Source organism: Coturnix japonica, chromosome 8 (genome assembly GCF_001577835.2).
Source record: "Coturnix japonica isolate 7356 chromosome 8, Coturnix japonica 2.1, whole genome shotgun sequence".
Taxonomy (NCBI): domain Eukaryota; kingdom Metazoa; phylum Chordata; class Aves; order Galliformes; family Phasianidae; genus Coturnix; species Coturnix japonica.
This window is the reverse complement of record NC_029523.1, coordinates 13,112,433-13,255,701: the sequence shown is the minus strand read 5'-3', so window position 1 is coordinate 13,255,701 and position 143,269 is coordinate 13,112,433. Positions and strand designations below refer to the sequence as shown.

The following is a 143,269-nucleotide window of genomic DNA, read 5'->3' as shown; positions in this document are numbered from 1 at the left end:
AGAGGAAGAATAGTTTAGTTGATAGTTTAGTTATCAGAGATGTTACTAACAACATCTTGTTCATTTTTCAGTTCTTGTACCAATACACTTCTATAGAAGAATCCAGGACCTTGTCCTTACAAGTTGCACAAATTACACTAGGAATGCAAAAAGAGTTTATAGGCCCTGTTCTGTTTTGAGAGGGGTAATTATGTCTAGCCTTCACTCAATGGCAGTCTAGGTTGAGCATGAATTAAATCAGCTGCCTGTTTCAGTCAGTCTCAGAGTTCAGCTAACTGTTGACACCTGCTCATACACCTACAAGTTTTCTTTGGGGTACTCTGTGTTTTCCTCTGATCACACCTTATAAAGCATGTGCATACACCCCTCTTCCTCTGCAATAGCAGCAGGCTGGTAGATGAGCAGCAATAAGGGGCCACATATATAAGTATAGTTAGTGATAGTGTGGCCACACAAAACAGAAATTAGAGCCATTGGCTTCCAGTGAACAAAGCGTGCATGCAAATTTGTATATGTGTAAGCTTATTTGTAATCTCTACATAGTGGACTATACCTCACTTGTGTACAGTTGTGCACGGTCAGGGGAGAAATACCTTAATTCTGCTTTTATGTGAAATTAGCTCATGAGACGCTTATCAGATCCTCCTGTACTGCACAATAGACAGCACTTCAGGTTGCTACATTTGTGCAGTGCTCAGTGGAAGTGTTAAAACAGCATGTTTTGAATTTGCTTGTAGTAATTTAATGTTTTTTATTTCTTCCATTCCTTTTTTTCCTCCCCTCCATAATTTAACCCAGTTTTACAGCAGGCTATGGTGGGCCTGCAGCAACACACTGAAACGATCACAGCATGAAGACGTACCTGTTGAAAACACCTCAACTTGTACGAGCCTGGCAGGAACCACGTGGAGAAAAGAGTTTTAAAGCCTTCCACGCAGCGCTTTGCATGAGCTCAATGAGCTGCGTAACGGCTCAAGTGAGGGCAGCAAAACCGCTTGTGAACAGGTGGAACACGGGCAGGAAACAGAGTATCAAAGCGGGAGCCACGTGCCGCCCAGGGAAGAGGCGCCGCTTCCTCGAGGGTTGTGCCCTCGGAGCCGCCCCTGGGGACTCACCGGGCACCGCAATGTGTCCCTCAGCCCTGTTACGATTCGGGGAACCGCGTTCTCTGCCCCCCGCTCCCCGCCACGTGCCGGACCATCGCTGCGAGTCCCGGGGCGGCTCGTGGCTGTGTCCCCTACGGCCGCGAGGCAGCCGGGCTCATTGCAGCTGCAAAACACCGGCGGGTTCAGCCGCTCGCAGCAGCAGCAGCGGGGCCACGCGCCGCCCGCCCCGAGACAGCGCTGAGAGAAACAACGGGACGCTGGGAACAGGAGATTCACGGATGGGAACGTGGGAGGGAGCCGAGGGCTGAGGGCAGCGCTGCAGAGGGGGGCACTGTTGAAGGGAGCAGCGCTCAGCAGCACTCAGCTCTGTGCCCGCGATGGAGCACTACTGTCCCGCCGCCGCCCCCGCAGCTTCCCCCATACCCCCCCCCCCCCCGTCTTCCTTCCAACTGTCACGTGCTCCGAGTGCCGCAAAGCAGCGCCGCTTTTGCGACAGGGTGACAGCCAAATGGTGCGACACCCGCGGGGCCGCAGCAGCAGCAGCCGAGCGCTGCCAGGGCCGAGCGGCGCCACAGGGCGACGGAGCGCACGGCGGCCCCGCCCCGCCCCGCGGCACAGCGCCCGGACGGACCCCCATGAGCGGTAGGGGGGCGGCGGCGGCCCCTCCCGCGTCCCCCTGCCTCGGCGCCGAGCGCTCCCCCCGCCCCCGATGCGCCCTTAGTCCCGGCCCCGGACCCGCCTCCCTCGCTCCCCTCCCCGGCGGCGGCGGCGGCGGCGGCAGCGTCCAGGTGCGGACTTCAAACCCCAGCGCGATGGCGTCCAACGCGGCCGAGAGGGAGATCCTGTTCACCGAGCTGCAGGTAAGCGGCGGCCACCGCCCGAGCCGCGCTCCCCGGCCAGGAGGAGGATGCGGCTGCCGCGCCCCGCCGCCCCCTGCCCGCCGCTCGTTGCGCCGCCGGGCGCCCACCCCGCTGGGCCGGGCCGGGCCGGGGAGGAGGCGGCGGGGCGGAGGAAGCCCGCGCCCACCCCGGGCCTCTTCCCGCCGCGCTCCCCCGAGAGCGAAGGCGCCGCCGCCCGGTCACGGCCCCACCCCGCCGCCGGCCGCGACCCGCTTTTGTCTGCTGGCGGCTCGCTCCCTCCCTCCCTCCTTCCCTCGCTCGTTCCCCCGCAGCCCTCCGGCTCGGCCCGCGCCCCCCGCCCTCCCGCGGCCCCGCGGCTGCCGAGCGCCCCCGGCCGCCCGCAGCGGAACGCGCTGCCCGTCCCGGGCACGGCCGAAGTGGGGGGGGCCGGTCCTGGGGGCTCCCGCGCAGGTCGGAGCCCGGGGCCGCTCCCCGCAGAACCGGGAGCGGTTCCTTTGTGCGGACGTTCAGTTCCGAGCTGGGAGGAGGAGAAAATGGTCCCTAAGCACCGCCGGTCACACGGCGAGGGTTCTTGTGGCTGCACAACGAGAGCCCGGATCCGATGGCCGGCTGCTTCCAGCTCCGAGTTGGGCCGGCAGTGCCCTGTGCAACTGCTGCTTCTGTGCTTGTCAGCTGCAGGCATAGGCAAAATTCAGGCGCTTCGCTACTGTGCTCTTATCTGCAAATGTCAGCCCAACCTGCTGGCTCTTCCGCTTCCTTGTGTAAAGAGCACTTGTTTTCTGCTTTTTGTTTTCTTCTGTCCCCTTCTTTTTTTTTTTTTTTTTTTTTTTCTTTCTTTTTTTTTTCTTTTCTTTTTTTTTTTTTTTTTTTTTTTTTTTTCCTTTGGGTTTTTTTTTTTTTTTTTTTTTTTTTTTTTTTTTTTTTTTTTTTTTTTTTTTTCTTTTTTTTTTAATCCCTGTGAGTTACGGTTTATCTGTTCAAGAATGTATCTCTGGATTTGTTAGTTGGACAATTAACCAAACTAAGAAGCCCATAAATGGAAAGCATTGAATTTCATCTTTGAATAGAAGTGAGAGAGACACGCTTAAAAAAGGAAACATTTCATAAACACTGAGAAATCCTCTGCTAGATTTAAATGTTCGCGCTCAGCTCAGTGCGGTAACAAAGGAAAGGAAGGCACAATGGGGACATAGCGACCTTCTTGAGGCTGCAGCACATGAGATGGCTGAAGGCTAAGGATCCATGCAGGGTGCTGAACTTTAATCAGCGGCACAAAAGTGTCTAGGAAGAATCACTATGGTAATCCAAACTTGATACGATGATATGTAAGCTGGTAAACCTCTTTGAAGTGGTGAGCTGTGTGAATATAACTGTGGTAGCGTTACAGGTAAGCTGCGTGGGGCAGAGCTACAGTAGGAGTTCTGAGGAGGGTTGGGATTCAAATAGAGGGGCCTTGTGTTGGAGGGAGGGATCTCTTGCTCGGGGGGGGGGAGGGGGAGGGTGTTTTTTGTTTTTATTTCATCTTTTTGGGAAGATGAATTGACAGTGATGATAGTTAATTAAAAAAAAGAAGTGGGTCGGATGCTTTGGTTCGGCTGTCTCCCACATCATAGATGGTAACTTCCATAGCAGTAAGTGCAGTCCTGATGCCTAACAGAAAGGTTACAAAGTTAAGGTGGAAAGGTCACTTGAGTTTAAGCGTTGTAAAACAGCAAACTTTAGGTATTTCTTTTAGAGGAACTTCCACATCAGGAAGTACCACTTTGAAGGTATTGCTTTCTTTTCAGCAGCATATACTGTCAAATCTCAATCTCAATAGCCTTTTCCCCATGAGTTAACGTTAAGTCACTCTTCGTATAGCTACATATACAAGCTACTTTATTGCCATGCTCCCAAAGAAAGAGGAACTACGGTGAAGTGTGAGCTGTGCCATTTTACTTGTGTCACATCAAGAGAAAACTTCCTCAAACTAAAGGATATCGACCTCAGAGTTGTTTGTGCTTAATCTGGGCTGTTATGTGCATATCGCAACCCTGTATGGAAAGGTGCGGAAGTTGTAAAATGCAGGGCTGTGCTAAAAGCTGGGTCCCTCCTCTAAGTGGTTCGATCTAGATCTTGAACCATGTGAGGTTTAGATGTTTTGATAATGCTCACGAAGACCTACTGAAAGCAGTTAAACAGTGCTAATGCTGTGCTTGTTCCTGTCTTCAAATCACAAGTATCATGATAAATGTAGCGTATGGCTTATTGATACTGCTCTGTGCTCCGTGTGCTTTTGTTGTGATGGCCTCGAGTGCTCCGGTGTGCTGCTGCGTGTGGTTAACTGTGAGGTTGGGATTCATTTAGTGAAAGTGGCTCCATCCTTATGAATCAGTGGGACTCTCCCAGTTGCTGACTAACGGGGTGAGAAGTGGGTTTTGGGAAAATAGGAAAAACAAAAGGGCAAAATCACTAACTGCTGCAAAGAAAGTGATAAAACAGATGTGACAGATGCACTTGTTTCGAAATGAACTCCATTTAATCAAACAGGCCTTACACAGTCTGCTTGCACTTCTCTTCACAGTGAGTTTTGTGTGTGCTTATATATATGCACATGCATTAAACTTATAGAAATATAATCTTAGATATCTAAATTATACTTAAAAAAAAAAGACTTCATATGTGATAGAACTGTTTCTTAAATGCATTTGCTGGCAAATATCCACATCTGTCCCACTACTGCTACAAAGCATTTTTTTTTCCATCCTTGTACGCTTACTTCACAAACAGCGGGAACTATCTCTTGCTCCTAAGTAAGTTTTCACATAACTTTGTTCCAGGCAAAAATCGTACCACTTATTCCTCAGTAGTGACCAAATGCATACTAGGCTGTAAATCTGCTGGTAACCAAACATCCTTTTAGTGTGCTTTGTTTAGTGCATCACCAACAAGATTTCCTGCTTGCCACAGACTCACAAAGCCAGCTTACCTTTCTACCTCCTTTTTATCTCCAGTACAGGTTCTTTTGTAGGAGGGGGCAGGAGCTTGGGTAAGAATCTATATTGCTGATGTTGCCTTCCCTTCCAAAATTCGACTGTCCTTCTCTGAGTTTGCATCCTTTTAGAACTCTGTCCAGCAGGTAAAGTGGCCTCGCAGGTGCTTGCTTTTAGGCTAATGGCAGAGCATTTAACCATTTGCTTTTTGCTGGAAGTGACAAGAAAAAATGTTATCTTACAGTGCAGCCAACTGTTAAAGTAAAGCATCCTTGAAATAAAACTAATTAAATTCCATACAAAAATGCTGACTTTGCCTCTTCAAAATCACTACTAAAATATATATATATAGCTGTTGAGGTAGTGTGCATTTCTAAACATTTGTGCTTTCTTTTAAGTGACAATAGCTGTCAGCGTACTAAATTGCTATGGCCTGCCTGATAGAACTTATTACTCAGGCCATTTAAATGAAGCCATTGTGTATGTAAAGTGACCGTGCTTCTGGGTGTTCCCTACCACTTCTTTCCCAGAGAGTAATAGAAATGTTTTCATTTGTAGACTTCTGCTGTTAATGTTACAGGATTTATTTTAAGGGAAAAGAAAAGATTGTTCATTCAAAATTGTGCTTCCAAAACAATTCCTACTTAATTAAAAAAGTATATTATTTGTTTTCATTTGGTAGAGTTCAGTAGTTGATCAAGACAGACCATTTGCCATGTAGCAGTGTAGTTGGGTTGGAAGAGTTTTTCAAACACCATCAAAATCACGCATTTATAAAATCATAAAATATTTGCAAATTGACTGGTCAGTATGAAAGGATTTTTTCTTTCTTCCTCACTGATGTCCTCCTTAATGGGCACTGTAGTCACATAGTGCTCAGATGCTGTAGTCAGGAACCTTGGAAATGTCCATTTCACATTAGAGTCATTTTTAAAAGGCCATTGCTATCTTGTTTGTTTAAAGGAATAACGAACAATACCATGACTGAACTGTATGTAAAGTGAAGCTTATGCTTACTTGATGGCATTTCCTGTATAGTTTTTACTATCTGCTGTATTTTTTCATTTTATATCTGAGACAAGAATATTCATAAAATGAATGTGACTGAAGAACGCTCAGTGTTTTGTTATCTGCGTGCAGCAAAGAGGACAGCTTTGCTTTCTGTATAAACGTACATGAATTGAGGTGCTTGAAGTCGCCATGTTGGACTGAGCTACCAGATGCATCTCTGCAGACCTGCATTTCCTTCCTGGCTGCTCTGCTCGCTGCTGGGTGACATTAGGCAGACGACTTTGCTTACTCATGTTTCAATTTCCCTGTCTCTAGAACAGAGGTAATGATGCTTGCTTTTTAAGAGATAACGAGTACTGGGTATTTATTATTAGCTGTGGTCAAGTGCCTAAGGACAGTTTAAAAAGGTACAAGTAACCTAATTAATTTGTTTTGAACAGCCATTGTAATTAGGCTGGATATTCAGCCATAAGACTACCTTCAGCTTCTGTTCAGCTAGGACAGATTAGCCTCAAATAAGTTTGCATTACTCTTCTTTCTTCTGAACAAGAAAATGTCACATTTGGGTGAAATTACCTTAAACCATTCTGCTGCAGTTTAGACACTAAAAGGTGTGTGCAGCTGCTTGGGCTTCTCAGGTCCCTACAAACGCTTCCAGAACTGATGAATTTAGGGAAGCACTTCAGTTTTTTTCCATTTGTGGGCATACGTTCCTCTTTAAACAGTACTGTGTTCAAAATTTGTATTAGTAAAATATACATCCTGTCCTCAGTGGAACATAAACAGTCCTTAAAATACCTTTAGGTAGGTGCATGGGTTGGGCTTTTGGTTTTGTTTTGGTTTGTGGATTTTCTTCCCCCATCTTCTGAATTCTGCCAGTCTGCCTGCTAACAGAAGTCCACACCACGTATAAATCCACACCACGTATAAATCCTTATGTACATTTAGCTTAATTTTCTTTGTAGGAGCAGAGGTCTTTCTAGGACCCTGCTCTGTTATTTGAACTCAAATATTTTAACGTCATTAGTGATGGGTAGTAGGAAAGTACATATAGGTACAGTGTGCTTAGTAGCCCTGCTGGAAAAGTTGTATACACTGTGAATGGTCATTCAACATAATGTAACCTAAAATCTGTAGTGGAATAACAAGGTAAACATGTCTTTTGCATTGGGGAATAGTGGTTTAAGGGCTTAATAATGGGATTAGGTGTCTCTTCCTTTAGTGTCTCTGTGCTTTGCAGAATTAGAGGCTCAGACATTACATGGCCTCTACTTAGATTCAGAGTAATGAAGCCTTATGGTGTGTTCTGTGCAGCATACGGGTCTCTGCTTTTTCTTTTGGCTTTTCTCAGAGCTCACTTGTACAACTACTGAAAGTTGGTTGCTGGTAGGGTTGTTGTTTTTGCGTGTTTTTTAATTTTATATTCTTTTTATGCATATTCAAATATATATTCAAAATATTTGTATACACTTTTCTTTGTGTGATCTATTAAGTGAATGAGTTCAGGAACAGACTGAGCTGAAGTTTCTCTCATGAGCTAGTTGCTCTGTAACAGAGGCATTTGTATGATATTGTGAAGTTTTATTTATTTATTTTGAAAACTAGGTCTGCACTTCCTACCGTGAGGAAAACAGCTTCTTTCCTTTTGGTTTTGTTTTTTCCTCCCCTAAAAGAAATGAAATTTATGTTGTGGAATCCACAATTTCTGCTACCTCGAGCTGTGTTTCAGAAGTATTACATTGAAACAGGAACTAAAAGCACCCAGAGTCGAAGCGTGTTGGGCATGCCCTTACCATAATGTTACATCTGGTCAGTGTGTTTATTTTGAGTGTGTCAATGTAAGTGTGTCACACTGCCACACGTCCATATCATTTCAGGTTACTGCAGTTCTGTGGTTCCTGATCACCTCCTGTGATGGCTCACCAGTGATTTGGAATACTTGCATGGCAGTGTGAACATGCATCCTGTGAAGCAAAGTTCTGCTCTGTGCGTTTTCTCATGGTACTTTTTGGGATGCTTTCCAGAACTTTCAGGAATCCTGTGACTGTGTCAGACGAATGCAGTTTTGTAGTCTTTAGTGACTGCCAGCACAGCTTCTGGCAGCTGCCTTGGGGTGTATGGCTGAGCTCTGTGCTGAGCAGACACTAATGTGAACAGGATAGTGGGCAGCTGCACGGTTACCTTCTGCCAAATGGATCAGCTCTGCTGGGAGTTCTGCTGCTGTACTGTCAGTAACAGAAGAGGATAAAACTGGGATATTCAGGCCGAAACATTTACCTTTGCAAATAGGGTGAACAATCTGTTACTGCGGCACAGTAGGGGTAATTAGATGGTGTTGAAGAACATGGCCATAACTAGTATTTTTATTGACACTAGATACAGAGGGGGGTAATACTGTGCATTGAAGATACGGCCACTTTGGCTGTAGTTCTGTTTGTTGTACAGTGATGCACAGAGCAGAGCGCTCCTGGAGTGACTGGATGCACCGTGATGGCAAAATATGCTCCTGGCAGTGGAGTTTTTTACCTGCTGGGCAGCTGGGGGAGAAAACAGGAATATTAGCATAAGTAGCTCCACCAAAACAACTATGTCTGTGCCTTTGTTGTACCGTTGCAGGCACTACTTGTGCTGCTCTAGTACCTAGGAGTTGTGAACCTCTCTTGGTTGGGATCATTTTGCACTAGGCTTTGCTTAACAGAGAACAAGAAAGAGCTGCCACAAGAAAGCATGTGACAAAGTAAGTGATGGAAAGGCAGGGAGGAAGAGGAAGCACTGGGATGAGCAGCTCAGCCATTTGTCTGGGGACATGTGGTAGCAGGGGACTGCTCACAGGAGTGCTGGAAGGATGTAGCTTTGTAGGGGTTTGGCAGAAAATCTCTTCCAAGGCCTGGGGGGTGTCTGGGTAATGGTATGGGTGGTGGAGAATGGTGACCAGGCTGATCATGAAGGTCATGATATTATAGAAATAACTCAGAGGTACCAAATAAGCAGTGACTGTTGGGAAGGCCTTGGCCATGGAAGATTGGTACATACAGATTTTTTCCTGTTTGGGTGGGGTTTAGTTGTTTTTGTTTGGTTTGCTGTATAGGAAGGTTAACGTGTGGCAGACCCAGAGAGGACTTGCTCTGACCTGTTAAGCAAATCCAGAAAACTGGGTTATGTTGTTGGGTTTCTTCTTTTTTTGCTTTGTTTTTAGGTGGGAAAAACAACAACAAACCTGAATGCAGACTAAGTAAATTAGTTATTTTTTTCTGCCTCTAATTCTTGTGGGTTTCCGTAAGCCTTACTTTTCTCGCTCTCAATGCATTGGTTTTTAAATTCCTGATTTGTTCTCTACGTAAATACAAATCAGGGAGCTCGAATTGAAAGCCTGTAGTGTCTACTTCAAGTCTGTAGTGTTATGTGCAGTAGTCAGTGCTGAAGCAAACTTATGTTTCTGTTCAGGGTTTCCAAATGTTTGCACTCCTCCAACATGGTAAAAGGATTCTGACTTTAAATGAAGTCTGTTAAAGAGAAGAACACACTAACCTGATAATGAAACTAGAAGAACCAGTGGCTTTGCTGAACATAAAGTTGAGAAGAGCTCAGGGACAGCTTTCCGTTAAGTTCTGAGATAAATCTCGTGGATGATACGGGGCTCTGCTAATGTGACAGAAATACTTTGGAGCAGATCAGGTCAGAGAGGAACTTCTTATGTGGATTATAAGTCCAGTAAACAGCAGGAATGTTTTCTCAGTGCTGGGCATACAACATGGAGAATGTGATGGCTTGTTTGATATCCTGTAAGAATTAATGTTTGGAATATATAAAGATCACCATAGTGTGTATTATCTCATTATCTTTATAAAATTTGTGTATATATTACAAGGATTCCTTTTCTTATGTTTGTTTGTTGGTTTTTTTTTGATGGTTGAAGTGGCAGAAAAGTCTGCTGGTTTTTTTCTTTTGGTTTGTCTCTTATTTTTGTGTTTTTTTGGTTTTTTTTTAGTCCTAAACACAAATTGCTTAATGAAGCACGAAAGAATTGTAGGGCTTAGTGTGTCACTGGTGCTGTAGTATAAAGGCAAACTGAGCAACTCGGTATATTTGAAAACTGTAGAAAGGTATATTCAGTTAGTTCTGGTGCTGCAGATGACTAAAATCCCAGGCAGATCTGTGACAAATTTAGGATGGAAAAGTTCTGTTTGTTCATTGTTCTCTCTGCACACTGTAACTGGAAGTTTTGCACATGCAGACTTAATCGTGTCAGACTTCCTCAGCTGGTGCTGTTGCTAAGAGTGGTTCTGTGCCATGTTGTGTTGCTTTACACTTGCGCAAACAGCTATACTGTGAACAGAGTTTGTTGATAGCTTTGTTTGAATGTTTGTGGAGATTTTTTGTGTTGTGGTTTGGTTTGGTTTTGTTTTTTTTCCTCCCCTAAATTAGTTTTCAGCCTGATCAGTTTCACAGTCCAACTCACTGTGTGGCCATATAAAGGTTTGTACTGGCGTACGTCAGGGAATAGTCTGGGGTAGGAACAAGCTGTTAGGAGTGGCTTGGACTGCTGGTTCCTCAGAGCTGCTTTTGTGCGTGTGATGCTGGTTTGTGTAGTAAAACATTCATCAGATTACAGGCCCGAGATTTACTTTGTGTATGTGGTTTTTGCTAGAGACTGTGAAGAGAGTCCAATTGTGCTGTAGATGAATATACAGATAATAAACAGTATGCTCTGTCTGTGGCAATTCTTTTCTAGCTTTGCATTCTTCAAGCAGAAGGTCTCATAGTATCCTGCATGTGACCGTAAGAACCTGTTTGTCTGCAAAAACCTTGAAAATGGAATTAATTTGGACATTATGCATAGGGCAGATGTAGTTACGTTTAGTCTGATGACAAAGATTGAGAACAACATTAAGGTTTTGTAGCAGCGTGCAAGGTGTATGGTGGGGGTACCACCACAGCTTTATTTACTTGGCTTCAGAAGTTCATTCTAGGGCTTCTGTGTCCTGAGAGCAAGAGAGCAGGTATTTAATTGAAACAGATGGGATCAAGTTTTAGAGTGACAAAAAAAACTTACTGTGCAAGTAATATAACGTTACTGTCCATAAAGAAAATGAAGTGTGTGAGGTATTGGTATACTTCAGTTATTGAACAGTTCAATGACTGCGAGCCATTTGAATATTTAGTAGGGAAAAAAGAAGGGGTGAATGTTTGCAATAACAGAACAGCTCTTAATGATCATATCAGCGTCAATTAAAGCTCTAATTAGAGGACTTTGGTGCTATGTGGTGGAGGTTTAGCCAAGTTTAGGGGAGGAAAGACCTGAAAATATTGTGCACAAAGAACACATTAAAGGTAGCAATGTAATTAAATGTTTTCAAAATCATCAATTCGTTTTCCTCTTCTTTGTACACACTGACAGACCGTGGGTGCATTTTTCATCATAACCCAGCTGTGCCATCAGGATTGTGGACAGTGTTTTTTATGTTAGTGCTGTGGGGGTGAGCATTATCTTCAGGATAAGCAAAAGGAGGGGATTGGGTGGCTCTGGGTGCTCCAAAGTCCTTCTGCTGCCAACTGGTTTATCTGTTTTTCTGGGCAAGAACCTTTCTGCCAGCTCACAGTTAAATGGAAAAAAAAATACTTCTGTTCTTCTGCCTACCTTTGTTATTTCTCTGTCACAGTAGGAGAACCATAGCTCCATTGTGATAGATTTATGACTCAAACTGTTTGTCAGATTATTGGAGGTGTGACTGAAATTCCTCTTTCATCATTGTGATGCATATTATCTTCTCACTTGGACTTTTAAGTAACATAAATCCAAAGAGCTCCAAAACATGTCTGGAGAATTTAAGAGAAATGTGAACTGGCTGTGTGGCCTGTCATTTTTATATTTTTTTACAAGCACAGCATGTAAAACTGTCCATTGCTTTTCTACTTCAAACGTTTATTTATATGGAAGACTTTGTAAAGCAATTAAGTGGAATGCATTTGAGGAGAATGTTCCTCGTGCAGATACATCTGCATGTGACATGACAGGATTATTTCTTCCCTGTTTCTCAAACCGTGTAGGCTAACATTTTAAGGGAGATGATGACAAAGAAGTGTCAGTTTTTCTTAAAAACAAAAGACAAAGGTATATCATCGTTTGTGACAATGCTCCTGCTGTCAGCTCTTTGGAGAACTTGAGTAACTGTGTGGGCTTAATGGCACGAGGAGAAGGAATACAGAAACGAGATTCTAGCAAAAGGTTATAGGAGACAGAGTCAGTCACACTGAAGGCGAGGTGTCAAAGGCTTGTACTGAAAGTACCAGAAGTGTACTGTGGATCTACAGAACACTTGAAAATCAGCAAGGCCTTTTTGTAGGGCATGTTCTAAACTTAGTGGCAGCAGTAGAAAAGTAAAAGTACTGTAAATCGTACATGCCTGACTACTAGTGTAGCATTCTTGAACTGCTGCCCATTTAGGACTCGGCAATCTCCTTTAATGGAAGCGTGTTTTCTTCAATATTTCAGCTTGTTTATTGCTTATAAATAAGCTCATCTGAAGCTGGTGTTCAAGGCTGAGAACAACAACGCGTTACAAGTTATTGTTTGCAAATTAGCATATCTGTATAATTAGAGATCCTTAGGAAGATAGTTTAAATTCTGTTCTTGAAACTTAACTTATTATTTATTGATATGTTTTTTTAAGTTGCTAGCATTTGTTTCTTAAGTCTCTCATCTCCTGAAGAGCTGGAAATATGAAACTTGCTTAAAGGGTGTCTGGTTTAAGTTTCAAAATACTTTACTTTAGCATTGGGTTTTTTTTAACTCTTGTTCTCTACTTCCTTACCCATAGCAGTTAGCCTGAGTCAAACTAAATATTTGTCAGCTGCGAGAAAAATAATCAGTTCTAAGTTTCTTATGTGTGGAAGGACAAGGAGTGCTGACCTGCTGTGGGGTATTGTTCACTGTCATCTCAGGTTAGCAGCCAGCACTAATATTCAAAAGTTGTTTGTGAAGCGTTTCTTCTTGATGGGAGTAGCCCAGTGACATGGTCAGGGCAGCAGCTGCCACACATGTGGGAAGTGGTTTCTTTAACTCTCATTTGATTCTTGAACCAGATGACCTTGGGTATGGAAGGAAGACAAGGGAGAGACGAGTAAGTGGTCTCACATTTTTGTAACTCTATTTTTCTGTAATAGATAATGTTTATGGACTTAAAAGTAATATGATACTTGTTTTGGCACTTGTCTGCTTGTGTGTTCATTACATTTACCTGAATGAGTTTACTGACAGTTCCAACTTTACGCAGCTGTTCAAGTAACACACTTTAAACTGATCTACTGACATCTACATTCCGAATTAAGTTGTTCACATGCATATTCTGAACTGTTTTATTTTGCATTTCCATCCAGCACAAATTATTGTTTGCAGACTTCCATCACTATTTTTGACTTGTGCTTTGCTAATTATAAGCATTGAAGATGTTAAATGTTCTGATTACTTTGATGAAGATTCCCATTGATAAAAATTAAGCTGTCTACTGTCCTAAAGCAGTTAAATGTTGTTGTTTTTTTAAATTGCAATGAATGTACTGGAATCTTCATGCACAGTCAGATATATCTATTAGGAGTTTGTGCAAATTGGGGTTACATCACCAATAAGCATTTCAGTGGTGTGTATGGGAACGATTCCTCATCCTCCCTTGTGGCTGGCGGAAGGGGAAGGGAGCTGCTGTGGTGCTGTTCAGAAAATGGGGAGAACCTATGTGTGAACAGAAGCACTGTCTGTACCTCAGAATACTTTTATAATGCCAGTTTCTTACACTTCTCTTGGGGTTCTCAGTGGGAAATGTGGGGAAGAGACCAGTAATTCCCAGAGAGGTTAGAGAAGCGTATAGCTGAAAGGATGTTAGCCTGAGCTAAGCACAGTATCTTATTTTGGAAGATATAGTATTTATTCTTGTGTAGTTTTAATTTTGTTATTATTGGGACTGATTTTTATTTTCCTCTTGTGAGTTACCATCTTGACATCTTTATTAGAATGCTTGAGGAAGCCTCAATGGCCACGCTCACCCTTCTCTTTCAAATACAGCTGGAAAATACAACCTACTAAAACCATGTATTGAGTCAGAACGTGCTGCTCTTTGTGATCAAGTAGAAGTCACGCTCCTGCTGCTTTTTCAGTTGAAAGTTAGTTTGTGTATTTTTGTCTGCTACAGACAATGTGGTTTAGATTAGATAGCTCATTATAGGGAAACACACAGCAGATACTCGTGGGAATACAACAGGTTAAACTCCTAACCAAAATAGCTTCTGACTGTAGCAATTTCTTTCTTTAGCTTGAAGGACTTCTTCGTGAAGGTACTCCAGAATGTCGTGCCCTGAGTATATTTTTGTAGCTCTTGGTTATTAGTAAGCAGAATATTCCACCACTGCTCGACAAACTTTACAGGCTGCTATTCGGTTTGCTAACGAAGTGTGTTCTCAGACTGCTCCCTAAAGTGCTTCTGAACTGGAATGGAGCAGAAAACCTTGCGACTTGATGAAAAATGTCTTCAAAAGTTACGAGCACATCGAAATCTTCTGCTCTGAAATATTCTTATTATTTTTTTATATTTTGAAGATGTGTGAAAACTACTGTGTAGATAAGCACTGTAAAATGGAGTGCGGCCTTAATATTACAAATTGGATGAATTTAGACTGAAAATAGGTTAAACATCACATGATCAGAGACTTGAACATGATCGATGCTGGAAATCATATAACATGTATGTAGAATATTAGACAGTGTGAATAAGGAAAGGCATTGAAATCACACGTATACCTTGTTGTAGGCTTTCTGAATACTTTCATACTTTCCAGTGTAAGAAGTAACATGTAGTTCCCAGAATTCAGTGCATTTATGAGTTGAATTCTTTTTTGCCATTATTCTATACACTTAGTTTTGTGGCATGTCCAGTAAGATTTTTTTATGGGCACACATATACACGGTGCATATAAAAGCTGTTGCTTTGTACTGCCTTAAAACTATTTGGTTAGAGGTGCATTAGTTATTTGGAAACTAATGCTTCCTGTTTTCATTTTAGCTGCTATTGAGACCGGGCTGATAACAGCTAGATGGAAGAGTCCTGTGCTAGGGTGTATGTGAAATGGAGAACAGCTTGCCTGCGAGATGATTTGGATTATTGTGCTGTAGGTCAGTAGGGGATCAGGGCTCCTAAAAACTACAGAAAATGCACAAAGCTTAAAAAACAAAAACCTTAAGCAGATTTGTATTTTGAAATGTGAACGTATTAAGACTTGCTGTAGTCCACATAATCAGTAAGTGAAATCACCTGCCTCTTTCTTGTTGCTCTTGCTCATGAAGCAGCTATCAGAAAATTTTCTTCTTGCTTGTGTTTGTAGGTTAAGACAGGCTTCGGGTTGTTTGTGACTTCTGTACTACCCAGGGAATTCTTAAATAGAAAATGGACATTAAGAGCTAGTGGGAACTTTCATACCGTACTTCAAAGGTCAGAGAAAGAAAGGATTACAGAAACTATTCCAATGTATCACAGCGTACATCAGTGATGCTCTGTAGAAGTCTCAAACAAATGGGGATGTGAAGTAATGCTTCTATAAATAGCTGAGTGTCCATCCATAAACTTCTACTGGAAAGGCATGGAATGAGATGCCTGTATCTCTGCGGACGAATTCTGGGTGTGGCAGTACTTACCCTGATACTGAGAAGTGATGAAAAGTGATTTTTTTTCCCTTCTTTTCCCACTGGCCACCTGTAAAGATAAGGACGGGGTTTAAGGAGGGAGGCTCTTCCTTTTACTATCAGAGCTTAAAATAAGAGCAACTTTCTGATCTGTTTGCAGTGGACAGTGCAAACATTTTGACTAACTTCAGGTATAGCAACCCAAACTACTGTGAAAGACTTCTCAGTCCTGGAGTATAAAGGCAGTTCCTTTGTATAAATACAAGCATACATGCCTTTCCTGTTTTAAGGAAAAAACCTGTTCAATTCATCTACCAACTAAGGAACTCACAGGCTGTGGTGGGAGCACTGTTAAGCGGTCCTAGAAAGCAACAAAAAATCTGGTTCCTTTACCAGGATCGAGTATTTGGCCGCTTGGCCTTTTGCCTCATAAAACAGATGTTAGTATTATCTCTGATACGTATTGCTGCATTTATAATGTACGAAATAGTTGGCTGCTAAACATGATGGCTCAATTAGAGTGGAATGTAGACTCTCAGCTCTTCCATTAGTTTTGTAATGGCTAAAAATAGCTCCGCTATAATATAATGAAGTTAAATGGAGTAACGCAGTGGTTGTCTGTGCTCGGAGCTGGAATTGCCAGAAACGGAGGGATCTCTTTCCAGGCATAATTATCCATCCCAGAAATAAGAATTTTGATACGTGGAGTGTTTTGTTGTGCTTTTTGAGTCAAATAAATTATTGGTTTGGTTGTCTGTTTGTGTTTGTTTGTTTTTTAACCATTGTCCTGACATTTTACATTACCACGAGATTCCTGTTTACTGGCTGAGGATTGCTCTTACATCCTTTCAATGACTTGCATTTTCTAACCTGCACGGACAGTACTGAGAAGCCCCAAATTGCACTGACTTATTTTTAATGTAAGGGTTTATAGCATTCTCCTACAGTTTACTGGGAATATGTAACATTTCAGGAACCACAGCTTACCAGTTGTGGTAATAGCTGATACTGTAATTTGTGGATGGGCAGAATGGACAATCTGTGAATTACGAGGCAGATAATAATACATTTTAATTAAATAATAGCAGCTATTCTATAATTCACTTTCACCACACTGCAGGAAAACCACTTCCCAAATGGGAGTGGACCTGCTTGTCATTAAGTGCCAGTAACTCGGGTTTGGATTCCTTGGGTGTTGTGATATTTCTGCTTAATGATTAAAACTTCACAAGTAGGAATTTAAACGTGTGTTTGTTGTAATGGCAACATTACAGCCATTGAAATTAGATAGTTGCAATGATATCTGCATTATGGTAAGTATGCTTTCTTGGATTCATTCCCAATAAACTCTAGGGCCTTTGCACAGTATATATTGTATTTGAGGAGTTACCCAAGCCATAAGGCACAGCTGTGACTCAGGTCTATCTACTGACCTTTTCAACTTTGAAAATGGCTTCCACCGAGTAAAATATCACGTCCCGTAGCTTGGATGGTGACTGTTTTCTCCAGCATCTTGAGCTGTAAGCGTAACGCTATTCTGTTCAGAGACAAAATCAGATAAGTATTTTAAGTAAAAAATCAATAGAAGTATTTATATTGGTGCGAGGTAAAACAGATTTATACTAACGTTCTGAAGCAGCAGGAGTGCTTTATCTTAGGTGTTTACTTCAGTACCTGCTTCAACAGACACCTTATTAGTTACTGCTTATTTGGGGAAGGGGGAGAGCAGTCATCATTTGTGGACATATCACTGGCTTTTGTACTGCATGTCATTAGAGGGAAATTCTCCATTCAACATCCATGTGAACTTATTATCTTAGATAGTTCTGTATCATATTAACTTGTATTTGTCTGCAAGCATTTCAGAGCTGTAAAACAACTGCTGGCATCAAACTTGAGCGTCATCTGATTACAGGGAAATCCATCAAGTCAAACTGAGACAAACCTGGTGATAAGATTTGCTCTCAAAACCTTTTTTCATCTCTAACAGTTACTCAGAATGTGTGTTAGTGTCTGAAAGAAACAGGGTACCACACATCCCCATTTGTTATGTTTGTTTGGCAAGAATATTAAAACACACCCTTTATTTTAGACGTGCATATTGTATATGTTCTATTAAGATGAAGTTTTTCTTGTATTTCTGTGATACAGAAAATTACAGATGTTCTCACGATGATAACAGTAATTCCATGTTTATCTGAAAATGGCTTTCAAAAACCCAGTAAACTCCTTTCAGTGCTTATTTTTCATTAGCAGTTTAAAATGAAAAATAATTCACCATTCAGTAAATAATCTTTGCTTTATATTGAAAGAACTGGTTTGTGCTTTGGAATTTATTAGAGCTTCTACTGCTGTCTGTGGTCTGGTTGAAACCGTATTATTTTAAATGGAGTTTCTTCTGAGTATGTGTGCTGCTTCTCTGCCTTGTTACACTGACTCAGTTATGGTAACACTGCCGATCCCATCACTATTTCACATGCACATAAAATTAAGAAGCTGCGTTATAACTAGTACAGCAAGGTCTCATAAAAGAATGGAGAAATGACATTACTGCAGGCTCAGTTTCATATCCTTGTCTTCTTCCTGGTCACATGTAGTACAAGTTGCGAAAGTAGGCCATATTCATTGTATGGGAAGTTTGTGCTGTCTCTTTCGAATGTACGTGGGTTGGGTTTGTTTGTGATGTGCTGGATTCTGCTGCAGTTTGTTGGTTGGGAGTAGAAGCTACAAGTTGGCTGAAGAAATTGGGCAACAGTTGAAGTGCCCATATCTGGTGACAGTTCTTAGATAGTGTGGCTGTTTGCTGACCTCAGATCCAGGTGCTCTTTGCTCGTGCTGTGCTGGAATCTTCCTCAAGTCCTCGCTGTCATAAGAGAGGCAATTGTGGGGATTTTCTTTTTGTGTCCTATTTCCTACCTGTCTCTTTGCAGGTCCTTCTAGATTAACATGTCAGGAGCTGCTACAGTGAGAAGCAGCTGAAGGCAACATTTCTTAAAATATTTTCTTTCCCTTCCACCAAAAGCAAACTCTGTCCCCTATGTAACTTGTTACAGTTAGTGTGCAGCACTGCCACAGCTCTGGTTTTGTCCTGCAACCTCAGTCAGTGATGAACTTCTTGGGTTAGTAACCTTTGGCCGAATCAGGGACTGCTGATGGCTGCAAGCCTAGGTGGAAGTGAGGAACCCAACACAGCCAATCACTGAATGTTTGGTTTTGCTTTAGTTTGTGGAAAGTTCTTTTAAAGCAGCAGGGAAGGAAAAGATATCACTTCAGAAGGTAGCTCTGGGGGCACCAGTAGTTTTCAGTCCTCCCAGTGCAGCATTCACGCAGGGCACAGTGTGCACATTGGCCGTCCCTGTTTTAAGGAGTAATTCTTTGCACCTACTGTATTTCTTATTGGTGCAGCCAGGCACTTGCTGTATGCACGCAGTAATTGAACCCCATTTAATGAGCGTCCTATTTGAATTTATCCATGTATAATGCAATGCACTACAGTTATTTGTACCTTAAGCAGCCTCTTTGCTACAAAGAAGAGAGCTGTGACTTGGATTAAATTTAAATCCTTGCTTGCAATGTGTTAGCATAGCAAACCGATGCCAAAATCTACTAAGCCTTCAAGGTTTTTTTGTTTGTGACATTGGGTAAGTGCTGAGATCTTGACCACAATCGTATTTCCTTATGGGCAGGATGTAGTTGTCGTAGTTCCAGTAATCTGGACAGGCTGTCACATCTGGTTTTATGGATGACTTTGGGGAGAGGGGGAAGGAAAGTTTGCAATTGATTACCATTGTTCTTAAAGACTACTGTAGCTTCAGGAATTGCTATAGCGAGCTTCTGGGACCTTGGCAGTTAGCTCAGAAGAACAAATTCATTAATTTTATCCCTTAAAACATGATGCAGAAAACTATAATAATAGACCTAATAGTTCCAAATCTGTATTTCCATCTCCTCAAAAGGAAATTAAAAATGGATGCTTAGTCTCTCTGGATTGTGGTAACTGTATTATACACAAGTATAAACAGCCAAACATTTTTGGCTATACTTGTCAAACAAGTTTTCTTGTATTCCAGCAAACTGTGCTAGATGTAAAATGGTTTCCACAATTAAAGAGCATATAGAAATGAACAGTAATGCATTTAGGGAAAATGTTCATAGTTTTACGGTGAGTTTTTATATAGCTTTCATCTTTTTTTTCCTGAAGGCAGGTTGATTGCAAGGTGACTGACACATAAATGATATTGTGCCTGACTACTCAGTAGGTGCAAAGCGTGCTGTTGTTTGAGGCTCTGCTTATGTTTCTATAAGAATTCCTAGCAGAATTCAGCAACCTGTGTTCTTATCCAGTATTCTCTGAGATGAATCTGGTGGATAAACCAGTGCAGCTCTCCTGTGCTGCTAGAAGCAAGTCTTTGGCAGTTATTAATGCACAGGACTTTAAGGTTATCTTTTTCTTCTAAAAGGTGGTAATTTGAGGATCTCATTTAAATTGGAAGTTGTTCTGTCTATACAATTGAAGCAGATTCTCAGGAATATTCACCATCCCGATAATCTCTTCTGTTCAGCAGTATCAAGTTCCATTGTTCATCAGTTTCGATGCTTCATTCTTAAATGGGAGCTTGGGTGGTAAAGTCAGCGTGTTGAGGCACCTGCCTCATTGATTATTTGATTCAGAATTGACATGTAGAAAGGTGCAGGGCCTTGATGGATTTTTATAAACAACGCTGCTGGTGTCTTATGCCGTATCAGCCAGAACAGACTCTATTATTGAAGGACAGGCTCAGCCCACTACCCGGTGTTTTCTGCATCTGTACTTAAAATGTTTCCCAGGAGTACAGAAATTGAAAGCTTGCATCTTGAATTCATCTGTTCAAATAGATACAGCCTTTGAGCCCGCAGTCAAAGTGAGGCTGAGTCACTAAGCTATTGCAGTAGGACAGCTACATATGTGGTTCTCTCTCTCTCAGCAGTATTATCTAATTTGCGGTCCTTGATGATTTATTGCATTAAACATAGTTTGTTTTGTTACAGGCTGAAATGTTTCCGAAATCTCCAGCCTGGCAAACAAACGTGTATTTTCCCATTGCAAAGAACTGTTCATCTCTGCCTATAATTGCCTTCCTTACAGACTGGCAGCAGGTGGTTGGGGCAGAAGGTACCTGCTGCCCTTTGCTGTGTGTGTAGAGAGGAAGGTCCTGATCACTCTGGTGTGCTGGAGGGACAGACATCAAAACATAAGCAACAAATGGGAAAGAGAATATTGAGCTCTAACAGAAGCTTTTGTGATATGTTAAATCAACCACCATCAAAAAAGCTTGAACATCTTGTGTTTTAAATTATTTTAAATCATTTCTCAGTTTAAAAGAATCCTTGTGTCTCAGCAGCAAAACATGTCAGAGCACGAGCAGAGCAGCTTGCCTTGCAGAACACCCCCCTGCTCTATTTTCACAGCAGTCTTCAGTGTGTCTGGGTGCATGCTTTCCTCCTTTGAAAGTTGTTTGGTTCACAGTGACCTTTGTGCCACACGAGATGTGTAGATAGCCAGGTGACATAATGCTTTTTGTTTCTAAGCAGCATTAACTCTGGATGACAAGAAATAGTTATGCCTGTTTGTTTGGGGTTTGCTTGTAGTAGCTCTTAAGTTTCTGCTCAGTTCCAGCATAGCAGGCTTTGTGAACTTTGCATGAAATGCTGCACCCCGAGGCACTGCTAGCCATTTGGTGGTCTTGTCTGTATATAAGCATATATAAATAAGCAATATTATATTTGTGTGTATAAGTACCTAGTAAGAACTTAATTATTTTTAAAATAGCTCTTTTGTAACAACACTGGAATGGATAGGCAACATAACCAGTTACCGGTGGTAGCATGTGCACTGTTGTTGTCTTAGAAGCATCTTAAAGATTAAGACAGTATACTGAAACTCCAGGTCTAGGAACGGAGGTTGTGCTGAGACTGCTCTGACTGAGAACTTGACCTTCGTTACTGGAGTCTGAAATGCAAATCACTAATGATCATGAGAGGGCTCCAAAAACCTGTTCATCGAAGAACATAACACCCTTGAGCAGCTGAGATACTGGGTTAGTGGAGGGATGAAAAACCTCCCTGTAACAAAATATCGTATTGTTCAATAGATAAACAACTAACTGAAGTCCCTTCGGGAAACCCTAGTCTAGAATATTTCTGAATTATTTATATTCTAATTACATTGTTCTGTTTGAGAAGTGTAGGCTCTTGGCATATTCTTAGCATACTTCAGGTGCTAGTATGGAAAAAAAGAGATTTGTTTTGTTTTACATCTACCTTTCCTCCTGTGAACTTTAAAAAGTGGAATGTCATGCTTTGAAGGAGGTGAGATGACACGTTTATTCCTCGAATTCTTGCATAGTGACTACAAGCTGTCATGACTTAACAATATACTTTTTGTACGTATTTACAAACACTGTTTTGATCTTTGTTTTTAAAGGCTAGATCACAGTGTGCATTTTTATCTGTTAAAGCAAACAGGGAGATCAGAGATAGGAATCTAATTTGGGTATGCTCTTACTTAAACATGAGCAAAATGGCAGACAGTTGCTATATGAATTTATATCGAGTTTCGCTTGTTTCTCAACACAAACTGCTCAGCATGTGATTGTTGGTTTCCTTCTTGCTGGCTGTGAAGCTTTGTACTGGTTGCTTGCTCATCACTATTGATTATTCTTAAGGAAAAACATGCTGATTCTTTTCATATGCCTATATATGGAAGCAATGTCATGGATCTCCCAGTACAACTATTAATAGCCTCTCTACATATGCAAAATAAATTATTTATTTTAATCTGCACTAACAGAAATGCACTTGCAGGAGTTACAAGTGCCCTTTAAATATAAATTTGCATACTTTTTCCCCTTGCATGACTCACTCAGTTTGTCATTTCTGACTTGTTTGTTTGCTGTCTCTTTCACAAACAGCCAAATCTTGTGGCTAAGTGATGAATCTGACTACATTTAGTAGTTAAGAATCATTTGATTGCTACCTCTTCATATTAAAAGTGATAGTTATGGGTAGAAGTTTTAATAGCAGGAGTCTAAAAATGAGTTAGTGAAGTTATTAAACCATCCTTAAAAACGAGGAGGTTGGATCTTTCTTATAGAAGGCATCGTTAGGGAACCGTGTACAGATTGAAATATTTCAATTAGCATTATCTGTTGATATGTGTGGCCCAGGCAGAACCTCCTGATCCTCATCTCTCCAAAAGTACATAACGCAGGACTGCACAGGATTCCTTATTCCTGTTGGTCATAGAACTACGACCTCAGAGCTTTCCCCCTTATTTTATTTTATTTTTTGTTAATTAATATATCATAACTTGAAGTGACTAAAGATGTTCATATGTTGATACAAATTCAGAATGTTAACTTTTATTTCACAGTTACTCACCTTGAAGAAAGGGGTTTGTGTCTGAAGTCTCAGTCAGTAAAGTAGATGTAGAATATATCTAGAGGTTGTGTGTTCTGGGAGCTCATTAAGATTTATTAGCCTGATGCTGTTCTTTCTGAACTCCATCCCAAGTGTTGGTATTTGCAGCAACAAATAATGATGACAACTGTTTTATACTGAAAATGTTCACATTTTTGGTCATCCCTTCATATTGCTCCCTGCCTACCCAAAGATCAGAACATATAGAAGTTAATAAAATTCAATAATTGTTAGAATTTAGTCTTATTTCCTGTTTTCATTTGGTCTATTAAGACACACAAATCTAGAAAATTAGAAATGTGAGTCATTAGCTGTGAGGCATTTAAACGCTAGGCAGGCAGCCATGACAAATCCAGAAGTATTTAAATCTCTTGCTGATAAAAATAGGCACAGTAAAAATGTCTATAAATTTAAAATTAACCTCCTGTAAAATGTAACCCCAGTTCACATGTAATGTCTTGTGAGATAGTTGCTTTAGGGCAGCATGTAAGTTAGTACATGTTCTTAAAAAGTATTTAACATGCAAAGGCCAAAAGCCCAGTCACTGCAATTTGTAGCGTATGCTGTCAAGAAACCGTGTCTTCTGATAGTTACATTGATGTTTTTCTTTCTAGGGGGATGCCAAAAGTCTTCTGGTCTCTGAGAACCTGAGCACTGGCCAAAAGTTGGACTTTTCAGATACAATGGTACAGCAGAAGCTGGATGAAATAAAGGACCAAATCAAGCGGGAAATAAGGAAGGAACTTAAAATCAAGGAGGGAGCTGAGAACCTCAGGAAGGTCACAACAGATAAAAAGAACTTGGCATATGTGGACAACATTTTGAAAAAGTCAAATAAGAAGTTAGAAGATTTGCATCATAAGTTACAGGAGTTAAATGCACACATTGTTGTAACGGATCCAGAAGATGTTACAGGTACTGTATGATATAATGATAGCAGTGTACTTTTCTTAGTTTACATAAGCTATTGCCCATTTCACTTGGAAAAAAACTGCTCTGGAAATGAGCAAACATGCAGGTGGAAAGTTGGTTACCTGTGTGTGCTTGTTAGTTCTGACTCAGAAATAAACGTCCAGTCCTTCTGAGTGGAAAATTGTTTTCCTGGGAGGAGTACAGACTATTTGTTGATGCTGTGAAGATTAATGTGATCTGTGTTGGTTCTTCACTTTCAGTTCTTACCATATTAATATATTTTCTCAGTTACAGTAGTATTGTTTAGTAGCTTTTCATTATGTAAGAGCAGTTTTCAGTATGAAATAGCCACAGTGAGGTTGCCCTTTTTAAGATACATTGAAATTGTTTTCATTAGTATTTTCTGCGGCTTGGTGGTGAGTTGATATTACGTTTGAATATATACTTCATAAAAATATCAGGCTTGGTATTTTTAGATGGAACGTGGTGAAAGTGAACAGTTTTTTTTCAGCAATGACTTTGGAGGTGCTGCCAGCCTGTTGATTTCACATTACACAGACACTTTCTGGCTAAAAGTTAAAATAAATGCACACGTACCATTGAAGGTGTTTGTAAAACGAGTGCCGAGTCTTAAGCTTGGGCAGCGGAATAAAAAGACTGCATCATCCCTCATTTTCTAGAAAGGTTGGTTAGGGTGAGAATTCGGGAAAATACTGGTAAGTTATATCAAGATATCAGAAATACATTGTATCTGGCCCTGTAACATGCTAGGAAAGTGTTGCAGTGTCTATGGTACACTTGCACAATGTGTTCTGCATTTGTTGCTTTTGAGGTCTGAGAGCTTTGGTTTGGGGGCGGGGGGCTGAGAAGGAAACTAGTAAAACAAAATAGTTGGTGCAGAATGAAACGGGAATACATACAGTAATGTAAGCTTCAGTAATGGCAGTTGGGTGTTGTAGTAGGTATGAAGTGTTCTGTTTCTTACTGGCTGAGGTTTATGGAATTCCTCTGCAGTGCTGAGAGTAGAGGCACCTTTAATGGAACAAGCACAAGGAAAAAGAAAGAAAATTAGGTACAAATTCTCTAGAGACCAAATATAGAAAAAAATGTTGTAGACATAGATGTGATAAATTAATCTAGTCGAGGAACCTGAAAAGCAGATGGCACAAAATGTTCAGGAGTGCCCCCTTCCAGGGCAGCATTTTAAAGCTGTCACAAGGAGCTAATCAGCAATATTGTCCTTGTGGCTGTGCACATCTCAGGAAATACAGCCGACCCTTAGAAAGCACTTAGTAGTTCTGAAGACATTTAGATCTTTGGGTGCAAATAAATAATTCACTAATGCAGTTCAGGTCCTTGGTACATTTCTGAAAATGCCAGCAGAGCCCCTTGCTTTTGTGAATAATGCATAGCAGCCAGGCTCATCCTGCCCTTTATTACCAGAGACTTCATGAAAAGCTTAAGGAGCAGAAGATCAAAGTTGATAATCTTATGTGCTTCTAACTGCTTTGGATGCATGCTAAGCCCCTTAATACCGTAATACTATGTTTTTAACTTTCATTCTGTTCAAAATTGTTACTGGCAGATAGCCTTTGTAGTCTATTAGTAAAATATGCCCTGAGAAAAGTGCATTGTTTCTTAATTGTTACTTCAATTACTGCAGGCTCAAAACTTTACTGAGGATCGTCAGTCTGCAGACAGACTGAATGTTCACTAGCAGGTGCATGTCATCTGGGTGTTCTGATTTTAATATTGAAGTTTTATCTCACTAATAGCTGAAGTCAAAACTATAGGCCTTGGCAAAGGAAAGCTGATAGCATAAGACTTTGGACACTTAAGCCTACTCTGTGTATAAAATATTTGTATAATATTCAACAGATACATAGAGATGTGGCCTCAAACATCCCTGTTATCTGACAGCACAGCTCTATGGAGAGGTCACAGCTATCTCTGCATGGTAGTTCTTGCTTCTGCTTCAGACTGACATCATGAATTTTACAACCATTTCCTGCAGAATGAAAGAGTACCCAAGTATAAGGGCATTAATTCCAGATGTTACCTTTACTCTAAGTTGTGGCTTTTTAACTTCAGCTTGCATTTCACCCTTTTCTGGTAGATACAAGTGATTTAGAAGAGTAAAGGATGTATATGGGAAATTTTTAGACTATGCAAAGTGTAAATACAGAAAATAAGGTTAACAAACAAAACTGTGGGAGTCAAGGTTTATATTCTCTTCATACTTACACTATTACTTACACTATTTTATACTTTTGGCAGGGTGGTCCTAGGTTTTCCCAGTCTTCTAAGTATGTTGTAAAGGTTACTGGGAGTTCTAAGTAGCAAAGTCAGGACTGAGATCCTTCAACAAGTAACACTGAGAATAGCTGTCTGTAAGGTTATGATCCTTTATATCTGTCAGGCCTGGTCTCTGAGGATTTTTGGATTGTTTCTATTGCTTGGCTGAAAATGTATAGTGGTGGCTTCAGAAAGTCATTTACTCTTCCCTTGTTGCAGTATGTGAGAAGTGGGTGTGAACATATGTTTGTAAAGTGCTCTACACTTACAGCTGGGAAGTGTCACACAAGCTGTTGTGACTCTTACTGCTGCTTATGATGTCAAACAGTGGCTTGCATTACTTTTTCTTTTAATGAACCACTAATTTGTAGTGCAACTACTTTGTAATCAGCACAGTGTAATTTGTAATTTATGTAGGTAGGTCACTCTGGAAGTATGGCCTCCTATTTATTTCTAGGGAAATAACCACAGATACAAAGAGCACGATAACACTATTTGACAGAGCACATTCTCAGCTATTTCTCTACACAGTCACCACCATCAGCCGTGCATTCACCACCCACGAGCCAAAGCCTGCATGCCATGCTCATTTAAAAGAAAATAAATAACAAAATAAACCTGCACCTCTGGAGGTGTCTCACTGTCACTGTTGCCATTGCTGAAACACATAATCTACCACCTCACATCCACTATTTGGTCTCCATAAACATTCAGCGAGTGTCAGTGAATGTCAATGGATACCTTTCCTCTGCTTGGAGGCATTGATTTCAGAGCAGCCCCCGTAAGTTAAAACCATTGTATGTAATCTTAATAAATCTTCACTAGAGAAACGTGTCATTAACGTTCAGTTTTAAATGAGTTGGGATATTTTGATGGTATCTTGCCTTGAGTTGAAAGCTTTCCATGTCCCAGTCCATAGGAAATTATTTTCTCAACTACTTAAATTGGTATTAAACATTAACCAATAAGTATACTGTGCTAAAAGAAAAAAAGAAACAACTGTATTGAATGTGAGGATAAATCCAGCAGCTGATGTCTGCTTCAGAAACAACTATAACCATAATGTATGTTTACTTTCCGGTATGATGCTGGTAAATCTAGATCTGTTTTAGAAGTGAGACTTTGCACCCAGGTCTGTCCTTATCATGCAGTGGATTAGTCATGCTAGGACGCAGGGTTTTAAAATCCGTATGTCAGCACTTAAACGTGAATCAGAATGCAGCAATATAGATGGAGTAGGACAAGTGTGGTAGCCATTACAGCTAAAAATCAGATTCGTTTGAATGCATGACATGAGGATGATCACTTTACTCATAGACATGGAAGCATTTTGTATCATTAAAATATATTTCTGCATATTAGCACAGGTTAAATTGATACTTTTTTAATGTGTCTAAAAAATCACAGTAGAGATTACACTTTTTAGTATTATTCAGGGAGGTAAAAGGCTGTACTAATTTACTGCGGCAAGGTAGGGGTTGCAGCAAAATTCAGGTATTGACTTTTAAGAAGTCAGACTGTACGTACGGTACTGATACTCGTAAGAATTTAATGGTAACTTTGGGGAACCTTACTGTGGAATAATGCTTTTGAAGCAGTGTTCAGACAATCTGCTGTCAGTTTTTCAGTAAGTCAAATTTGCCATTAAACAACTGAAATTCATTTCAAATTTAAGCATTTTTTTTTTCCAGGAAATCAGTGCTGGATGTTCTCTGTGCACGCAGAGCATCCGCTGCTGTCTTGGACAGGTTAAGTTCAGTGCCATCACATCTGATTTCCTGCTTGTTTGTTGGATTCTTTTTTTTCCTTTTTAACCCCAGCAGCACCTGCACAGCTGTTTCTGTTGGTTATGACACGACATTACATGTACTCAAATAAATGAAAATTGTTTCCAGACTTGCCACTGAGGAGCTTAGCAGCATGCTGCACTGCCATCAGAACCAAAATGGGGACAGTTATGTGGGCTCTTACATTTCATGCTGAGCTTGGTGATTAAACCATGTACTTACCATGTGGGGAAGTCTTCAAAGAAAACAGAAGCAGTCTAGAAAAAGTAGAATTCTCACTACTCTAATAGGGATAGCTTAGATGAGAGCAGTAGCATAAGGTCATTTAGAAACAAGGAGTGTTTGCTGGTAAGCACTGTGCAGATTCAATCAAACTGAAGAGGTTTTCAGAAGAGCAAAGATAAAAGTGTTAAGATAAACAAACACTTCAAACCAAAAAGTGCCATTATCCTGATGCAGTCCAGACACTTTTTAAAAACAATCCATTAAATCAAGTCTTATATTCTCATGAAAACAGGATGTCACAGGTCCTGGGGAAGCAGTATCACAGCACTTGCGGCCTAGCTGTGTGGTAACAGGCTGCACAAAACCCTTTAATGTTAGCAGCAAAAGTAACAGGCTAGTTACATGAAATGAAGTCTAGTTCAATTGAAATAAATCTGTTGCTTCATTTGATACTCACAATGTCAAGAGAAAAATGCCTGAGGGCACTGATCCATTGGCCAGATGATCAGTTACTGTCTTATGCAAAGCTGGACTTGAATACATCAAGAGTGACAAGTCTTTTGCTATCCTTATTGACCAACTAACATGGCAAACTAGGGAATCTGTTATTTTCCTTGGTCATCACTTATTTCCTTAAATTATCAATTTGATATAAATACTCAACTCTTCAACTTTAAGTATGTACATAAAATCCCAATTATTGCACTTACCTGGATGAATTTATTACTAACTGTATTACAGCGATGACTGAATGTCTCCAGGTGAGTTTCAAGCCCCTCTTTATGATGCTTTACACAAATAGGTAATCGCTTTAGTATGGCTAGTTATGTCTACTTAGGTTGTAAGAGATACAAAGAGAGGGAAACAGATGTAGCTTGTAGCGTTGCAGCTAAGATTATCAGTGCTTTCCATAATAGGACCTGTTTGGCTGGCTGACTTAAACTTTAATCTGAATTCTTCTATAAGAAGCTGCCTCAGGCTGTTTATTGTAATGAGGCTGGGGGGGAAGGAGTCATTTGGAAGCCATTTCTGAAAAAAACTTGCAGTAAACAACCATAATGTTCCATGTTCAGGAGTTCAGCAACGAACTACTATGACTGAAAGACATCAAGAAAAAAGTTTTAATTATTAGTCTGTAGTACAGAATTTTTCTTTGTTGCTGCTTGCAAACAAAACATAGAGTAGCCCAGTTTCTACTAAACAATAGAGGGGAATGTAAGTCCACAAGTGCAGACCAGCTCTTTAGATGACCCAGGCAGGTGATGTGGTTATACCTTCACAGCACAGACAGGCAGAGGGAGATAATAACAGCTGCTTGGGCAGCCAGAGTTGTGGTATCTCTAATTAGTGCTTGACTTGCAACTCAAGTGTTGTTTTAATGCAAAGGAAGAGTGCTTGTTTGCATCTGTAAAAGCTGTGAAAACAGACTTCAGGAGAACCACAGTCTTCCCCATGGATCATCAGAGGACTGGGATCTTTAAGTGGTAGAGGCCAGCAACACAAATCTAAACTTGGTAAATATTCATTTACAAAATTATTCTAGTTTATAAGGAGACCTGACACTGTGGCTTTCAAGTGTCATGTTTGTTTGAATTTAGAATAGATTAATAGGTGAGGATTTGTTAAATGCAAAGGCATAAGTAAGAGAAAAGCATGTTGTTAATCTTTTTTTTATTAATACCAGATTTAAGCTAAAGCTTTGCAAGTGCAGCGTTTCACAGACCAAGCCAAAGCACCGAGGAGAGGAAGAATGAGAAAACAGATGAGGAATAGCACAGATTTATTTTCATTTTTTTTTTGAAACATCTGGTACTTTCTGTAGTACGTTTAAGTCGTGAGTGTGCAGTAAGAGTCTTAAAGTGTCTTGAACCGAAGACTGAATTAACAGAAGAGGAAATTAAAAGTTCTACTTATATGAAAACTGTGTGCAGCCTCATCAAAAACCGCAGTGTAAGAGAAGGAAATTACACAGCGAACTTGAAAGTAAAATGTATTAAATCTCAAACATTAGTTATTAGAAGCTTCTGCAGAATAAATATGAAATGGCAGATAAGGCGCCCCTAGATAGCTCAAGTAATTTGTAAGTTACTAGCGCAATGCCTGTGTTTTCTAATAACCAAGGATGACAGGAACTTGATCCACCATCTTAGTTTTAATTCAAGGAAAATTAATTAAAATTGAAAAAAGACCATAGTGTTGATAGCACTAGGAGACCAATTAATGTCATTTTCTGTAGAGTATCTGTTCCCTCAGTTGTTAAAGATAACAACAACGACAACAAAATACTGTAATAATGGATGTAAAAGCCTCTTTTAGTTTAAAGTTTAAAAGGGAAGTCATTGGGCCTGTGAGGGAAGACAATCAGCTGTAGCTAAAAGGATGGCCTTGTTGGAAATCACAGAATAATTAACCATTCAGAATTAGTCCAGTGACCACTTGTTTTCAGTTCATTAATAGTTCATGGTGTAGAAGCTGAAATAGGAGCCAGTGGTTAATAGACTTCTCTGGAGAAGGGAAACCAAGTTAAGGAGTTCAAGTATGTAATTTGTTTGATTGAAAACTAACTTGCATTCTATTGAATTAATCCAACAAAATGGAGATCTAAATACAGTAATATTCTGAAACAAAAACTTCATTCTTCCCACAGATCGTAGCTGTTCAGAATATCCAATTAACCTGTGACTCAGTTATCACTGCAGAGAAAAAATCATTTGGTGTGATGTAAGAAAAAGCTCACGTTGTCCTTAATTTTAACATAAATTGTGTCTGCAGTGGGCGTAGCTGTAATAATATGCTAAAATCAATGAGGAAATAAATCTACTTAATATCAGCATTTAGAATATGCTTATTGGTACTGAATAGCACTGTCCAAATTTGTTGTAGATTTGACATCAAACTGTAAGAAAGCCTTAGTGGCAAAGTGCACTTTTAATTGACTCAAGACATGCCAGAAGAAATAAATCGCCTTTGAAACAAAAATAGCCCTAGCTGCAAACCTGCCTCTATTACCGCTCCCGGAAGTGATTCATGTGAATTAGGACATGTGTGGGAGTCACTGTGCTTTCGTGAGGCTTTGCATATTAAGGCGCATTTGCAGAGCTGCTGCAAAGTAGCTCAGGACAGGACAGTCAGTCTGAAGTATCGGGTGTGATGTTTGTGCTTTGTTTATCTGTAACTTAATAGAACAGATAAGTTTTGGGGGTGTTCTGAAGTTTTTTGTTGTTGTTTGGTTGGGTTTTTTGTTTGCTTTTTATTTTTCTCTTTGCTCCATACACATCTTGCATTTAATTCACAGATTGTCCTAGGACTCCTGATACTCCAAACAGCGATCCTCGTTTCCCTACCAACAACAGATTGATGGCCTTAAAGAAGCAATTGGACATAGAACTGAAGGTGAAACAGGGAGCAGAAAATATGATACAGATGTACTCAAATGGTTCTTCAAAGGTAAGGAATGCTTAAAGAACGTGAAAATAGTTTCTCATTGCTGCAGTATGAAAGTACAGTGCATAAGCAGCGTGCAATTTTGGTATTTGGGGTTTGATTTGTTGTTGTTATTAACTAGCAATGTAGAATCTGCTACAGACTGCTGTGCTGTTTTTGTTGTGGTTTCATACCCACTCAGGATACTTGCTAGACCTGGTTGTTTTATCACTCTGTCCACACGCAACTCAACCTCTATAACAAATCCAGTTTACTAAATTTAGTATGTCTGGTAATCTTTGACCATGTGTGATTTACAAAGCAGCAGAGCTTGGTGTGGAATCAAGTGGTGGCTGATGCTTTTTCTAGCTCCACTAAGAAATGTACGTCCATTAATTTAAAGTTAAGATGTGCATGACAGTCACTGAAGGTGATACTGACAGATAGATACATCTCTGAAATGTTCATCTGATTTTAGATGCCAGTAATGAGACTTGTACCAAAAAATGTGTTTCAATAAGAGATACAAAATATTCAGATAGCATTGTCATAATCAACACTAATACAAAGGTATGTGAAATAGTTCCACTCTTTCCTTCTCCCTCATGTTCATTTACTGATTTATTTAACAGAAGTGTGGTATTCTAGAGGTAGTTTGATGATAACACCAAACTGAAACTGGAAGTTTTCCAAGGGGTAGGGAAGGGGCTTGCTAACTCCTAGATGGATTTGACTTATTACATAGTCTTAACTAGGTAATAAAATTCATCATACAGGAAGAGAGACCTTAACTCAAGTGAAAGACTCAGCTAACCTTTAATGGGGGTAGAAGGGATAGAGTTAACTGAGTATAAGATAATCACACTTCTCAAATGAGTAAAACACTGTCGAGGGGGATCCTACTTGCAGCCCCTTCTACTTTTGTTAGTTACTAATTACCTTTGCTTTCCTTTTACTAGATCATTATGGAGATGAACTGAATCTCCAAACTAAGGTGAAAAACTGACATAGATATAGCAAATAATATGTAGTAGCTTGGTTGGTGTAAAGAAGTTGGTAAATGGAATTGAAATGTTTCAAGTTCTTATCTGGCTGACCTAACACATAGATGAGATGAGTCACTGAACTTATTCAAAAGAAATGTTTGATTTGAAAAGTAAACTTCTGTAAATTGCATTGCTGCCAGTAAGAATTTGTACTAACCAAAACTGTCGGTGAGGAACTATGTATTTCTGAATGAATTTCTTCCAGGGACCAGTGGAGAGGCAGATTACTTTTGTACCTGCCTCCTCTATGACTTCTTGGTACCTCTTGCTAAGACCACAGAGTGCTGCTCACTTTCTGAAAAATCATTTGAGAATAGATGTCCCAGAAGTGCCATCAAGCCCATGCTGACCTCTGAGCCAGCTGGTAGCCTTAGCTGAAAGTGACCTGTCACCTACTAGCCTGGGGCAGGTGGAAAAGGTATCTGTAGCACCTTATGACTAAAGGCTGGGGAATGCAGTCCTCAGATCCTAGAAACCATGGAGTCTACATCCTCTGGGGCCATGTACTTAATATCAGGCTTGCTCAAAAATAATAATCAGCTGATCCAAATGGATCAAAAGATGTACATGATTTATATCCCTAATAAACCCTCAGCAAGTAACCTTATAACAGCCTGAAAAGAACTTAACTAAACACTCAGACTATAACGTCAGACACTGCTAGCAGGCTTTGATCAGAGTAGGAAGAAGGGGTAAATTCTGGCTTGCTTTATGATTGAGGCATGTAATTAAAATTGTTGATTGAATCTTGTGCTTTCAATTGGTAAATGTTTAAATGAGCTTACCAGTTTGGGTGTATGCAGTAACTGCACTGGGGAGAACGAGCTGGAAACACAAGAGCATTGCCAGCTGCTTCAACAAGCTGGATGGAAAGGATGTGTGTTCATTCTCATGGTCATAGTGCTGTGTAGTGAGGTAATTCAGCAGGGTTTATACTGTGGGCTTAAGTGTAATGACTGGGTTGTAAAAAGCTGAACTTAAGTTTCTGGATGAGGTGGCCAAAAGGGGCAGAAAATTCTCACTTTGAATCCAGCACGTAATTGGGAACATTATAAAGGTCCCTCTTTAAAATATATTAAACTATTTTGTGACTGTTACTCAGGCATACTGCGATGGAATTTCAGGTTTGCTGTACCATTTTCAAACTTAAATTTAATGGAGCGATGTCGTAGTTTGTTTTTTAAAGATTAAAAATAAAACAGTAGTCTGCTAACAATAATGTGTGTGTTATCTCAGGTGAGGCTTTTCCATTTGAACTTAGTCTACTTTCTTCAGTGACATTCAGCTCAGCCTATTCTGACATGTTTCTGAGGTATTGATCATCTTTCCTTGGACTTGCAGGATCTCAGATCCCATAACAGCTTTTGCAGATCAGTTTAACAGGCACTGTCAGTTTCTGTACACAGAAACTGTGTTCAGACCCCAACACTAACAGGACTGCCAAGTATAACACATCCATTCTGTTTCAGAGGATGGGATGTTCTTTCTCTTGAAAACACAGAGTGAGCTACAATCCCTAGCTAATTCAGTAATCTTAGATTACCTCAGTTTCACACGCTGATGTGCTCTGGAGCATGATGCATCCACTGGAGTGACAGGATGTGGGAGATAATCAGGTGAAGTAACATGAAAAATTAGATAAGAACAAAGACTAAAAATGCTTTCAGAGTATGAGTGCATCAGGATGATCCATGGATGAAGTTTAATTTAGGATGCTGAACTTGTCTGTAATCACAGTTAGATCCCATGCTCTGCTGTAGGCAATAGTTATTTCAAAAGGAGATATTTGTATTCAAGAAGGCACTCATTTAAGAAAATCAAGTGTACTAATTAAATAGTTGGATAACCGATCTTCAGCAGAAAGACATTATAAACATGAGGCCTATGCTGGTCTTCATATTTGAAACACTGATTAATATTACAAATTAAAACCAAGAGTGAGTACCCAGCAGAACATGGAGTAGTATAAAAATATCACAGTGAGTAATATAATCAGTGCAAGGTCAAACTGGAGATCTGAGACTTTATCTTTTTTTTTATTCTCAGCATACTGATTTTTCTAACATCTGCATTATAGTACTCACATATACCGTAGTGCCAATACTTCTAGCTCTGTGACTCTGTACTATGCAGTAATTGTCTTAATGGGGGCAAGGAGAGAAATAAAATTTCTTCTAAGTCTTAAATAGTTGATAACTTCATTAGAAAATTAAAACTTTAAGAATAAACCACGTTCACGATAAAATGGCTTCATAATGAGGTTTCAGAGTGGTTGCAAAATGAGTCAACCAGAGTGGCCTTTGGGCTACAGCAAATGCAGTATTCATCTATACTGATTACTGTTTGTTAATCTGGCACTGCACAGCCATGACAAATTGACTGCCTCAATTTTTCCCACGCTCCTTTCCTGTTTTAATCGAAGTCAGATCATCCTTAAGTTACCTTGTAACTCCCCATCCAACAACCATTTGATAATCAAATATATCAAATCTCTCGTAGCTCAGGGACCAAAAAAATGGTATACCTCAGAAACACATGGAGATACCTACCATGCTCCTGAGGGTGAACTGGTATTGTTAATGAATCTGAAAGTTCATCTTCAAAATAATCAGATAAAAATAATGCAGAATTATTTTTAATTGAATATAATGTACTATGTGAGTCAACTTTGTATTTCTAATGTTGGGGTTGAAATTTAACTCAGGCAGATTGGCACAGAGATTCTTGTATGTATTTGTATGTATTTAGTCCAACAGATTTGGTTGTTGGATGAATTGTTGGAAGAGTTCTTGTATTCACAAAGGGGAAAGGCTTTAAACTAAAAGAGGGGAGACTTTGGTTAGACATATGGGAGAGACCTTTTACTCAGAGTGGTGCTGCACTGGCACAGCTGCCCAGAGAAGCTGGAGGTGCTCAAGGCCAGGCTGGATGGGGGCCTGGGCAGCTGAGCTGGTGAGTGGCAGCCCTGCTCATGGCAGAGGGATTGGAACTGGGTAATCTTTCAAGTCCCCTCAGACCTAAGTCATTCTATGATTCACTATAAACTTGTCACTCTCATAGGATGGAGGTATTTTGCACTTTTTATCTTGTTCTTTCTTTAGTATCAGCTTAAAAATATTCATCTACGTGTGTGGTGTTTCTAGATTGTGCCTCATTTATCCAGCTTTAAACAGAGTTTCCAAGGGAGTGGTTTGTAGTCTATAAATCAATATGAATACCCATTGGTCCTAACCTGATTTCATCTAGATTTGTAATGTGGTCTGCAGAACCTACATAGTTCTCATTCTCGAGCAAGTGATTTTTAAAGCTTTCAGTGTATTTACTGTGAAGACTTCACTATGTTATCTTTTTTGTTTCAACAGGATCGAAAACTTCTTGCCACAGCTCAACAGATGCTCCAAGACAGCAAGACAAAAATAGAAGTTATAAGGATGCAGATTCTTCAGGCAGTTCAGACCAATGAATTGGCTTTTGATAATGGTGATGGACCACAGAGGAAATATAAATCTTATCAATGTCAGAATACCACTTAGATATGTACCCATACGCACACAGAGCTAGATTTCTAAAACAAAAGTTAGACAAACTTGCATTAACTGAAAATAGGAAAGTACCGTGAAGCTCATCCAAGAGAAATACAGGCTCTTTTCATCATCTTTTTCATTTCTTATCAAGTGCACTCTTGCTTTGTAGACTTCATTCTGTGTGTGTTTTCTCTGGTACTTTAAAGAAAAGCACGTACTTTTCACTATCCTAAAAAAACAAATGTAGAAAAAAAAAATCTGATTTAGGTCTAAAGCCTGTTTGTCATCCTTTAATGGATTGCCTTAATTATTGTTAGTGAGAACAGAGATGTAGAGAAACTTATATTAGCCTTTAGGCTGGACTGGGGAATAGTCCAAAAATCAGTATTTTGAACAAAGAGATCCAATTTGAAACTCACAGACATACTGCATTCAAAAGCAGTCTTCAAATTGCACAACCCTTCAACTTTAATAGCCACGAGCATATTAAATGCTGTGGGCGTATTGGTACATGTCTAAGTTCTAAGCTTCATTTGTATGCATCTCACAGAGTACTGAAATTGTATGGTAACACTCCTAATCAGGGTTTCAATGTACTGTAGGTACTGTTTGTTTTGTGGAGTTGGTTTGTTTTTACAGTTACGATGCTTCTGTCTTTCAACATTCCATCTCAGCACGTGGATTGTGTGTGCTATTTGTTTCACAGAAAAACAAAGAAATCCTCAAAATGTATAGTCTGCTTTCTAGCCTAGACTTACAAGAAAGTACAAGCAGGATAAAAAGTGTGCATCTGTGTGTGAAGGCACATATTATTTTATCTACAAATTGCTATTAAAGCTAGAAAGGGCTTTCAAAGGCCTATTACATTCCTACTACTCCTAGAGCTGAAAACAGTAAGGAATATATCTAAGAAACTTTCTCTGTTTAGGAAATCTTAACACTGTAAGAGATGGATATTAAATGCTGTTAACGCAAACTGTTTGGGGAAGGCATTATACGAGACCTCTTACATTCCCCGTACTTGCACAAGCAGATAACCTGGGATTTAGTATGAAGCAAGAGAATTCTCAGAAGGTGACTGGGGTTATATGTGGCTGCAGAGTAATTTGAAAGATAAACCCTCAGAACATCATTCAGAAATGTGCAAGTCTCAGAACTTCTCTCTGCCAGCTGCTGATATTTGGGAGATTTGGCTTTCTACAAAGGTCATGTATCCCATAGCTTCCCTAATGACATCTTCTATTTCTTGCACCTCCTAGCAATTACAGCCCCACAAGTAGTACTACCTGTTTACTGGATTGAGGCTGCAATTGCTACTTTCATTCTTCAAAAGAGAACTAAACATTTTTTGAATTGGAATTTCACTGTCATTTTAATGGCATACCTAAAGCTTACCTACCGGAGCTGAATTTTTCCCCTCTGTGTGCACTGGGGAGCGTTTGATATGTAAGGATACTAAGAAAGTGTGTGCTTTTCAGTGACGTTTGTTTATATTTCTTTGCAGCAAAACCTGTGATAAGCCCTCTTGAACTCCGAATGGAAGAACTACGGCATCATTTTAGGATAGAATATGCTGTTGCAGAAGGTGCAAAGAATGTGATGAAATTACTTGGATCTGGGAAGGTTACCGACAGAAAGGCACTTTCAGAAGTAATTCATCATGACAGTTTCTGAAACTTTACTTTAAGTGTTCTTTCAAGGGGAAAAAAACATCAAATATTGTATTTGTTTTTGTATTTTAAAAAGGCACAAGCAAGATTTAATGAATCGAGCCAGAAGTTGGACCTGTTAAAGTATTCACTGGAACAGAGATTGAATGAACTTCCTAAAAACCATCCCAAAAGTGGTATTATTATAGAGGAGCTCTCACTGGTCTCTTCACCCACATTAAGTCCTCGTCAAAGTGTAATATCTACTCAGAACCAATACAGTACACTGTCCAAACCAGCAGCTTTAACAGGTATGCTTTATGGAGTTTGTTTGTTTTCATTACATGGTATAAAACCAGTCTTTAGTACTAACTTTGTTGCCTTTCTGGAAATATTTCATTGTTGGTTGTTTAGTTTGGCCTGAGATTTTTTTTGTTTCTGTTTTTATTTTTTTATACAAAGGGATTTGAAGTGAATAATGCAATGTCTGTGATTTATTTGTTCACCTTTTTCTAATCCTGCTAAAATAAAAGTGAAGTTCTGACTTTGTTAGGTCATTAGTGAACAATATTATGAGCATTAACTGCTTTTCATCTTCAGATTATGAAGCAGTTTTAAAGGTGGGCAGGTGTTATTATCCCCATTTTACAGATGGGGAAACTGAGGTGCAGAAGGGTTAAGTGACTTCCTCTGGTCACATAACAAGTATGGCAGAGCTGGAAATAGGCACCCAGATTTCTTCCCAATCCCTGTTTTACTCACTGGACTTCAGTGGCTTCCTAGAAGGTGAGATTTATATTACTAGAAACTTGCTTATTTCTAAACTAAAGGGGGAGATCCTAACAAAAATGCACAGAGCTATCAAAGCCCCTGCTAAAGGATAGATGTAACCTGCTGTGAGGGAACATACTTATAAGCTTTATGCAATTTCACTTAGTTGGGTTCACAAATTTTTGACCTTCATTAGAAGTAAACTTTTCAAACAGATGAGCTGGACTTTAACAGAACTTTTAAGTACTTTCCCTGCTGATGCTCTTAAATAAATACTTTTGAACCCTTGAAGATATGTTGCATTACTAAATACAATTATTAAGTGGCTACATAAGAATAGCTAGTACAGAGTTTGGTTTGGTTTTTTTCCTACACAGTTCTAAGTGTAACTATTAAGCCAACTATCAACAGAGGAAAAAGGTTGCTTCAAGTGTGTATAACTGCTACCAGAATTTAGTTTTCAAGTAGGGTTCTATTTTAAAAGAAAAAGAGGAACTCTACTGCAAAGCTGCAGCAATAATGGACAAGACGACTTGCCCTACATTTTGTTACCAAAAGTAACCAAGGGTAAAAAGCATCAGAACCTCAGACAAGAGCCCTTGTGAGGATACAGAGTAGAGAGTTTCTACTTGACAAAAAAGATCCCCCACAAATGATCTGTGATGCGGGCTTTTTTTTAAGCAGCCTTTTTTAGTCTTTTTTAGTAGAAGATAATCATAGGTCATGTACCTTGCAGTGACCAAGTCCTCTCTGAATACAATCAGTAGGTACAGATTAAGGTATATACTGGTACTTTCTAATAGGAATTAACAAAACAGAGCTACATCCTTGTAAAGCTCTTAACTTGTCACTTTTACATTTACTTCACAGAGCCTTTGTATTGAACTAGATTTAGCAGTGTCTTTGTATTTGGCCTCTAACATTTTGTGAAATACAGATGAATGCTAATGTCATGCTATTTTAAATGCTCCAATGGGACTTTCTCGTACGTATCTCATTCTACAAGATTATGATCTTTCTGCACATTAATTTACTGGGATTTTTTTCTAAACAGTTTTGGAATGAAGTATTGTTTTATTTTTTAAACTGTCTGGGGAGCCAACAGAATCTTTGCTATAGGTACCATTATGCTGTTCTCACGTATGATTGTTAGATCCTTACAAGATGGAATTTGATCTCAGGTTGGTCTGTCAGAGTCTGTTTTGTGGGCTATGGCATTGCCAGGCTGTTTGTAGGTCTGGTCTGATTCAGCTTTCTGTTACAAAAGAGTATTTTTAAGTTTTGCAGTTACGTACATAGGAGGTACGCTACCCTAGGAGCTGTGTTTCCAGGTGACAACATGGTTATGAACTAATTTCACCACTTTTAATAGTCAGTTTCATCACTGTTAGTTGTGTCATAGCTGCACGGATGCTATCTTTACAGGATACAGTAAGCCATCCGTTTCGTTCAGATGCTGCTGTGCTGCTGGAGGAAGCTCTTTCAACTTGAAACCACAGCCTCTTCCTCAGTTGGTTGAAGATGCTGGAAGGCAGCTTCTCAACTGTATCAGCTTTAATAAATCCCAATTCAGTACAGTTCTAACAATTCAGTGATTGTAAATTATATACTAACTCTGGACTTAAGCAGCCAGCAGGCAAAGCTTATTTCTTGTTTTATTTTAAACATGAAATCTCATCAGTCAGTGTGTTCATATTAAGCAATCTATTCAATATTGCTTACTTATTATCCAGTATCACTTGGCTATGTAAATCTCAAGGAAAAACTGATACTGTCCCATGAGCAATATTAAATCTGTCACTTTAGAAAGTGACACTTTCCTAGTACTTGAACCCAAGTCAGTTCGATTCTTAAAAGAAGAAAAGTTTTTCTGAGGCTAAACTATAGAACAAAAACTGTTTTTGTGGCATTGTGGTGAACTGTTGCTTCCTTCTTGAAGGCTGACTCTCACATACTTCACTTTTTTAATGCTTATTTTCAGGTTTGTCTGTCTTAAGTCTATCACTTGTTTTTTATCTGACTTATGTTACACCCAGCATGGTTTGCAATATGAGCTACTGCCATAATACCAATCAGTAGTCATTCATTTGGCGCATCTGAGCACAGAAATTTTTGACAAGCAGTTGTTTGTCTCGTTCCAGGTACCCTGGAAGTTCGGCTAATGGGCTGCCAAGACATCTTAGAAAATGTCCCCGGACGATCGAAAGCCACATCAGTTACTCTACCTGGTTGGAGTCCAAATGAAGTCAGAACAACTTTCATGGGCAGAACCACTAAAGCTAAAGCTGGGATTAGTAAAAACCTTCTGAAAACTGATGACTTGTCCAGTTGAGTATACTTTCTACTTTTATGCTTATCTTTTATTTACATTTTAATATGCATGCTGTGTTTTGTAATTAGAAACACTAAATTGACTTGAAGCTGTAAAATTAGCTGTTCCTTCAGCTGTTGAGTTGTTATGGATTTAAAAATAGAAATAAAAAAGCCTGCACTATTACGACTGTAAGAACCAATTAAATATGAGAGCTCTTTTTAAGGGAAACTTACTGAAGACCTCTTTGTTTGTGGAAAATCCTCTTATAGTTCTAAGCTGAGTTTGTGTACTTTACTTACAGATGAAGTCTGTGCTGTACTGAAGCTGGATAACACTGTGGTTGGTCAGACTAGCTGGAAACCTATTTCCAATCAGTCGTGGGATCAGAAATTTACACTGGAACTAGACAGGGTAAAGATGCAGTCTTACTTCATTGACATATATAGTTAATTACGTAGATTAAAGTAATATTGCTTTATTTATTTATTTATTTGCTGTGGTGGTTAAGTTCAAATTATATGTACACAAATATTTTTGTCCTTAACAGAAAGAGTAACCCGGAGATAAGCTGATTTGGTGGGTTGCCGTTCTACAACTTTTATCTGTTCTTCCTTACACAGAGTAATGTCTTTTCCAAGGCCTATCATTACTATCTTTTTAGCCTGTAACAAAGGTGCTGAAATCAGCTTTTCATTTAAAAGGAAACTGTAGCAAATACAGCTCAGATATTTTGGCAGACCTGTATCATAGAATTTTTGCAGTGCTTATCCCCAATTATTACATGTTCTCGGGTGATGCAGATCAGTTCTTATTTTTCACGAATAATAAATTCACTAACATTTTTTTCCTAGAACCATAAGTGTTATTTTGACAGACTTCAGTATTTGGAATGATGCTTGATAACTTTTTACCATGTTCCTTCAGAAGAGAATTTCTGACATGTATTTATAGGTACCTAATACTCATAGTATTTTAACGGTACAAAGATATCATTTTTTCAATCCCTGTAAAGTAGGCTAAAAATGAAGCTTTGTTTTAGAAACCTAAATGGCATCTCAGGCATATACATAAACAGAAAAAATGAATAAAAACAGGAAAAAAAACATCCCTACCTTCCTGGTAGTACTGACCAGTATTTCATTCTCAGCACCCCACCTGTCTAAGCCAAGCTAAATCATCCCTTCCATGGTTAAGAAAGGAAGCAGATTTAGACCTGTATCTAGAGAAATCCAGGTCCCTAGCAGGAGTGCAGAACTAAACTAGCAGCTGTTCAGCCTGTCACCTTTTGCGTATTATTTTCAGATGGCTTTTTAAGTGGCTTTTTGGTGCCAGAAAAGAATCTTGCTTCTGCTGGGTGTGGCCACCTATCACCCCGCTCTGTTTCAGACCCATGTTCTCAACCCTATGATGCGTTTCCGTTGCTTCCTCTTAACCTTTGTTTCCTTGAAAACCCACACCTATCAGATAAAGAGGGTGAGATGATGAGCTACAGGATTTTGCAGTTTGTAGCAAGTTTTGTACAGAGCTTATAAAACACCTTAAGAAAGAATAATCCCACTGGCAAGATAGAGGCCCTTCATGACCATGTTACAAAAAACTGCCTGTAATTCTAGAAATGGTGTATAAAGTCTTGAGGTACACGTCATGAGGTGGACCCAAGCACAAAGTGTCACTGTACAGCCATGAGATTCAGTTGACATGTGTGTAATGTAAAAAAACTAGCAAAGCTGAGCTTCCTAAGAACAGTTAAAAACTTGTTCGCAGAGCTTAAGCTACAAGGTTCTGAATTAGTGCTTTTGTGAGACTGACTGAAAAGCGGTGAATTTTTTTTGACTCTTGCCTTCTATTCTTGGTAATTTTACATTGTTTATTTGGATGCTGGAGATCACTTTTGAACCAATGCAGAATGACGTAGTCATCCTCGTGAGAGTTTGCTCTGTATCTTGATTGTGAAGCATTAGATCTTATGGTTGTGGAGAGGTATGTCTTGCAGAACTGTTTCTACTAAGTAAGTTCCTGTTTGTGTGCTTGCTGTCATAGTCACGTGAATTGGAAATCTCAGTTTATTGGCGTGACTGGAGATCCCTGTGTGCAGTGAAGTTTCTGAGGCTGGAAGATTTCCTGGACAACCAGCGGCACGGCATGTGTCTGTATCTTGAACCCCAGGGCACTCTGTTTGCAGAGGTAAGAGTTGTTCCTGCAAACGCTTGGGCATAGTTGCAAATATTGTCTTGCAGAGTAGCTTAACAATTTCTTAAACTTTCAAGGATGCATTTTGTTAACCTGAATTATAACATGCGTTACTTGAACTGCAGGTCACGTTTTTTAATCCAGTTATTGAAAGAAGACCAAAACTTCAGAGACAGAAGAAAATTTTTTCAAAACAGCAAGGTAATTGTTTAGTACATATGTGTGTAAGGCTTTGAGATAACACGTATCTGTGATATTCTCACACTGAGATTTAATGCTGGTCTGTGAATAAAGCTGTCGATAACGAAGCATTTGGCACTGCACTAGGAAAATCTTTTTCCTTGTAATACATCAGAACTTAATAGTGAACAATGGTGAACTGTAAGGAGTACTTCAAATTGAGTTTGTTCTTCATAAACTAAACACTGATGAATATGATAATTTTAAAAAAGTTGCAGATAAAATACACTGATCAGGAAATGACTTGCGCTTTCTTTTTTCACAATGTGCTCAGGCAAAACGTTTCTCAGAGCTCCTCAAATGAATATCAATATTGCCACTTGGGGAAGGCTGGTGAGAAGAGCTATTCCTACAGTGAACCACTCTGGCACCTTCAGCCCTCAGGCACCAGTACCTGCTGCAGTGCCAGTGGTTGATGCGCGCATTCCTGAACTGGCGCTGCCAGCCAGGTAGGGAACACCTACAGCTTTTAATGCTCTTAAGAGAGAGTAAAGTAGTAAAACGTTTATGCTAAAAGGTATGTAGAATGAGTTTTCTGCAACACTTAAGACCTTCCAGCATTCTATTTTGGAAATCTGTTTTATAGACAGATGGTGCGTAACATCCAGGTTTAAGTTTGGTGTTTATTAAACCTTTCTCTGCTGTGTGCTAAGAAGATATTTTATTTTCTTGCCAGTGACTCTCCTGTAGCCAAATTGGACTTTGAGCTGGAGCCTGAGCCTCCACCTGCTCCACCTCGTGCATCTTCCCTTGGGGAAATATGTGAACCTTCCTCTGAGATGAAGGCTCCTGATATGCCAGCTCAGGCAAGTAAAGTTAAGAATTTCAGGCTGTGTAGTTTTACCAGGGTTGTAATGTTGATGTCTTTGTGGTGGGCTTCTTGTATTATGCTCCCGTAACTTACACATACAAAATAGTCTAAGCAGGATGCTGTGATTATCCATGGTGGCAAACTATTCCTGTGATTTCTCAGATGAGGGGGAAAAAAAATGCCTAAAAATCATGGGAGTGTTCAGGACATGTCGTTGTTCGTGTTTTTTAAGAAAGAGCAGGATAACTGGAGGAGTAGATTTCATCATTCTGTTAAAGGCTTGTTTATGTGTATCATCTTAAGGTATAATGTTTTAACTTAGATAATGTTTATGTTAAGCATATGGGACTTGTAAGGTAAAAATTTCTGCATCTCTTTGCCTTAGCAACCTGTTTTAGATTTTCAAATGCTGCCTTCTTCACAGGATGATGTATCAACTTTTGATTTTGAGAATGGTAGAAATAATATCGTTCCAAAACTCCAGCCTGGAATAATCTGTGAGTCTGATGTTCCACATTCAGACACAAAATATACCAACATCCGAGAACCTGAAGATAGAAGGTAAGAATGCTTTGATTTTGGTGTTGTATACGGATAACCTTCATTAATGTCAGCTAACTGGAAAGTATGTGTTTATTTACATAGAACACAACAAAGATTTCAATTCAGCCTGAAGGACTTCAGATGTTGTGCAGTACTTGGCAGAGGGCATTTTGGAAAGGTAAATGTGAAAAGGCTGTATCAGATATCAGGGCTCTGTGAAAAACTGGATTTAAGTCTTAAGTCATTTTTCCTCTGTTTCAGGTGCTGCTGGCAGAGTACAAAAACACAAATGAGATGTTTGCTATTAAAGCCTTAAAGAAAGGAGATATTGTCGCTCGTGATGAAGTAGACAGGTCAGTTTGTAAATATCCTGCATGGATTCTCTACATCAGTTCTGTGCTTTTTCTTCATGCGGCATAACTATAAACTCTAGCAACAGTAATTGCTTTCAGTGAAAGGGCAAAACAAATCTCCCTGTTCAGCTGGCTGTTACAGTCCTGTAGCCTTTCTTCTGGGGCAAGGAAGAAGCAGGACAGATCAAGAATACTGTTAATTTTAGTGCTTCTCTTACCATGCCTGTATTACAGCTCTGGCTTTAAAGCCAATCCTGTTTTTTTATTCAGATTTCTTGTAATCATCAATTCCATCACATTCCAAGAAGACAGTGACTATGCTTTCTTTGCTGGCAGAAATACATAAGATGGTATTTCTCAACTTGTAACACACTGTCATACTCTGTTCTTCATATTTTCCTTTGAGTCTCATGTATGCTACACTCACGTTGTTAATCTTTGTCCAAGAAATAACATTTTTCTCTGTATGGAAGTCAAACAGCACTTACAAAACTATCTTGGTTCAGCACAAGAAGGTGCTTCTACAGCTGTCCAATGACAGCTGTTTATGTTGCAGAAAAATAAATAACTGTGTTAAGAATAAGCTGACAATTAACTGCATTAAGGAGAGATAATCAAGGAGTGCTCGAAGATGGATATCTACAATATTGTAACTTTTTTGGCCTACATATGTTATACATGATTAAAATGGCTGCAACATGATGCTGCATGATATTGACATGTACAAATTTGTAAGGAAAATGAGCAGGATTCTGTTTTCAGGGACCACTAAGTTGCCTTTTTTTCACTTGTGAAAGACCAAATGCATCTTCTTGGATATCCTGACATTGATTTAATACGTGTGGAAATATTAAAAGCTCTTTCCTAAAGACAAATATTCTTGTTATCTTATTTGGAAGAATGGGGGGGGGAGAACACATATGTTATGTTCAGTTACCAACACTTTTCTGATAGTTAAACTGTGGGTTCAGGATTCAGCTTTAGGTCTTACTGATTTTTTTGGTGTGTTTTTTTTTTTCTATTTGCAGCTTGATGTGTGAAAAGCGAATATTTGAAACTGTGAATAGCGTAAGACATCCCTTCTTGGTGAATCTTTTCGCTTGTTTCCAAACCAAAGATCACGTTTGCTTTGTAATGGAATATGCTGCTGGCGGGGATCTGATGATGCACATTCACACGGATGTCTTCTCTGAACCAAGAGCAGTGTGAGTACCCAGCCCTTTTTGTGGCATTGGTGGAAGGGCTGTTTGTTGTGTTTCACTGGGCAAGAATTCCATTACTGCCTTATGCCTCTACCTTGCATCACTTCAGAAGTAGCGCTGAGTTTTTAAAAGGGCAGACACTGATATCAGTTCTAATTAAAAAAACACATATCTGCACATTAAGTGTACCAGACTTTAAGTTGAATGCAAATAATGGCATGTAGATATTTCATGTTTATAATGTTTGGGTTTTTTTTTGCGAAGATCACTTTAGAAAACTAAATGAGAAGTTAAAATAAGATGGAAGGCCAAAAAAAGGAAGGAATAAGACAAATGAGAAATCCCTGAGTGCCACAATGGCGAACCCTACACAGAACTTTTCCTTCATGCCAAGTAAACATGCGTACACCTTGCAAGTTTGAACACTGGTGATACTTTAGAGTTTTAAATTCTGACCCTGTATAAAATTAATCAGTACCAGAAAATGCAGACCATAATGTTCAGAGGATGGCTAACAAAACAGATGCGTTATGACGAGCTTCATATTCTGAAAAGCAGGACTCAAATCCACTGAAACTTCAAATTTCAACTTTCTCAACAGATTCTATGCCGCGTGCGTTGTTCTTGGGCTTCAGTATTTACACGAACACAAAATAGTGTATAGGTAAGTGGTCACTGTCGCATTTCTGACAGATGTATTTCAGTGATTTCAAATATCACTAAAGAAACCTTACTTTCCAATGTTGATGTAGAGATCTGAAGTTGGATAACTTATTGCTGGACACAGAAGGCTTTGTGAAAATAGCTGACTTCGGTCTGTGCAAAGAAGGTAACGGCTCTTTATTCATTTATTTTAGGGAAGTTCCATCAGCTTTCATACTTGCACTTGACTGTTCCTTAATGACAAATGTATACTTTGAATATTGATCTGGAATCATTTGAAGGAAGAATATGTCTCAATACAATTAGAGGAGATAGAAGAAAGTTCTTTAGCAGAGAAATAGCTCACAGCTGACTCTTACTTCATCTTATGCTCTGAAACTCTTTTCCTTATTCTAAACCAAACTTGGCACTGTGCAGTGAAATCACGCTACACCTCAATTTTTTGTATGTTTTTTTAACTCTCAAATATTTGTGCAACTCTTAGTCTGTCATGTCCATATTCTTAGTGTATTAGCTAAAAAAGGGAAAATTTATCCCAAAAGGGAGGCCGAGAAGCAAGAAAAGTAGTTTTCAAGTGTCCAGCTTGAAGATGTTTGGGGTTTGTCTGCATTGAAAGAAGCATCTTTCTCCAACCCCAAAAGGAGGAAAGATCTGAAAAGGTCCATCCTTTTTTTCAATTTGTGTAGTCTGTCTCCAGAATATTTCATTTCTAGCTGACATAAGAGGGAAAGGAATTTTGTAAGTTAAGTTTAACCGGTGCTCAGGCACTATTGTTGTTTTTAATAACCTTGAACAAGTTGTGTCACTTCAGCTAAAGTTCTGTAAATGACAGAAGGAAACAAGGACTAGGAAAGCTCTTAACTGAAGTTGTGTTAGAGAGGTTTTACTTGATAAAGAAATTATTTGTGAAGTTGCGGAAAACTTGATTGCTTTTCATTAATTGTAACCTTTCAGGAATGGGATTTGGAGACAGAACAAGCACGTTCTGTGGCACACCAGAATTCCTTGCTCCAGAGGTGCTGACAGAAACTTCCTATACAAGAGCTGTGGACTGGTGGGGTCTTGGTGTCCTTATCTATGAGATGCTTGTTGGTGAGGTACGTTCCAATAGGATGCAATGCAATTGTAATAACGTATGTTACAAAATTCAAAATACTGGCCTGTGAAACATTTAATATGCCCCATACAGTATATCAACATAACTGTTGTGTATGTATGGGCTCACCTAGTTTTAGACTGAGCATCTTCAAGGTTCATTAAGAAAAAACAGGAACTATTTAACTGATACTCACTACTCGTAACACTGCCAGAATTGATTAGTCATGTTATGGGCCTAAGTTACCAGCTGCTCTGGAAGCAAATGAGTCAGTCAGTTTAAGACTTAAGCTCTGAATTTGTTTGGTTTGCTTCTAATTACATCATTATGTCTTAAATCAAATTATGGTAATGGCACATTAATATCAGTGTCTCCAAGCAAGAAAATGGCACGTTTGCTTTGGAGGAGTTCAGAATGTAGCATGCAGGGCAGAGCAATAACAACTATTCTTTTCAGTTACCTCATCTTTTATTGTCAAATTTGGATGCGGAATGCTACAGCAGCCTTCTTTTTTCAAATGTCTGAGCTTGAAAAATCAACTCCTTAACTCCCGTAGCTTGAATGGAAGAAAATCTTAATTCATAGAACTGGGTAGTAGTGAAAGATTATGGCAAAGTTACCAATTATCTGAATTACACGTTAGAACAGAATGCCCAAGTTCTGTATAAATGAGATGGTACAAAGAAATTATTATTGAGTAGTTACTTAGCACTGCATACATAGCCTTGTCTCCAGGTCTATGTTAGAGTCATCTCCAGAGTAACATGATAACAGCTTGCATGCTAAAAATGTGGGGGAAAAATATAGATTTGTTCACCATTTTATTATTTTTAAAACAAAGATGGCTCCTTTCAGGTTTTGTAAGGAGGAAAATAAAAGGACAAAAAGCTTGCAAGGTGAGGTCTGCACCATTCAGACCACTCTAAAACAGAAATATTCTTAAGCTATAACATGCTAAGGATACAAATCAGCCTTTCACATGTTACAGCTGTCCCAGTGAAGAGCTAATAATTGCCTTCCACATGTCTGTCTGCCTGTCTTGTGTCAAGAGTTAAAAGACTTATCAGCTTTTCTGCTTTTAAAAACATACTTTTAAAGCACAGCCCTTTAGTTAAAAATAATAAAAATAAAAATAAAAAGAGGGATAAGAACAGCTTCCTTTCCCCTCTTAGTTATGGAGAAGGATTGCACGTTTCCAGGGAAAGTAAAGTCTCAATTTCAGAAGACCAACTCCAAGCTGTCAGCTGAAAACGTTGCAATTTTTCCTTCTTTAAACTGTGATTTTTTTAAGCCTGGTTACTAACTGTGGGGTTTATCACTTTGATTATAGTCTCCTTTTCCCGGAGATGATGAAGAAGAAGTGTTTGACAGTATTGTAAATGATGAAGTAAGATATCCACGATTCCTGTCTACAGAAGCCATCTCTATAATGAGACGGGTAAGAAATGACATTAATTTAAAAAAACTAGTGTTTCCCTCTTGTCCTTTTTCCTCTTCTGTCTTTTAATAAATTTAGTGACTTTTAATAAATAATAACTTAATAAATTTAATAATTTCACAGTGAACAGAATACTTTTAAGAACCTGTACTCATTCTTTTTCCTACAACTAAATTTCAGACTTGCTTCATTTATGCTGTGCCACACCATTGCCCACTTTCATCTTAAAAGAAAGCTCAGTGCCATTTCACTTTCTTACACAAGAGCAAGCTTTTCTTATTGAATGTAAAACACTAGAGCTCTATTTTCTCCTAGAACTAAGTTTCATAATCATATCTAACTAGAGAAGTTCAGGTTTCTTTTTCTTACAGAACACTGTTGCATTGACTGACTTGGTAGCTTAACGTAGTCACATGAATATTTTAATTCAAAGACTTCTAACTCTTTTTGGTTTCATTCCAAGTGGGGCAGGGCACACCATACACGTGGCATCTACAGAGCCCCACTCTTCCCACAGAACAGCCGATTTTGTGATTTTTATTAATGTTATTCCATGTTGTAATGCCTGTACTTAACTCCAGACTTTTAACTTCTTTAGGTGTCTGAGTTAGAGGCTCATCTCAGTTGACGGAAGGGCAGTTCTTGGAGCTGGTTCAAAGTCTGACACTGAGCACTGTTAGTCGAGCACCCAATTTAGGAATAGGCAGTAGTGTGTAAGTTAAAGCATGTCTTAGTAAGTACTGTCAATGATTACATACAATAACGCAGAAATATTCTGTAGCTCAAAATGAATGCTTCCTGCCAGGAAGAGGATTGTTTTTCTAAAGGAAGGAAAAACAAACACTCTTTTAAGGCGGTACCTAAAGAAGGTATGCCACAATGAGGGAAAAACAAAGGAAGGAACCTACTGACCACTGAAGTACCCTCATCAGGTTTGTTCTCTTCTGAGCCAAGCAAGCAGAAGTTTTAGCTTATGAAAGTTCTCTGTCCTCTCCTTAAGAAAGTCCACTTTTTATTATCTGTGCTGAACACTATTCCCACAAATTACTTCTGGTGCTAAGATTTGCAGAGTAAGAGAGGCAAGTCCACTCAGTGCATATTCAGAGCTTGGCTGCTTGTATAATCTACGTGTGAGATTCAGCTGACACTGCAAGAGAAATGTTGTCTCTTTCTACATAGAGTTTCATCTTTACCTTTCTCTGAGGACCATGAATTTTCTGAGTTCGGCAGTATGAACATCACCGTCCATTTAGTCTCGGTTTTGACTCTTACACAGTAACACTCGTCCTTCATTCCTCTCACTACCTCTGAATTTTCACACTTAAATCTTTCTTGTTTTGTCAGCTGCTACGAAGAAATCCAGAGCGACGTCTTGGAGCTGGAGAGAAAGATGCTGAGGATGTGAAGAAGCATCACTTCTTCCGGGTGAGTAGAAGCCAGCATTTTTTTTACAGGGACATGAAGGAATAGAGATGGGAAACTCAACGCCAGTTGGTTTATTTTACAGCTAATAGACTGGAATGCTTTACTGGCCAAGAAAGTGAAGCCTCCTTTTGTACCCACCATTAGAGGAAGAGAAGATGTTAGTAATTTTGATGATGAATTTACCTCTGAAGCACCTATCCTCACTCCACCTCGGGAACCAAGGATACTTTCAGAAGAAGAGCAGGAGATGTTCAGAGATTTTGATTACATTGCTGATTGGTGTTAACTCCTAGACACTGTGAAATCCTAGCTGACTGGCTCACAAGAATGCCTCTCTCAGAAGAATACCGCCCCTCCAATTGCTCTCTGTGCCACCTGTAGCTTCTGTTTCGTTTTGGTTGTTTTTTGTTTTGTGGTTGTTTTTTTTTTTAATCACATGAAGATCCTTTTTAAGTACTGTTTTAACACTCTTGTGAAGAGTGGCCTCTTTGTATATTGTTTTTTATCTGAGCACTGGAAAGCAGTTCTATGGAGTTCTTAAGCTGAGTGGGTGAATCCAGGCTGTACTGAGCTTGCCACACGTGGGCACATTTGGATCTGTACTGTTTCTCACTATTCCACAGCAGATCACATTTTTAAAGTATCTGCCTTAGGTGGGAAAAGCGGGCTTTGAGTTGGTAATCACGTAATGCTACTCAGCCACACGAAGTAGAAGCTTGTGATAGTGATGACACTCACACAGAACACGGTTCTAGCTGGAGAAGGCAAATTATTTCAGTTAAATACCTTGTGCAGTCTGTAAAACTACACATTTCTATGTACACCTTCCTCTTGTGTTCTTAAAATGGTGTTGAGAACAGATAATGCCTTGTTTTATAAATTTTCTATGGTATTTATTAGGAAAAATGTTCAATGCCTTGCCTTTGAGATAACAACAGCATAAGTGCTTCCATGAAAAACAAAAATCCCTAAAAACCCAGGACGTTTACCAAAGCCACTTGCCAAACAGTTTTGCCTTCAAGCTTTTTAAGCACGGCTTAAAACTCTGGTTGAAACAAAGAATGTAACAAGGATGTCGCTCAGTCTAACCACAAAGAGCAAAGCATATGCATATTTCCCAAGCCCAACCACTTCTATACTCAAACTCATGCCTTTGCCACTCACCGAGTGGAGGATAAGTTAACCGTTCTGTATTTAACCACCTAGATCATCCTGTATCTGCTGTACAATATCGTATCACCGTTAGGAACCATAAGGATTTTCAATGTATACATGCTGTGAACATGTATATTTGGAAGTTGTAATGTATTCTTATGTCCAGGCAAGTAATTTAATTCTACCACTTCGTTAATTTTGCACAGTGGCCGTGTGAACAGCATCAAACTTTGAGTGAAAAAAGTCATACGGGCCACTGAACTCCAGAACTTAGATTGGCTGTTAGCAAGAGTGAAAGCAATACGTCATACCAGAATGTATAAATATTTTTTATATTAAGGAAAAAAACAAACAACTGTATATTTTATAAACCTCCTAACACTAAAAGCTGTACCTCAAAAGTTGAACAATAACTTAGACCGGACACTGTGTGTACTCGTAAACCAAGACCTGTTGTGGTACCTGGTGTTCTGCAGGCAAACATGGATTCTTAGAAAATAAATTTCCCATGTCACCCTTCGTTCTGGCACCATTCAGAACTTGTGTGTTCGATCTCACAGGTGTATCCTGGCCAAGAGTTTGCTGTTGGTGGGCTAAGATGGGTAGAATCTGCACTGAAATTAATTAAAAACTTGTAATCATGTGAAGATGAAGCGGAAACCACTGGACACTGAGGTGGTGGTTTAAAATCACGATGCTGGACAGACCTGCAGGGTCAGGCAGAGGAAAAGCGATGGGGAATAACGGTTAATAGTTCTAAACTGAGCTTCCGCCACTGCAGGAAGCAGAAAGGGCATCTTTACCAACTCCACAAATCATGTTAAAGAGGAGAGAATAAACTTTACAGAAGCTTCCAGCTTAAGAAACAAATTGTGTTCCTGTATCTAGCTGAAATGAAATCCTTTTGAGGTACAGTCAGCTTACCCCCTTGGTTCCCAAATATATATATGAGCATCTAACAGGGTGCTTAACAATTATGAAAGTATCCTGGAAAAAATACCTTTTGTAACTACATCTTGTACAGAAATCTCTTTTTTAATCTAAGTACATCTCTTAAGAAATAGAGGGCAGGGTATGTTCACCCAGTTAAGCTGAAAGAAAGCACTAATTTTATCTCTGTAGTTTTTAAAATATTTTTAGGCAGATTAAGATTTTAAACCCTAGATTGTAAATATATTTTGCTATACTTTATCTGTATGTGGCTGCTCAAGCACTTTGTAAGGAAATTAGGATATTTTAGAATGGTACACTATGCATTAAAATGAAATGTGCCTTTAACAATGTCATTTTAAGTGTTTTGCAGTCATTAATATCACAAATTAAAGTTTTAAATAGAGTAATTTGTAAATTGTGTCCCAAACATGATTTTGCTGTTTCTTGAAGTGATGCCATGTTTTTCCCCACGGGTTACTTCAGAAAAGAACTTGCAAACAGGAGGCGACTTACAGAAAGCCAGTCTCTTAGCGGTAGTTCCGCATACTCCCATTTTTCCCCTCAAGTCCAAATAAATAACCGACTCTGAACGTACCTTCTTTCAAATTGAAGTAGTCCTGTCACGTCGGGATGAGCAATCCTTCCGAAGGGAGCAGGAAAAGATCACATGCATTAGCTGGCCAGCTTGGCTCTGCCTTCTCCCCTCACAAGCTTCTTTTGAGGACAGGAGGAGACAGCATTCCCTCCCTCCTGGGTATTTCTTCATTACTGCCTTTTTCCCCCCATTATGTAGGGCAACTCTGTAAACAAACAAAAACCTGCACATAACCAACAGTAAACCTGTTCTTCTAGCAGGAATGAAAAGCTTTCTTTTCTGAGTCCACTTAGAAAATAAATCTTTACTCACCACTCTTAAGAACGAGCTGAAATTTCACAAGGCTATTGCCTAGAGCCGCCTCATTTGAATGCTTAACTAAGCAGACATTCCAGAAAGGGCTAGATCCAAATGAAAAGAGAGTTTTAAACTTCTGGTCTAAATTGCAGTGAAATAGGAAGACCTAAAGATACCACACTACATCATTTGCTGTCTTGTCCCAGGCTGCAGAGACAGATCCCAGCAACGCCACAGGCTTCTCAGCAGGGACTCCAGCACCCACCAACATCCCAAACTGCAGCCACCTTCCTTGCTCCGCTTGGGCTCTGCTCAGTGTCCAGGGGGCGGTCAGGTACCATGCTGGAAACCCAGAGTCACAGCCTCTCCCCATTAATGCTCCCAAACCCAGGCTGCTGAGGTGTTATGCCTCTTCCCATTAGCAGGAACATGCAATTACACACAGACCTTTCTGCCATCGTTCCTTCATGCTATGGTATCATGACTCATCCTGCAGTTCATCCCACTATCCCCTTTGCTTGATACTTGTATTTAGTAAGCAGAGAAAGCAGTCTCCTGTCATCTAACAAGTGAGCTGCACCTAACTTGGTGCTCAGATTGTCCAGGAATGGCCTCTGTTTGCTGTTTTTAGAAAGCAGTTACTTGAACTTCCAAGTTGCTGCTATGGCTTACAGCTCCTAGTGGAAGATCATCTGACCCTGCCCTGTTGTTAACAGGAAAGGGAAGATAGTTGAGCAAATGTGCCTGGTCACTGCATGCAGCCAGCAGGCTCCCACGCTGCACCTCAGCCTGAGAAGACCACAGCTACTAAGGGCAGGTTCTTCTCCAAGTCACACCACAACCAGGCTCAAGACTCGGGAGAAAATTTGTTATAGAAAGCATCTCTTCAAAGTGCCAGCATCATCTTCATGCCTGTACCAACACTTCAGTTTATAGCAACCGTGTGAGCCCCGCTTCAGGGACAAGAAACTTCTGACTTAAATAAAGCACAAGAACAGCAGCCACCTAGGAAGCACGGTAGCTCACCAGGTTTGTATATGTAAGTTTAAACCCAAACAGAGGATATACAGTTATTTCCTGTGGCTTTAAGTAGACTTAGGCTGCCACCAGACATTAACAGACTGCTTTTCCAAGGGGCCAGTGTCACTTACGTGGAGCACGGGGGTAATTACAAAGGCTACAGGAGCGCAGCAGAGCTCCAAGAGGTTTGAGCTTGTTTACAGGACAAAATCCTCGTCTCCTTCAAGTCACGCCTATCACTGCACCGAGAACTGCTGCAGCACCATGCACACTGCTGAGACATGCTGCAGCCAGAAACACACAGAGCTCAGTGCTGAAGGAAAAGCTTCTGTGAGAAAAGCAAAGTTCTTCATATATCAGCACACTAAAGCATTAACAACTACACAAAAATGAATTCAAACCTGTACCTTTTCTTTTTCCCTGGAATGCTTTCCAGAAACCAGTCAACTTAAAGCAAAAGCAACCAGTTTTCAGAATACACCACTCCTCCAAGCATATTCCTTGTTGCGTCACTTTGACCTGCACAGTCTTTCTCTCTACATCAAAGTCACACATGAACTACCTGCAGAACCACAGGGAGAGGCAGGGTCCAGCCAGGACAGCACACTTCTGCCTCTCTACGCTCCAAAGCTTTTAATGTTCCCTTTAAATCTCACTCTGAACAGCCTTTGCTGCATGTAACAAATTCAATCTGCACACTTACCACTCACACGTCAAGTGCTGATTCCCAATGCCTGAAAGCATTCAAAACACAGCATTCCTCTCTAAACTGCATGTAGTAGTTTGCACATACTGAAAAGTACCCCTGCTGTACGCTCCCACCTCTGCAAACATTTCCAAACTGTAACACTAAGGTACAGCCCCATCCATTCAAAGCATCATGCCTGCTCCCACAGCATGTAGCCTGAGTAGCTCAAAGTAAGATGGGGAGAGCCCAGGTAACAGAAGTCCTTGTAGCCAAGTTTAAGGAAATATGTGATATGAGGACACAATCCCTCCAAACTACCAAGAACGCCACCTTTCCCATCATTTTTCACAACTGCAAACAGCTTCAGTGCAGTGCAGGGACTGTATAGCCTTTGTTATTTGTACACAGTAAAAACCTTAAGCTGCCACATTTCAATGGTTTTGAGTGACAGAATAGGATTAAAACAAAACCATAAAGAAAACAGTGAGGGCTATTAAAAATCAGCACTGTTAGCACCAAACAAAGCCCTCCTTCTGGAAGGCTTAGGACCAGATGCGTAGCAAGCTGACCTCTACAGCTGTTCATTTTAGTAATTAAAATGAATTTGCACCTGTGATGCAAAACTAACTCAGGAACCAGAAGAGTCCCAGTTAAGCACATTTGTTGCTCTACGCACAAAGAAACACTGTCAGAACACAGCTACTTTTTAAAGCTATTATAGTTTGAGAAAGGATGAACAACTTCTGCCCTTCACTTCTCAACACCTGGTGCACCATTTCAGATGAGTTCAGTGCTCACACAGAACCTAACAGTGGCAAAAGCGTAATGACTGGCCAGCCAGACTGCAGGGTGGAAGGAACATTTCACAGCAGCATCAGGATGATTATTATTGTTTTTTAACCTCCCTTTGTATGGTATCAAGCATCACACAGTTGTCAGGAATTCAGCTCAAGTCTTTACCTTCAGCTGCTTTGTCATTACATAAAATTCAGAGTAGCAAAGCACAGAGACATTAACAGAAATGAAGGAGAAGCTGTGCCAAGCGCGTGGCTGATCTTTTCCAAGCAAGCCTGAAGATCTTTAGCAACAACTGCACAAATACTCAAACTGTTTTTCACCCAAAGTTTGCATTCTGGCTCGTCTTCCCTGTTGCAAAGTGCAGCTAACTGCATATATTAAAGCCTGACTAAAGATTAAGATTAAAAATCGTCATGAAGGTGAGTCTTGTGACAAGATCTAAGCTTGAAGCTCAGTCTGCCATGCCACAGATTGCATTCCTGTTCTCCATTTGTAGAACAGTGTGCGCATGTCAAATTGCAGTGATACCCATGAGGTCGTAAAGTGTTTTTGGAAAAGTTTATTTGGGAATTACATAGTATTTTCAGTTCTCCAAAATACATTTTACTAGATCCCTACAAAAGAAATCTGAATAAGTACAATAATATGAAATTAAGTTTGTTGCAACAGTCATTAAATATTTACTTCCACTAATATATACATACAAAATGCCACACAATTAGCTTGATTACCCTTGGAATGTGTGCTGCATTCCAGCAGTTATGCTCAAATATTCATATCCTCCAGTTCCACAACATGAAGACTCACTATTAACACTTTGTACATCCTTTATTATAGGCAAAAATCTCTTTTTTGTTAATAGAAATCAAAGTAACCTTCAGCAACTTCACAGCTGCGGTAGCTTGTCTACTGGAGTATCGAACTTGAAATCTGCCGGGAAGAGATCAGGAGCTCGAGGATAGATGAGCCTGTATGATTGTCTGATCGTAACATCAGCCACACCGGCAATATCACCAATTTCTAAGACAAAAAGCAGACAAATGAATAATGTTTTTTTAATGTTTGCCATTTTTACTGAATAAATCAGCATATCCTGATGCAGGTCTCCGCTGCGTGCCATTGGAACAGCAGCTTCCAAGTCTACAGAAAACATGAGTTCCCTTTTAAGCAGTAAGATGTTAAAGAAAGTTTTACCTTTTTGTGTCCTTTTCTCTGCAGAAGCTTGTGATGCCATATAAATAGCTGCAGCTGCTACGGAAATAGGGCTTCTCCCAGGAACCAAATCTAATTCCACAGCCTTACGGGCAATGTGTGTTGCTGCCATTTGTACTTGTTTTGGAAGACCCAGATTTGAACAGAATCTTGACATGAAGTCTCCAGTTGTAATCAGATCAACACTGGTTTCGAGAGCTTTCAGAATAAGTTTAAAACACCGACCTATTTCCTTCTTTGAAATCCTGGACACCGCACATATTTCTAAACAAAGAGGAAAAAATGAACTTCACATTTGACAGTATTTTCTGCCCCAAAATATCTGAATTTGATTAAATGTAGGTGAATGTCACAAAGCAGGTTAGCGTGATGAAAGCTTTGTACACTACAAGTTTTGCACATTAATGAAACTTCCAAATCATTTAAGTCAGTTCAAACTTCTCACGAGAAGCTAAAAAATGCAGATTACATAATAAGGGAGATCTGATACTCTCTGTCAAAGTTGTCCCCTCATCAGGGAAAAGACGCACATACTGCAGAGCTGCTGGCTCAGACGCAGTTAGGAGAGTCCCCATTTTCATCAGATCAAGGAGCATCTTAAATCTCACCAACACTCAGAGTGAATCTCAAATGCCAATTTTTAAGTGTATTATCACCAAGAATCCCATGCCCGGAGACCTACTTACATTATGAATGAAGCAAATTTTTTCCTACACTCCACCTCTTCTCCCCAGCCCACACAAGGTGGGCTTCAGCTGCAAATGACCAATTTGGCAAAGTCCAGACATGTGAAAACGAACATCCTGTAGTAACAATAACTAAACATTTTACAGCAAAATTGAATCCGTACCACCGAAAGCTTACCTTTAAATGTTCTTGGAACACCTTCTTGCCTACAGGCTATGTAGAGACAAGCAGAAGCTATAGCATCATTACTCCTTCCCTTCAGGCTCTTCTGCTCATACACTTGCTTGAATAAATTATTTGTTCGATCCTTCAAAGCAAGATGACCAAATTTAATTAACTCTAGGCCATTTAATTAGCAGCAATATCAAAAATTCATATGCCATTATATTATGCTAACTCCATCAATGCCAGAACAATTTAAGACAGAGACACGAACTTACAACTATATTTCTGGGGAGGTTGATTCTGTCTGCCATGTTTGTAATTTCTTTGAAGGCGTTCATCATTGCACGATCAGAGCTGCTCATCGTTCTACGATTTTGGTACTTTGAATTCCCAAATTCATCAAAACTTGCTGCACCTGTGCCCTGGAAAAAAAACAAGAGACTTCAGGCTTCCAAGAGCTTTACAAACACACCTTCAGCAACACTTCCCTTTTAGAAACTTTTCCAGAACAACATTCCTTGCCTGAGATACACACATTGAAAGGCTCCTTCCTGGTCATCACTCGTATCCCTGCTGCTTGTGATGTTCCCCGCAGCATTCACATGTATCACAGCTTCCTGCACTAGCGCTATGCACAAATACTTTGAGGAATGGTATTTCCTCAAAATCTTGCAGCTGCCAGAGAAATGACCACAAAGGCCCAGCATTTTTGGCAGCAGGTTCCCAGGCCCTGTGTTCAAACCTCACACTGGGTGTCCCTTCTTTTCCAGGAAACACTGCTCTGTTCTGAGGCCATCAAGCGTGTTCCCCTTCACCACAGGGATTTTATTTCCCTGGTCCATTATACACAGCACCTGAAAGATTTATTCCACTGTTCTGTAATTTTCTCCTACAGCTCCTCGTTTTTCACTTTCTTGCCCGTTACTTTTTCCTTTGAATGTCTCCTTACATACATCAAACTACCACAACACAGCCACACACAAGTCAGAGGATTTCACACTGCCAGTACCTTCCAAAAGCAACCCCAATATACAATAGCTCACAACTATAAAAGGGTTGGAAAACACTCTTCCATTTCAACTGCTTAAGTTAAAACACAGCAGTTCTTCTGCATTTGCTATTTAAATGCATCATCTACTTTCCTTCCAGATCATTCAATTGAGGGACAATGCTTTGTTGGCTTCAGTTCCTCACAACCATGTTAGGAAATACCTTTCCCCACATGGAAAAAAAAAAAAAAAAAGAAAAAGAAAAAAAAGCCCTATAGTTTCAACTGAGATCTAATTGGCTTCAAGAACTTTGTGTCTTTTGGCTGCTGCCTTCCTGAGTTACCTACTGTAATCTTTAGCGCTTCAGCAAGAAACATGTTGAAATCAGAAGTTTCACCTTTTTAGCTTTCAAAAACAGGAAAAAGCATAATGTATTCCTTTATATTCCTGCCCTGAAAACTGATTCAAAGATAGCGACAGTCAAAATACACACTGCAGTAAACAGCGGTGACATCTGGAGGGACTTAATGGAGGGTAGGTGTTGGCTTCCAACAGTTTGCACCCTGGTATATCCTCCTCCTTAAGAGCAGAGGGGAGAAGCATCACCGACACTGCTGACTTGAGGCTACCCGCAGCACCAAGGAATGTGCCCTTACCATGCAGGAAGCCCAGTACAACCTGCTTATTATGTGGTGTGGAGGTAACCGTGGATCCTTTCTTCTTTTACATTCATCTCACCTCTACTTATCAATACAGCACTTTCAGATACAGCCCACACAGTCTAACAACACCCAGCTTCCTTTCAGAGCCATCTGATCAAAGGATAAAAATTCTATACCAAAAGAATACATTAGTTTCCTGTTCAAAAACCTACATTCTCTTGTAGTTGCAATCACTACAAAAAGGAATAAATTAACAATAAAGCATAACAAAAGACAACTTTTCCCACAAGATCTGTAGCAGAACTGTAAGCTTTCCTTAAGATTCCAAGAAAATACTCCAGTGTATAAGTAACTGGCTCATCTCTTTCTCTTGAATTTTGCATGAAATAACCATGACAGTTTGACAATTGAATCACAACTAACGCCATCTCTCCAGCTGATCTCTGCACTGCCATCAAGTGAGTCGCAGCACAGTACTTGCAGAGATACAGTTCTGTGTCAACACCCTTAAAATCCTCCTGAAGAATGCAATCCCCTTACACCACAGCTAACTCCGCCACTCAACTTCCTCTTCACAAATTAATCTTTTCACCAACATAGGCTTTTGCTACCTTAGACAGATGGATCTTCTAAGTACTAAAACCAATTAGGAATTAATCTCTTTGCATGGGCAAAACAACTTCTCGTTGGCTATTAGCAGGTACAGAAGATATTTCTCTGCAGAACTGAGTCCCAAAGCAGTACCTCCCAGTTTCAAAGAGGAAGCTACAAGAAGCCATTTTGCAAAGCAGAACTGACCTGATCCTTTCTTTCACAATTTGAAGTTCTGTTTTAACTGGCACGTGGTTCAAACTCCATTTTCACCTACATCCATCTCTGTATTTTCATTTCCATGAAAATAATTTATCTCCTCTTTTGGATTTTCCACAACATATGTTTTATTTTTGTTGTTGGAGCTGGCATTTTAGCTTGTTTGTTTAAACAATCCTACTAGCAGCAGCTCTACCTCAAGCAAAAAGGAGCTTCCTATCCAACAGGAAAGGGATCTCAGGCACACAGATCTGCAGCCTCCTCCAGGCCATTCTGGCAATTGTTATTAACCAAGAAAATAGAATCTTATCCTGCTTCACTGTCTGGAACTCACAAAGGCTGTTCTTTTTTCTTTCACATACTATTCATCTTCCTCGTGGCTATACCAATCTCACCATCCTTGAAACATCACTTACTTTGAGGTTAATTCTCATGCCCAACTACTGTTGGCACTGACTTCAGAACTCTGCTCAAGAAACCGGCTAATCTCCTGGTTCAGCTATTTTTGCTGCAAAACTCACATCCTTTGCCCATTGATAGAAAATTTCTTCAGAGCCTTCTGATAAGCTGTTCTATTTCTTCCAAATAACTGAGGAAAAAGGCAGCTCCCAGCACTCACAACACCCAGAGCCCCTGCTCAGAGGCAACACAAACACAGGAACTCTTGTCCAGAACACATCCTGGTTTGTCACAAACAACTTCCTGTAGAAAATAACGTCTGTTCTTTGGTTCATTCCCTTGAAAGTGAAATACCTACAGTAGGACAGATTGTCCTCTGAAATTCTCCTGGTGATTCTAATAATTGGACATTTTTGCTCACAGTTCTCATCAGTTGTGCCTCACTAACAATCCTGCAGCTCGCATTCTCTGAATAGCAGCTGCTACAGCTACTTTAGCTCTGTCTATTCAGGGATATTCTGGTTAATAGCAAAGCTACTACATTCAGCATATCCTCAACCCTGAAAATTTTTGTTTTTCTTTGAAAAATAAGTATTTCATAGATGTTTCTTTAGGTCTTCAATTCTCTCCCTGGGACAACTACCCCTCTTACACTAAATAAGGCACTGAACTTCAGATGAGAAGAAGGTTAACAGGTCACCTTGCAGTTCAGCTGGATACAAATTCTCTCCCTTGCTGAAATACTTTTTTTCTTTTCCAACATGCAGGTTCTAGAAGAGCTGAAAATGCCATCCTACTAAAGAATCATACTGAGTTCTCAGAAACAAACCCTATATTTGCACAGTTCCAAAATGAAACAACAGCATGAATCAGGAGTAAGCTATCTACTTCTCCATTTATAAAGGTGCATTCCTGACCTTTATCATAGCTTACCAAATCTGTAACAGAAATCCAAGTCCTGAGAATTACAATCCTTCTGGACCTATTACAGTACCATTAGAACTCCAATGACTTCTGAAGCACTGCTTCACAGAGCTACTTAGCAACACCCATTTGTGACACATCTGCACATGAAGCAGTGCAGATATGTGTTTGAAGGGAAACCCAGTATAACATACCCTAAAATCTGGCTGGCAAACAACACTGCTCAGAGAAATCCAAAACACAAACATCCAGATGGACAATTTTTATCTTATTTTTTTAAACCAACATAGCTTCAAGATTAACTGCTCCTATCAGTGCTTACTAATGGTCTTCCTCTCTCTGAGACATTGCTAGCTGAGAAGTACAGCAGCACATTCTCCTATGCATACCCAATATGTGTTTAGGTATGCCCATTTCTTTATCTTTTATGGAGAACCGTTTTCTGTTAGGATTCATGGAAATGAGTGCTAGAATCATTCATCAAAAACACGAATGGCTTTCTTAAGTATCCACGTGACTGCTATCAGTTGACAAATGTGTGTTAACTACAGTGTGGTTTTTTTTTCCCTCTAGGAATGCAGGAGATTCACTAAGTTACTGAAAGATAACCCAAACTTCAATCTGTTTTTACAAATAAACTGTATTTCTCTGATAATGATTAAATATTACACATTGCTAGTTTTAATGGCTGAAGACCATCTCCCTGTTTAGCATGAAAATGAAACTGATACTTTCTTAAAAATGAAGTGGAAATGCTGCACTGAAAACGAGCCACTGATTTCATTAAGTTATTGCGAAAGATATCAGATGACAATTGTCAAAATCACACGCCATGAAACATTCAGGAAATCCACAAATATGAATTTGAATCCTGCAGTAGAAAATAAAACAAAGCACAATGAAAGCTTATCTGGGTCACTATTTCATTAAAGGGAAAGCATCTGTGTTATTAATCCTGCTTTTTCTTTCTCACAAACATGTGACATAGCTGTATCACAAAACTTCAAGCCAAACATACACTGAATACTTTCTTCTGGAATACTTACACCATAGAAGGATTCTATACTTAGTGTTTCCACATAATATTCACTGAGAGAGCAGGCACAACACGCATGCAGCTCTCCACGTCTCCAATATTAATCTGATCTAGACATTATTACAAAAAAGCTGGTTCATGTTGCAAATCAAGGAGTGGCAACTAACCCAGCAACACTGCAAACTTTCGTCTTGTCACAAAGTTCAGTCCTTTCCTGCTGTCAGCCAGAAACAGACACATTTTACAGATTACTGAAATGCAAGAGTTCAAGTTTTGACTAAATCTCTTTGTAAATGCATTCTCTGAATAGTTTCCCTATGGACACACAAATACGTAGCAGACACAAAAACGTTCAAGCTTAGTAACATTTAATATTTCATATTTTACCTTTCCAATCATTGTACTCAGGTCACCGTCACTCAACAAAGGATTCTGGGTATCCCCAACTCGAGATGGGTCTTTTGTTGCTTTATCATTGCTGAAAGTTCTCCACTCCGACCCTACATCTATGACACGATCACCTGTGGTTACAGAAAGCAACAGTTTGTATCAACATAACATTTGGAAACAGCTTCTGAAACATGGTTACACAGCCCAGGTCTCAGTTATAAAATGCAGGCTGTTACCAAGTGCCAGCAGGATGTAACTGCAGGTCAACACACCAAAATTATTAGGTTTTTCAATCTAAGTAGAAAGCAATAACAGGAGCTGCGGAGAAAGTTTAAATAAACATACCCAGAAAACAGAATTGTGGCCATCCTTAAAGAATATCACAGGTTATTCAATACACAAAGGAGCTCACAGTTGTCCAGTGAACATTGTCAGTGACAAACAAACAAGTAAGTTACCTTTGACACTTGACAGAAGTACTCCTGAATTAGCTATCAAGCATTATCTCATCAAGCAGTAGCACATCACTTTTGTGAATGAGCTCCAGGCTCAGAAACGAACCTTCTAAACCACCATGACAACATTCTGCAGCTCTGTTTTGTTCCTGACCCTTAAGAAAAAGGCTTTTCTTGGGAGTCCTCTCAAATTCACCTAAATGTTTCCAGCAGCATCTATTCAAACTGAGAAATATCTCTAACCCACATAAATACAGGCAAAAAAAATCTGGAGTAATCACAATGATTCAAATAATGATTGAAAAAAGAGTTCTGCTTGTAGTGCAGCTCATTCTATTCACAGGGCTGGTAAAAGCAGCACCTCAAAGGTGTTGTCTCCAGAGCAATACCACAGAGTTTTTAGGAACATGTAGAGAAAAGCATCAAGAAAAAAAAGCATTACAGTTCTGTGCAGAATATCAGAACCAGTTCAATCGTCACTTCTGCTTTGCTAAACCTGAGGGAAAATTCATTATCTTTATCAAAGTTTAAGTGTTGTGAAGGCAACATTCACCAAAATAAATAGTACTGACAGCAAGAAAGATTGCTGGCACAGAAGTCCAAGTATGAAACAAGAGAGGCAAGTTTAACCTAGTAAAAATGTAAGCAGACAGACAAAAGTACTCCCTAGCAAACAATGATAACATGCAATTTGAATCTCGAAAAAAAAATACAGGAGCAACACACAGAGTGTCACTGCAAAATTACTTGTGGAAAAGAATCTGAATGGGGAACTTCACTCTTAACACACGATGATGCAAGGAATGTGCCTGAAACTGAAAGGTGTAAATGAATCCAAGAAATCAGGCCAACCTAAAAAGAATACATTTAAGACAGAAGTAATCTCACTAGTATTCATCCGACATGCTCATAGCTATGCTCCCCGTTCATTTAATGCTCTAATGAAAACTGAGGTAGCAGAGGTGGAAGTAACAAAAGTTAGAAGACTAAGAACACCACAAAGTAAAAGAGAGCACAGATCTATTCTTCCTGCTAGAGGCTCATGTCTTGTGAGCCTTCATTAGCAGACAGCATGCTCCTCTGGCTCCTGGACTCTCTGTAAATATTTGATTCAGTAATGCACCTTCTATGGTCTAGCAGTGACTTTACTTTAAGACAACCCCCCAGTACTGTTTACAGCATCTAAAAAAAGCAAAATGTACTTAAAATTCTGGCATGGTATAAATAGAACACTGAACACAGGGCAATGATGTAATATTTTTTCCACACAAGTAGGAATGACCTCAATGACTCACTCACGGATCTGCCTCTTGTGAGTTATGAACCATTCCTGCTCTAACAAAAAAGTGTTATATCACTGCCTGCTTTGGCAAACATTACAAACAGAGAATTGAGTCTGCTATTTCAGAGTGAGAAAGGATTAAGTAGAACAAATCTTTGAATATAAAGCATTTGTGGAATTAAGATGCAGTGTGTAAACACCTTCGTGTTGCCAAGAAATCTGCTATTGCAAGAAAACAGCTTTCCTGGATATTCTTTACTTACAGACATTCAAGGAATCACATTCCACCTTGCAAAAGCCTTGCATAGAAGCCTGACACAAGCTAGAAATAACAACAAAACTGGAACAAATAGGCCAAATGTTTCCATAGATGGAAAATATTCAACTACAAGCAGCTAATTATCCTGTCCCACACACAAAAGAAAGCATGACACTAAGTACTCTTTTAACCTTTAAAAACATAAAAACCACTTTGGAACTGTTGCCTTGGTATGTATGTAATAAAGCCCCACATGTAAGTGACAGAAACAAAACCTTAAACACCAAGGTCAGTTTTACAAGAGCAGTGCAACACAACAGCACTCAGAGAATCAGCTTTGAAGACTGGTTGCTAATTTCAAGCTCTGAAACGCATTTCCTGGCTCATACCCTACTGATGTGCTCTCCTAAATCACCAGGAAAATGCACCTGAGTGGCAAACAGCAGAGTAACAAAAGCTCCCAAAAAGTACTATCTAAAACCTTCAGAACAGAAGACCTCAGACCAGTTACTTTTCTAACCTAATTTATCTAAGCAAGTGCTCCAGAAATGTAGGAGTAAACTCAGCTCAGTATAAAAAATTAAAATGCAATTTTCAACAGTTTTTAGTAATTAGCTTAGCACGTCTATTAAACACTAATACTGCATGTTTATTTCACCCCAAAAATAGAAAGCAGTTTATCAAAGGAACACACTCCTACTTGACAAGTTCTGCATTCACAATTACATATTTTCGGAGAAATAATAGCAGCTACTTTAGCAGCACATCCTCTTGAAATACTCATGATACATGAGCCCCTTATTCTCTATTTGCATTTTTATTATCTCTTATATTAAAAATACATATATGTTTATATATATATACACACACACACATATATATACACACACACAGCTGTGAACTGAGGAGGTTTAATCAAAACAAATAGCATGGAATTCAAGCCTCAAATAACATTATCTTTCATATTCAGTCCTGAAGCATTTTCAAGATGATGTGGCTTAAATCATTGTAAGAGGAGCCGTAATGGTAGATGTACACCGAATCAAGCTCTGCATATGAACAACTAATATTATAATCTCAAAATAAACAGCAAAATAATGTTTATTCACAATTTAAAATACCGAACACCCACAGTTTCTAACAATGTTTGGCTCATTCTGACCATTAGTTAATGAATCTGCTGCCATCTAGTGAGCACATACATGGAAACACTTCTTAGAACACCACATTTAAAAACCTAAATAAAATTCTACTTAATTTCAGCCAGCTCCTTATTACAGAAAGTAGTGAGGAGCTAAGACAAATTACAGTGAAAAATCCAGGCAGAAGACTACAAGCCAAGGAGAATTGTGAAGACATAACTGCACAGAACCAGGCTGAGCTGAGCCTTCCTTCAAAACTAAACACTCTCCATTCACTCATATTGAGAATACACCTGCCCATACAACACTTTTGTCACGTTCTGCTGCACTTGCTCCAACAAGGCTGAGCATTCCTTGTACTGAGGAGCCTGGAGTTGGACACAGTACTCCAGGTGTGTACACTCCTCCACAATCAGTTTATTTGCTTACTGTCAATGATTTGGGGCCAATGTGGCCCACTTCTATGAGTAACAGTGTGAAGAGACCCACAGACACATGCCCTGGGAAAGAAGGAAAGAAAAGGGGGAAAAGTAGGAAGATAGGGCTAAAAACTGAACAGCAGCAAAGAACTAAGGGAGAAAACCAATTAAATAAGAATGATATCAGAATGAGAGGTAATATAATACAATATCGCTAGAATGGAAGCTAATAAATCAAATAAAATTAGAGTGTCCAAAAACTGAAGGCCTTACTCTAATGCTGAGGTGAGACAGCTAGGAAGCACACACCACAGAGACGAGCAGTAAAAGAAGGGGACAGTCTTGTGACTTGTGAGCAGTTTTATCTTTCCCTCTAAATGGAAAATGGAAACGGAACAGTGAAAGTCTTCTGGGAGATGTAGTTCTCCTCTTCTGAGAACCAGGTACCTGAGAATATCAACAATCCATGGAACTGGAGCATTAACTCTTTAACTCCCAGTGCACTACGTGATGTTATGATGTGGAACACTGATAACAAAAATCATAAAACCGTGACACTTATTGTATTGCCCAACACAGTTATACTCAACTTCATTTCTGTTTTCAGCAAGCAAAATTACTTTCCTTGAGCTCCACCATATAACATCTCAATAAACCTAGTATATTTAAGTCAACAAAGAATACCTGTTGAGAATAAACAAATTAAACCCAAAATAACTTTACAGTCACAACTTCCTCTACACAGCATCCACAGAGCCTTAGATTAGGCACACGATCTTTTGAATAGTTTCAGATATCAACACCGTACCATCAGCCAACATCCCCCAAATATTCAATACCTCAGAGTGTAGATTCACATACCATTTAGATTAATTGAAGTATGCTTCATATTGGCTCTGAACCATCTTTGGTTCCCAGTCTAGAACCTACATACTCTAAAACCTTCCACATCCTTTAGGAAATATCATGCTAAGAATAGTGATGCAAAGCCTTGCCAAAACTGCCACAGCTTCTGCTCCTGGTGTCTCAGCAAAGACTAAATGGTGACAGTCATGTCATGGCTGCATGACTCAGTACTCACACCAACACTCAGACTAATGGATGGACAACATGACGTTTACCACAGCTTTATGAGATTTGGGAATCAGGCATCCTCAGCAATGCACATCCAAAAGACAAATACAGGCATTTGTTGAACTTTATGCTGTTTCCAGCAGATACGGAACTGAAATGGGTCAGACTTAAGACAGAGACTGTTTGGAATGCTGACTGAAAAAGGCTAATGAATGACTCTTACAACAAATTACCTGTGTAAACTCAGCACCCAGGAACACTCACACCTTCAACCACTCACAGTTTCTGCGAGCATAAGCATATCTTATAATTAGCCTTTCCATGGATGCAAAGAATCTTACTTGCAAGCACAAGAAATATTAGCCAATTAAATAATGCAGCAACTTTGTAACAGCCACATCTCCGACCACAAACTATGGAATGCCTTCCCAAAAACTCTGAGCAGGTTTACAGGAGATGGAACAACCATCTGCATGTCGTTCATAACCTTATCCTGGTCTCCTGTTGTCTCAGTCTTTTTCTGTTGCCTTTCCCCTCCTTTTCAGCTACAAAACTTCTAAATGCAATGTCAGCCATAATACTAATGACATTGATTTCATCACACAGTCCCAGAAAAGATAACTGTTAAACTTTGGAATCAATGTATCAGCTACTTTAACCACCAACATACACAAGGGAAAAAGGGGAAGGGGGGGGGAGGAAAAAAAAAAAAATAAAAAAATAAAAATAAAAAAAATAAAAATAAAAATAAAAATAAAAATAAAAATAAAAATAAAAATAAAAATAAAAAAATCAACAGCTTTTCCTCCAAATATGTTCAAAATCTGCTCAGTTTTAGTACTCTGCCACAGATCATGTGGAAATACACTCAGCTTTGTCACAAATTCTTGGATCTCATTTCAATCATATTGAACAAAATACTGGCCAAATCACACCACTACAAACTTCACAGCAGCAGAACACACCCACACTCAGCATTTACCATTCTGCCACTCTGGGACACAAGCGATGCTCTGCAGACACCAAAACCACTGTATTTTTAAATGGCACTGTGACAGTAATTTGGCTACAGAGTTCACAGCCGTGCAGTTTCTTCTACTATTCTAATGGATCCCCTTGAGTGGTAAAAATCTCATCAAATTTCATCCCACCCCAAAACAAATGATGAGCGGGACTCGCACAGCTGCACCTGTGTAAGCTTAGAGAAATCAGAATGCAAATCTGCGACTTCACTGTGTAGAAAGAAGTGAAATCACCACTGTCTTAAACGGAACATAACTCAATTACTGAAGCATGGCAAAACCAAATGAGAACAATCAGCACAACAGTAAGCATTAGAATATTCTAGCGATAAATCCACGCGACAACCTGCTTAAAGAATAAAAAGCAAAGCACATTTTACCCTAGCAGTAACATTGGCTCTAAAGAAGACTAAGTTCAGTGTAAACACATCTTGAAATTACACTGTGAAAGTCTGAACTAATGTCCAAGGGATTCTGTTCAGAAAGGCTGAGCACTCCAACTAATGAAATCTGCAAAGCTACTGATTCAGAAGAGACCAGAAAGTAAAGCTCTAACAGAAGAGCAGCTTGTGACTATATAAGATTCATGAAAGTGAATCTGATAACTCCCAAGTTCCTAAAGATGAAACACGCAAGCAAAGCTTTCTCCCCCTCCTCTGAGCTGTTAAAAGTCTGGGACTGATCAAGGCTGACCTTCCTAAACTTCAGTTCAACTCCCAGAGCAGTTATGCAAAGAGTTGACACTGACCAAGTTATTTCAAACAGCAGCCGAGGAGCTTGATACTGTACAATAAGAGGAAACATTGCTGTAGCTGTTCACATTTTCAGCCAGCAGATTTGTCACAATTCATTTATCTTTATCAGAAAGTACACACCTTAAATCAGACCTTCTTTGACAAAGCAAGTAACAGTGGGTGCTTTTCAGCCCTTTGTAAGGTTTCATCCTTTTAAACAAATCTGCTACCAGTTTTCTACCAAATTTTGTTTCCAACTGATACCAAAATTTCCAAAATATTTTAGAAAATAACTTTAATAAAGTATGTGGAAGTTTGCTTCCTGCATCAAAAAATGTGCAGTCACCTGGATAAGCCAGCACTGCACCTTTTGCAACCCACTCCACCTTCAGCTTTATGCTAACAGCTGGACAAAATCCAGGTAAAGCCAATGTAAAATCATTACTGCCCATGAGAGAGGGCAATGCTATCCGAAACATTTACTGCTATTTAATTAATCATCTGAACATTCACATTCAAAATAGAGTATTTCCTTTTAGTCACAACACAGCTGAACAAAATGAATAGAAATAAATGAGGTTTCAAGAACGAAAAAGCTTTCTCTCAAAAAGATGCATGAAAAAGAACACACCTCTGGAGAAGAGATCAGCAACATTCAGGAGAAATTTGGTATTTATTTTGGGTAGTATTAAAAGACTTGGGAGAAGTAATTAACAAAAGCAATATTGGAAGGATACAGAGAATCATCCTTCAGGGCAGAAAATAACCTCCAGCCAGTGGGAAACAAGAGTTGTTCTGGCTTTATTTATCATGAAGCTATTTGCCTAAGGGCTTTTATTGCATTTTTTTTTTCTTTACTAACTGACATAACAGTCGTGGTTAAAGGCAGAATACTGGATTAGGCGACATACCATTCTAATTCAATATTACAAAGTATTTCAAGATTTCAAACTCTAAAACATGTTTCTTTATTTTTTCCATAATACACGAAGTTACCAGAAGAAAGGCCACTACAAATAGTAAGCGTTTAGCAAAGAGATCATTATACCATAACACACTTAGGTATCAAGACAAAAAACTAAAGACTCAAACCACATTCCCATTTTGTGGGGGGAAAAAAAGCACAAAAACCCAAACAGATCAACATGCGTAATTTAAGTTACACAGTAATTCACAGCGATATGAAATCCACTTACCTACTACTAGCCCACACTCTGAACAAATCATATCACCAGCTCTGTAATCCTCCACTAAAATGGAATCTGGATGGTTTGGGCAAGTCACTCTTGGAAGAGCATCCAAACTACAAAGAAAGAAAAAAGAATTGTTATTATCTTTATTAAGGAGAGCACATATCTCAAAGTATCAGTTCACTGCTGAAAAGAACGATTTACAGTGATTTGAAGGACTGATTATTAACCAAAAACACCTGAATATCTTAAAATCTAAAACTTTTGCAGCTTATCTCAGAAACATAAAAAGCTCCAATAAGAACATCCAAAACTTAAATACAGACAAGCTAAGTGTAGCCCACCTCGCAGTCTTATCAAACCAATATAATTCATCAGGTCCTCAATTCAGGGAGGGCACACGTTTGTTTGAGAATATATAATTCTGTCACCTTTTCAAGGGTTAGAAAAAAAACATTCCATCCTTAAGTCAGGCTAAAACTAGATCACGTAAATTAAACAATTCATTAGTATAGATCATAATGGAGAAACTACCAACTCAGGAGAGGGATCGGGTAACAAGTGCTTCTGAGAACCAGGAACCTCTTGTACATCACACATCTCCAGCAGCTACAAAAAACCTCCAGTAAAGCCTTGTCATTATTTAACATGTGCATATACCCAACAGCACTAAAGCAGAGCAACGATCAATTGCTTCTCACAGAACACTGTAACAGTAAATAAACTATCTAAACCAGCAGCGACTGTCCAGTAACTCCACTAAAACAATTTTGTTTCAAGGCTGAAGTTACTGACACTTAATGTTTGAGGTTTCATATTCAACAGAGCCATTCAATGGAGCTGAAAAAGCAGCAGGTATGGCAGCCGATCACAGTAAAATAAAACAATGCTAGTACTTCTCAACCTAAATGTGGCAGCACCACAAGCACCTGCTAATCCTTCAAACAGGAAACCAGTCTATTAAAGAGCTGAATTCATCCCAGTCCCCTCCTTTCCCACCAGCCCAGCACTGCAGCTTAATCTACACAGAGCCTCCTCAATCTTCATGTTTTAGATATACCACAAGCGTCAACTGGAAATAAACATCCTATTCTAAACCGATGGCTGCTCAGAAGCACCTGTACGATAAGAATCACCAACAGCCTCCACGACCCCTGCACACAACGCGTCCACGCGCGACCTTCGGATGCGAATCCCGCTGGGTATCAGCCGCTCTCGCTCCCGGCCCTTCCTCCCTCGCCGCCCCGGCGGCTTCACGTGGCAGACACAAGTGTTGACAAAGCGAGGAGGGCGCCCAGCTGACATTTGGCGTTACGCAAAACGCCAGCGACACGCGGAGAGAAAAGAAAGAAGGGGGGGAGGTGGTAAATCAAACGAAGAAGCTCCAAAGCAAGCACTCTGTCGCAGACTTCTCCTTCACAAATGACCACACGACAACCGTTTGTTCTACCCAAGTTTTAATTAAGCGATGTAGGCGCCCGCTCAGCGCTGTGGTAACTGAGCGCCGCGGAGGCGTCGCGGGCCCTGAGCTCACGGCTCTGCCTCACAGCAGCCGGCAGACCGACCGACCGACCGACCGCCACACGGCGCCGCCCGCACGGAGAAGCCCCCGCTGCCTTCCCCCACACAACCAGGCGGCTTAATAACCCCACAAGCCGGGACAGAACAGCGAGCCGAGGCAGGGGCAGCGCCGAGCCGGGGCCGGTTCCTCCCCGGGCGGCAGCGAAGGCCGATGCGGCCATTTTCTCTGCCGGTCCGCAGACGCGGAGAGATGGCGGAAGCCGCGCCGTGCGCTGCGCTGTGGAACTGCTCCTCACGGGCCCCTGCGGACCAGCCGAGCTCCCCTTACCGGCTCGTGGACGCCATGTCGCTCGCTCCTGAGGCAGCGGCTGTGCGCGGTCGGGCGGCAGCTCGGAGCGCCGCCTTATGTAGTGGCCGCGAGGGGCGGAGCCGCCGGCAGCTCGCGACGGGTCGCGCGGAGGGACAGGAGGAGCCTGAGAGCGCGGCACGAGCCGGGGACGGACGGGAGGCAGCAGCGCCTGCAACAGCTGCGCCACATCAGCACTGCAAGTCAAAGCACGCTGCAGTTCTCACATTAGCAATGCCATCAATGCCATTCCAGCCATTCAATGGGATATTCAACTGCATTTGTAAACACAGCAGTACGTTAATAAGTCATCAGAGCTTGTTTGTCAAGTGGTCCTTTGTTTATTTCCCCACTAAAATATCAGATAACAGTCAAATGCAATTGTACGTGTATTACTTGTAATGACCTCTTCAAAATAGCAAATAACCATTTTTGTGGGGCGATCTGGAGAATGACAGTGCAAGGCAGCTGAAAAGACCCAGCTACTGGGCTACTGACAAAGCAGCCTAACAGATCACTTCACAGTCTGATACAGTTCTTTTTGTCCTTGTCCAGAGCCACAAACTGACGGGATTCAGCTGGATTGCAGCTCTCTAACCACAGAATAAGTAAAACAGTTGCAGATCTAGCAATAGAATTTGTTCAGGCTTTCCAGCATAAGGTCTATGGGATGAATAACAAACAAACATGAAAAAACACAATGCATTTAAAAGGTTACCTACCTGGACTGTGTTTGCTAGTGGGAAACCTATCCAGAAATTAAAAGATTGCACAGAGAGGAGGCAGCAATGAAGGAATTCCCCACATTTATCTCATTTGAACCTGTCCTTTATCCACTGAGCTTGGAATAGTCAAATTTGAACTCCATAGTATCACAGAATTAAAGCACAGTATGAGGCCCATCTCCATGTAACCCCTGATCTTAAGTGTATAAAATAAGATTGTTATGAAGTTACCAATGGCTTTTGTGAACACAAAAAGAGATTACAGGATTAATTCACATGATGGAGATCACTCTATAGCAAGTCCTTTTATTTTGCTTTGCAGATTCATGTAGTAAACAAAAAGGTAGAAATAAAAGAAATCCTATTCTAAATGCCACTTACATAATTGTATTGAGAACTGAACACCTTCAGAAGAGCACAAGACCAAACACTGCTTATCCCTTTAGATCTTGCCTGTATAAACACACAATTGATTTAACTCAATCATTTTAGCTAAACTGATGAAATCTGTGCATGGACAGAGTAGACAGGTACATAGTAAAAGGCACTGTGATTATCTTCTCTGAGACATATAGTAATTTTTTTCCACCTCCTAACAAAAAAACTTAAAACACCTACAATTATTTATTTCCCAGTCCAAGAACTCTTTGTGTTTCAATAAGACAAAGACTTGTGAATCCCACAGATTATTTTTTAAAGGAAAAAAGTGAATGATTTTGAAAAGAATGAAAATAACCTCCGAGTTGCATTACAAATATCAGCAAGCCGTTGTTTTAACTCCTCAGCAGGTGGCAGTACAAAGTTATTTACAATGTCGTATTAATCCTGTACTGTATTAAGTAATTTGTTCTTCAGTTTGCAGTAAAAGCCCCAGTGTAAGAATTATGCCAGACAGAAGACTTAACTAAGAGAAAAATAAAATAAATCAAGCTCTCTGCTTCTTCCAGTTCTTCAGGATCACTTCAGCTGCATCCAGAGTGCTGTCTTTCTGCAAAACAAGGAGTATCACTATTATTCCAAGTATGAATTCTTGAAAACAGTAGTAGTCATATTTAATATGATCATCATATTTAATATGATCCCAAATCAATATTTGGCAGTGTCACTTGCAACCTCTTAATATCCCAGCTGCTCACATTGTCATTAGCAGTCACAGCTACAAATCTATGCAATACACAAAAAATCTGATTCCTTGCAAATATTTATTAGATATGTTTGTAACAAAAAAAAAATCACGTTTTTTCTCAGTATTATCAAATTTAATTAAATTGGGTAGTCCTTATGTAAATATTTGGCATTTACACAGTGACGCACTTGGCTGCTCTATACTGGACACTTGTTGGCATAGTTTCCTAATCTTTATGTGTATAGAAGGGGTGTATAAAACTTCATGCAACCGAGCTATACTGTCTACTTAAACATAAACCCTCTGAATATGAGTAACCCACTGGTCAGTTGTATGGCTTGGCTACAACATGATGAATCATACAGGTGGGGTTTACATTGTGATTAGTGCTGTTCATCTGCAAGCTACATTAACTATCAGCAAGTTTCATTCTGGTTGTTACTGGCTCCATTTGTATCACTGTCTTTATACCTCATCCTAAGAGCTATGATAATATAAGCAGAAACTCCCATTCCTCACTGGTCCAAGCTAAGGTACAGATTCTTATACTAAAAGAGTTGTCACATTTCATTATGTTGATTCTGTGACAGAGCAATAGGAAAAACATCCTACAGCACTCAGATGACCAAAGATTATGTATGTACATGTCCCCACACACAGATTCAACAACTGAGTGAAACACAGGGAAGAACGTGTGAAAAAATCAGGTGCTCACAAAATCACAAATGTTATCTAATTCATTATTTCTCTCTTCTCAAAAAAAAAAAACAGATGAGATTCCTTCCCATGTCTTTGCTTTCTTTTATAGCTGCAAGCTCTTTGTATTTTCAGGTGAGCTAAACTTCAAGCCAACTTACTATTCTTGTTGCCGGAAACTGAACAGACATGCAGCATTTCATGTATATCATGCATCATGTAATATCATTACATGGGAATTATTCCTTGTTCTGGTTATAGGATTCACTTTAAGTGATAGCATACCCATCTCATACATTGTCAGTGTCACCACTGGTCAATAATGCTTTTACAAATCAACAAATTATCTTTTAAAAAAGGAAAGATCTAACCACCCAGTTGTCAGCTTTGTCATCCTTATTTCTGGTTTCAAGTCCCTCAGCAAAAAAGACAAAGCAACTTCTTGCTTAATTCTACACCAAACTGATTTTCTGTTTCTAAAATCACCCAATTCAGACTGGGGAGGGGGGGAATTGTAGCAGTTGTATGTTCCACTTTTAATGCCACATTGACTTTTGAGCTTTGAGTCTTCACGGGACACAAATTTACCTTAATGAAGCAAAAACGTATATATTTCTCAAATTGCCTTTTTGTCTCGGGCCCACAGAACGCTGAAAGAGGAATCGCTGAGAGTTTCTGAAGAATTAAACAGAAATATTATTATACATATATATACTGAAAACAGTTCTAAGCATGATTTTCTAAAATTCTTCCAACTTCAAGGGAAATACAATGCTGAATTTTGTTTTGGCTGACTAGGTTTAAATAAATTCACATTACTTTTCTTAAACAAAACATTTCAAAGGTGTTTTTCTACAACCAGTACTTAAGCAGAGAAAGAACAAGTGCTGGAGCTTAACACAAACCTATGAAACACATTACTGGCATGCTTAGCAATATTTAAGCCACATCATTTCCAGAAGATAGCATGAATACTAAACAATGTTTTGAATAAGCATGGTTGCACTGCTTTGGATTTCAGTAGAAAAGCATTTCTAAAACTAGAGTATAACTAGGACATCTCACCTTAGATGATATCATCCATCGGACAAATTTATAATCATAAGGTTGATTCTCATCTGCATCAGAAAGATCCACATCTAAGAGAAAGAAATTGTATGATTTTCCAGACTCCAGTGGGAAGGCATTCACCAACAGCACTACACTTAATACTTCAGAATAAAGACATATACTTTCATTAAAGAAATATAATTCAAATTATACTGAAACAGCTAACAAGTAGAGGAGATTAAGCCAAATGCTTGGCTCTCAAATCTTTTCATCATCATAGACTTTTAAGAAATAGACTATTCTTTTTTAATCCACAACCACCGCCCTACCAAAACTTTGCCAAAGCTTTGCAAAACAAGGACAGTTGTTACAATTGCAAACATTTTCCTTCAAGCTTATAAAATCCACCTCCAGGCTAAAGTCAAATAGAAAATTTAATTCCCAATTAGTATTTCTGACAGTGTTACGTGAACAAGAAAGGAGAAGATGGTTCAAAATAAAAGTAGTATTTTTGTATTTCTATATCCTAATTATCATTATTATTTTTAAACTTACTTAATGTAGAAACATCAACAATCATGAAATATCCTCCTTCTGGAACGATAGGTGTCAGCCCAACTTCTTGAAGTAGCTGAGCCATCCGATCACGCTTGCTTTCCAGCTCTCGAGGCAGTGAGTAGAAATAGCAGTCTGGGTCATCCATGCGTTTATAGTCTACCCAAAGTGCTTGTGCCAAAGCCTCCTGGAAAGACAATGTTCAAAATACTTAAGGATACTCACACACTTCCTAATGAAATCATGAGGATTTTTCTTTGATTCTGTAGTAGGATCTGGCTCTTGTTAAGCAAATCAGCAAATAAGAACTACACAAACTATATCCAATAATGTAATTTGCTAACCCAAAGCACCAACTGCTTGAGAAGTATTAATCACATACAGAAGCTCTAGACATAAGAGTTTAACACATGAATTGAAGCTACGTTTAGTGAAAATATATAAAATATATATAAATACATAATACTAGAAAATAAACTTCTTTGTCTTTATCTATACCTACCTGCAATGGAGTTGGGCAAGTATATAGTGTATTTTGATGAACTACTTGCAAATGCTTAATCAGATTCTGGGGGCCAATAGACCAACCAAGCTACAGAAAAAACACACGCATATATTATACTTACAGCAAGAACATTACTTCAGATTAACAATGAATTAAAGAAAAACTTGAGACATTTTCTAACTTTAAGAATCAGTAGTTTGCTCTGAAAAAGAACTCAGAAAAGAGCAAGTTTTAACTAACTTTATAATGCATTTATGAGATAAGAATAACAGCTTCTCTTAACATGTCTCAAAGAATATGAAGTAAACTTTCAGTTCTTCATGGAATGAGTTAGAAATTAACCAGAGCCTTTACTAGGAATGATATTGCCAATTGTTTTAGGTTCATCTCATAGGCACCCATGTCAAAGGGTGGTTCAATTATAAAGCAAGAGCTCATTACTGGATCAAGCCTACTCTCAAACAGATGCAACTCAATTGTCATGGCTCATTCTGACCACAGGTGATGAAAAAGAAAGCATTTAGCTGTAAAATGGTTCTATATTTTATTTTCCAATATGTATTTTTAAATCAAGCAAAATATTATTATTTCATACCTTAATAGTATTGAAAGAGAAACCATTCCAAAAGGTATTATCTCAATTTGAAAACATAATCACCATCACAATACTGGAAAGTTAAAAGTATGATAGCAACTGAGTCTTCTCCAAGAGTTTTGACTGATTTTGAACAAATCATACTGTGTTTATTTATATATTTTTTCCTTATAAGAATTCATTACTCAAAAGATGAGAACAGACTGAAAACACAAGCGTTCAAGTAGATAGCTGTTCCAAATGAATGGTAGCTTCACTTTTTAGAGACACACAAATTTGCCAGAAACCTTCAAAGACAGGTAACAAAAATGGAGTGTGATAAATGCAACCTGTTATTTACTTAACTCTTCCACTGATTTTCCTTACCTTCCAACCAGTTACACTGTACGTTTTCCCAGCACTTCCTATAGTTATTGTTCTTTCCCACATACCTGGTAATGTAGCTGTATATAAAATAAAATTAATTGGGTACAGGTACATTCACATATTCCATGTAATTTGAAGAGCTGTACTGCTCCTATCTAAGAACTACAGTATGTTGATATATATTTGTAGTGAGAGTATTTGAAAACTACAGCAACTGTGACAAGTGAGAAAGAATATATGGACCAAAGATTTTGGCACAAAAATAAGATTTGGATTAACAAAAGATAAAAGATAGAAAATAAGGAGAAACTTAGTTGGTGAATATGATGTTAGTTTTCCCAAACTAAGATGCAGAATTATTAGTAAGAAAGACAAAGTCTAAGAGGCTACATATTCACCTTAATATAGTATTATTTCTGATGCCTGGTAAGGGCACTATAAGCAACATTAAACCAAGCACTCCCAGTCATTTTAACAGAATTGTCCATAAAACAATTCAGTATCATTCAGTATCTCTAATCAGAAGAAGAAAATAACTTGTAAGATTCTGGTTTAGAATTCAGATATCACATGAGTCAGAAACCTGGTACAGAGTGAGTAAGTATATTACATTTTATTATACAGTTTGTACATTTTATTGTACAGTTTGAACAGGCCTAAGAGTGACATGCAGTAAGAACTAGGTAAGGGCATTGCAAGTATTAAGGAATACAAAGGAGCCTATCTCCATCTTTGTGTCTCATAGGAGACCAAACTCTTTTTTTTCTTTTCAAAGGTGATAATGGAGCAAAGGTCTCTTCTGTACACTGCTTTACCATTTTGACTCTAAATTAACCCATTTGCAGTAGAAACAGGTAAATCAAGACACAGGTCATGGACACAAAATTAGACAAAGTCAAAACTGCAGTAGCAGTTTCAGTGCTAAGCAACACTTGGCTCTTGCACATTTGTACATTATAACCGCTACCAATTAACTTATCAGTTGCTAAATTCCCTCTCTAGAGAGCTCAACACACACAGATTTTTCCAAACATAAACACTGACTTTCATAAGAAAGGTTTTGCAGCAGTTACATTCATTAGGCATAGTACAGGTCCTTGCAACTCTTCAAAAACATGCATTGTATTCTTCTGAGCACACTTGCCAAGAAAAGAAACCAAACTAGCAGGAAAGAGACTCATATTCTTATTAGCTCACCCATATTCACTCAACTGCTCTGTGACCTTGAAAACATAAAGGCAGTTTGAACAGATGCATCTTGTAGCTAGCTAGGTCAAGAGTACACATTACTTCCTAAATACATCTGAACTCACAATCTGCAAAAATAATTGAATTTCAAAGCAAATGCCCTCTAGCTGGACTGTTTTGCCACATAGTCATAGGAAATCAACCTTGGAGACAGAATGCAATGGCATTTCAAACGATAGCAGCAGCAGAAAGAGCACAGGGGAAGTATCAGCTCCATTCCTTTCACAAGCAGGTTTTAAATAAGCAAATTCTTCCGTGCCAGATGGCAGCATCAATAACATGACACCACAAGCAACTTGGACTACAATTTACTATCGTAGTGCAAACTAACACATGTAAGTCTGTTACCTGGGCTGGCACTCAGCTTGTAGAGATGTCTGTTCTTAATCCTCAGTTACAATATGCTACCTCTAAATCCTAATCATTACTTAGAGGGGGTTCACTGTTTTTACGAAGTCATATAACAATGAGAAACATGATGAAGTGCACCATGCTACAGAAAACAGCCTTAGTGACAGCACAAAGACTGTACTAATTTTACAATCTGTAATGAGCAACTCCTGTTAAATTATATTTAGGAACCACCACCAGACACTGTAAATTCATACAGTACCACTTCATATCTCTCAGAAATGAATTGCCATTGCATTGATGCAATGTGGAAAGTTTAATATGAAAACACAGAAGTTACTAAATAGAGAAATAGCACATGCCGTTTTTTTTCTTACATTTTCTTTTCGTAGATTTAAAGAAGTCTAAGAAACTGAATTTCAAAAGAACAGATCTTGCTTCTTTTACTGAAGAAACATTATTTCTCACAGGTTTATTGAAGTTTAATGATCATCCTAATAATAAAGTTAAAGATGATGTCATGGTATTGATCATAGAGTACATACTGAAATTAATAAAGCTGAGTAACCTTCCAAGCTTTAATTTTTCTCATAATCAAAAGGGAATTTTATTTTGCATGCTGAACTACAGAAAGTCTTTTGTTCAACTGTAAATGTTTTGTTTGAAGCATTAACATGGAAAGGCTGATACTAACAGACAATAAAGTTACTGTGTTTTAAGATCTCAGCACCTGTCCACTAAAACAAAGCACAACTGACAACATGAGTGTTCAAACCTGTTGTTATGGGAAAGGAAAATAAACTGATTACCTTACACCACCCACAGCGACTTTGGTTCTAAAGATGGCCATTTGCATGAACCATCTGCTAGGTCTATGAAGAAAGCTATAAACTAAACTCATTTTACTTTGTAGCTGGAACAGGATAAAGCACCAGTTACTGTGGTAACTTGGTATGATGCACTGACGCAGATTACAATCACATGAACCCAAAACATTCAACTTCCTCAGCACCTGAAGGTCTTCCAGAAGCTATCAGTCAAGTGAAGTATCTAGAAGGTATCACAACAGCCACGAGGTCAGGCCTCTTTGGAAATAGACTCATAGCCTATGCATGATGGCCAATTCAATTAACATACTACAGCTGTATGATCAACTGCTGCGTAGCTGAGCTAATAAGCATTCCAAGATCATTTAGATACAACTTCGTTTTTTATATGAATCAATTTCTACAGCAATGCTCCCACGAGAGCCCTCACTAATGGAGTTTCTTTCATTGTTATTCTTGAGATTTTAAGATAGTAAAAGAACTTCTTCCAGCAATCATTATTTTAGTGGTAAGTTTACAGTATCATTCTACAGCTGCTTCTGTGACATCACCAAAAAAAAAAAAAAAAAAAAGATAGGTACCTATTTTTATGTGTTTATTTCCCTTGTACACCAGCCACTCATACACCTCGTCACTGATGCACAGAGTATCATGTTTAATACAGAGATCAGCTATTACCTGGAGTTCTTCTCTGGTAAATACCTGGGATGCAAGAAAGTAAAGGCAATGCATTAATCACAGTATTTAAGGCATACTCTGAAATTTAAGTAGTGTTAAAGCAGGACTCTTACCTTGCCTATAGGGTTGTGTGGGGTATTCAGAATAATCGCTTTTGTTTTGGAATTAAATTTACTTGCGAGTTCAGCTGGATCTAAGATCCAATCAGCACTAGATGCAGAGTTTCCACCATTTCTCTTGGAAAAATAAATAAAAACAAAACATGCATTACTGGAATGCAACACTTGCTACTGTCTAAACAGAGATGCCCAAGTTACCATCCTCAGACACATTAGCAACCACACAGGACAACTTACCCAACCTGTTCTGCTTCCCTGGGAGGAGGTGCCTCTTAAACAGGCAGGAGGCCAAGATCAAGATAAATTACTGTGACAATGGCAGTCTTGTCCTGCCTGATGCCTGTCTCACAGCTTCCCCAAGAACCAGTTTCCAGGATCTGGTTACACACGTGCTGACCGCATAGTGTGTAATGCAGGAAGTCCAATCACATGACAGTAGAGTTTATGGCCCTTCCATTCACTAAAACAAGTTTTATGAATGCTTGGCTGGAAAGATAAATCACCACTAGACTATGATTTCAGCTCCTTCCCACCTTATCTATGTGAAAATGGTTAAAGAGTTAAAAACATCTATCACTGAGGCTCTGAAGTAACATCCTCAGTGTACACAAGGATGACAGAAGTTTGGGTCAGTTTCTGCTAAGATCAAAGAGCCTGCCTATACTAATTTTCTGACATATGCCTAGAAGGAAAGAAAAAGCAGAACCCTCAGCTCTCTCTGAGCAGGACCAACATCTTGCATCCATAAAAATCCTTGCAAGCTGCCAACATGATGCCAGAAATACCACTGTGTAAGTTCACTATATGATAATAGTTACTTTTTACCAATAAATATATCATCTACCACATAACCACTTCTTATTTAACAAGTGGATTATAGAAAATAAATTCTACTCTTTCACTATATGGGTTGCTGAAGGGATCAGAAACCAAATATTCTGAAATGCAACAGATACAGAATTTGCACTGGCACGATCATCCTTCCCACATTTCCACTGATAACATTTTCCAATCACATCCAAACAAAGGAATGTTGATCAGCTTTCAGACTGCACAAATTAAAGTAAATGAGAAAATGAGAAACACCGTCCTACCTTTTCCAGCACCAATAAAATATTTTATTTGCTTTGGATTATTATCATCTCAGACTTACACTACAGCAACCAATCTCATTTTTGTATAATTGGATATTATAAAACACTGTACAGAAGAGCATTTCCTATGACACTTCCATTCCATTAGGTATAGAACTTTATAGAACAAATAATTTTTAAAAAGCTACTCACAAATCTCAGTGGAATAAAAACAGGTTTTGCACCCGCCATCCTCACCATTGGTTCATAACAGTCATAAAACGGCTCTATTATTATTACCTGAAATTACAATAATCAATATCAGAAACAGAAAATCTTCAGTGCATGATACCATCGTAGTTCCAGATTTTCTCTGGTCATCTCACTTGGTAACATTTCTAGCATTTAAATGAGGTAACATCCTCATTTTTTTTTAAAAAAAAAAAAGAAAGAAAGAAAAAAAAAAAAATCACAGAATATTTTTCCCTTCCCGGAAGGCAAACAGCATCCCAGGCTGAATCAAAAGAAGGGTGGCCAGCAGGGCAAGGGAGGTGACTGTCCCTCTCTACTCCGCCCTTATTGGGCACCATATGGAGTATTGTGTCTATGTCTGGGGCACTCAGCTCAGGAAAGATGCGGAGCTTTCAGAACAGGTCCAGAGGAAGGCCATGAAGATGATCAGAAAACTGGAGAACATTTCCTACAAAGAGAGGCTGAAGAAGCTGGGCTTGCTCATCCTGGAAAAGAGAAGGCTCAGGGAAGACCTGATCAGGGCCTTCCAATACTTAAAAGGGAGCTTATAAGCAGGAGGAAAATCAACTTTTTACATTGGTAGGCAGCAATAGGACATGAGGGAATGGTTTTAAACTAAAAGAGGGGAGATTTAGATTAGATGCCAGGGGGAAAATTTTCAGAGAGAGAAACTGTGCATGTCCCATCCTTCCAGGTATTCAAGGTCAGGTTGGATGGGCCCTGGGCAGCCTGATCTAGTGCCTGATTTAGTGACTTGTACAGGGGAGTTGGAACTAGATGATCTTTGACATATCTTAAAAAATAAAAACAAAAAAAAGCATATAGTCTCGCATAATAATGCCCTTACACATAATAAGCACTACTCTTCTTTTTGGCAACACACACTGGATGTTTTTGTTAGTTACGTGTTACAGTCATTAACATACATTATTGGAAATGTTTGCACTGACATAAATACGCAGGACAAAGATGGGAGATAACTATAGCAAATTGTTGAACGACAGCACAGCTGCCCTAATTTATCACACGTCAGGTGGAAGTAAGTATCTGACTTGCCATGTCAGATGGAGTGTATTCCTTTCCAACACATGGATTCTACCAAGCAGCCTCCAACACAGAACTTCCAAGTATCACAGAAATCCCAAAGAATGACTTAAGTCTTTAAATTCCATCAGAAGAAAATTTTGAAATTGGAAAAAAAGACAAATTCAAGGCAAACAGCCAGGCAGAGGCTTGATAATATGAAAAGAAAAACCAAAACAAACAGAAAAAAAAAACACAACCAAAGAAAGGTTAAGAGCAGAGAAGTAAGAGAACCGTTAAAAAGCGAGAAGTGAATATTAGAGTAACAAAAAAAGGAGATAGAAGTGTGAACACACAATGTAAGTGAAAACAACAAAACACTGAAAGCAAAATGTGCAACACAACAAAAGCAGCTTTTGTTCACTGCAGACCCAAAGAAACATTCCCCCAAAATGACATTTAGTATCATTACCAAAAAGACTGACATCAGTAGCAAAGAGATGAATCGCCACAGACAGTACAGTCAATTAATCATCGTTTCTAAAAATGACTTTCCTGCCTTTCTGCTGCTTTTGCTACTATTACTCAATGGTTCAAAAACAGAACTTAGCATACAATAACTTCTCACAGGTAATACTTTGCACCATGCTTTGTTTCCTGTTGCAGACAACAGACCAGACATTTTCTTAAATAAACATACAACATCGTGTCATCTAACAGTAAGAGTAAAGAAACTGCTGCAGGTATTGCCAACCATGAAAGAAAAGGGTCTGTAAGCTGATGAACTGATAGGGAAAGCATCCAAAGGATGCCTCTAGAACTGCAAGTCAAATATGCAGAGGTCTGAATTACTTCCTGTAACTAACCAAATTACTAGAGATCAAAAAGAGGCCCAAATGTTAATAAGTGGACAAACAACAACAAAAAAAAAGCAGTCAAATTCTCTTTTTAGTGCATGTAAGTTAATATTTCAAATAAAAACTTACTTCATCTCCCTCTTCAATTAAAGCCTGTATTGTACTGAAGAGAGATCCATAGCCTCCTACTGTCACCAGGATATCTGTGAGAGGGTCAATCTTTCTTCCACAAACTCTCTCATATACTTGAGACAAGGCTTTCACCAGTGATGGATGCCCCTGCTCAAAGCAAAGAAATGCAACTGAAAGAGTTTATATATTGTCAGGAACACACCAGTTTTGTGGGGTTTTTTTTTGGGGGGGGGGTTTATTGCCCTTTCTTCCATGGATCAAAATAACATATCTTGAGGCAGAAAAAGATGAGATGGGGATTATTCTTCAAATGGGAAACTTACTCTAACACTTTCTAATCTCCGCTCAGATCTACTAACATCATGGGTAAATATTTTCTTGAAGCAGTCTCAGCTGATAGTGCACTTCTTCCTCAGCCTACTATTATCCCACTGAATTCACATTTACGCTGACAATACAAAAGGAAAATGTGTAATTTACAATCTTATAATCTGTAAATTGACTTATATTGTCATTAAAGGTTCATACAACCCCATACGTATGCTACCATTTCACTCTTGCTCAAGTATTCTGCCTTGAGGAAAACTATACAGTCTGTTGTTTAGTAACAGATAAACTACTCAGGAAAGTTAATTTGGGACAGAAGAGTAAGAACTACTAACCAACTTAAAGCAAAGTTAATTTTTTCTTTTCCCCATGGCAAGTTCTCCACTGACCTCGACTCCTCAAGTTCTACATACTTACAAAGCCTCGTGTGTACTGGTTCAGTCTGTCAACTGCTGCTGCTTTTGCCAGCTCTTCTTTTACATAGATGGGAGGGCTTATATCAGGAAGGCCTTGACCAAGATTAACAATTGAGGGATCTGCTGCCACCTTTGTAAATTCAACCCTAACAGGAAAAACAAAAATCAAACAAAAAACATATACAACACCCACATCTTAACTTTAACATATCAGATGGAATTATCTTTACTTTTATGAGAATTAGAAGACAAAATCAGTATTTTGCTTTGCCAAATTCACAGTAGTGGAAACAGTTTTAAGCAAAGTGTGCTGATGCTGAGAAGTAGAGTCTGGGACAATATTAAGCAGCCATGGGAGCCAGAGAACCCAATGAACAGTTAACTTTCTGCTCCACAGAATAACTGTCTTACAGCAGAATGGTGCTCATACACACACATACAAGAATACAGGCTTTCTGCATATAGGCAGAAATGAAACAGTTCCCTCTGCAAAATGAAGTAGACCTGAACGAGACCAAGTATATTGCATGATTTAAAGTCTAGATTTTGTCAAGTGAAGGTGTCACTTAAAGTACCCAGCCATCTCTGAGGACTGTAATTTCTGTTTTTATGACTTTCCAGTACTCTGTCAGAAACTACGCTTAAAACTCCTTAACAACTTTGTTTGTATGGGTGGGGTTTTTTTGTTTGTTGTCTTTCACTCTTGTTAACGCGTAGGTATTTGGGAAAGGGTGAAATGCAAAATTTACCCATGAAAAGAGGAAAAGAAAATACAGCATCGCAGTTCAACCAAAAATAAAAACAAATTGCTAACAACAAACGAACGATCTGAGGCTAGATGACCAAAACAACTTTGTGTTTGTATATACTTACACATATAGATACATACTTACTAACGTAAGCCCCAAGCTGTTTTCATTAACTAACCAAATCCCACCTTTACCAGTGATGACAATAGTGTTTTGTGACGAATTTAATAACTAGTAAAAAGCATACTAAGAATTTAAATTACAAAGACAAGCATAATGGCTTAAAAATAAAGTCAAATTCATTTAGTAAACAAAAAGTAAGTATTACCGAGATAACTGTTCAACTCAACTAACATTTAAATTTGAAAGTCAGCCATACTACCTCAGCCAAGAGATATACCTGTCTTTTGTGGTTTACTAGATGCACAGAAGCCTTCGCCTAATGTCTAATGCTCAGAAAAAATGTTTAACAGAATTTGGTTCATTGCTTCTGTCTTTAATGCAGGTAAGAAATATATTTCAGCGAAGACAGTGCACAGCTCTTTCTTTCTTATTGGCAATGATTACCAGTTCGGAAAGAAAATATATCAGGCAAAGAATTTCTGAAATGAGCTGATATTTTCCTTTTACTTACCACACATTGCTGTCAAGGCCTTCAATTCGTCTTGTGTTTTTGTGTCTAAAGGCCATTGTCTGCAAGATCAAAATATACAGACAGAAGGGTTTTGTTAAGAAAGACAAAGTACGATATTGTTGGATCCTGCATGACAAACCCTCCTTCGTGCTTTCTGAAATATATCACTGCCAACTGAATTCAGGTCTTACTCAAAATTATAGACACGGTCTTTCCTTTAAGCTTCTGTAATAGCTTGAACACAGACTAAGAAGAAAATAGATTAAAAGTGTTAAATCCTCATTGTTCACTATCTAAAACTGAATTGACAGCAAAGATGGATGAAGAGCATAATTTAGCTCAATATCTTCAAAAATAAAAAAAAAGATTTAAAAATAAAAATGAGAATACATACATTTATTTTTTTTTCTACAATATACTAAGATCTTAACAGTTGTTTTTCTTTCACGCCCAATCCAGTTTGGAAAGTTTTTTCTAAGCAATTTTATTTGCCAAAAAGATGGTTAGCAAGAAAATAGGAAAAACAGTTCATACTACAAAACATTAAAAACACATTAGAATATGTCTTTTTACTGTATATTCAGACCTCTACTGAAGGTCTTGGAAAACTACTTTAGAATAGACCTCTTAGACCTCCCTATAAACTTTTTAATAGCTCTGCTTTTAAAAATAATAATAATAGAGAAAAAAAAAATTGGGAAAATAAAACCATCAGATTATCAGTAGGTGCAAGCAACAAAGAAAATATTCATAAAGCAATATATGTCCATTTATATCTGGAAATCAGCTTGATGCTTGAAAAGCAATTCACATAGAAATTAAGATCCTTAGAGTCCCAAACACTGCAGTTTCTTTGAGCCTAATTTTACTAATTTTAGTGACTTTTACCACTGTTTGATATTATTAATTTTTGAAGGATTCCATACTCCAGCTACCACACTTTGAGAAGCACTAAATACCTGAGTTGCCATTACATTTAAAACTTCAACTTTGAAACAATGGGACTGACTCACAGTTGTAATTTCACACAGGCACGTGTTTGTACTCAATCTTTTCACAGTAATGAAGCCACTACGTATGTAACAAAATACATACAAAACAATAAACTAACAGATATTTTTCTGCTCATTTGTGGATTTGCATGGATTTAATTCTGACTTCATCTGTAAGAGACAAACATCCAAAGAACACCACATAGGACATGTTTTGTTTACCCTCAGGCAGCAAACAGTAACTAGACAGATACACACCATAGTTAAGAGTGAGTTATGACTGGGTGATCTGTACTACACCTATTTAAAAAACACACATAGTTTAGAAGATGAATCCAATTTTACAGTGTTTGTCTTAGTAAATATGATTAATGTCTGCCTGTACTATATAAGTACCAGTAACACAGGTTAGATTGAGCCCCTCTCTGCATACACTTTTTTTTTCTCTCCACATGCTAGACTATTACTCATACTATAACATACTAATGTTCAGCTTAAAGTAGAGTTGCAGTCTACCTTGTTACTTTGAGAAAGTGAACAAATTACACTTATAACTGATACCCCTAAGGAGCATTCTTTCTCCTAAAAGGTCATGAGAACTCAACATACCTTTTTAGTGTAGCCCAATTATGTCACAGCTTGATAATCCTCACACCCTTTTTAGGTGCAGAGATAAGGCTGCCATGACTTTAAGATACATGTTAAACTAAGAGCCATGTCCTCATCAAGCTCTAAGTCTCACCTCCTGCTTTTCCTAACACCGACTGCTTCAGATGATAAGTCAGGTGATGCTTGTATTTATCTTTTTTCATAGTACAAAGAAACTTGTGATCAAAATGAATGGCAATATGTTTAATGACAGAAACACATACTTCTACATAATTAAGTTATGAAATTCAATGTCAAAAGCTGCAAGTGAAGGCAAAATCTTAAGTAAATTCATAAATAAAGACAGGATGAGATTTCAGCTTCGTCAGTAAGTACATCCAGGTACTTAAACAGAATAAAAATACTGCACACAAAAAAAACTGACTTAAACAAAATCTGACTTCCTAAGTGGCTTCTAAGTTAAAACAAGCCTCTCACTTGAGCAAACCATGCTGCAGGTTGTCGGCATAACAGCTTCAGCAGCTGTTCTAGAGGATCTAACACATGCCTTTGATTGATCCAGCTTGCTAACTGGATGAACTCGTGTTCTGTGACCAGGGAGCAAAAATTACATTCCAGAGTTCTGTACAAAACACCAAGCGTAACCTCCAGCCACACATCAGATGGCAATGCTCTTGTTTTCTCTCAGCAAAAGAGAAATACTTAAGTTAAGTTAAACAATACTTAAGTTGAAGTTAAACAATCTCATATGCAGCTAAGCTGGGAAATTAAGGAGATTCTATTAAAAATAATAATAAGTTTGCAGTGCTTTTCTATCCCTTGTTATTGCAGCATCAAAAATCACAACTACCCCTGCTGAATTAACAGAAAGCCGAGATAGAAAGGAATTGACATACCAAAATTCTGTGATAAAGCTGGCAGGAATCAGCCTCCTATACCTCAGGTTAACGCTCTAACAATTAGGCAATCCTTTCAGCACGTAGCTGCAGCACTGACTTTAAAAACTGAAAAGGATACACAGAGTAATAACTGCCAAATTCTGTTGTGCACTTGTGGTTAAATATTTAACTTGTTAGAAAAACTTACTTTAGTCCTAATATTAAATGCTTGGGGGTCAAGGTTAACTAGAAGTAAAGAAAATACAGCTAGGGTGTATTTCTTGGCAATGTTACAAAATCAGTGTCTCTCCAAAATATTGCATGAAATAGTTTTATCGATGAAGTAGACTGAATACTTACATCAGAGGCTGAAAGCCTGATGGACCTAGAAAGTAAATTTGCTTGTAGTTGGTATGTTCCAATGGCACGGCAATAAAGGCTTCGTGAAACACAAAGCATGCCTGGATAACAAAGAAGTAAACTGAAAAAAAACCCTTATATTACAGGAACAAGTTTCCTAAACATCACTGAGCATTTTTAAAAGATAAAACCTTTTCTTCCTCTTCTTCTTCAGTGTTTTTCTTTCATTTAAATCAGTTCTAGTAAATTGTTACCACATCTTTTTGAATCAAGGATGAAACTTTAACTGATAGGGCTTAATTTTTTTTTTCTGAATCTCATATAAAATGAAGGTTTCACCTACTTGAGGGCAATAATCTTTTTATTTTTTTCCGTAGGATGAAAAATAAGACTTAAATGCAATTGAAAGTCTTTGTTAGATTCATGAAAATGTGTTTATCTAACAAAAATTGCTATCAGAGTTGACAATTCATACACAAAATAAAAAGGACCCAGCATTAAAACTGGTCTCAATTTTCAGGTGTTTCAAATTAAGCGTTCAGAAACTGAGATAATGAAAATGACCAGTCATGCTGGAGCAGCAGGTCTATGCAATTTAAATAACTAAAAAGTTTTGCCTCAGCGCCTTGGGCAAACATTAAATATTTAGCATGGCTGAAAATGGACAGCCAGAAAGGATGTTCTGCATTAAGTAACAGATTGTTCACTGGCTGCAAAAAAATGAGCCCTGTTAACTAATGTCTCCAAAAAGACATATGAGTGAATAACTAAGACAGCTTCTTCCAAGAAGTTTGTTTAAACATATGCATCAGATGACAACATGAAAGTGAACTGAATTTGTAAGAGAAAAACACAGGAGTATTTAATTAGTAAGAATGGATTTATTCCCACAAAACACTGTTCTTTACACTGAAAATGTAAATGAAAACCACCAATACTCCCTAAGGATGCCTTACATAATAAGTTTTAGAAGTATATTATTTTGCCTTCCTTTTTCCAGTACTACAAACTCAGCCTCAGTCCTGAAATTAAGGTCCTTCTGACACAATACTGAGCTGTACCTAACTCAATTAGAACCTCAAGAATATCCATACAAGCCCATGGCATTTAGTGATTTGCAAATATGTAATTCACTGATGTTTCCTTTAAAAGCAGAAACAGTAACCACGTCCTCAACTCAGGAGGCCAGAAGACTAGCAAAAATAAACAGCAATTAAATATTTCACACCAGTCAGCAGATGCTCTGAGAGACACAAAAGAAATATATATGTTTAATAAGACCTGCAACTATTTAAAGTTACTTTTAATAATAGCACTTAGTATATTTGACATAAACTTTGATAACTACAAAGACAAATACAAAAGATCGTGAAGCCCTCCTGGTTGTGTGTAACATATGGATACTATCTTACATGACTACAGCAACAGCACAACTCTCCCAGGGTCAGACGAGTGACAGAGACAACCTTACTTTTACAGCAAGCAATTACAGTAGTCATTGCAGTGTGACATGTGTCTTTACCTGGTCATTTTATACTGAGGAGTTGTAAGGTGATACAAAAGTTTTCCAAACTTGACATGCAAAGTTAACTCGCAACCTTAACAGAGGAAAAAAAAATAGAGTCTGTAAATATTGATAGCATTAGTGCCACGCTGCACCAAAAGGGAGCGTGGTACGTGGTATCTGATGAAGCATTACTTGCTGTGAGGCAATCATGCAAAACCAGCATAGCATGAAGAGCAGCAGACCTCTGTCACTGCAGTGGGGTCAGTCTCTGAAGGTACACGAAACACCTGAAGTAAAATTCAGTACCCACCTTTAATGCCAGAGAAGCGTAGAAACAGAAATTTGTATGAGGNGCCTACTTGATAACAGTCTTGCCTGTGTTGTTAACCACTTCTTTATGCTGCTGCACTGCAAAACAAATGTTCAATCTGAAGGGGAAAAAAATATTTCTGGAATATATGGAAATATTGGGAAAAAACTGGAGAAGAAAAAAAAAAAAACAGTTTCAATGCTCCTCCCTCTTTTGCAACATGGAATGCTCGCTTTTAAGCACAAATTTAAGGAAATCAAGGCAAAGGCCTGCTACAGTCCCCACCCCCAGGCCTCGCAAAGAAAATACAACCTACTCTCCTTTCTCACACATTCCCGTTATTACTTCATATAACATGTTAACACATAACACGGGCTCAAAATAATTGTTTACTGTTACTTTTAGGATCAGCGCACACTTAATAATTAGCTCTGTACATGTTTTATCAATTAGATGTTTTATAATGTCCTCTGGTAACTTTTTCTCATCCCAATAAAGTTCCCTACAGTAAAGTTACAAAGCGCTTCTGATTAACTCATTTCCTCCCTCCCCTCCTTTGAAACTACAGGCCAAGTGCTGCTGTTCCTTCATATTTACCTTCAGCTATAACACCTCTATAAAAACGCCCTTGGGCTTGACAAGCTTACATACAGTCAGAGCCTTTCATCTGGTGGGTTTTCTCCACGCAGAGTGTTCTCATTCTGCAGTCCCAGTGACAATCATATTATTAGAAACAGCACTACCCTTCAGCTCCCACAATGCAAATACAGCCACTGCTATGCTCCTACTTAACACCTGTTGGATACACAAATGTAAAAGAACGTCCTATCTCAAACAAACTTTATGAATCCTCTTAAAGACTGAATTATCATACCCAACCAGAGAAGGAAAGCATTGGAGGCAGCGAGGATGACACCCTAAGTACCCCACAACACTTTTTCTGCCACACAGAAGCAATTTATGACAGACCAGGCCTAGAGAACTGTTGTTGAAATCGCTGACTAGTGGGAAGCTGGGTATTTTAATGAAGGCCACTGAACCTTAACAACTGCTGCACATGACAACATTTTGTCCCTTTCTTTCCCATACTCTGCGAAACCAAGCACAGAGAAGCAAACTTCACAACGCAAAATGAGGAGAGGGATCAGATGGAGCTTTGTTTCACTTAGATGTTTACACTTATTACTGTGATCCCCCACATACTGTAGCTGTGGAACTTAGGCATTTCACACTGCATGTATTGTTACATTAACACCCACCTACCAAAGCGTACTCTCAACGTGAAACACCCCGAGCTCGCAGCTGGAAAGGCACCAGCCCCACTGACCTGCCCGCTCCAGCCCGCTCTGCCGCCTCAGCCCCCGGCTGCACACAGGCCCAAAAAGCAGCTTGGGGAGGAGCCTCCAGGCACCCTCTCGAAGCGGCCTGCCGCACCTCCGGCGGCCCGGGACCCCTCCTCCGCTGAGGGGCAGCCAGCGGCCGCGCTCCCGCCCACCGGGAGGAGCCGCCAGGGTGCAGCCCAGCAGCATGAAGGGAAGAGAGGTGACCCGCTGCCCCGTGTGGCCCCGCGGACGCTGTAGAGGCAAATGGCGGCAGCGCGGTGCGGGGAGCGGCCGAAGGAAGCGCAGATCCGTGCGGGCCGAGCTACGTGCGGCCCAGCGTCACCAGAGAGCGGGAGGACGGCGGCAGCGCCTCCATCAGGTGCCCCACGGCCCCCGGGGAGCGGGGCGAGACCTGAGGTAGTGCCGAGCCTGCGGCCTTGGCGTCTGCCCCGGGCACCGGAGCACCGTATGAAGCCTTATGCCGAGTGGGGCGGCTGAGGTGGAGCTGGGCACGGGTGCTACTGCTGTGTGGTGAAATCCAGGGGAAAGGCTGATGCTTACAGTGTAAGGCACAGGAACGTGGATGAACATTTTAAGAAAGTTGCTGCTTTCCAAGTTGTGGTAGATTTTTGCCAGTTTGAATTATGATTGTCCTGATAACACATACTCAACTACTTCTCTTGCTAAGAAACCACATACAAAAGTAACCTCCTGAAAAACTAGAATTAGCACTAGGCCAGCACAAAGTGTGCTAATTACCCTTTTGGACTTAATTTGGGGAGGGAATGAAATGTCCAGATTGTTAACACAGACACTGTTTGTAAGTTCACCTCTTTGAAGAATGATGTCTCAAAGTATCTCATGAATTAACAGGATTTTTGCTAAGCTTCCATGTGTGTGTGCACTACCCCACTTCTAAATGAGAGCTGAGGTCACTGGAAAGTGAAACTTCAAACAGCTGTGGGTACTATTGTTTGGGTGCACCCTGACTTTGAGTCTTGCTGCCATTAGGTGTATCAGGCCACAGAAAGTTTCCTTTATCACTAAACTTGATTATTCAGGGAAACATAAACTTAAAATGTCTCCTTCCCAACCTTGTTCTGTTTTTACAGTTCTTTGCAAAACCGGTTTCCCTTCTATCAACATCACCATACAGAGGGGATGAGCATATTTTGTAGCATTGTGATCTTATCATCTAGTATCTCAGACTATCAGGCTGCTGCAGAGCTGATAAACCTCACATACCAGATTTTTACAGGGGCCTGTAGAAGCAACAGGGCATTACATGTCAAATTCACTCCTTGCTCTAAGATCTCCAAAAATAGAAATATCTCTTTTAAAGAACCGTGCATAATAAGATACTTTTCATAGCGAGTCTTACTCGCTTTATATTTAAACATTAATACTAGAAGAGTTCTTAGTGTATCAGTAACAATCATGAGAAGATGGGTTAGCAGACAGAATGTTAGCAGGTATCTTTTAAATCAGATAGCAGGAATACTTATTACTTTGATATCATTACTGTATGTGTTACATTACATATGCAATCATTATAGGTATTCATATATCATAGAATAGCAAGAGCAGTTTGAAGAAAATTAATCTGTCATAGGTTGAACTAGAACACATCTACTTGGATGTGAAAATAACCTGGGGAAAAAAAAAAAGTAATATTAAGAAAGGAGACGTAGCCGTGATTTTGATACTAAACACAGTACTCAAAGAACTTAACACTTCATTATTTTATTCTCTTTAGTGCTTTTTTAGAAGTTTAACAGTCTCAAGCATGGTATGGTATAAAGGGAGGATGGTTGGACTAGGTGATCTTGTCCCTTCCTTGTGATTTTACTGTGCTCCTACTGCCTGCAGTCCCACACTTTTAGACGTAATCTCTGTAAGTATCCATCGGAGGGCAGCAGATTACAATCTTTGTCGTGTAGCACGGTCAAAGAAAAAAGTTCAGCCTTCTGTTGGCTGTTCACAACATCAGTGCCCGGATTTTTCACAATCTCTTGTATAAGGCAGACATAGCTGGGAAATCCATACAATGGTATACTCTCTAGGTCTGACTTATGTGTCAAAGTCCATTGTAATGATAGACTACTATGAAAATCTTATTTGGTGCTTACACTCCTCTCAAACTACTTTTGCTGACACATTAAATTGCTGTCCTTTTGTTTTTTTTTAAAGACATCCCAAGTAACTCATATGGGCATTCAGTTTAGAAGCATTTCATTCATTTTGTGACTGCAGTGTAAGGCCTCCTGATTTTTATTTTTCTTTTTTATAAAAACTCATACATGGGTGTCCTAACTACATAACACATCCTCATCCACTGGAAGTGAGATTTCATGCTTTTTAAAATTAATTTATTTTAATATAATCATCCTGCTACATCTTATTTGTAAAGAAGAAACAGGAGCCAGGAATCTCTATGCTTCCAAATAGGCCAGTGGGAGGCAGTTCATTTGAAGAGGAGAAAATTACTTTGGTAGATGCCAAATTACTTGGCATCTGTGGATGCTATTAACAGGCCATAGAAAATCAGCTGACTTCAGCTAATTTTTGTTTGTTGGATTTTTCTAGCCTAGTTACAGCATGTAAGACTAATTAAACTGGATATTGGTGAAATCAGGTGGAGATGAAAAACAAAATTTAGGTCAAGCTTCTCTTGGGATATAGCCAGTGTGGTGTTATGCAAGTCATTAAAACAACTTTATACATGATAGAACAAAAAGGCATATAATTTCCTTTATATATAAACTTAGGGCACCAACTTTTTTGTGAAGAGAAAAAAATGCTCAATTACTGATGGTACATACAGGTCTTGGCTGTTAGCAAGAAATTGATGAAATCCTGTTTTTCTGATCAGGAAAGCAACTAGACAACATGAGAGAATTTCTTTATTCACGATTCCTTTACTTACTGTCATCTTTTTTTTTTTTCTACCTCTGGAAGACACAGCTGTCTTGTGCTAACAGTCCACTTCTTCAGTCAGAAGTGCAGGAAGACATGCTGATGTCTGCAGCATTTTAATGCCAGTCCTACATCCATGCTTCTGCAGTAGGTTAGGCAGGACACCTACTTATCCCTAGACCTTAGGTACCCTGGAATCTCTCAGCTGGGAGGCATCTACCTTATTCTCAGCCCATTGCCAAGCTGACACTTCACAATCTGCCTTGTTTCTGTAAGCCCTGTTCAAGAGAAACAATGTGAATCTCTTCTTTAGGAAATGTTTACTAAAGAGATGTTCTGGGAAACTAGTATATGATGGTGAGCAAAATGTGCAGTAATGCAGGCTGAGGAATACTGACCAAATATCTTGCAGGCCCAGATTTATTCCCACTGAACACAGCCAACATCCAGACTGGGGAGGTTGTGGATACCCGATTGCTTCCATACTTTGTGACTAACACTGGATTGTATCATGGGAGTCCACTAAGCTGGAAACATTTCAGTGAGTATTTCCTATATTACTCATAGTCTGCAGCATTAAACAAATGCATAAGAATTTTCAGTCATTTGGAGTGAGCTGTTCAACTTGTGTCTAGAAATTTTTATGATTAAATGTCCCAAATATGTGCCAAGGAACATGTCATATGACACCATGCTATAGGCATTTATTATTTATTTTGATTCCCATTCAAACTAGATGTTTGGATTTGGCTTTTGAAGGTTTATTCCTTTGTTTTTCCTAGTAGGCTATATGTAATAGTTTACTTAGCACTGTTTTAAAAAATGCATCATAGCCAATTACTTTGACCTGAGTTCAGATTATACTGACTTTATTGCCTCTAAAGATCTAAACTTGGCAGGTAATGAGAATAATCCAGTTTTAAGTGACCTCATATGCTGTGTATATCTAAGAGAAAACTGACTGCAACAGCAGAGTAAATAAGTTGGTGGATAACTCTGGCATTTTTTGTTATCCATAAAGAGATTAATGCTCATTTATTTAGATGCTGTTCACACTATTAAAGCTGATTTCATACTGATGGATTCTATAGGTGCCTTTTCTGATTATAAATTTGGGAAGAGATGATTCAATATAACAGACCTTATCTTTCCAATACTCTCTCGGGGGAAAAAAAGTCAAATTTCTGCTTGTCTGAAACTTTTCAAGAAATCTTGAAATCTTCCGCTTTCTACCAGAAATTCTATCATTCCACCTTACACCATCTAAAAGAAGCAGCCTTTTTTCTCTGGTATCTTTATTAAGCCTTATTCTTGGGCATTTAAAACACAGATGATGACAGGAAAACATCCTGCTTAGAAAACCATTGTTTATCCTATGTTATGCCGCATAGCTTTTAATTTTCTTTCCCTCTTACTGTTATGCAGGCTGTCCCCTTGGTCCCTACATGCCAGTTTCTTCTTTATTCAAGCCTTCAGTTTCCTCCCCAAACTCTTTGAAAACATTATTTCATTAGAAATACTTCTTGTACAGTATTTTTTAACTAGATGTTCTCTCTGCTTAGTACAGGCTTTGTTCTGAACATAGGAATTACTTATTATGTAATTACTTGTTTGCTGTTTTTGAATGACTGTTTGTTCCATATCACCTCAGTACAGCCTTTAGCATTGTAACCTGTTCTACCTTTTAACCCTGCATACCACTTTGATCCAAACTTCTGACAGTTTCTTTTTTTCTGTGAGACTTCTCTCCCTCCTTTTTCAAAGCACATTTCTCTGACTAGAAATATTGTTTTATGATTATATCTTTATTATCTGCTCCCCTGCCACTATCTTTCACCTATTTGTCATCATCCTGTGTTTTGAAGTCCATCAAAAGCCTTAATTCAGCAGAGTACGTGAACAGAATCTTTGTTCAGCAAAATGCTTAGTTATGACTTTATGTTTTGTTTGTACGACTGAGTTAAGAGCACATGTACTCCTGCACTGGGACCAGTTCCTGGAGATGACAAATGAAGCACAGCCATTCTCATTTGTCTCCGCAGTTCTCCCTCCTCCCCCTCTAGCTCTTCTTCTTCCCTCAACTGGGGACACTATTCCAATAGATTTGAACTCAAAACAGCTATATTTGAAAATGGAAGTTTCCATCAGAAACTGCTCTGAAAAATGATATGCTGGTTATTACTAGTAGTTTGGAACAGGCGGCCAGATAAGGAACATAGCAGTCAATTAAAATTCTCTACCACTTTTCTTAGTTTCTATTAGAGTCTTTTAAGGTGTGGCACATAACCCTGGTCAGCTGATGCTGAATCAAATTTTTATGATTATCATATTAATTTGATAAGTGAAGAAGGCCATTGCTAGTCTCTTACTACCCGGGTCCCTAGCCTAGTGGCACAGGACCTGGGCAGGTCTCTCCAGTGCAAGTACAGCTGTCACTATCCACAGATCCAGCAGAGGGAAGTGTTGTTCTAAAATATCCACCTCCGCTACTTGTAGGTATGACTTGTAAACTGCAAGTCACAGTTCTGCACCAGGAGAGGAGTGATCTGGAGCCTATGAAATATGTGATCTGTAAATTCTCAGAAGAAGACAAAGAAGCTTCAGCAAATTCTAAAAAGATCAAGCAAGATATTAATCAAGATTTGCCAGGGACTGAAATGAAATTATCTATAGATCTTTGGAGCTTAGATGTTTTTATTCTCTTTTGGAGAACAAACGTTTGTGTGGCATTTTAGAGATTAAAGGGTCATGATCTGATGGTCTGTGCTTCAGCTGTCTGTGAAGCTGTAGCCTTTCATATCAAAAGATGGGATCTTGAAAAAGAGACGGTCAGAAATACACTTGCTGATCATAAGGCAAGTTATAATAGAAAGCTTTATTCAAAAGGTCTGGCTTCCTTTCAGATAACTGCTTCCAGAGCAATTGTCATTCATGATGCTGTTGCTCCCACAACTCCAAGCAGCACTGGAGGGCTAAAAGTCAAGTATAATGTCACCTTTGTGAAAGAATGTTCAATTAGATATATTCTAAAGTGAAAATTTAACGTCAAATATTACCTTCTACATATATGATACTCTGCTATGTAGCTTTGTCATATTCTATCAGATTTCCCAGAAATGTGTGAGTGAAGGGACTGAAGTGCTCAATACAGCCATTAATCATGCATAGCATTTGGAACTGTTACTACCTCTTCAGTTCAAACCTGATTTTGTAACATCTACACATGAAGTTAAGAAAGATCGGGTGTATCATGATGTGTAAAATGAAACTCAACTTTTCTAAGGGTATGGTAACTGCTGAGTCAATGATTGAGCGCCTGGGGAAAAGACTTGGTCAGCCCTGGGAGCACAGATGAAGGCAATTCAGCTGTGCAACCAGAAGGGATGCAGTCTGCACCTCTTAGACATCATTTAAGGGCTGCCTGCTGCTGAGGAAGGTTTTCTGGTTGGAGATTCCTCTCCTGTGGTGTTTGTATTGTGAGCCTAGGACTTCAGAGACAGGTGAGCGCTTTTTCTTTTGTAGCATGTTTCTATTATGCTGGTCCCTTTGGCATCACATCTCTTGTCTCATTCTTTTATCGTGTTGATTTTTCTGATTGTTACATTTCAATTGTTAAGGTGTTGTATTTCAGTATCTTATAAATGTCTGTGACTAATGATTAGAGCTTGAAGAATGTTTTCTAGATAATGCTGTTTGAGAAACATCAGAAGGAACTCAATATAATAGCATTAGGGTAACCATGAAGATGAACTTAACCTATTGGGCTTAGTTAGGAGCTACACAGTGAAAAGCAGCATTGGTCTTGAGTGGGCAGGTAAGAGCAATACCCATTACTTGGGTATCATTGTTCTGAGATCTGTGGGTGCGATGGATGGGTTGAGCACTCCCTCTATGGATCCTTGGGAGCCACTCAGTAGCAGAATAAATAGTACCAGAAGTGGAAAGTTAGGTTGTAATGTATTACTCAAGCCATTAGAACCTCATCACCATTAAGTGAAGTATTCCAACTTAATATTTTCCCTGTTATTTTTAGCACAACAGAGTGTCCCTGCTTTTGTAATGTAATGAAATATTGATTTGTCTTCCTGGCTTATTACTGACAAAAAAAGAGTGTGGCAGATCTTAGAAACAGGCTTCTTAGTAAGTAGAAATGTAGATTAGAGAATCAGGTTATGGAGTAAGAATACAATATATTTATTTTGCTCACAGAAAGGATAAATAGTTCTGATATGATAAAACAGATTAAATCATTAATTAGGGATATGTGAGTAGAGCAGGTGATTCCTAATGATGATGCAGTTAGCTAAGGAAGATGCAAATCAGGAGACAAATAGGACTGCTGGCCTAGCTAGTGTTTACCAAAGGTCAAGAATGAATTTTGAAGAAGAAACTGCAGAAGACGCCTCATGTTCCCATCATTGTGATGGCAGCAGCATCTTCTCTGAGGTTAAAATGGCGTTAATTGAAGTCTACCACTGTAAAAGCCATCAGCAAATACAAAGCAAACACTTCCTGCACCACACTAACGATATGGCTGCAAACCAGGAAAATGAGCACACAGTTTTTTACGACGTATCTGTTTGCATTAGTGTAAGTTTGGATTAAAGTGCAAGCTTCAGCTTCTTTGTAACTAGTTTCACTTTGGGCTCAATGGCAATGTTTGAGTTCCAAAATGTTTTTGCACAAAAATGTTGTGTTTTAATACCTCTTAAAAGCTGGAACTAATAGTAATACCTACACGTGTACTCAAGGAGATTTAGACATTATTGTTTTCACTAGGATTTCTGCCCATGCTGTTTCAATGAGGGGAGTTTTGTGCAGTAGTGAGGAAAGGGATTGTTTTGAAAATAGATCTATTGATGTGAAAAGCTAAATGGCAAACATTTAATAGCAGAATGTAAGGAATGTAATTACATCGTAACTAGAACTTTGAGTAGATATTTGCAGTGGTGTTGGTAAGAATAAAAACACTGAAGGAAAATGCTTGAGTACATTGAGCTGTTTGTGTGCGTGACTAAGAGGAGGCAGACACAACCTGTTTGTTGTAGAAACCGAGGTAGAACTCCAGTTTTCCTCCTGGGTTGTGTGCATTTAGCCCAGGAGAAGCAGCCTTTGCAGACATGCTTGAGGGAGGGAATCACCTGACAGACAGCTGGAGAAAGAGGAAGCAGGAAAGTCAAATGAACTTCTGGTGGTTCTTAAGGCATTGTGTGTATTCGTGGCTTCTTGTTATGTTTTTCACTGGAGTTGAATAGCCGAACTAGGGTATTGCCATGCAGTGCAGTGGCTGTCAGCCGTCCCTTTCATAAAGGAGGATGCTCACTGGGTGTGTCTGACCACAACAGCGGGGCTGGTGCTCTGCAACGCGTGTGGCGGTGCTTTGTGCACACTGTTCATTTTGTATTCATTATCGCGGCCGGCGATGGTTGTTTTCTCGCCGCTTTCACCTCCTCCGTCGGTCTGAACGCGGGGTGGGCGGCAGCCTCCGCGCCACCTCCCCAGCTCCAGCCGGGCCTCGGAACGGGCCTCTCACCGCCCCCCGCGTCCATCCCGACCCTCCCGCACGTCGCGCGTTGCTGCGATGGGACCCGGGCGGGGCCTCCCGTCGCCTCCGCCTCGTTACCGGGCGGGCCGCAGGTGCGCGGTGAGGGGCGGGCCGGGCGCGGCGGCGCTTTTGTCCTCCGGAGCCGCCTCCCCGCCCCGCGGGCCGTCAGCGGTTCCGCCGCACGCGCCCCATTGGCCGGTTGGGGCGGTAACGTGACGGCGGGGCGGGGTCGGAGCCGAGAAGTGCCGGTTGGAGCCGGTGCCTCGCGCCGCGCTGCGGGCTGCTGCGGGGACGGGGCGCGCTGCCGTGCGGACCGCGCCGGGAGGGAGGCGGCAGAGAGGCAGGAGAGGGGCGGGCGAGGCGCCGCGGGCAGGTAAGCGGGGGCGGCCGCATCCGGCAGCGCTGCGTCCTCACCGGGCGGGGAGAGCGGCACGGAGCTGAGCCGCCGAGGGCGTCGAGCAGCCCCGCGAGAGAGTGCGGCTCGCCTACCGCCCGACCGCGGGGATGGGGCCCGCGAGGTGCCCGGCGCCGCCCGCCCTTGGGGCTGCCGCCTTTTCTCGGCCTCGCGCTGCAGCGGCGCTCACCTGCCCGCCCCGCTGGGCTGGGTGTGGGCCGGCCCCCAGGGTCGGCTCGGCTCGGGTCGCTCTCCCGTTCCTGCCGCAGGGCCCGGGGGCCGCCCCGCCGCGGGTGGGGCCGGGAGGAGAGCGCTGCTCCGCTTTGCGTAACGGCGGCTGCACGTGTCCTCGTGTGACCGCCCGGCGCAGGTCGCCCGCTGCTTCCTTCCCCTTTTTCGCCCCGGTGCGGTATCACCTGCACCCGCGGGGTGGCCGCCTGCCCTCGGGCAGCTCGGAGCTGAGGCCTGGCCGTGCGGGGCCGCCCGCGCCCTACCCTGAGCTGCCCGGTCTCTTATTGCCCACCCGGCGCTTCCATTCTCTGTCCCCAGCAGCGCGCTCCTGCCTTGTTCTTGCGCCGTGGGTTTGGCGGTGCGAGGCTGACTTCGTGCTGCTCTGCTCTGTGACGGAACCTAGGCAGCTCTCTGACTCCAGTTCGGATTTAGTGGTGAGCTCCGCAGTCAGCCCTTTTTCATAGGAGCAAGGAAAAGCATTGAAGCTGCTTTCCATGAAGCTTGACTTTATACAGAGGTTGTCATTAATGGTCAGGTAGCTGTATTTGAACTAATGCCTAATGTGGGCATTTAAAATACTTTTGAGGTAATGCTAGAACAAGGTGAGAGCTGTGTGATCGTTTGTGATTTCAAGCATTGATACTTCAAGTTCTGTTGGCTCTCAGCTTTCCTCATTGATTTGCTGGAGTGATAAGGCGAGGCACCGGCTGCTTCCCAGTGTCTGAGATCTCCCTTCTGTACCTTCTCAGCAGTGAGGGTGTTTGATCCCAGAGTTATTGGTGTGAGTCCTTGAACGTTTAAGGAGGTGCTATAAAGGCTTAAGGGTTACAGTTCTATAGGTTATTGCTCATAAAATTTGCTGTGTTGTTTATATGTGTGATATGTGCTTCTTTTGCCCTCTGTCACCGAGCTGACAGGGGGATGGTGGAGTTCCCCGACACAGTGCTTTCCCTCTGTAGGTGCAATACTAACCAGCACAAGGGATGTGGCAGGAAGGGGCTGAACCACAGAGCCAGCAGCCAGGACTGGGTGCTGCTTCTCTGAAGTGTTTTCCCTTGTGTACTAAAATGCTTTGCTGCAACTACTGAACAAGCGCTGAGTTTTAGCATATTTTTTTACACTGTAAAGAAGTATTTTACACAGTAACCTGCTTTCAGTTTCAGTAGGATTTGTGTCATTCGTGGAGATTTGCATGCATGGTCCTTTGCACTCCTGAGAAACAAATTTCTTGTCTGATTTTTGCCGTTACTTTCTTAGGAAGATGGGATTCTGATCAGGGAGAAAAAGAAAATTATCTGTTGTTTCTCTTCAGTTACTTCTACAACTGCTCTCTGAAGTTGGTGAAAACATGTTGAGTAGATTTTAGGCAGGGAGTGGTAGTGCTGAAGAGGCATCCGTCAGTAATTCAGCATTATGAAATGAGCCTCACTGAGCAGTATATCACTGCCAAAGAAGTATTTTTAAGTGGATTTCATGAATGAAGGGGAGGGAGGAAGGAAGCCTTGTGTTCCCTTAGAGGTAGTGAAGGAGGCTGTGGCTCCAGTAATACTACTACAGCGTACAATGCCTACTGCTAAAGCTATAAAGCTTTACTCAGCTAGGATTAGAAATGTGCATAAGGAGATAGAGCATGCTTTATACTGGTCTCTGTTGTTTCACGCTGCTATCTGTATCCTCTGTACTAACCTGTTGGGCTCTGTTTGTCCTTCCTGTAGGCATCTTTGTAGCAGCTGTTCAGCTGTTGTCTTGCAAATAGTGTTACTCTGCCAGTTGTTCTTACTGTTCTTTATTAAGAAGTTAATTTGTCTGTATAACAATGCAATGTAGAAGGGCAGAGTGTGAAGTAGCATTAATATTTGAGTGTTTAAAATTGCTGTAATGTTAATGCTTAAGTGGGATAGATTATATGTTTAGGAACAGATGCATTTTTTCTTAATTTGCTATCTAAACAAATGATTTCCTTGATTCTTCTTAACTGGTGACGAGTTATGGTATCCCCTGTCTAATAAAGGCTTGTGTTATGCGTGGGGTGAGTGCAGAGCTGCACAGCAGAGGCTTGTAGCTGTGCTCTGTGGTACCTGATAACAGTAGCTGAGGAGCTGTGGCCTTCATTTTGTTCTCCCTGCCATATGTGGGCAGTCAGTCTCATTAATGTCAGAAAGCTTGTCATGAGGCACGTGATCTGAAGTTACTGATAACTAAATGGCATGCTTGTATGCACTCTATTGTGTATGTGTTCCAGTAGCAGTCTTGGTATGCAAACTTAGTTTTATTATGGTTATGCTTGGGCTTTTTTATTCTTTTCCCCAAAAGTTGTTAGTATGCTGTAAGCTGGGTTCAGATTCTAATGAGCTGCAATCAAATTGCAGTTCAATACTGAAGTTTCAGAATACATATCAATAGTTTTCTGCTCTGTATGTTCCACTACTGTAAACTGGAATGTGTTTTTTCCATGAGTAAGTTGAGGGTTTAGCTCATTGTAAGAAGCAGAAGAGACTGAAAATGCTGGTAAGGAATCTCGTGGTTCTAATAAAGAATATGGTAATAAAGCAATCTGGTTTTGTTGCTTCTGTTAGGACATTGTTTTGGATTGTTGTGCTACAAATGCTATTTACTTGTTTGGGAGATACTTGTCTGAATTGTGGTTTTAGTTTCATATGGAAGCTTAGCTTTGGTTCTGTGGCATAACAGCCGCAAAGCTATGGCCCTGTAGTTCATTCAGGCTTAATGAGTGACATCGATTTTCAAAAACCCAGGAAATGTAACCCTTGATGTCCCAGACCTCACTGCCTGAATTTTCTAGGGAAAATATTGTTATTCTCTGAGCAGTTCTGGTTTTCAGATACTTATCCAGATGTGCTATGGTAGATGAAGTTTTTCATGCAAATATATACATCTACTGAGCTGGAATTTGAGAAGTACAAATTTGGGCTGTAGTGCTAGCGTATTTTTTCTTGTTTCCTATACATGCTGTAGTGCAATCTGACATATTTAAAGAAGGGGCACTTGAAAACTTTAACTGAAACTGTCTGTTTTCACACCATATTTAAATTATTAACAAGGGTGACGATCTATCGCTTTTAACTCATGACAAATGGAAGTGTCATGATTATTACTTTGTCAGTGCCTTTGCAATGCAGAAAAACTGTTTTTTGAGTAAATGTTTTTTTATTAAACATTAACATTGTTAAATAGTAACTTTGCAATGACACTGACTCGGTCAGGAAGGCACCGAAGTTTTGCTTATTTGGCATATCCTGCCTGCTTTGCTGGGAGCTGTTATTCGGTTCCTTACAGATAGGGGGCTAGAGGTTTTTTATTTACTTCAGGGCTCTTCATGACTCAAGATGGTAAAAACATTGAGTTGAATTTATTGTGTTTTGCTTCATACCAAAGAGTGGTTTTTATTCTTGTAATAAAGCTATCTAGAAGGAAAAGAACTTGCTGCATTCTAGGTCTTTTCAGGCAATCTGCTCATAAAGAGGCTTTGAGCATGAAGGGCTGCACAGCATGGTTGGGTTTGATGGGAAGTATAAAAAGTAAATTTAAGCTGCAAGCTAACTTTGTTCAGTTATCAAAGCAGGATTACTGCTGGCTTACTGGAGTATTCAATCCTGATCACTTGTACTTTGTTCTGAAACAGCATTGTTCTAAAAGATGCTTCTGGTAGATAAGGTTAGTGTTGCTTTTAACTGTCATGCTTGCATGTGGATGTGTGTTTTCAGAAAATGTAATATTGCATAGTACGTGCAATGTGGAAGTGAGTCCTTCAATCCTTTAATTTTATTAGAAGAAGAAAATGTAGTTGGGTGCTTTGTCCAATTTATAAGTACGTAGCACAAAGCAATAGAAACAGATGATAGGAGGTAGGGATGACTGTGCACAGCATGCTGCCTGCTGGGGTGTTATAATAAAACTTATTTCACTTCCATTTCGGGGAATCAAAATTATGCTAGAACTAGAATCAATGCAAAATGATTTCTGAGACCAAGCAAAGATGATATCAAAGATATATTTGACCCGACTGGGAGTAGTAATAGCATGTGTGCTTCCAGCTCTGTCAGAACCGAACGGAACCTACTGTACTGTCCAGAATCCCCAGATTATCTAGTAGTATGGCACATTTAAATATTTCATAAAGAATGTGAGAAATTGCATTATGGTTTTACAGTTGAAAAACTTGAGACAGAAATGAAATGCTGAGTAACTCTATGCAAGTCAAGTCAGAGGTAAACATCCCTCTTAAAAGGGCTCTGTGTGGTTACTGTATGAGAAATCAGCTTGTGATCTAGGAAAATAATGTAGAATGGAGATTCTGAATATCTAAATACATTGGATTTCAGTATTCTGCTTTTAGCAAAGCTGGCAAGATTGCCTACCATATGCAGGATGTTGTCCACCTCCATCTTGATGTCAGCTCTGTGCTGCTGAAGTCTTTATAGGCCCAAATCAGAATATGAAACTACTCTAATTAATGCGTCAGTACCTGTGGTGTTAAATTACATTACTGCCTTGTTATAGCAACGTGATTTCCTTCAGGACTGCAAAACTTACCCTGTGCTTACCTGACTTCTTGAGTAGACTTTGTAGTGCATTTTGTTCTGTTGGAACAGCAGTGCTGCTCATGCTAGCTGGACAACTAATTTGGAGATGGTTTGTGTGTGTACACATACTCCAAGGTTCCACCTTCTGGAACCAGTGGAACACTAGTTGCCCAGGCATTTGTCTTCAGAGACATTCATGGGTGGGCTGGACTGTGGGCTGGTTTCAGTGCAACCTGTTGGAACTGTAGGTGTCCCTCTTCACTGCAAGGAGGTTGGACTGTAGATCTTTAAAGGTCCCTTCCAACAAATGATTCTGTGATGATATTTCATTATTCCAGACTGTTTCCAGTGGGTTACAGGAATCATCTTAGATATGTCTAGGATTTCTGGCCGTTTATGATTTTACTGAGAATCAGCTTATTGGAAAGTATACTGGAAATGGAAGAGCATCTGTGTGCTCTATTCCCTGCCTTTTCCAGGAAAACTAAGGTGGTCTTCAGGTAAATGGTTGCAACTGTTTTGTGCAGCTGGCTTCTCTACTGCTCACAAAGACTGAAGATGCTAACCTGTACAATAAAAATCTCTTTGTAGCATTTAAGTAATGAATATTCTCTAGTGTTTTCTTAGCATGCTTTGCTTTCTGTTATCCTGAGTGTAGCAGCATGATGAATGGACATCATGAGAATCTGTCTGACTTCTGGAAACTAAGAGGCTAAAAATTAATTTTCTATTGTAGCGCTTATCTTGGTATGCAGAATGAAGTAGATACTCTTGAGACTTCCTTTAGAATGCTGGAGGGATAGTGCTGATACCATTGTTTTATGGTTATGTATTCATATTTCTCAGCATGAAGAAGGCCCAAGAATGTGGTTATGAGAATAAAAAGGCACTAAAAGTGAGCTTGGAAATCTAATTTAATGTGGCTAGAAGATGTCTGACTTGGTACTAGTCGTGTTGGTACTGGGAAAGACTTAGCACCTTACTCAACAGCACACTGTGGAAGTTATAAAATGTACAGCATGCCACAGATATCAGTCTTGGCCTAGACATGTTGGTATTGCTTTTGGTATGATCTTGCTTAGGATGATGAGTCAAGGAGACTTTTCATACATGCTGCTTCAAACTTGCCTGAAGGTTTCTTTGGAACCTGGAATTAAGGACTGTTTGTAGTTTTGACACAATTTCTGTTTTCAACATTGCTGTACTGATTTCAAAATTTAAGTGGGACTTGAGGATCAGCAAAGAGGCCTGTTCTTACATCTTTTTAAGCATAACTTGAGTGTGGTCTGCACTACTTGCCTTACCTCTTCCATAGCATGTATAGGCAGATGTGTTTGGCAGCATGACACTCCTGCAGTCATCTCTGGGGAGTTTTCTCCTCCTGCACTGGTTTAGGTAGGCATTAGCTGAGCACAGGTGAACTATGTCTGTCCTGAGGAGGCAGATGTATTTCCATGCTGTTCTGTTCTCTCCCCTCCTGGTATTCTCACTCTTTTTCCTACACTAGAAAGCCAGGTTCCTTTTGCTCACTTGCTTAGATTCTGTGAAGTATCACTTAAAATGCTTTTTATCACAGCTAGCGCTCAAAAGAGAACGGCATAGATAATTGTGCATTACACTGGAAGCTGAAAACTATGTAGCATCAAATGATGTTACCTCATTTAAGTCATTCCAGTTGTTACAGGCTTTTCTTACAAGAAACCAGCTATGTAGAATTTCCGTGGTTGAACAGGATGGATGTTTGCAGGAGAACTTGCTGCAGCTCTTGATAAAAACAAGGATGTGCAGGTGGTGTAATTGCCAGTACCAAGTGGGAGCTGCCTGTGGACTCTGTTACCATGAGCTGGCTAAGCTTAGCCTGTGGCCAAGAGATTAGCATGGTGCAGGCTGAAGGGCACCTTCAATGTTCAGCATAGCAGGTCTGGGCCTGCTAATGAGCCTGACTGGATGCAGAGCTCCTTAGTGTTCAGTGGTCTGGCAGTCTGCAGAGCTACAGCTTGTTATACTCCCATTAAAAAATAAAAATTAAAAAAAATGGCCTTACGGAAATCTTTCTAGTTATTTTTCATGCTTGAATGGGTTTTGCTGTGTTGAGGAATTGCCAAGCAGACTATTGATGGTAGAGCTCTAAGTGCCTGATTGTTTTAAGATTGTAATATCTATGTGAAGCTTTGGCACGCTATTTAAAATTCCCTTCTAATGGAGAGCACATGGGGTGTACAAGTGTTAGGAGAAATGGAAATTAATGGAATTTTATTTTAAAAAAGAACACTTACTGGAGAAAAGTGCTAGAGTTTTCCCTGTGAAATACATATTAAATAAGTTGGTCTAATTGTTTCTTAAATGTTAGGGAGAAACAAAATGTGAATTTACCTTTTGGGTTCTTTGTACAACCAACACAACAAAGCTCTAAAGCTCTGCTTCTTTCATATTTATGGCAATTAATATTTTAGATGTTAGTAAGCTTAATAAAAGATGCAAATTTATATCTTTGTAGTTTAGAAGAATTAAAAGGCTGTGAATGCAAGCAGAAAATAAATCCATAGTTCAGCAAAGTGACTGCATATAATTGGGCTGAAAGTTTACATTAATGTGTCCTTAAGGAAAAAGGAAGCATCAATGCTGTAATACTTATCTGTATAGTGGAAATCCTTCCTCTGTCATAGTTGTATCCCTGCCTGGTATAGAATTAATATCTATTTTTAAAGTATACGTACGAGTTTCCAAATAGCGCTGGTCCACTAAAGCTGTACAAACTGTTGTTCACTACTAGAAAAGTACATCAGAACTGATTCAGTCTGGATTCTGCTTGGTTTGGTAGGGACCTTGGAAAGCACCGTGACTGGTGGTAAAACATCACTGTGAATTAATACCTGCCCAGAATGCAGAAAGCATGCTTTCAAAAAGATTGGTTGCACTGATGCAGTGACTTGTATAACAGACAAAGCTGGTGTACTTCTTTCTCATTTTACTTTAATTTTCATGCTGTCAGGTGGCATGCCCATTCAGCTTTAATGTACTACCCAGAAATGGAGCCCTTTACTTGCTGTTTTTTCTTAGTTTTGTTTTGCAGTCATTTTTGTATATCTCTCATCTACTATTTGGTCTTGAGCTTGGGCTGAAGCTGGGAGTTGCATTTCTATTCTTAGCTTGTATGCCTTGATGGTTCTCAGTAATTCAGGCCTTCCCAGGAGCATAGGTTGTGACCTGTTCTAGCTAGTGGGAAGTCTGCCTTCCAGATGCTGAGATGACATCTTGAACTTGTCTTGATGGCTGGGAAAGTGTTGCTATTAAAGCTGAAACATGCATGTGAGTTTGTATATAAAATTGCTCTCCAGAAACAAATGGACCTAATAGCCTTATGTAAGCTACCTTCTCTAAAGAGAAATGCTGCTTGAGAAACAATCCTAAGACTGTTGTTGCACATGTTATGTTCAGCAGTACTGTCCTCTGTTTACAGGAGTGTTGAGGAACTAGTTAATCCATACATGAATGGTTGAGATTGTCTATGGTTGTGGTTAAGTTCTTTGACTGAAAGATCCTTAGGTATTTAATGGTTTAAAAGGTTGTTGTGGTAGACTTCAACATCCTGTGCTTCTGGAATGGCTTTTGAGGAGTCCAGGAATGTCTTCAGGTTTATTTTGAATACAAAAGGATAATCACTTGTACAAGTTTAATCATCACTCGTGACCTCTTCAGAAGGAACTGGAAAGAGGCTTTCTCTAATCTTGTTTGCATGTTGTTTGTGTTCAGTGGAATACACTTGCAAAACTACAATCCCCATCTAACAGATCCTGAAACTAAGTTTTCATGTGCCCACAGAGTGGTCAAAGTACGCGTTCTAGAAGGCCACATATCAAATGCAGCACTGGAATTGAGATTCCTTGTCACTAGAAGGCTGAAACTCAAAGAAGCTGCAGGTGTCTGAATCTTTAAATTGTCTCTAAAATCTCTGTAGTCATTTCATTCTTCATGAAGTCAGAGCTGCCCCAGGATTCTCCCACTACCTGGCCTTTTTGCTGATTACGGTCACATGAAGGAGGAGTTGTGGCAAGCCAATAGAAGGGGAAGTTTTAACCAAATAATGTTCTAGGTGGTGGGTATGGATGAGTATGGGTTGTTCTGGTTTTCCTTTGAGAATATTCATGAGGATTTTTCTATTCTAGGGTAACTGGGGTACTTCTTGAAGTTTGCTTTAGTTTTATAAATCTGGTTTTATTAACTCTGTCAAAAACAACAATCAAATACTTAAGGCTACACTGGCTTTGTAAATAGTTTAATATCTGACAGGAAGTTTTATTTTTAGCTTTTGTAGCCCTTTTTGTTTGTTTGGGGGAGGAGAAAAGTTGTCCCTAACTGATTGTGTCTAAAATCATGTAAGCAGTAATCCAGTGACAGGGTAATACAACATATAGAAACCTTATTGGAAGGAGACATTTCTGATAGTAATAAACATTTTTTTCAAAATGATAGCTTCATAATCCTGTTCTAGATTTGTTTCTCTTTATTGAATTTCTAAGTATGAAGTAATTAAAAATTGCTTAGATATTAGTGAATGTGATTGCTTTGTCTTTATGGCCTGAGGCACGGTTCTAGTCTGGGGTAACTCCTGAAGTCATCGCTTTGCCTGGGGCTATTTTTCTATGTCTCATCTTCCGAGAAATAGTGCCAATTGAATTTGGCTACTTTGAAAAGCTTTTATGGCTTTGATATGGGTTGAAAGCTGCTGGAGATGAGAATCATCAAACCCATTACACTCCAACTTTATTCCATTTGTTTAGTCCCTCCCGGTCTACAGATGAGATCTGAAAGAAAACTGTCTTGAGCAAAATTATCATTTATAATTCACACTTGTATTACGCTTGTGTGTACTCTGTATTTCTCCAATAGGAAAGCTTTTGTGTACCTGTAATTGTGCAGGTGCTTCATCAGGAAGTTTCAAAAAGTAGTCAGCCTCAAACTGAGTTCTTGGTCTTACTGACCTACTTTAGAACATTATGGCATTTATTGAAGATGATGTTTGGATTTATCCTTACACTCAAGTGCATTTTTAATAAGTTCAATGGTCTATTTTTTTAAAAAGTAACTCCAAATGAATAACAAACCAAAAACATTAACCAGTGTTAATGACAGTAATGTGACTTAACTGTTTTATCATACCCAGAATTTTTAACTTAGATTTAATTCATATTAATACCCTTAATGTTTAATATTAAACAAGAATCTGACATATTCCCTAAAATGGGTTTGTTGCCAGAAGAGGATGTGTTTTTGCAAGTTGAGCTGGAGTGAATGAAGAAATTAATGTTTTCAGCTGTGGTTAAAATGTATCTCAGCATTAGGATTAGTAACTATGTGAATACAAGAAAATTTTAGCTGAAATGGCCTTTAACACTTAGCAATGACAAAGGAGTGTTACTTCATCTCTGCTTTAGGAGAAGTAGCTCTCAGATGGTGACTGGATGGTATCTTAAACTGTTATAACTAGAGCTTTTGCTTATTAATGTTAGCTCTTTAAAAAAGCTGTAGAAAGTTCTGAATTGTTGTAATACTCAGTTGCTGGGATCCAGATATTTCATAATCTAATGATACCTTATTTCTTTCCAGGGGCATATTATTACCATCCTGTCCTCCTTCAGCTGCTTTCCCTTGAGCGGGGCTGGTAAGTGCCTGCATTTTCTTAAGTAGTTTTGTCAAAACAAGCAGGGTTAATTTGGTTTTGGCTATTCCTCTCCCTTCAAATGTGAATGTAGGATAAGAATGTGGTTTAGCCTTAGATTTGCTGTTTGCATTATTATAGCCACTAGTCAGCTCTGTTTATTGGAATTGAAAATTGCCTATAGAATATATTAAGAAAAATACAGTACGTCACCATCCCTTGTTATCTGTACTGCCTAACAATCTTATAGTAAGAAACTGATACTGTCTGTGGTATTGTGATTGGCACTGTATATTTGATTGTTTGGTTTCAGTAAGTAAAGGCCTCTGTTTCTGAGAATAATAATAAAATAATACAATAAAATATGACTGAACTTTATTTCTTGAACTCTTGTATGGCTTTTTAAAATCTTCTTGTAGTTATTTGGTCAAAAATTATTTCCTAATGAAATAGTGGTAGCAGTAGGCTTTCCTCATTCTTGGTGTGATTGTGCGAGACTTTGACTTTACATTTCTAGATTATCTTGTCTGAGCATGCTCTGTTCCATTTAACACAGCTGTAGCAATGCAGAGCTTAACAGATCCTGATGCATGCAGTAAGGCAGAAGTTGTGATGAAAGCTGAAATGTTTGCCCTGTGTTTTAATGACTTCACCCAAATAAAAGGTATTCAATGTTTTTCCATCCAGAATGAAGACAAATGTAAAGATGGCATGTCCAAGGAATTTTAAAAGGTGTAGACCTCCTGACTGAGAGGTGCTGTGTATTTTATTCTTTTTAATAAAGTAAGTATGAATCAAGGCTACTCTGCTAGGGGTTAAATGTGCCTGTTTTATGTGTGTAGCATGCACATGCTTATACGTGGATATAAGACAGTAATGGACAATTTGGGTTAGAAAGTTATACTTTGTTAGTATATGTAACTGTCTTGGTGGAATAAATCTGGGAGTTATATGTAAGATGTGAATTGGAAAACTGCTATTTTGAGGTGGGTTTCTTTTAGTAAAGGAATGAAAGGGTGAAATTACTTAATCCAATATAAAATTCTAAATTACAAGAATAGTTATTTTACCATAATGCTTTGTGTTTGTTTCTCTTAAGAGAAATAACTTAAACAGAAGGATTGCTAGTATAATATCTCAGGTACTACTTTAACTCCCATCTGCTTATTTCTTTTACTTGACCAGTACCCAAATGTTTCATCAAAACAGCCTGATTTCTTTTGGTGATTTCTTTTAGTAGTTTCTTTAAGGTTTTTGCATTTTCAGTAACTTGCTAGAGAATAAAATGAGATCATGTCTAGAGTTAAGTGCCAGCAGTTCTTAGATGCTTTTGCTATACTGTGGGTGCTAAACCAGTGTTATGTGTTACATGCAGAAATCATGAAAACAGTCATAAGCTTCAAGCATTTAATACAGATGAATGTTTTTTTTTTAACAACTTTCTAAGAATATCTTTTTTTTTTTTTTCCTCTACCAGCTGCTGTTCTCACAGGTGAAAGTCATGATCACGCTAACAGAACTCAAATTCTTAGCAGATGCCCAGTCATCCTACCACATACTAAAACCATGGTGGGACGTCTTCTGGTATTATCTCACCATGATAATGCTGCTAGTTGCTGTGCTTGCTGGGGCTCTCCAGCTTACTCAAACCAGAGTGTTGTGTTGTCTTCCTTGCAAGCTAGAATTTGACAATCATTGTGCCGTGCCTTGGGATTTAATTAAAACCAATCTTAACATGTCTGCTAGCTCTACTGCACAAATAATCATCCCACTTAAAATCCAGAATGATCTCCATCGGCAGCAGTATTCCTATATTGATGCAGTATGTTATGAGAGACAGCTTCATTGGTTTGCCAAATTTTTTCCATACCTAGTGCTTCTGCATACCTTTATTTTTGCAGCTTGCAGTAATTTCTGGCTTTACTATCCTAGTACAAGTTCCAGGCTTGAGCACTTCGTAGCAATTCTTCAGAAGTGTTTTGACTCTCCATGGACAACACGTGCCCTCTCAGAAACAGTTGCTGAGCAGTCTGTGAGGAAGTCGCCAATCGCCAAATCAAAAGCAGTGATTTCATCACCTGGGAGTTCAGTAGATGTAGGTGCCAGCAGACAGTCCCTGCCATATACACAGCCTGGCTTGGAAACAACTGGAAGAGAAAATTCAAGTGTTCTTGACAAAAAAGAAGGAGAACAAGCTAAAGCTATATTTGAAAAAGTGAAGAAATTCAGAGTGCACGTTGAAGAGAAGGATGTCATATATAGAGTGTATATGAAACAGATCATAGTCAAAGTCATTGTGTTTGTAATAATAATAATTTATGTTCCCTATTATTTATCCTTTATTAAACTTGAAATTGATTGCATAGTTAATGTACAAGCCTTTACAGGCTACAAAAGGTACCAGTGTGTTTATTCATTAGCGGAGATTTTTAAAGTTTTGGCTTCATTTTATGTTGTTTTAGTGATCTTCTATGGCTTAACTTGTACGTATAGTTTGTGGTGGATGTTAAGAAGCTCACTTAAGCAATATTCTTTTGAGAAGTTGAGAGAGAAAAGTAACTACAGTGATATACCTGATGTAAAGAATGACTTTGCATTTATTCTCCACTTGGCAGATCAGTATGATCCTCTTTATTCCCAGCGATTCTCAATATTCTTGTCTGATTTGAGTGAAAACAAACTGAAGCAGATAAATCTGAACAATGAATGGTCAGTGGAAAAACTGAAAAACAAGCTAGTAAGAAATTCCCAGGACAAGGTTGAACTTCACCTTTTCATATTAAGTGGTCTTCCAGACAGTGTCTTTGAATTGACAGAAATAGAAGTCCTAACGTTGGAACTTATTCCTGAAGCAAAACTTTCTTCTGCTGTCAGCCAGCTAGTCAATCTCAAAGATCTCAACGTTTATCATTCATCAATAACTATGGATTACCCAGCAGTGAGCTTTTTAGAAGAAAATCTGAAAACATTGCGTCTGAAATCTAGTGAGATGGGAAGAATTCCATTTTGGGTATTTCATCTGAAAAACCTCAAAGAATTGTGCTTAACAGGATATTTCATGCTAGATCATCACAACTCCATTTACAATGAAAGCTTTCAGGGGCTAAAAAATCTGAGATCGATTCACTTAAAAAACAACCTTTCTCGGATACCTCAGGTGATTACAGATCTGCTGCCTTCTTTGCAACACTTATCTATCAACAACGAGGGAAATAAACTCATAGTGTTAAATAACTTGAAGAAGCTTGTGAACTTGAGAACCTTGGAATTAATCTGCTGTGATCTAGAGCGCATTCCCCATTCCATTTTTACCCTAAACAACTTGCATGAAATTGACTTAAGAGAAAATAATCTCAGAACAGTGGAAGAAATCATCAGTTTTCAACATCTTAAGAACTTGTCTTGCTTAAAGTTGTGGCACAACAGCATTTCATATGTCCCATTGCAAATTGGTGCATTATCAAACCTGGAACAATTGTATCTAAATTACAATAATATTAAAGATGTTCCCTTGCAGCTGTTTCTTTGCAAAAAGTTGCAATATTTGGATCTTAGCTATAATAAGCTAACCTCCATCCCTGAAGAAATCGGTTATCTGACCAATCTGCAGTACTTGGCTTTGACTAAAAACCATGTAAGTAGAATTTTGAATTACTACTTTAAAAAGTATTTTATTAGTTATTTATATATTGACTTCGCATTCCTTTTGTGGCAGTTTCTGCTTAGAAGTGTTTTGGTTTTTGTTTTTGTTTTGTTTTTTTTGTGTGTGTGTGTAAATGGATAAAATAAGTTGAGTAAAGACAAAAGTAGGTGATACTTGTCCATTCACTAGAACATTGTGGTGTCATCAAAGCTTGTTTAATACTGAATAAGTACCACTCTGGTTTTGTAGTGGCTTAAGGGCTCTGATCCATAATCCGGAATGGTACATGCCAGGTAGATGCTAAAACGTGCCTGCTGTTCCTTACAATTATCTATCCTATGTAGCATTTTAATGGAGATTGGCATTGTTACATTTTTACATTGTTTTGTCAACATGAAAGCTTGGCAAATCAGCAACTGGTTTATGAGCAGCACACAGCTGCCTGGCTGGGAGGGGGAAAAATAACTATGCCTGGTAATCTCATCAGCAGTGCTAAGCTGACTGGCTCATTATTGTAGGGCCCAGGTTTGACTTAAGACTTCTCTTCAAGTTTAGAACTGTTTTCACTGGTGAGATTGGTTTTAGATGTTAATGTCAATAACATGGATTGGGACTAATTGCCACTATGCTGTGTGGTTAACTGCTTCTACAGGCATCATGACACTGGAGCTGCTAATGTCTCTCCACAGAATCTGCTTCATCTTCATTAAATGATTAAGAGATAGTGGTCTGCTTATTCTCCCCTGCTACCTGCATGCATTTGTACACACTCGTGAGTGTGCATGCATGTATATACTCTCCCCTGCTGTGCTTCTGCTTTGACTTCTGTCAGTGGCTAAGCATCTTCATAACAAAGCAGGTATATGAAAACACTGAAGTGTTCTTGGTCGCTTTCTCACCTAATGATAAAACACTGGCTATCCCTTTCTGAATCCTTCCATAAGCAAAGAGCTTTCTTACCCTAAAATAAAACTGGGAAATGTGAGAATGTGCAGCAGTGTGTGTTAACAGATTTTAATGTAATTTATTTTTGTTCTTTTCTTTCCTCTTTCTAGATTGAAATGTTGCCTGATAGATTGTTTCAGTGCAAGAAGCTGCAATTTCTTCTTCTGGGAAATAACAGTCTGATGAATTTGTCCCCTCTTGTGGGCCAGCTACTGAATCTTGTTCACTTAGAGCTCATTGGAAACTATCTTGAATCTCTTCCTGCTGAACTGGAAGAATGTCAGTTCCTAAAACGGAATAGTCTAATTGTAGAAGAAAGGTTGTTAAAAACACTTCCACCTCGTGTAAGAGATCGCTTGCAGACCAGCTCAGATAAGTGCTAAGCTTGAACTAAACTCTGCACCAGTGCATCCTGTAAGCCTTCTACTCTCTAAAGATCTGTATAGATAGACAGAATAGCAGTTTACAGATTAGTCTTAAATGCATTGATTGGAGATAATTGTATTGGGAAAGAAAAACAAACAAAAAATACAGCCTTTGACAGGTAATCATATGTTTAGAAAATCTGAAATATGACTTGCTGGTTGGATTCTTGTGGTTGAAATGATTTGGCTAAATGCTTATGTGTTGGAAGAGTTGATTGCCTGGCTATCGGGAGTTTGTATATACTTTCTTTGATAAGAAATCTTAAACAGTTTAATCTCCTGCCATATGAGGCCTAAGAACTGTCTGGAATTAGTTTCTAAATGTGAACTCTTCGCTAACTTAGAATGTTAAGTAAAAAAATCAAACTTTTTGAGCAGTTCAATCGCATGGGATGTACTGAAAATCTTTTTCACGGTACCTTAATTTTGGAAGGTTTTTGACAAGTACTGAGTGTTAATTCCAAGACTGTGGAAGATGCCTTTTAAATCTTGCTGTTAAAGCCAGTTGGACAATAACACCTGAAAACAGTTTCAGTATTTTGTCTCAAAGGTAGTTAGTACAAAATAAAACATTGCCTAGAAATTTGGATGAATCAGCACAATCTAGAGTAAGTGGTGTGCATGTCTGCTAGTCAGATTTTACAGTACTGATCATAAAGTTGGCAAACAGCACAAAATTATAAAGTTGTTTTCTATATGTTGTGAGCAACCCAAGTATTAAGTGTAATGTATATTGCTATTTAATATTTTTCAATAGCCTCTCATGTACTGACTGCCTCAATGCTTCTTCTCCATGCCCAGTTATGATATTTTGATGACTGGGAAGAGAATGAAAGAGGTTTAGGGCTGAAAGACACAGTTAGAACAAACCAAATAATCACATACTTAATAAGTCCTCAAGAAGGAAATATAAGAGTTATAAGCTTTGTCTCTTCTAGGAATGGAATAATTGCATAAATTGCAGTGGTGAAATGAGTTCATATGCCATCCTTAATATTTGAAACACTGGATGGAAATAAAATGGCTCCTGACTTTATTCATTCTTTTGCTGTGCACTGTTTTATTGTGTATGGAAAATTAACTCTGCAGACATTTATCATGTTCACTTAGAAAGTTTCCCCTCTTGTGGGGGAGTTTGGGGCGGGGGGGCAGGAAAGGAGTATGCTTTCCAAAACCCTTGGATTTGAAAACTACTTGTAGTATCTTGAAGTTCTTGGAAACATAATCTCAGTTATGATAAAATGGATAAGGTAATGTGTGCTCTTAATAACTTCATTTTCATAGAGTGTGTTAACTATGCATTCTAGCTTGTAGATACAAGTAGTCACAAATAAGCCAGTTTTCGTACTAGTGTTTCTAGTCATCTCTTCTTCCCACTTCAGTGTCACTTTCATGGAAAGTAAGGTCTATTTTGAAAATATCATAAGCAAATCTGATCAGTGTGAAAGTAGATGATATCCCTACAGTAGCAGTGCAAGAGGTATGTCTTTATTCACTGTACTGATGGTGTTCCAAAGAATTCTGTAGTTGGATTGCTTTTCATCTCAGGGAGCCAATGCATTGTAACTTATGTTTTATGTAATTCTGGAAACATTTAGTGTAAGCTGATTAGTTGTATTCATGTGCAGTTCACTACAGCTGGAGTAACCTTTCATAGAATCCATATGCAGCTTTCTCAAACTCTACTTACATCTCATTTGGAGTTGCATGATCATTCATAGGTATTGATGCAGTTTGCAAACAGAGCCAGTTGTGCCAGTCATGGTAAATGTGATTAAAATGGAGTACACTGTTATGCAGCCCTGTGGCTGGAGTTTTGTTAATAATTGCAATGGATCCCTGTCAGGACTTTGTAACTTAACACTGCTTCATGGCAGAATTTGACACACAAGGCTTTCAGTCTAGTAATTTAAAAAATAAAAATTGATAATCAAGTATTTAAAGCTTTTTTGACATGAGAAAGCTGTGTTGAAAGCTAAATAGTTGTGTATAATAGCTTTGTCCAATACCTTCAACTTTTTAGTAGTGGAGCTGCCCCCTTTATCAACACCACAGACAGGTGAACAATATCAGTGTGCATTTCTATTTCACTATGGCAGAACTAGCATAAGCTTTGGAAGATGCTTCATTTCTAAACCATGCAACCCCCAGTCTTTTGATGAACCACTAAGAAATGAATGAGTGTGCATGTGTTTTACAGTTTAAGTTGCATTTTTTGTTCAGGCTTATGTTTTTTTTCAATCTGCACTACTTGAAGAGGATTGGATTTTTTTATTTTTTTTTACTGTATGCCCAAGTGTTTACAAGACACCCAGTGAAAGGCCAGAGAGCTTAATGGCTAGAATCTGCAGCCTTGCTTTCAATCCACAGTGTGCCTTTGTTACCTATTTTGTACCATTAAATGCAATTCTAGTGCTTAGAAATGGAGAAAAAAACTCTAAATTTCATACATTTATTTCATTCATGACCTTAATATTCAATATTTCTTCAAACTGAGGAGGTTGTCAGGAAAGAGGTATAAATACACTCTCATAAGCTTTGTACATTAAGCAGTGTTGGCATTTAGTCTTTGTATTTAATAATTGCTTTCAATAAGAAATATCTCAAGATGTTTCAGTGTTGTGTTGACCCTTGTATTGTGATCTTCCATATCTTGAATGCTTTTTTAAATAAATTTTTTTTGCATTACAATTCTATGAGCTGTTTTTTATTTCTCGTATGAGATGTGGTATTGAATATAAAGCTCAGAAATCTGTTTCCAGCTATCTAAATGCTAGCAGGTGTGTCTTCAGGAGAGCATAAAGAAGAAAAACAGCAGTGGAAAATAAACACTATGCCACTTCAAGGAAGTTCTTATGTTCTGGGCTTAGAGGAGAAACTCCAATAGACAAGTTTGCATCTTAGTAGTTGTTCTGCAAATTACAGGTTTTCCACTTCAGTTCTTAGGAGCTGAGTAAATATGGAATGCAGCCTGGAATTGTACTAGGAGAAGTGGGGAAGGCAATGATTCTCTTCCCAGCTTGTCCTTTATGGTTATCACACAGCTAAACTGCTAAAAAAGTGATGTTGTTTGTATTAAGTCATGCATGTGTTTCAAGTACTGCTTATGCAGTGAGCCTGAGAATTTCATTTCTCTTGCCTAATAGTTTTCTTTGTGGGAAACTGTTTCTCTTTTAGTAAGAGAAGGGAAAAAAAACTGATGTGTAAATATTACATGTTTGAATGCTGGTTTTAGATCTTTGGAAACATTATTTGGTGCCCAGCAAAGTTATTGGGATCTGATTGGGAAGTATTACTTGCTGGTAGGCAGTTATGATGTGTGTGGTGCTTAACACAGGCATTTGTCTAAAGCACTTGTTGGCATGCTATTAAAAAGCCAAGTGAATGTATTATTTAATATTCCTTTTTAAAATGCTATTCTATATCATATAATTGATGTTTCTGCTATTTATAAAGCTTACATATAAATCTTCCTTAATGAAATAAACTCTCATTCTCTTTCCCATTAATTCTTGCATATCTGTGTTGCAGTACAGGTGCCATTGTCAAAATGCTTTGCAAAGCAGCTAATATAATTAGTATTTGAAAAGCATGTAAAGATGAAAGCTAACTGTAATGGAGATCTGTGGGAATGCCAGTCACTACATTCTCAGTAATGACAACATGCTACTTAATTTGCTTGTTTTCTGCTGCTTTAACAAGCTGAATTATCTTGGTACAGACTGACAAGAACCAAAGTTTGTAGGAAAAAGAGAAAACTAACAAGAACCTCCCCTTATGATGGTTACTTAGGGGCAACTTTGCACTTGCTTGACAATAAATTATCCCTGCTGCTGCTTTTTATAGTACTTTCTTGCAATCAGATGGCAATAATTTCTATAGGTGATCTACCATATACATATGGATTTGTACACACATGTAAGTATTGAATCCAGATCTAATATTAAACATGTCTAGGGCACAGTTGTTATAGCAAATATGCTCTTCTATCTTAGTGTGCCTCAAAACAGCAATGAAGTGGAAAAGGAAAGCATAAAGGAAGTTTAAAACTTGTCAAGAAGTTAGTTATAAATAACATGCCTTGGAATAATCTTGTTGGGTGACAGACATGCGCAGTTACCTTGGCTGGAAGGTTCCCTGGAAATTTAGGAGTAGGAGGGAAACTAATCAAACCATCAAGGTGTGCAACCGGCAATAGCTGGTTGTAAGACAAGATGTTTGTATTCCTGAATCAGTTCCTTATTCTGACTGGTGAGAGACACCGCCTGGTTTTATTCAAAGCAGTCTGTCTTTTTGTAGGAAACTCATGAAGGAATGTAGGGCTATTCAAGGTTTGATTCGGTGTGGTGCTGAGTTTCTGAGTAACTGTTTGTGCAAATGTGCTCGACTCCCACCCAAAGCCTGTGGGAGTTAAAACTAAAGCTTTCAAGTTAAGCTCACAAATAAAGATTAATAGTCAATAAGTGGTACTTAAGATATTTTGATGAAAAGCTCTGCATGTTTTATGTTGCCCTGCACTTAGTTCTTAATATATCAAAGATGTTTGTGTTGGAAATGCATAACTGTCAGTGGGAAGCTGGAGCAGCGGGCAGATGGGAAAATGGAAAAAGCACAGGAGCTGAGTCTTCAGTCAGCAGTGAAACAGCAAATTGTACATGACAAGCTGTCTTTTAAGGCTTCAGGCTTAATCTGTTAAGATCTGTCATTTACTTTCCTTAGAGTATTTCTCTAGTACATTGCAAGCTCAGGAAAACAGAACTGGAGCAGAGGACAAGTCAGGGTTCAAGGATTTTCTTTCCCTGGAAGATGTGTTCTCTTTTGTAGCAAAGTAACAATGTCATGCTGCAGAAGTCTAGTATGCTTAATAAGGCTTTGAACTCCAAGCTGCTGTATCTCCTTTGAATTGTTCAACGTTCTCTATTTAGGGAAAATCTGCATACGAGCTGATTTTAGCCCTGCTGTTTCTCAGTGATGGCTTATTCTTAAGTGGGTTTTAAATTTAATGGTAATTGCCACCGGACAAAGGAATCTCCTACAACATCTAGGTGATGCTGTAAGTAATCTCTGTTGTGTTTACCTAAATGTTGCATTGGTTTCTGTGCTGAGGGCAGGGAGATGCTAACTGCTGTGGTTCCTGCCTCCTCCATATGCCCAGCTGGTTATTATGGCCTGATGTGTTGGAGAACTGCTTGCACTGTAGGAGGGAAAGTGCTGGGAAGGGCACAATAGGGCTGATTCTTTTGGTGGCAGTACTAGTTCATGTGATTTATGATTGCTAGGAGATAAAATTATGGGCGTATCCAAGTGTAAGAACATTGAGTAAAAAGTGGGAAGACTGGAAAGTAAACTTAATAATTCTCTAGAAATTGTCTTTGGTACACGTTGAAACTGACAAAGTGTGGGGGGAAATACTGCTTGAATTCAGAAGCTTTGGTTGTAGAACTGAGTCCCTCCCTGAATGAGCACTCGCAGTTCACATCCTTAGCATTCATTTAGCTGAGAGCTGTATTTTTGCCCTCTTAGATTTAAGCCAGTGGCTTCTTGATTAGCTACTTAAGTTCGTAGGTCAACAGGGAGGGGAGTAACATTTATCTTCTTCTTTTTCAGATGAAATAATATGCTAAAAAATCAGAAAACTTTCTTGTGAGCTGTACATACTGATGTTGTATCAGATTGCCAGTCCAGCATGGGCCATGCATCCTGTGCAGCTGGTGACCTGATGCATTTGGAAATGCCAAGTAATGCCTTTGTCTTTCCCTCCCAAAATGCTGCGTGTGCTGAGAATGTGAGGAGCTGAGAGACAATGTGTTGAGGAGCACTAATAAAAGGATCACAGTCAAGTGCTTGCACAAACGTATAAGGTATGTGTATGATTATTTATTAAATAGTTAAGATTAAACTACTAAGAGCTCAGAAGTAATCTGTTGGACCCATTAAGTTGAAACAAATGCTTACAGATACTCACCATGTGCTCTTACTTGTTGATATTTTTCTACTTGTTTTATTTTTAAATCTCCTACTTAAGTGGCAGATGTTACTTAAATGCTGCATAAGGCATCTTACTGTAAAATTTCTTTCCTGCTTTACGCAGCTTAAGGCATACTTTGCTCTGTCTCCCTCTACTGGCATTATCACATGACTGAATGGACATGAGCATGGACAACGGTCTCTTTTCAAGAGTGTTTACAATATTTTAATACATTCAATACAAATAATAATCTTTGCCCTCTGAAGTTAGAATGTAAGCATACCTCATGTTTCCAGTTGCTGCAGTGTGGAGCGAAGCCATGAAAGCTCAGAGTGGAACACTTATGAGGCACAGCAGCACCAGTTCATCTTCATGCAGGCAGTTAGCCAGTGTATGCAAAGCAAACATACAGAGGAAAAAATACCTTCATATATTTGCGTGGCAAAATATGCCCTTTCTATGACTGGCTGTTTGAGAAGTTCTGATGCTTATTAGTGCAAACTTAAAAGTAAACAGGGGCATGGAAGATATTGAGCTCTGTTGGAACAGTTGTATCATATATGCAAGTTTCAAAAAAAAAAAAAAAAAAAAGGTGAGGAGTGCTTTTTCTATTAGTGAACAGCTGTCTTTAGTTCAGGAGGAACTAACAGCAGTTAATTTTTTTCTCACTTTCATGGCTGTGTCAGAACTTTTACTTGTAAGCACGTTCCTGCTCACCTTTTTCTTTTTGCTGGTATCTGCATGGAGCAGAAGTCAGTGTGCAACTTGGCCATTAGTTTGGAGCGCCACCTTCCTAGTCCTTGAGTCACTTTCTTTAACTTATTCCTGAAAATCTGCTGTTTTCTTCATACGCTTTGAGTGACTCTCTTCATAAGTACTTCATTTAATTTGGAGAAGTGGGGAAATAAAACACTTGTTATTTTGAAGCTATAGCTAAGATCTGAGTAACTTCCAAATGAATCAATTGTTCACTGTAGCTTTTATTACTTACTATGAATGTACAGCATAACAAACTCTACGGGATTTTCAAACAATTGAATAAGTAGTTCCATTACAGAGAATAGATAACAATAAATAAAATATGTAAGCTGCTAATGTCTGGTGCTAACTTTTTCATCTGGAAAAATATTGCATCTAATGGGTTATGGTAGGTAAGGAACAGAAGGCGGGTTGGCGTGTATTCTCTTGCTGCTTTGCTTATTTACAGGGAGTCACAATTATTTACCCCTGTTTCATTTCTGTGTTTAGGAAAATTGATTTAATCCACTGATTTCAGGAAAGATGTCTTCCTTGACCAACTCCTCTCTTTGTCTGGTTCTTTCCAATCTGTGCACCACTGTCCTATATTTAAATATCGTGGTGTGTGTATAATGTAGACTGTATAGCAGCATTGCTGGGTTCATTGTTTTAGCTGGAGGTTTCTGTACCATTACAGGTATGTATAATTACTCTTGTGCACGAGGAGGGCAGCTATTCTTATGTGCCAGCTGCAGTGAGATTTTTGGCCAGCTGTTCACAGAAACATTTCACTGTCATTGTGCTACCAGGTATCCCCGGACTAGTCACTAGAGGTCAACATCATCATCTTCTAATAGAGCACTAAGGCTCACGTAATTAAAGGGCAGTCTCTTGCTTGTAATGCTTGTAACAGATCGTGCTTCTAAATGTGTTTGATGTTCCCGATGAGATGTTGCTGATACTGCCATTGTTCAAGGTTAAGAGAAGAAGAAGAAAAGACAGAAGTCAGTAGTTTCATTGCAGGCTTTTAGATACCAGGAAGAAGGGATAAAAAACAGCTGAAGGTTTTTTTGCTCATTGAACCTGAGGTCACTTTTGGTGAGTACTTTGGAACAATGACAGAACCGATAGAGCAGAACAGTGAAAAACCCTTTATTCTGGGGCCATTAATAAGTCAGAGTTGTGTGATATTGTCACTCTAATATGCATAGCCAGGGATTCCCATCAGTGCAACGTGTGCTTTATTAGCAGCATAAGAACTCATGGAAATCCCAAGGATTTTTCAGATACAGGAGGTGTTATCTTTACATTCTTTCTTTGGATTACTTCTTATGGTTTCTAACTTGGGTAGGCATACAAACTCCTTCTTATCTCTCTGGAAAGAAGCTGTTCCATAACCAGATGAAGTTAAGAAAAATGAGACAGTGAAGAGCCCAGCACTGCATCACTTAACAGGCAGTTGAAGGAAAAAAGCTGAGGCTACAGATCAGTGTCCCTGAAGATTTCCTCATTTTCCTCATTGCTGGAGTATTTAAAAGTGACCTCCCTCTTACAGATTTAACACTGTGTTCTCATCTTGAAGGCTTTCTCTTGGATAGAGCGCTTGCAGGATCTTTGTCCCCAACATAGCCAGTTGCCTATTTTCTTGCAACTCAAGTGAAATTAGTTTATCCAAGGTTTGTTTTGTAAAGTTTGTTTGAAATTCACCAGAGCATTAAGTTACTCATCATGTTCTCATTCTTTATCTGATATCCCATGGGAATATGATGTAAATAGTCTTCATCCAAAGAAATCTGCAGAAACCGTGTGTGTTCTGAATGTGGTATCCTCGGGGCTAAATCATCCTCCCCACATTTAATGAATTTTGCAAGAGAGCATGAATCAGTGTTTCAAGTGTGCATCTATATAAAATCTATTTTTAGTTTTTAACTTTACCTGGTAGGGCTTAAGAGGAATGCTGAAAGTGAAGAAGAGGAGCTACCTCTTAGGAGCTACCTACCTAAAAATGCACAGAATAAGACTGCCTGGGTGTATCTAGGTGCAATTATCAGGGCCTTACCTAGGCAGGATTTTCACTGATGTTGCTGTTGCTTTTTTTTTTTTTTTTTTTTTTTTTTTTCCAAAGAGTTACAGTTTCCTGTGTTCCTGTTATTTCATAAAATCCTGGTGTTCCTTTCAAATGTACAGAACTTAGGCCACTAGTCTACTTGTATTTCTTGTACTGGAGGAAAAAAAAACAGACAAATCATCTACGTTTTTTTCTGTCAGAGTTATCCTAACTGAGGTCAAGGGACTTGTCAGGAGAAGGAATGCAAGCTGCCCCCTGTTCTGACTGAGCTGCTCTCTCTAAGCTAAGACAGCTGCTTCTGGGCTGTAAGCTTGTCCTCTGGGCTGCGCCAGGCAGCTCTTCATCCTTGCTCTGGTCTAGTTCAGGATCTCTGCTCAATGGTGCCTTGCATGGGGGACTTGCACTGCAGTGAGGAGACTGAAGTTCACATCACAGAAATGCTGTGGATGTAATGGCAAAATACAGGTCTGAGGGCCAAAAGTTTAGTTCCCATTTCCAATGCATCATCCTCGGTAGACTGACATCTCTGCTTTTACTTAAATGTGAGTCTAGGCAAGAGGTGTTTTCTGGCATACGGTGCTGTTACATGGTTAAGCTGAAATTCTTTTAATAGTTTGAGCTGGCACAAACTGATGGTACAGTGTTCTCTGCTCCCTCCTGTGTCTGCAGATATTTCTGCAGCTTTGCAGACTACATGTGTTTATACACATGTATAATCTAAGAAAGCCAAGTGCAGAAGTCAAAGCACTGGCATCCTCTCTACCTGTACTGCAAATTGTAGTATTGCCCATAGCACAACTCTGGCATGATCAGCACCTTTTCCAACAATGTGTAAGCATGGCTCTGGATGGCACCACCCAGCTGACAGTTTGGTTTTAGCCCTGTTGGTGGCAATAGGGGAGTAAGTGGTATGGAAATGGATTGTTCTCAGCAGTACATTGATATGGAAAGTAACTATCATGTCATTGTTTGCTATTTAAACCTTGATAAGCTGACTGTATCTAGTTGAATATCCTTGAACTCATTAGTGGGTTTTCATATTCCTGTCTCCCTGTGCTGGACCAAAAAGTAAACAACTAGAAGAAATAGAAACATGTTTGTATATGGTGGAAAGACCATCAGAAGTGGGAAGTATGCAGACACTGGTAGCCATGGTGTCACCTGGATCTGATACCTGATACCTTATTTAGAAGTTGCAGTCTTCATAGTCACTTTCAGGACCTGAGCTGTACTTGATAAAGCCGAGAAGCAAATATATCCGCTCTGTAAATTACTATATTTCAGACCTTTCAGATTGACCTTGTTTAAATGTCAGTTTTCCTCCTTCATTATGTTGTAGAAGAGGATATGTGAATGAAGAGAGAAGGCTCTACTGGGATATTTGCATTCATTATATCCAGAGACCGTTCTGTGTGGTACATCATTTTGAAAGCACCCTGCTTGTCTTGTGTCTTAGAGCAGGCTTTAGTTGACATGATTCAAGGCAGCAGAATGGATTTCTTGATTAGCCTGAATGGAGATGTTTCCTATTGCTTTTGAATTCCCAGATGCCCTGTTCTTTCAGAACTGCGGAGTTTACCAGTTTAGATGGAATATTTGCCTCTGTCCCAATACCTAATGGCCATCAAGGCATTCCTTTATTATTATTAGATGGAAGCACGAGCAAAGAGCTCTTTACACCTTCATCAGCTCTGAGATCAATGAATTTGATTTCACAAGATAAAATCATGGACAGATTACATCTTATGCTGAGATAATTTGTACTGTTTTGTTTCAGAGTTTGCTTTTGATATATAGGCTTCCTGTTAGCTTGGTATGCTTTCTTCATTCTTCTTTTCACAAACTAAAATAGCCTAGCAGTGCAGAGACCGTTGGCATTACCTTTGTTCCCTTGTTCTGCTTGTGTTTTACACAATCTCCGGGAAACAATCCTATTCCTGGAAATTCATCACATTCCACACAGTTGTGTGGCCTCACTGATGGTGTTCTTCAACTGTTTAAAATAATTCAGTGGGGCTTCCATTTGTGTTTGGGATTCCTGGAAGGTTTGTCACATAGTGTGCTCTAAAAATGCCACATGGCAGATGAAGTCAGGCGTAGAAAAATGCATGGTTTGAACACTAAAATTGTCACTACCCAATCTAAAGGGGAAGCTGTCTACTGCGTAGCCTGCTGGCTATTAAAGGTCTCCAGTGGAAACACATCTTTAGCCTTTTGCTGATCAAAAAGTCATCTTACCACATCCACTCAACCAACAGCTTGGATTTCCATCTCCTTAGGTTTGTGGTATAAGGTATGATTCTTGCTCTCATCTTGATCTCCAGAGGTCCCTTCCAGCCCCACTCTGATACCTGCAGATCTCAAGAGACTGTTACAAGTTTCCTAACAGTGCTCACTTTCCAGGCATCCAGCTTCTGCAAAGGCTCTGCCCACTGGGGCTTTTGTAGGAAAGAAGTGCTGCATCAATGAAGTGTGCTGCTGTCCATTGAGTTGTTTCCCTGCTGAATTAGTGTGAAGTAGCCAGAGCTGAAATTGTGCAGTTAAACTTATATTTTTGGTATTTTTCTTCTAAGAGTTGGAATCAAATTTATTTGTAATAAAGTGCAAGGCTAATACGTGTGAATGAAAGAATATTTCAACCATGGGCAAGTCCGAACATAAATAATGACAGTGGGCTCAGATACATTCCACATAAGCAACTGCCATGTTTCATGTGAAGCACAGCACAGGATGTATGCTGACTTCCCCTGTTGGAAGTAGTGTTGGCCTGGACCTGTGTTGTAAGCGTAAAATGTGTCCATTCATCTGGGAGAGCTTAGTCTAATGATGCTAAAGAGAATGTTGGGACCTGTTTTGTGCCATTGCACTACTGATGTAAAGAATGATTGAGATAGGATGATGTGAAGGCTTTCCTTCTGCTGTACTTCCTTTGGCAGCAGGATAGCCTGCAAGCTGTAGTTTCACACTGGGTGTAGAAACTGGACTAGATGGTCATTTTAGTGTCTGATATCTCAGTGATGCTTAGCACTACAAATTCAAAAACCTGATTACTTTTATCTGATGAGACACTTCTGCATTAAGAGTCCCGTGGCTCTTAGAGCTTCTGAGATCCCAGAGGAGCCACCAAACAACACTTCACTTCTTGTTCCTTATCAACTATGATTGTATCAGATAATTAGCTTTACAGGTAAATTGAGTAGCTCATTCCCTGTCCACCAAGCCTCCTCTCTCCTGCCAAGGCACCACGTCTCAGAGTCATTCAGTGGTGTGATATTTCTCAGTGTTCATCTGTTCCAGCAATTAATACAAAACATGTTTATTTTTGTTTTTTGTTTTTAAGTTTAAGTTTAGGCAGCTTTTTGTGTTTTAGTACTAACTAATTTTGAGGACCTATTCTAATCCTGGCCCTTTCCTAACTAATAAGTATACCATGTGTCTGAGTGCGTAGGTTCCCATGCAGAATAGGAAATTAAAAATTCCAGATAATTAACAAATCATTGATGTTTATTTTGAGATAACTTTTAAAACATAATAGAAGTTAGGGGCCTGTTTCACAAACATTTACTTGATGTGTAAAAGGATATTTTCACAGAGACAGCTGTTTGCTTTTCATTTGATTTATTGACACAGTTTTGCTAGCAGTAAATGATCTGCAAGTAACTGTTGAAAGAGTGGACAAAAGAAGAGTAATTTCCCATTGGGATTTCGTGGTGGAAGAGTGGGGGAGAATTCCAAGCTGAGGTCTATTGGCAAGAAAAAACTGAGATCCTCTGAAACATCCAAGCACAAAGCATGATGCAAAGTGGACCACAGTTGAGTCTCTTATCTCTTGCTGTGATGTAACCCAGGGGAGAAGGCCATGTAAGCAGTGACTCAGTCTTGTACAGCTTCATAACCAGGTTACCAGTCAGGGTACCTCACTGCCCTGACAGACACTCCCCTCTGAGTAGAGCTGCTTGGTATGGATTCTGTGCATTAGTGAGCATCATGGCCCTGCCTGTGTGAGGGACAGAGGAGTGCTGAGAAAATAGTCTAAGTAAAAATAAAACCCATCACTTGGATTAAGCAATCCGAGTGCTGAAACAAGGGTAAGAGGTAATTCCCATACAGGAAAAAAGGCCTCTGTGTGAAAGACCAAGTGTGGCTGTTCAGCAGAGACCTCAGAGGGGGCAGAGCTGGGAAAGCTTAGGAGTCAGGAGTGTGAGGGCTGAAAGGGTGGAGCTGCCTCTTATCTTGGAATCCCCCCATAAGTGTCCATGCTGTTGCTTGTTTATTCAGTCACACCAGTGAAGATGCACTGGTAGTAATAAAAACAACTGTTATTTGGAAAGCTATGGTTATCAAATATAAAATACTTGTTGTGAGCTTTGGTTGCTGAGCTCCGTCACTGTTGCCTTGTATGAGCCACCCCCATAGAGTGTGTGGCATCTAAGATGTTGTGTCCTGTGAAGTGCACGGCTGGGAGCTGCAGTCAGGTCTGGGTGTAGCGGTTGCAGGCACACTGCTGAAGGAAGCCCAGCCATCAGAAGTGATACAGAAGGAAAGCGTCACTCACATCCAGGAGCTCCAGTTCAGCCAGAGGTCAGGAAGTGGGAGTTAGCCCTTAGCCCTGTGCCTTTTGGCACAACTTGAGCTCTCTGTTTTCTCAACAATACAAGGTACGTGGGGAGTGCTGTCAATAGCTGCTCCACAGAGAACTAGTCAGGCCAAATTCTTCCCTGGTGTAATGGTATTGCTTTCATTGTAATCAGAAGTACTGAACGCGGCTCCTCTTTACTTGGGAGCAACAAAAGAGCTCAGGAGATGAAAAATGATTTCATTGTTTGCCTTCTGATTAAAGTGGTTCTTAATACATAAAAAATGTTGCAGGATTAGGAGATGACAGCTTAATCTTCACCTTGCTCTGAAGCTTTGCTTCTCCTGTCTTGATTCAACCCATAATCTCCATGCAGTTCATTTTAAAAGTATTCCCAGCACGCTGCTATTGTTTAAACATCTGCTGTATCCAAAGTTATGTTTCAGAAACAGCGCTGTGGCAAGGGGTTAAAATGTAAATCTGCAGAAATGCAAAGTGGGGAAAAGATGAGCTGTGAGAGAAACTTGAAGCAGCTGAGAAGTGCTGGAGCTGTCAGAGCGCGCAGCTCGGATCTGAGTTGAATCAAGTCACAGAAGTAGTTTCTCAGTACTTTGTCTGAAAGCAATTTAGCTTTTCTGTGTTAGCAGATTATGCTGTTTTCAACAGTTGCTGGGAGGAGATGACTGATGGCAAACATTTCCATTGTGGGTCTGTTTCCAAGAACAGTCCAAGCTCTTGCATTCAAGCTGTGGTTTTCTTGCCCCGCTCAGCTTCAGGAATGGGTCTGCCAGGCTCCGAGCCCTTTGCCCCCAGTTTCTGGGCTGCTCATGAGACCCAAGGCTCTGGAGCACAGGGTGAGACTTTAGAGTAGGATTTGCAGATTTGGGGCTGTACTCTGGTAGATGCCATGTTGGTGCTGAGCAGTGGCTTCAGGGCTGTGCAGCTCAACCCTGGGTACCAGCAAAGAGTCGGCCCATGGGTGGGTGAGTGCCAGCTGCCCAGTGTCCCCTGCTGCTAACAAGGCAGTGCTGCAGCTGTCTTGCTGCAATGTAAATAAATACTGCAAGGCAGCATGCGGTAGCAAGTGATAACACCTCTGGAATTTGTAAATGATGAATATAGGACAGGCCAATTGATAGCAGATGCAAATGCACAGAGTTGGCAGCAGCAGCGTGTCTTAGGTGGCCTGTCCCACATTCCTCAGGAGTCAGTGGGAAACAGGAAGGTTACCTTAAATCAAAGCATGCAAAAACTTGCAGTCGTGCAACTGGTTGAATCCTGTTTCTGTTTTGGTAGAAACAGTGTTTTTAGTAAAGACCCCAAAAGGACTTCAGGCTTCAGCTGCCCAAGTGGCCTTAAAGAAAATAAGGTCACCATTTTTCAAATAAATTATAGTTGGGTTTTTTGTGTGTTTTTGTTTTTTTTTTTGATGCAGTGGTTGGAGCTGCAGTTGTGTGTTTAATTTCAGGTGTGAGTTGTGGGTTTCCTCCCACTGGGAGCCCACAGAGCAGCACTGCCCTGTGCCTCCATCCTCCAGGTATCACTACCTGGGCACGCTGCCTTTCCTGTGGGGTGTATGGGGCTGTTGGGGGGTTTGCCCATCGTTATTCCTCACAGAGCAGAGAAGTTCAGCCCTCAGCACACGGCAGCTACTCTGAACAAAAATAACCCCAAAGTCCACAACAGGAAATGTTAACAATGGCAGGATTACTGCCTACCGTGTCACCGCCACATAAAGGAGCAACTGAGAGGGAGCTGAAGGAAAGGCAGCGGTGTGATTAAGGGAACGGGAGGGACTGACTGATGAGGAAAGATTAAATGAGCTCAGTGATGACGGCAGGGTGAGCAGAGAGAAGAAACCATCCAGGCCAGGGAGGGATTCTCTAAGCTGCTGCCAGGAGTTAGGAGTAATGGAAAGAAACCAATAAAACGAATGCTGCAGTCATGGCAACGGCTTCTTTAGCTCAGAAACGAAACCCAGATGGAAACCTTGCTCGTTTGTCCTGTTTTAATCTCCTGCCATATCTCCCTACGTGTGGGGGTAACCGTGACACCGTGTACTGCTGTAACGCTGCAGGAATCTTTCAGGCCGCTCGTGGCTCGGCGGGCTGCGGCCTCGAGGTCCCCGCAAACACAGCGCGACGGGGGAGCTCGGCCGAACCAGGTGGCTCCGTGCGGCGCTTGGGCCGAGCCGAGCATCGCAGCTGTGCCACCCGTCGGATCCGCGCACCCGCAGCCGCCGGGTGATGGAGGGAGGCACGCGAAGCAGGAGCAGCCCCCGGCCCTGAGCTCCGCATCCCGGCCCAGGGAGCGCTGTGCGGGCGGCCGCGGGGCCTCACGACCTGTTTGTTTCCATTAACTCCCCCCCCACCCGTGGGGTTTATGTATTTGTGTTTCTCCGTGTTTACATAGTTGTGCCGTCCCTCGGGGGACACGCGTGCTGTCCTCAAGGCCGGGGGCGGCCACGGAGGGCGAGTGGCTGCGCTCGGTGCGCTCCGTCCCGTCTCGGTTCCGCCGGAGATGTAAATCTTTCTTGGAAACGTCGGGCATTATTCCCTTAGAGCACGCTGTTCCTTTCAGCGGCGCTTCTCAGTCTGCTCGTTCTGAATCGCCGGGCTGGAAGTTTGTGTTTCCAATTGTCGCTCTCCGAGGCGCTTTCCTGCGGTTAATAAGGCGATGCCAGCCGCGGCGCAGCCCTCTCCGCAGTCCCCTCACCGCACCGCGCTTCACAACGAGGACTTTCCCCACCCACGGCAGCTCCCGGCGGCGCCGTTCCCCGAGGCCTCGGCCGCATAACGGCAGCGCCCCCCGGCTCGGCACGCGGGGCGGAGCGTGCCCGTCCCTCCCGGCTCGGCGGGGCCTGCGGGGCGCTGCGCCCGGAGCTCTACCGCCAGCGGAGACCGCTCTGCCCGCGCCCCCCGGCCCCGACGTCTGCGTCAGGCGAGAGACGTGGCCCGGCGGCGGTCAGCGGCGGGGGCGGAGCGCGGCTGCCGGCGGCCTCCCCGCCCCGCCCGGCCCCTCCCGGCCCTGCCCGCCGCGCTCGGCCCCGCTCTGCTCCGCGGAATGATCGCGCTGCCGCCCGGCCGCCGCCCGTGAGTCCTCCGGACGCGCAGCAGGTAGGACGGGGCTCGGGCACGGGGCCGCACGGGGCCCGGCGCTGCGGAGGGGCGGCCGCGGGGAGTTCACGGCGCCGGTGCCTCCGGGAACGGAGCCCCCCGGGGTGGCCGCGGGGTAACCGGCGCAGAGCCGGGCGCGGTGCCGCGGGGCTCGCGTTGCTTTATTCCCGCAACCCCCGCACCACGGCGAGCCCGGAACACTTAGTCCGCCCGCGCCGAGCTGTGCCGCGCCTCCGGGGATCGCTGCGTGCGCCCTGACGGGAGAGCGGGGCTGGCCCGGCCTGGATGCAGAGCGGTGCGGGCGGTGCTGCTCGTTGCTCCCGGGGAGCGGTTGGCCCGGAGGAACGGGGGTGATGGAACGCTGCCGAATGCGGCAATTGCGTTAGGGTGGAGGTGTTTAAAGGTGAAGGGTTTTACTGCGGGTGGCAGTGTGTGAGTCGTGGATTGCTCCTTTTAATTTTTATTTTTACTTTAAGAGTAAGTACTGGCTTTAAGAAGAGATGTGGTGTTCGTGAGCGGCCGTGTGTGAGCGCGCACGTGTCTGCATTTGCTTCCATGGAGCTCAGTAGGGCTGGTGATGCTTTAAAGTAACCCTGGGGAGGCAGAAAGGCGCTCTGCGAGGTGGTGATGGGGAAAAGGCACAGAGTGGGAGGTGAGGCAGAAATGCCCGGCCGATCCCGCTGAGCGGCCGCGCTTCCTCTCACCCCGCGTTGTTTCCGAGCTGCTTTTGCTTTTCCTTCTGGCGTGGGCAGCGGCCGGAGGGCAGCGCTCCCCGCGGGCTGTCCTTCTCCGAAAGCCCCGTGTGACCGTACGGTGGGTCCGGGGGCTGAGCGTGGTGTGTGCGGGGCCGCGTCCCAGCCGGCCTGGGCTCCAGGCCCTCGATGTGCCAGGGCTGCGGTGCAAAGCACCTGTGGTTTCTGAATCATTTCCTTTCTCGTTGCACTCTGAGTTTGCTAAAATGCACGGCAGCCATGATGCTGTTTTCCTCCAGTCTGGATGCTAACAGGCTCTGCTGTTGGTGTTAAAGTCATACAACGTTCCATCCTTTGTTTGTTTGTTTGCTTCTTTTATTGTTATTATTGATTACCCTTGGAAGAAGTTTTAAAAAGGATGGGAAGTCTATAAACCTAGTGACTGCATGTCCAGCATTGGACGTGGCTGGTGCTGATGCCAGCAAAGCGCAGCACTGCAGGTTCTTGAACTCCTCTCTGGAGCTCTGTGCTGGGCTCTGCCTGGAGCTGGGTTTTGGTGCCTGCCAGCTGCTCCCTGCAGCCCTGCCACCTCACCTCACAGCAGCCCAGGGGGTGCTGCCCCAGGAGCAGCATCACACCAGCCCTGTGCCCAAGCAGTGGTGTGATGCAGCCCTGTGACGGTATAAGCCAAGGAGCAATTCCCCCAATTGTCTGCTGACCTCTGTTTGCGCTGGTTCAAGTGGCCGCTATTCATTTCCCAGCCCAACTCTTTCAATGCTGCAGGAAGCAGAAAATCTCTGGTGGTACTCCAAACAATTCACAATGTCAGGAGCTTGGGTTTGATTGTACAGGCTTTTTCCTCCCTTTGGGAAAACCCAGTGGAAAGATCTTGTTCTGGCCACCATGGTGCTGTGATGGCAGGGGAGGGGCATGGAAGTGCCTGAAGAGGAAACATTCCACACCCAAGAAAAAGAGAAGAGTCCCCAAATGCTTCCCCCAAAACCTCATGTAGTAAAGCAAATAAGCCAGTCGCTCTCCAAAATGATTTATCAGAATTGTTAAGAAGTGTTGGATTTTAAGTGTTCAGCATATCAGAAACTTCTCTCTCACCTCTGAGTAACATGCCCAGGGATTCTGTGTGACTGCTGCGGTGCAAACTGGTGGTGGTGCATCTGGGGAGCACGGGAGATGTGGTTCACCTCAGGCAGATATGGCTGTGCCGCCTCGCCTGCTTGGAGCTGCTGGCTGTGGTAGAGAGCTGCATCATCACCTCCCGGCCCTGCAGGAGAAGCAATAGAGGGAACCCAGCAGCCCCTGCCTCAGCTTCTTGAGTCAGTGCCTGACTTGAGGGGCTCAGCTGGCACGGAGCAGGAATCGTAACTGCATCGTGTGGAGAGTCCTGAGCTTTGATAGGGATGGTTTCTTTCTGTGTTTTTGACACCATGGAGGTTGTGTCGACTGTTTCCATCTCCCAGAGTGGAGTGCTGGGGCCTGGGCTGGCACAAGATAATACATCACAGCTTGCTTCTCAGGACAGTGCTCAGGATTGTACTTCTCTCTCTTTACCTTTCCATTGACTCCAGGCAGACAGCATCCAGCCTTGTGTACCAGCTTCAGATTCTGGACTAAGTGGTGCTCTGTTGAAAGCAGTGAGATGGGATGCCACATCTTCCTTCAGAGGCAACAGCACATCATTGATTTTGTAGGGGTTGGAATCTAAAACCCCATAAGGTGGCAATAAGGCTGCAAGCTGTGAGAATGCTTCCTATTTCATTTGCTTACTCCTGGAGCTGAGGTGACAGCTTGGATTGCACAGTTACCCAGCGTCACACAGTGGAGCAGAGCACAGGCCCGGCATTGCCATGCAATGGGGCAAGGTACTGAGACACACATGCTTTGTGTCACCCTGCAGTGGCTCAGGAGCAGGGGCTGCTGTAGGGAAGCATTTTTAGTATTCAGAGAGCACTGTCCAAAGCTTATAAAGCAAGTTGAGTGTTTACACACAATATTGTTGGAGAAAAAAAAAAATCTTTGTTAAATGTAATGTGACTGAAAAGAGTATTTGCTCTTTGCCATCATTTACTTATGACTGTGATCGGACAGATTATACACCTGCTGTGATATGGCCAAAGCCCCACACAATGGCTTTGGGGTTGGAGGGCTCAGCCTTCCTGCTCTGTGGAGCAGCCATGGCCTTTGTGATGGAGCAAGCTTTGAGCTCTTCCCTCTTCAGCAGGCCACGGCTGGACGTGGAGCTGAAAACATCTGACCAATTCAGCAGATAGCTCTGGTTTTCCAAATCTCTGTGGTTTATAATCTTTAAAAGCCTTCCTGCATGAGCAGCAATTCCGGTTGTGTAGCTGTTAGTGCTTATCTCTGGGCGCGTGTAGATCGTATCCACTTCATGTGCTGGAATTTCTATGCATTTGGCTTTTCATTTTTTCAGGACTGCAGATAAGACTATGAGCTGCATTTTCATTGTTGGGGATTTTTGTCACAAAAGATGGTTTGGGGGCAGGAAAATGCATCAGCAGCATGTCGGGCTGAGAATACTCACGTGTTTATTAGGGCGTTCGGGGATTCGTGTTTTATGAGACCGTTGCAGAGTTTAGAAAGCTCTCTTGTGCAGTGTGCAAGCAGGAGCAGAAAAGGTCCTTTATGTGAAGGAGCCTCACAAATCACGAAAGCTGCATTTCTTTAATGTTTTTGGCTCAATCGCTGCATAAAAAGTTTTTAACTAACTTTTCGGCTGGTTGAGCTGCTTAGACTCAGAATGGAGCCTTTGTGCTTCCTGTCCTAATTGGGAATTAATTTTTAATTATATCAGCTGAACATTTTTTATGGTGAGTGCTTGTGTTAGCCTGGGGTCCTTCGCTATTCCTTTGACAATGTCTGGTTCTAGTTCATGTAATATTATCTGTCCTACAGTGTTCTTCCTGTCATCTATCTGAGTATCAAAGTGCTCTGGATAGCCTGGTGTAACTTTGATTCAAGCTTGATCTGCTTTGCTTTACTCAATCATTTAGACCTATTTCTGCAGTACTAGAAGAGCACTTTGTGGATAGTTTCTTGCTTGTGCTAGAGTTTGCTGCTAATGGTTTGCAGTCACATTAAGAATGTTTTGCTACTCTGGAAAGAGGGCCCTCAGCTTGAGTGATAGCTCTGATAAACCTGGGTCATGATTCTTGAAGCTGAAAGGTGGTGAGTGGTGCATCTGCAGAAGTCTTTGACATGGGAATATATAGAGTTCACTTTGCTTTGAATTTGGACTAACAGTTCAGCAAAGCCAAATCTCTGTGCAGTGCTATCACAGAATGCTGTGGTACAAAAGAGCTCCTATTGATTTCATGGAGATCTTATCTGGCAGAATCTGGCCCTGGACACTTTTTTGTCTTCAGCCCAGCTGAGTGGAAGTCAAAGAGCTGCTGACAATAGGAAGTATTTTTGGTGCGGAACGCATGAAAAAGGACTGTGGCTCAATTAAAACAAACAGCAAGGTTATTGTATGGGATGCCGCCACCAAGGCGGCACTTACTGGACGCGTAGGTGGAAATTGCAGCATATACTTTGACATGCAATTCATTACAGTCACTTCCTCGTTATGTCCATCCCTCGCATCTCCGAGCTCTGAGCTCAGGGCTGGGAGTGGCTCTGGGCACTGCGGCAGAGCTGGGAGATTGCTGTTTGCTGCAGGGGCACCAGGCTGCAGCTGTTGGCACAGGGTCTTGTGGGCTGGCTGGGCTTTGGCCAGTGCCTGCACTGTAGCCAAATGCAGCTCTGGTTGTGTCTGGCATCACTTTGGCTCCAATGGCTCTGAAGGGGAATTTTGACTTGCTGTCAATTTAAACTCAATCATTTTGTAGAGAACTGGAAAGAAGTGGTGAATTATGACTTCATAGCACTATTTGTTCCTGTCCCCCACCAGAAGTGGTAAGGGAAGTGGGCACCTTCCTATTGCAGCTGGGCTGCTGAGGCAGGGCAGTGCTGGGAGCCCATGGCTAAATCCCAGGAGCCCTGACTCATGCCTGTCAGTCCTTCTGGCCACATTTCCTCGCTGCCCTGGGAAGATGAATTTCAAGTAGTTTGTTTGGCAACACCATAAACACATGTCTTTTAAGGATGACTTGTTTGTATGTAAATGGATTGGTTTTAATGACTGTCCAGTTCCTCAACGTGGGCTTTATGTTTGAGCAACGGCATCATTTGTTTGTAATTTTGCCAAATGGTGGTATTTCTTCCTATGGAAACCTTTGCTGTAATCATCAGAACACAAAGTGGGCCATGTTTGAAGAAGTGGCAACATGCAAGGCCTTTCTGCTGTGTTTCCCAAAAGTCAGCTTTTAAAGTAGTTTTCCCAACAACAACAACAACAAAAAGGCAGGTTTTGTTTAATTTTTCAGGAAGCACCAATAGTTGTAGAGAGTAACAGGGGAAACTACAGCAAAGTAATTGCCAGCACCAAATGTCGGGGTAGTTCAGACACCATTCCACTGCACGTACTGCGTGTGTGAGAACTCAGATAAGGGTGCAGTGCCAAACTCTTGGGATTTAGGAGTTGCTAATTCCAGCCCTGAACATTTTATTTCCCTCTCAGTCTTGTCTGTTTTCCAGCCTGGATGTCTCCTCGCAATTAGATGATGAAGAAGGGCGAGTTTATCTGCAGTGCAGGGAGCTCTGGGCATGTGCTGGAGTTGAGGCTTAGCCCTTGCAGTGGATATGTGCAAAGCCATGGTTTCCAAGTCTTATGAATTAAAATTAACCAGCTGTGGGTGGCTATTTACAGTGCTGTAAGAAATGCTTCACCCATACACTGGCCAAATTTGGGGGCTCGGCAAGGCACTGCCACCAAGTCCAAGACATGAACTCCTTGCTTCCTGTAATTGCTGCAGCCTCTGTTAAGTGTACACTGTGCTCTCTTCCCTTAATGAAGATGAATATGCTATAAATCATGTATGGGAACCAGCCCAGAGACCTACTTGCAGCAGTATTCCCAAAAGGCATTTCATAATTTATTCTAACACATGCAGTATGTTTAAATCAGCAAGGAGAGCTGGGTTAGCCCAGCCCAGCGCTTCCTCCTGTTGATAGATCTCTTATGTGCAGGACTGCATGGTCCCAGTTCCTCGGTCTCACCCTGCCCTTCCCAGCTAGCACAGTGCTGTCAGGGCTCGGGGCTGCAGCTCCAGGGCTGGCTTAGGCTCTGTGGGGTCTGGTCCAGCCTCTAAGGCACAACGATGTGGCCGAGTGGTAAATAACTTGAGTGTCTTTTCTGGTTGGCTTAAGAGATCTCACCAACTTCTTGTGCTTTCCAGTTTTAACTGGAACTGCTTTTCTGCAACCTTACCTCTTTCCTACCACAGTGCTTCTCCTCCTTTCTAGTCTGTTATTTATGCCCTCCCCCTACTGAATGAATACATTCTTGCTATTAATTGCCAGTCCACTACCCAGGGGCCCTGTTTCTGGTGCAAGGCTGTGGATGTTACTCTGAAACAGCTGATGGACAATGGCAATTGCTTCAGTGAATGGCAGTGCAGTTGAGTAACTGCTGGAAGAGTAAGGTAGCAGAGGGGGCCTGACTTCTAGAGACAAACACCTGCAGTCTGCACACACAGCACTTGCAAACTGCAGTCACCCATGTACAGAGCAATGAGTGGCCGTGCCACTGCCATACTGTTGCACAGCTGTGCCCAGGTGTGGGACTCTTTGGACCTCTCAGCAAGGACATAGTCTGCTGAGCAGATGATGTTGAGTGCTGCCTTCCTGGAGGTGTCTTTCCCTTCAGAGTTGGGCCGGTCCCCAGTCTGGGGACAGCAGGTGATTGTCCTTGGTTAACCTGCTCTGTCATACTGGGCTCTTGATACCGAGCTGGTGCTGGCAGATCTACACAAAGAGATGGAATGAAGGCAGGGACTTCAGCTCTCTCTGCCTGTTCCACTACATGTGCCGTTTTCAGTCACCATGCCTGACAGAAGCCGTGCCTTAGGAGCTTTGAGTGCAGGCTGCAGCCAGCATCAGCATTTGCCATGGTGCTCAGCAGCACGGTCCCTTCAGCTGGTGGCGGGAGTGCATCCATTCAGAGCTATGTTGTCTGAAATGAGTTAAGCTGCTCCAAAAGAATCTGCTTAAAAATAGCAACAATCACTTAGCAGTGCTAGAGCGTGGAGCCAGGAAACCGTGAGGGGCCAGGAGCACGTTTATTCAGGGTTGTATCAGAGATGCACACCCCTGAATGCTATGGGATGGGATCTGTGAGGGTAATGGTGCGGTGTCTCCCCAGGTGCTCTGAGGCAGCCCAGGGAGGGAGAGCTCTGGCTTGCTGTGGGTTGCCCTATCAGCTCCTGCACAGTGGCTGCAGTCCCTGTGCACAAGGCCCTTCTTGCTGCTGTGCCCACCACACTCCCCTTGCTGCCGTGCTGGGCAGGTGATGAGTTAATTTCCTTTATGTTGTGTGCTGTCTGTCCCTGCCTCCTCCCTGCATTTCCCCTGGTGAAACCCAATTGCTCGGGAGCTGCTCTGCTTCCTGGCCATTTTGGAGTCATCCTCTGATTTAATCTCTTGTTTATTAAGCCTAATTTGTGTCCAGTACTTTCCTTTCCCACTCGGATGTATTTATTCTCTTTAGCCCTTTCAGGTCACATCAAGTCATCATGCTGTGCTGCTCATTGCCCATGCATCAGCTGATGACTCCGGGTAGAACTCTGCAGCACTAACTATCTGATATTTGGCTCTAAACTCTTCCTGTTTACTTCAGAGAAGAGTTTGGATCTGACTGGGTGGTTTTTTTGGTTGGTTTTTTGTTTTTTATCTTTTGGGTTTTTTTTTGGGTGCTTTTCCACATCTCTTTCCAGCAGTTACTATATTTGTTTATTATCTTCAAGCACTTGCTTTTCCCTTCAGGGTACTGCATTTGACCCTCATTTTCCTTTGCAGTGGAGATCAGGTATTCCTTGCACATGTTCCTGGATTACAGCATTCTATTTTATTATCATGTATTCATTTTTCTTCATCAACTCTTCTTCATTTTCTAGGAATCGTCACCAAAAAATGACTAATCACCGTGTTGCTGTCCCTCTGTCTCTTCCCTGCAGCACTGCAATTCCTTCTTTATTTCCTTCTGGTAGCAGAACACTGGGTGGTTTATCTCATGGGCAGTTTTCTGTAGAGAGGGGGGGGGGGGGGGGGGTGTTGCTGGAAACACAAGGGAGAAAAAACAGTAAATTCTGATTTTAATCAGCAGTCAGTCCAGTGTTTAGAACTCAGCATTTCCTGTGGTGACTTAGAAGGGTATTTGACATAAGTCATATTCCATGTCTCAGGTGCCATGTGTTTTGCCATTAAATAGCATTTTGAATGTGGGTGAACTGAAGTAAGTCGTGCACTGTTGCAGTCCAGGCAAGCCTGCTGTTGTTGAGCAACAGTTTTTTCCTTTTTTAAACAATATAAGTGACAAACAGGTTCTGGTGTGGGACTGCAGAGCTCCTGGTGGACTTGAGTAGGTGGGCTGGGCATGCAACCCCACACTTGGACCATTATGGTGGGTGGCAGCGTGTGTCCTGTGCTAATGAGGATCTGCACTATGCAAGCAGTGACCGCTGAAGGGAACGAGGGGTCACAGCAGCATGTGTTTGTGCTGCCAGAATCTCCTTCATCTAAATTCTACACATCACTTACGAGAAATAAAGCAACCCCGTAACACAACAAAGGCCCCTAAAACTACAAATGAAATCTACCAAACGCAGCAGCCACGCTGCACGGTGCAACCTGAGGACCACCCCTGGGGGTGAGCTGTGTGCCTGAACCATGTTGAGGGGTACTGCTGAATCAGGAATGTGAGCTCTTAAAATGCGACAATGATAGGTGGCGTTTGTGGTGAGCATTTACAGTATTAGTCAAAGGACATTTCTCATTAATTAATTGTCTTTGGGAGTATTTTTGTTACATTCCCATGTGGATTTATCTTTCCATCATAACTTACTGGGGAGTTTCAGAGCTGGTTTGATCTCAAGGATGCATTACACAACACGCTGTAGGCTTTCGTATCAGTGGCTCTGCCCGTGCATGCTCGTCTGGTAGTTGATTTTTCAGAGGAGCTGGTGACGTCAGCCCAGACATCTGAGGTGAAGATAAAGCCCTTGATCTGCCCATAGCACCCGCAGTTCTGGTTAGCTGAAGTGCTCTAGCAACTTACACTCAAAACATAGCAGGTTTAAAACCGTGGTGAGTACACACGCAAATATTCCGGCACATCTCAGAAACCACTGTGAATGGCAACGGACGTGAATGAAACGCAATAGCTAAAAGGACCTGTGAAACCTGAGCATGGGGTAAGGCTGTAGCCAGGC

General features: G+C 40.4%; 5 protein-coding genes and 1 long non-coding RNA gene across 17 annotated transcripts in view; 3 read left to right on the top strand and 3 right to left on the bottom strand.

Annotated features, from left to right (window-relative positions):
• Nucleotides 1-1,650: 1,650 nt before the first annotated feature.
• On the top strand, nt 1,651-53,484 carry PKN2 (protein kinase N2). Of its 2 annotated transcripts, none has more exons than XM_015870063.2 (22): nt 1,651-1,966; nt 23,689-23,989; nt 31,589-31,740; nt 36,125-36,242; nt 37,791-37,936; nt 38,033-38,246; nt 40,848-41,033; nt 41,322-41,431; nt 43,061-43,204; nt 43,336-43,411; nt 43,725-43,899; nt 44,127-44,256; nt 44,686-44,822; nt 44,907-44,982; nt 45,066-45,157; nt 46,186-46,362; nt 46,961-47,023; nt 47,112-47,188; nt 47,977-48,119; nt 49,449-49,556; nt 50,901-50,981; nt 51,064-53,484. In XM_015870063.2, exons 1-22 carry the CDS (start codon nt 1,742-1,744, stop codon nt 51,265-51,267), a joined length of 3,135 nt encoding a protein of 1,044 aa, XP_015725549.1. In that variant the 5' UTR covers nt 1,651-1,741; the 3' UTR covers nt 51,268-53,484. The 2 variants fall into 2 exon arrangements, with proteins under 2 accessions (XP_015725549.1, XP_015725550.1); XM_015870064.1 differs by lacking the exon at nt 1,651-1,966 and adding an exon at nt 5,064-5,084.
• LOC116653775 lies at nt 14,032-25,165 on the bottom strand. The gene is made up of 3 exons (XR_004308210.1): nt 24,907-25,165; nt 17,050-17,153; nt 14,032-15,686 (listed from the first exon to the last, which is right to left on the bottom strand). It is a non-coding gene; the product is annotated as an uncharacterized LOC116653775 (long non-coding RNA).
• Nucleotides 53,485-57,010: 3,526 nt separating the features above from the next.
• GTF2B (general transcription factor IIB) lies at nt 57,011-73,296 on the bottom strand. Its single transcript, XM_015870085.1, has 7 exons — nt 73,168-73,296; nt 71,325-71,431; nt 63,739-63,872; nt 58,807-58,953; nt 58,544-58,673; nt 57,662-57,943; nt 57,011-57,487 (listed from the first exon to the last, which is right to left on the bottom strand). The coding sequence occupies exons 1-7, from the start codon at nt 73,182-73,184 to the stop codon at nt 57,354-57,356; spliced, it is 951 nt and encodes a 316-aa protein (XP_015725571.1). The 5' UTR covers nt 73,185-73,296; the 3' UTR covers nt 57,011-57,353.
• An 885-nt stretch (nt 73,297-74,181) lies between these two features.
• Nucleotides 74,182-93,590, bottom strand: KYAT3 (kynurenine aminotransferase 3). 8 transcript variants are annotated; one of them, XM_015870073.2, is made up of 15 exons: nt 93,473-93,590; nt 91,851-91,926; nt 90,329-90,429; nt 87,490-87,548; nt 86,108-86,252; nt 85,361-85,510; nt 83,313-83,399; nt 82,021-82,143; nt 81,811-81,931; nt 78,804-78,880; nt 77,840-77,929; nt 77,338-77,524; nt 76,798-76,871; nt 76,321-76,407; nt 74,182-74,898 (listed from the first exon to the last, which is right to left on the bottom strand). In XM_015870073.2, exons 3-15 carry the CDS (start codon nt 90,425-90,427, stop codon nt 74,836-74,838), a joined length of 1,362 nt encoding a protein of 453 aa, XP_015725559.1. In that variant the 5' UTR covers nt 90,428-90,429; nt 91,851-91,926; nt 93,473-93,590; the 3' UTR covers nt 74,182-74,835. The 8 variants fall into 8 exon arrangements, with proteins under 8 accessions (XP_015725559.1, XP_015725561.1, XP_015725560.1 ...); XM_015870075.2 differs by having other exon boundaries at nt 93,409-93,501; XM_015870074.2 differs by lacking the exon at nt 93,473-93,590 and adding an exon at nt 93,405-93,434.
• A 21-nt stretch (nt 93,591-93,611) lies between these two features.
• Nucleotides 93,612-120,460, top strand: LRRC8B (leucine rich repeat containing 8 VRAC subunit B). 4 transcript variants are annotated; one of them, XM_015870068.2, is made up of 6 exons: nt 93,612-93,884; nt 96,796-96,924; nt 112,705-112,759; nt 113,444-113,539; nt 114,234-116,390; nt 117,455-120,460. In XM_015870068.2, the coding sequence occupies exons 5-6, from the start codon at nt 114,258-114,260 to the stop codon at nt 117,725-117,727; spliced, it is 2,406 nt and encodes an 801-aa protein (XP_015725554.1). In that variant the 5' UTR covers nt 93,612-93,884; nt 96,796-96,924; nt 112,705-112,759; nt 113,444-113,539; nt 114,234-114,257; the 3' UTR covers nt 117,728-120,460. The 4 variants fall into 4 exon arrangements, 3 of the variants coding, with proteins under 3 accessions (XP_015725554.1, XP_015725558.1, XP_015725553.1); XR_004308209.1 differs by lacking the exons at nt 93,612-93,884; nt 96,796-96,924 and adding exons at nt 102,147-102,301; nt 117,052-117,258 and having other exon boundaries at nt 117,455-117,570; XM_015870072.2 differs by lacking the exons at nt 93,612-93,884; nt 96,796-96,924 and adding exons at nt 102,147-102,301; nt 116,918-116,968 and having other exon boundaries at nt 117,455-117,568.
• Nucleotides 120,461-134,126: 13,666 nt separating this feature from the next.
• LRRC8C (leucine rich repeat containing 8 VRAC subunit C) overlaps nt 134,127-143,269 on the top strand; it is a 16,094-nt gene continuing 6,951 nt past the window's right edge. Inside the window, exon 1 of the mRNA XM_015870066.2 lies at nt 134,127-134,235. The gene's annotated coding sequence lies outside the window, so the exon portion shown is untranslated. The remainder of the gene's footprint in view (nt 134,236-143,269) is intronic.

What these genes read in the sequence shown, in the direction of transcription:
- LRRC8B (XM_015870068.2), top strand. Translation starts at nt 114,258, where the DNA reads ATGATCACGCTAACAGAACTCAAATTCTTAGCAGATGCCCAGTCATCC. An exon ending in TGGCTTTGACTAAAAACCAT is followed by an intron (nt 116,391 to 117,454) that starts GTAAGTAGAATT and finishes TCCTCTTTCTAG; the next exon opens with ATTGAAATGTTGCCTGATAG.
- KYAT3 (XM_015870073.2), bottom strand. Translation starts at nt 90,427, where the DNA reads ATGCTTTGTGTTTCACGAAGCCTTTATTGCCGTGCCATTGGAACATAC. An exon ending in CACACAACCCTATAGGCAAG is followed by an intron (nt 81,932 to 82,020) that starts GTAAGAGTCCTG and finishes CTTGCATCCCAG; the next exon opens with GTATTTACCAGAGAAGAACT. An exon ending in TACGTTTTTGCTTCATTAAG is followed by an intron (nt 74,899 to 76,320) that starts GTAAATTTGTGT and finishes CTTGTTTTGCAG; the next exon opens with AAAGACAGCACTCTGGATGC.
- GTF2B (XM_015870085.1), bottom strand. An exon ending in TGAGTACAATGATTGGAAAG is followed by an intron (nt 58,954 to 63,738) that starts GTAAAATATGAA and finishes TTTTTTTTCCAG; the next exon opens with GGCACAGGTGCAGCAAGTTT. An exon ending in TGTTCCAAGAACATTTAAAG is followed by an intron (nt 57,944 to 58,543) that starts GTAAGCTTTCGG and finishes CTCTTTGTTTAG; the next exon opens with AAATATGTGCGGTGTCCAGG.
- PKN2 (XM_015870063.2), top strand. Translation starts at nt 1,742, where the DNA reads ATGAGCGGTAGGGGGGCGGCGGCGGCCCCTCCCGCGTCCCCCTGCCTC. An exon ending in CAAACCAGCAGCTTTAACAG is followed by an intron (nt 38,247 to 40,847) that starts GTATGCTTTATG and finishes GTCTCGTTCCAG; the next exon opens with GTACCCTGGAAGTTCGGCTA. An exon ending in CTCCTGATATGCCAGCTCAG is followed by an intron (nt 44,257 to 44,685) that starts GCAAGTAAAGTT and finishes CCTTCTTCACAG; the next exon opens with GATGATGTATCAACTTTTGA.